Source organism: Phoenix dactylifera, chromosome 14, assembly GCF_009389715.1.
Source record: "Phoenix dactylifera cultivar Barhee BC4 chromosome 14, palm_55x_up_171113_PBpolish2nd_filt_p, whole genome shotgun sequence".
NCBI lineage: Eukaryota > Viridiplantae > Streptophyta > Magnoliopsida > Arecales > Arecaceae > Phoenix > Phoenix dactylifera.
Window position 1 is genome coordinate 11,909,504 of NC_052405.1, and position 139,449 is coordinate 12,048,952.

At 41.8% G+C, this 139,449-nt stretch overlaps 7 protein-coding genes across 13 annotated transcripts; 4 read left to right on the top strand and 3 right to left on the bottom strand.

Moving 5' to 3' along the window:
• Positions 1-13,248: 13,248 nt before the first annotated feature.
• Positions 13,249-30,994, top strand: LOC103717543 (inositol transporter 1). 2 transcript variants are annotated; one of them, XM_026808618.2, is made up of 7 exons: positions 13,249-13,631; positions 14,494-14,564; positions 14,667-15,002; positions 27,256-27,363; positions 27,461-27,646; positions 29,939-29,980; positions 30,114-30,994. In XM_026808618.2, exons 1-7 carry the CDS (start codon positions 13,490-13,492, stop codon positions 30,783-30,785), a joined length of 1,557 nt encoding a protein of 518 aa, XP_026664419.2. In that variant the 5' UTR covers positions 13,249-13,489; the 3' UTR covers positions 30,786-30,994. The 2 variants fall into 2 exon arrangements, with proteins under 2 accessions (XP_026664419.2, XP_038989657.1); XM_039133729.1 differs by lacking the exon at positions 29,939-29,980.
• A 12,676-nt stretch (positions 30,995-43,670) lies between these two features.
• LOC103717519 lies at positions 43,671-46,259 on the top strand. The gene is made up of 2 exons (XM_008805946.2): positions 43,671-44,247; positions 45,366-46,259. The coding sequence occupies exons 1-2, from the start codon at positions 43,710-43,712 to the stop codon at positions 45,443-45,445; spliced, it is 618 nt and encodes a 205-aa protein (XP_008804168.2). The 5' UTR covers positions 43,671-43,709; the 3' UTR covers positions 45,446-46,259.
• A 954-nt stretch (positions 46,260-47,213) lies between these two features.
• On the top strand, positions 47,214-60,962 carry LOC103717523 (protein NRT1/ PTR FAMILY 4.3-like). 5 transcript variants are annotated; one of them, XM_039133731.1, is made up of 7 exons: positions 47,731-49,582; positions 57,447-57,744; positions 57,871-58,017; positions 58,150-58,220; positions 58,694-59,131; positions 59,329-59,438; positions 59,626-60,962. In XM_039133731.1, exons 2-7 carry the CDS (start codon positions 57,657-57,659, stop codon positions 60,497-60,499), a joined length of 1,728 nt encoding a protein of 575 aa, XP_038989659.1. In that variant the 5' UTR covers positions 47,731-49,582; positions 57,447-57,656; the 3' UTR covers positions 60,500-60,962. The 5 variants fall into 5 exon arrangements, 2 of the variants coding, with proteins under 2 accessions (XP_038989659.1, XP_038989660.1); XM_039133732.1 differs by lacking the exon at positions 58,150-58,220 and having other exon boundaries at positions 57,871-58,088; XR_005514888.1 differs by lacking the exons at positions 57,871-58,017; positions 58,150-58,220; positions 58,694-59,131; positions 59,329-59,438; positions 59,626-60,962 and having other exon boundaries at positions 47,214-49,582; positions 57,447-57,654.
• Positions 58,271-67,415, bottom strand: LOC103700665 (probable phospholipid hydroperoxide glutathione peroxidase). Of its 2 annotated transcripts, XM_039133734.1 has the most exons (7): positions 67,267-67,415; positions 66,803-66,879; positions 65,451-65,512; positions 65,240-65,358; positions 63,338-63,505; positions 63,185-63,262; positions 58,271-58,385 (listed from the first exon to the last, which is right to left on the bottom strand). In XM_039133734.1, the coding sequence occupies exons 1-6, from the start codon at positions 67,309-67,311 to the stop codon at positions 63,230-63,232; spliced, it is 504 nt and encodes a 167-aa protein (XP_038989662.1). In that variant the 5' UTR covers positions 67,312-67,415; the 3' UTR covers positions 58,271-58,385; positions 63,185-63,229. The 2 variants fall into 2 exon arrangements, with proteins under 2 accessions (XP_038989662.1, XP_038989661.1); XM_039133733.1 differs by lacking the exon at positions 58,271-58,385 and having other exon boundaries at positions 63,059-63,262.
• A 7,151-nt stretch (positions 67,416-74,566) lies between these two features.
• On the top strand, positions 74,567-77,618 carry LOC108511666 (protein NRT1/ PTR FAMILY 4.3-like). Its single transcript, XM_017845294.3, has 5 exons — positions 74,567-74,782; positions 74,959-75,176; positions 75,652-76,089; positions 76,286-76,395; positions 76,584-77,618. The coding sequence occupies exons 1-5, from the start codon at positions 74,695-74,697 to the stop codon at positions 77,455-77,457; spliced, it is 1,728 nt and encodes a 575-aa protein (XP_017700783.2). The 5' UTR covers positions 74,567-74,694; the 3' UTR covers positions 77,458-77,618.
• A 2,133-nt stretch (positions 77,619-79,751) lies between these two features.
• LOC103717546 (probable phospholipid hydroperoxide glutathione peroxidase) lies at positions 79,752-98,023 on the bottom strand. The gene is made up of 6 exons (XM_039133735.1): positions 97,747-98,023; positions 97,280-97,356; positions 81,804-81,865; positions 81,593-81,711; positions 80,025-80,192; positions 79,752-79,949 (listed from the first exon to the last, which is right to left on the bottom strand). The coding sequence occupies exons 1-6, from the start codon at positions 97,882-97,884 to the stop codon at positions 79,917-79,919; spliced, it is 597 nt and encodes a 198-aa protein (XP_038989663.1). The 5' UTR covers positions 97,885-98,023; the 3' UTR covers positions 79,752-79,916.
• A 15,470-nt stretch (positions 98,024-113,493) lies between these two features.
• Positions 113,494-130,438, bottom strand: LOC103717547 (biotin synthase, mitochondrial). The gene is made up of 6 exons (XM_017845289.2): positions 130,053-130,438; positions 127,831-128,010; positions 116,051-116,157; positions 115,142-115,347; positions 114,653-114,792; positions 113,494-114,032 (listed from the first exon to the last, which is right to left on the bottom strand). Exons 1-6 carry the CDS (start codon positions 130,233-130,235, stop codon positions 113,727-113,729), a joined length of 1,122 nt encoding a protein of 373 aa, XP_017700778.2. The 5' UTR covers positions 130,236-130,438; the 3' UTR covers positions 113,494-113,726.
• Between the last annotated feature and the right edge of the window lie 9,011 nt (positions 130,439-139,449).

Sequence of the window (139,449 nt, forward strand, 5' to 3'; positions counted from 1 at the left end):
GAGAGGAATTAGGGTGTAAAGAAAGTAAAGAAGAGGTGGAGACTCCGAGGAGCTGAAGATCTGGGATCCCGAAACCTCCATCTGAAGCGGCTGCAATCCCGCCGGAAGTGGGTGCTTCCAACCGGAGGCGCCATCGGCGTCTCACGAAAAAGACGAAGAGCCGGCACGGATGAAGAAGAAGTGGATGAAGGAGAAGTCCACACTGCTCCTACCCAGAGGCGCCATCCACGCCTCACGAAAAAGACGAGGAGCCGCCGCAGAAGAAGCTCCCGCTACCTCCAGGGGAACGCCACCTCCAAGGGATATTCCGGTCCTCCCCAGTGTTAGGGGAGAGAAGGAATACAAGGGAGAAGAGCATATGGAGGCGCGGTCCCGGATCAAGCGTCTGGTGCGGAGCTCAATCGGGAGGCCGAACTTCAAGGAGGGGAGACGTGATCCCGGATGAAACGCCTAGAGCGGAGTTCCGCCGGGGAGAACCTCCTTGTTGATCCCAGATGAAACGGCTAGTTGGCGGAAGTCGCGAAGGGCGCGCCTCCCGTTCCTTCGATAGGGGTCTCTCAACCATGCGCCGGAGAGGAGGCCCACGATCCATGGCAATCTGAACAACTCCGGCTTGGCAGGCTCCATCGCACCTGCACCTATATTTATAGCTAAACTGCGGCCCCCCGGTCGTTCCGATGCGGGTGGCTCCAATAAATGCGGGCGCATTGAATCCGGAGCCGATCCGGCTCTCGAGGCGTATCTTCCCGCGATCTCCTAAGCGTCATTCTCCTTAATCGCATTCTTTGTGCAGGACACTCCGGGTGGCCTGTACCCCTAGGTCCACGTATCTCCGCTCGCGCCCAGGCCGCATCCGCCTCGAAGAACGCGCGTATCGCGGCCGCTTAACTGACACTCCTCGCAAGCAGCAACTGGCGATCCGATTTCCCAGGTAACCCCTCAATTAGCATTTAATGCCCATCTGGTGTTCCCCAGGCAACGCTTGGAGAGGAGGAGAAACACGATCGCAGCTGGCCACGGAGAAATCCCGTCGGGCGGCAAGCGACAGGCGCACGACCAGCGAGCGGAATTTCCCGAGGCTCGGCCCTCGGATGCCAGGCTAACCCGATGATCATCCCGGGAGCAGACTAGCCTGAAGCCCCGACCGGTCGCCTCGGCTTGCGCCAGCCTTGGCCGACCAACGAGCGGAATTTCCCGAGGCTCGGCCCTCGGATGCCAGGCTAACCCGATGATCATCCCGGGAGCAGACTAGCCTGAAGCCCCGACCGGTCGCCTCGGCTTGCGCCAGCCTTGGCCGACCAACGAGCGGAATTTCCCGAGGCTCGGCCCTCGGATGCCAGGCTAACCCGATGATCATCCCGGGAGCAGACTAGCCTGAAGCCCCGACCGGTCGCCTCGGCTTGCGCCAGCCTTGGCCGACCAACGAGCGGAATTTCCTGAGGCCTGACAACCCTCGGATGCCAGGCTAACCCGATGATCATCCCGGAGCAGACTAGCCTGAAGCCCCGACCGGTCGCCTCGGCTTGCGCCAGCCTTGGCCGACCAACGAGCGGAATTTTCCGAGGCTCGGCCCTCGGATGCCAGGCTAACCCGATGATCATCTCGGGAGCAGACTAGCCTGAAGCCCCGACCGGTCGCCTCGGCTTGCGCCAGCCTTGGCCGACCAACGAGCGGAATCCCCCGAGGCTCGGCCCTCGGATGCCAGGCTAACCCGATGATCATCCCGGGAGCAGACTAGCCTGAAGCCCCGACCGGTCGCCTCGGCTTGCGCCAGCCTTGGCCGACCAACGAGCGGAATTTCCTGAGGCCTGACAACCCTCGGATGCCAGGCTAACCCGATGATCATCCCGGGAGCAGACTAGCCTGAAGCCCCGACCGGTCGCCTCGGCTTGCGCCAGCCTTGGCCGACCAACGAGCGGAATTTCCCGAGGCTCGGCCCTCGGATGCCAGGCTAACCCGATGATCATCCCGGGAGCAGACTAGCCTGAAGCCCCGACCGGTCGCCTCGGCTTGCGCCAGCCTTGGCCGACCAACGAGCGGAATCCCCCGAGGCTCGGCCCTCGGATGCCAGGCTAACCCGATGATCATCCCGGGAGCAGACTAGCCTGAAGCCCCGACCGGTCGCCTCGGCTTGCGCCAGCCTTGGCCGACCAACGAGCGGAATTTCCTGAGGCCTGACAACCCTCGGATGCCAGGCTAACCCGATGATCATCCCGGAAGCAGACTAGCCTGAAGCCCCGACCGGTCGCCTCGGCTTGCGCCAGCCTTGGCCGACCAACGAGCGAAATTTTCCGAGGCTCGGCCCTCGGATGCCAGGCTAACCCGATGATCATCCCGGGAGCAGACTAGCCTGAAGCCCCGACTGGTCGCCTCGGCTTGCGCCAGCCTTGGCCGACCAACGAGCGGAATCCCCCGAGGCTCGGCCCTCGGATGCTAGGCTAACCCGATGATCATCCCGGGAGCAGACTAGCCTGAAGCCCCGACCGGTCGCCTCGGCTTGCGCCAGCCTTGGCCGACCAACGAGCGGAATCTCCCGAGGCTCGGCCCTCGGATGCCAGGCTAACCCGATGATCATCCCGGGAGCAGACTAGCCTGAAGCCCCGACCGGTCGCCTCGGCTTGCGCCAGCCTTGGCCGACCAACGAGCGGAATTTTCCGAGGCTCGGCCCTCGGATGCCAGGCTAACCCGATGATCATCCCGGAAGCAGACTAGCCTGAAGCCCCGACCGGTCGCCTCGGCTTGTGCCAGCCTTGGCCGACCAACGAGCGGAATTTCCTGAGGCCTAACCCTCGGATGCCTGGCTTAGTGCCGGAAGAATTTCCTGAGGCCTAACTCTCGGATGCCTGGCTTAGCGCCGGAAGAATTTCCTGAGGCCTAACCCTCGGATGCCTGGCTTAGCGCCGGAAGAATTTTCTGAGGCCTAACCCTCGGATGCCTGGCTTAGCGCCGGAAGAATTTCCTGAGGCCTAACCCTCGGATGCCTGGCTTAGCGCCGGAAGAATTTCCTGAGGCCTAACCCTCGGATGCCTGGCTTAGCGCCGGAAGAATTTCCTGAGGCCTAACCCTCGGATGCCTGGCTTAGTGCCGGAAGAATTTTCTGAGGCCTAACCCTCGGATGCCTGGCTTAGCGCCGGAAGAATTTCCTGAGGCCTAACCCTCGGATGCCTGGCTTAGCGCCGGAAGAATTTCCTGAGGCCTAACCCTCGGATGCCTGGCTTAGCGCCGGAAGAATTTCCTGAGGCCTAACCCTCGGATGCCTGGCTTAGCGCCGGAAGAATTTCCTGAGGCCTAACCCTCGGATGCCTGGCTTAGTGCCGGAAGAATTTCCTGAGGCCTAACCCTCGGATGCCTGGCTTAGCGCCGGAAGAATTTCCTGAGGCCTAACCCTCGGATGCCTGGCTTAGCGCCGGAAAAATTTCCTGAGGCCTAACCCTCGGATGCCTGGCTTAGCGCCGGAAGAATTTTCTGAGGCCTAACCCTCGGATGCCTGGTTTAGCGCCGGAAGAATTTCCTGAGGCCTAACCCTCGGACGCCTGGCTTAGTGCCGGAAGAATTTCCTGAGGCCTAACCCTCCGATACCTGGCCTAGCGCCAGAAGAATTTCAAGAGTCGGGAGTCAGCGAGACGCTACCAAGAGTTAAAAAGAAGAAGGACGAAAGTGAAATGAAGAAACTCTATTTGCATTAACTTTCATTGTTTCAGGGCCGAGACCCATACAACTTGGCAAAACGCCAACACACAAAGAAAAGTACAGAGGGTCAGCTTGGAGGAACCCCCGGGTCGGGAACGCCCGGCACGTCTGCAAGGGGTAGGGAGACGGTTGGAGAATCAGCAAGCAATGGCGCCGGAGGGGAGTCGAGAAGGGAGATCCCACTCAGGTCAATTTCGGGATACTTAGCCGACACCCTTGCCAGGCCTTCCTCGAAGCCTAAGACAAAGGAGTCGGACCCTGCGTCCGACATGTCACGGACGAACTCGTCAGACTGACGATAGGCCTGTACCGCCCCCGACATGTCACGGGTGAACTCGGAGGACTGACGATAAGCCTGTACCGCCTGACGCCCGATCTCCGCACTCTTCTCGGCCAGCGCCGCCTCTGCTCGCTCCATAATCTGAGCTTTTGCCTCCAAGACCTTCGCCACAATCCGGTCATCCGCCTCGGAGGAGACCCTCAGCAGATCAGCCTGGGCCTCCTTGTGCTTCGCCTCGGCAGCGATGCGAGCAGCCTCAGCCTCCTCCAGGCGCGAATGAAGCTCCTGGTCGCTCGCGCGGAACTTCTCCAAGGCCGACTCCAATTCGCCCAGCTAGGCTTCAAGAGACCGGGTTCGGTTGCGGGCGTTGTCGGCTGACCGCTGGGCCTTCTCCCACCTCTCCCGGTAGTCGGCAGCCTTCCGGGACTGCTTCTCGGCCTGCTCCTCCGCCTTCTTGATCTCGCCCTCGAGACCCGAGGCAACCTTGAGTTGCTCCCGAGCCTCCAACAGTTGCTTCTCGAGGGTGGAGAAGCCGAGTGCCCGCTCTTCGGCCACCTGGAGCCTCGTCTCGAGGTCCCTGGTCGTCCTCCCCGCCGCAGCCTGACCTCCCTCCTCTACTGCCTTCAGTTGGCTCTCGGCCCTCGCCAGAAGCCTCGCCTGTTCCTCGTAGCACTCCTCCAGGCGGATCATGTACTGGGCGAGCTAAGAGATAGGAAAAACGAGGGCGTCAGGCGGGGATCAACAGAGCCTATAAATGATGAAAGCGACCAAAAGAACACTCACCGACATGAGACAGACGCAGCTGGCAGCCCCAACGTCGGGGACCCTCATCTCCCGGACCCGCCTGCGGTCCTTCTCCAGCAGCACCGTCTCGATGAGGTTTCGGGCGCCGGCGAAAGTGAATGCCGACCCCGACTTCTCCCCGGAGTCGGACGGTGGTTCTGCAGCCTTATCCTTACCCATCGCTTGGGGAAGAGTCATGCTAACCATGCTCGGGGCGGGGACCGCCCCTGGAATTGACAGGGTCCCGCTCGGCCGGGGCCTCGGCGCGTCCCTCCTCGTATCATCCGGAGCCGACCGAGTCGAAGGCTGGGCTGGGGACCGATCACGTCCGACCCGTCCATCTCGGGCGCGCCCGGGTGATGCCTCCGGAGAAACGGTAGTCTCGGCATCGGAGGGCTGATATAGCGTCAACTGCCGGTCCGCGCCTGCGGCGTCCTCCTGATCGGTGGGTCCGGACCCGTCTGTCGGCGTCGGAGTCGCCTGCCGGCGGGACTTCTTCGCCGGAGGGGCCCCGCTCGGAGGAGCTCGTTTCTTCCTCCGGACCGCTTCCAGTAGGGACGTCCTACCGACAGCCGTTGCCTTGTCCGACCGCATGATGTCGTCGATCTCTGCAAAAAGGACGAGATGGTCGGAGGCTGAGAAACTGAAGGAAAGAAGAAACGAAATAGGAGAAAAGAGCTAAAAAAGAAATGGTGGCGGGCTCACGGTCAGCGGGGACCGAGCTCAGACCGACGTTCACCAAGGTATCCTCGGAAATAAGGCAAGCCACCGGGGGGAGCCGGCCCTCGGCAACCAACTCCTTCAAGACGGCGACGCCATCGGATTCCTCCCTTGACAACCTCGATAGGCCAATCGGGGACTTCATCGGCGTCTCCCAGGTTGCCCTGATTCCCCAAGAGGGATCTGCGTCAACGAAAAAGAAGCGCCCCTTCCAGCCGTGAATGGAGGTAGGAGCCTCCTTGACGAGGCCGCACCCTCGCCGCGCCGCAAAGCACCACCACCCTTTATCCTGGGGGTGGCCGCTCAGGCCGTAGCATTCCCAAAAGACATTCAGGGTGGCGGGAACCTCGTGCATGCGGCAGAGAACCTGAAAGGCCGTCAGGGCGCGCCATGAGTTCGGCACTAGTTGCGTCGGCGCCACTCTTAAACCCCGAAGCACCTGAACGACTAAGTCCGAGGGGGGAAAGCGGAACCCGGCCTGAAGAATGCCCTCATTGATGGCAACCTTCCCTGGAGGAGGATGGGACATCCTCTCCTCAGGCCCCGGAAGCGTAACATTGCAGGCCTCGGGAAGGTGGTATCGAGCCACGAACCTATCTAGGTCTTCGGCGACCAGCTCCGACTTAATGCGGTCTGCTCTCACTTCGCCCATCCCTAATGGCCAGTGAATCTACGGTCAGGACAGGGTCAAGAAGGGGGAAAGGACCGGAACGACTGGAGTACACTAATACAAAAGGAGAAAGTATGGAGAGCCCTAAATTGAAGAATGGGGCAACTCACCGGAAGAGAAGGAAGAACGGCTCCGAGAGCGTCAAAGGAGGAGCAAGCGAACAGTCCGACGGCAATGACGGCAGCGCAAAGGAGAAACTCGAAGATGTCTGTAAAGAGAAAGGCGGACGGAGGAGGACCCCCGGTTAAATAGGCGGAAAGGTGGGTGACGCCTCGGTGACGCCAGAGGACGCCTGGCTGCCGAAGGGTCGCTCGCGCCCCAAAGGCGAATCGACGCCATTAAGGAAGGATGTCCGCCGAAATCCTCAGACTGCCAGGTCAGCAACAACCGCCATACGCCATAAAGAAGGCGGAGAGCTCGAAGCGCGCGCGCCTCTCCGAGGGATGGCGGCAATCTCGAAGCATCACTTCCTTCACCCGTTCCCCTTCTGGTTCCAGGCTCGGAAGTGGGGGGCTACTGTTACGGGGGAACTCAGCCACCATGCCCCACGTGACCGGCACGCGCGCCCTAGAAGACTACAGCTGCCCCTTGATCCAGTAACCCGACCCCGAGTCGGATATCTTCGGCCTCGCAGCCCGACCCCGAGACGGCTGCCCCTTGATCCAGCAGTCCGACCCCGAGTCGGATATCTTCGGCTTCGCAGCCTGACCCCGAGTCGGCTGCCCCTTGATCCAGCAATCCGACCCCGAGTCGGCAATCTCTCGACAACGACAGGCTGTTCCCCTGGAGCACGCCGCGACCCTCTGCTCCACTACTCCCTGCAACGGTCGTATCCGGCGCTGCTCCACGATCTCCTGTAACAGCCGTACAAAGCGGAGCTCCACTACGCCCTGTCATGGCCGTACCCAGCGCTGCCCCACGACGCTCTGTAACGGCCATGTCAGTGGCAACTCCATCGTGCGACACGATGACCAACCCCCCAGAAGGACCCCCCAGCCTGGTATATATACGGCTGGGGGGAGAAGGGGGGAGGTAAGCAAGAACTTCCAGAGCATTCTCCTACTTGCTACTATTATCTCTCCTTCTCCTCCAATCTCCTCTGACTTGATCGTCGGAGGGCCCCCACTACCCCAGTGGTGGTGCGAGGCTTGCTTGCAGGTTTCCCGGTGGAAGGTGGAGCGCAATCAACACCAACCAAGGCAACTCAGACGGAATCCCGTTCACACCGCTGTGCCAATCGTTCTCGGTTTGGACCACCAGCAACAGATTGTATTTAAACTTAAAAAAATGGTTCAAATCTTGTAATTGTTACTGTAGGCAGAGTTGACCGCCTATTGCAAGATTTCTTGTAATAAAAGGTAGCTTATCCTTTAGACATTTGGAAGAAGGTTTTATTCGTTTACTTTCACTATAAGTGATGTATTTGGTTTCACAACTCTATAAGCTATTCACCTCTAAGATCTACATATTTTTCCTTGTTATTTCAAAGCTTATCTCATAGTATTCAAGTTGAAAAAGATAAGCTCTGTTGAGGTCGGAGTTCCTCCGACCTCAGATCTTAGCCCCCACCGAACTGGAATAGGAAAAGGAGACTGCGTCCCCACAGAAGGTATTGTCCAATTTGGAGCAGGTAGAAGCCTTCTTCACGGTAATCAAGCCCTTCATTTAAGGCACAGACTTTTCCGCTATTCAGTCGATGTGGGACTAAGTCCAAAATCATTTATTCCCACAACATCAGCCCCCTCAACGGGAAGGTCTGAGCCGAGGTCAAGGGCCCTTACCTGGCGCACTACCCCAATCTCAGACCTTAGCCCCCACCGAACTGGAATAAGAAAAGGAGACTGCGTCCCCACAGAAGATATTGTCCGCTTTGGAGTACGTAGAAGCCTTTCTCACGATTTTGCCCTTTAAAAAGCGCCTCCTGAGGGAAGGGTAATCGAGCCCTTCATTTAAGGCACAGACCTTTCCGTTATTCAATCGATGTGGGACTAAGTCCGAGACCCTTTATTTCCATAATATCAGCCCTTCCAGCGGAAAGGTCTGAGCCGAGGTCAAGAGCCCCTTCCTGGCGCGCCATTGTTGAGGTCGGGGTTCCCCCAATCTCAGACCTTAGCCCCCACTGAACTGGAACAGCAAAAGGAGATTGCGTCCCCACAGAAGGTATTGTCCGCTTTGGAGCAGGTAGATGCCTTCCTCACGGTTTTGCTCTTTAAAAGGTGCCTCCTGAGGGAAGGATAATCGAGCCCTCCATTTAAGGCACAGACCTTTCCGCTATTCAGTCGATGTGGGACTAAATACGAGACCCTTTATTCCGACAACAAGCTCAAACGAGTATGGTGATCATCATTTATTAGAATGTACTATTGCACCAAAAATTGAGATTATTCACAGAGAACTATGTTAGAGCAGTTTATTTTTATAATGTTAAATATTATTATTTTAATTATTATTACACTATTACTGAATCACAATAATTCTTATTATAATCTATATAAAATAATAGCAATCATGATTATGTTATAGTTTCTACTACATAATAATTAGTTATTATAATACTAGAAACTATATATTCATGATTATTGTTGACGTGCAAAGCCCAGTGTGATAATTTGGAAGGTTTGAAAAGTATGGATCAACCTATTGTAAAGGATGAAGGGCCGATCTGCCGTGGCGAGATGCTGATTTGAATATAAAAATAAGAAAAAAGGAGGTCCTGTCAAGGATGCTTCGATGCTTAAGTCGGATAGGACTTTGAAAAATAGTAGCAGAGAGTAGAGGTATAAAATAATATAAGATGCATACATGGTATCTTAAGCTCCTTTTTATAGATGTGGAGTCCTTGTCCCACTAGAGTTGGACTCTTCAAAGTCCTATAGGTAGATAACTATTTATTGGTCTTTCTAATCTAGATCAACCCAGAAATATGAATCTAATTGAAATTGGTCCCTTGCTATGGCATTTGTTAGCCTATGATTAATACATTGGATTTAGGCCATATCACATGCCCCCATTTTCCTTTTTCGTGTAAGAGCTACTCCTCTAGCTCGAGCTAAGAAAGTAGATAGAGTCAAGTATGATCCGCCTTATCCCGCTCATTTTTTAGGGTCATAGCTCGCCTATTTAGCTTATGAGGACTTTAGGTGGTAACTGTGAATTTTTTGCAAGTTGTTTAGGTAGATTTATTTGGAATCCGAAAAGGTTGATAATTTGCATTATGAGACACGTGGCATCTTGTCAGGTCGCGAATACGATCGGGCATATTGATCTTTTTGTTCTAAGCCATTGAGATCTTCTTGGTCTAAGAGCCATTGGGGTCGACCTTATGTATCTAGAGCCATTGAGATCCTTCACTAACTTGTTAGTTGCTTATACTGGTAATAATGCACCAAATCCTATCAGGACTTGGAGTTAAGCATGTTTTATTAGGATAAATGACCCTTGGGAAGTCCTCATATTACACTCACTTTGTTTTGTAATGAACTAATATCTCATCCAAAACGGTTATCCGAGAGATTTCGATTCCTTGCTTTTGTATAAGTGTGAAGAATTTTTCTAGTACATAAGTGATACCATTTATTAGAGTCATGGATTAAATTTGCTTCAGTGAAATTTTTCACCCATTTTATAAAACTCTTTGACCCTTGAATTTGGAATATCCTACTTTTCCGTGACTCACAAGTTTAAGAAGTAATAGATATTTTACAATCAAATATGTAACATTGCTTGTTGTAGCGATCTTTATATCTCGTATCAATAATCGGAAGATGGTTGAAAGAATGGGACTAAACACATTCTTGTAGGGCCATACATTCTCCATTTAAGTTATAGTGTCTTTACTAGGTTAAAGATCTAAATTTAGTTAAATCCAGTCATAAACATCATGATCAATCAATAATCTGTCCCAAATAGACTTGTGCTATAATATCCCCTAGTTTGTAAGAACTATGTTCTAGATATGCTCTCATGGCATTTGTAATAATATAAAAATTTGTGGAAAAAAAAAATGGATACCGTTATTTGGATCTTTGGCTTATAAACACTCAAAACTTTTTTTGACTCATAATTGAAGTGGGATCAAGCATTCACTTTGTATGGATCCTCATGATTATCATGAAGGCCACGATAGGGGTTGGTGGTCCAGACTTGTCATGTTGGATTTAAGAACATGAACATACATGTTAGATTATCCCAATGTCAACTGGCCGGTTTGAGTTCATCCATGACCAAGTACTACATCTTGTGGGACTGGAGGAGCATGTGGTTCGTCATTTATTACAATAATATTGGAGTTGTCAATGACTTCGCTATATCTACAAAAATAAATCAGATCAGATACAAATTAAATACTAGTATATCCATATTTATATTTGTTTTGTTTAATAAAGACATATACGGATACAAATATTAGTCGGATGCAAAAATTTATATTTATATTTATTTTCAAAGATATGAATATAAATCGAATATCAAAATTAAGGGTATAAATATGAATATAATTCGAATAATTAAACTTTATGACTATAGAATCAAATATATTACTAAGTGGATGATAAATCAAATTAATAGTATGTTAACATGACCATTTATTTTTCTTAAAAGTTTATGAGTATCATTTAAATTAAATAGAATTATAAATAGAATCAAATATTTGGATATATATTGGATAGATAGTTGTCTATCAATATTCATAATTTTTTTAAAAAATAAATATAAATATATATATAAAAATAAATTTAAATAAATATTATTCAATCCACCTCGTCCCATCGGGAGAGAGTCAACCGCCACAAATTGTTGCCAAAGCGAAGCCTGACTCATCCCGATTTATAGCCTTAACTTCACCAGTCATGTCAAGGATCCATTCAACACGGCATGTCACATAAGATGATCGAAGTGGATTAGGACGCCACGTTCGCGTTTTCTTAAAAAAGCAATGCCAGGTCAACAAACCTCCGATCCACCAAAAATTCGGCTAAAAGCGGGTCCACCGGATAAAAACGATGGCAACCCCTAACACAGGTTCTACTCCTGGCAAATAGGTCTAAAAGAAAGCAACGATGAGACTGTAGTTATTCCTACCTAATTTGCTCATTTCTAATTACAACTATTCCAAAGATCTGGAACAAGTTTTCTCCTGAGGTAAAGCTTAGCCTTAGCTTACTATTAGCGCTGGAGTTACCTCATTAAAAACACAAAATATCACGAACAATCAGTCTTAACAATGCTTCCCACGAAATTAAAGAGCACAAGAAGCTTGATCCGATTTCCTACTCGGAATCTGACAACAAATCTCATCCCCGAGGGCTCACTTCAACCAAAATCAGATTTTCAATCTCTTATCGACGGAAGCGGCTCAATGCATTTGGAGGCCTAAGGCGAACTTGCTAAGATGACATTTTTTTTTTCTTTCCATTTTCTCTTTAAAACTTTTCATGCAGTGAGCCGGCTAAGGCGAACTCACTAAAAAAGACTTTTTTTTTTTTTCTATTTTGTCATTGAGACTTTTCCTGCGATGGGCCTTTTTTAGGCCGGAGCCTTAGGCGACCGCCTCAGTTGCCTAAAAATTGGGCCGGCCTTGTCGTTCAAGCAAACACTTGGTGGTGTCAACTAAGCTAACCTTATTCTACCCTCCTCCTAAAAAAGAGAAAAATTTAGCTAACCTTATTTTCCGGTGAAGGTGAGCTGTTGGGCAGGATAACGGAGTTATCCTATCCCTTCTATCCTAGAGATATCCCACAACCAAACACAGTCCAAAGAAACGGGTCATGCCATCCCAGCAAAATGGGCCAGGGCCCAGGGTGGTCGCTATCCGCCAACGTGCGAATTGCACCGCGAGCCACCGGCGGTTACCGAGTCGCGTCACCCGATAACGACCGCATAAATTTATGCTTCCTTCTTTTTCTTTTTTGCTGGAAAGCTAGTGCTTCACCCACAACTTAACCCGCAAATCGACACCCAAGTCACATAGATTCCACCTCGTCCCATCACTTCCTTTGTTTACTCCGTGGGTCCCACCTAACATGCTACTTCGTTCCTTTCTTGTCGTCGGTGTCTTCTTGCCCTTCACGTTAGAGCTCTGACACCTGTGCACCGAAAGACATAGAAAGGTCACGGGATCCAACCATCTGCCCTCACAAACAGCGAGCGCTAAATTCTCCAATGCGTATCACGACTTCTAACCACCAACACACCTGAGAGTACACGGCACAGATGTTTTTTTTTTTTTAGTATACGGGCGTCTCACACAATACGTAGAAAAAAAAATAGTAAAAAAAATAAAAAATACCTGCTTGATTCTTCTACAGAATTTACTAGAATAATGCGCTGCGCAGAATACCACCTAATCAGCACAGTTTATCTCTCGATACGAGTGGCTCAGAAGAAGCCATAACCCTTCATGACCATCCAGATGTTGTGAAGGAGAAACTGCGTGTCCATGCAGTCAACCTAAGGATGTTGCAGTAAGAACCAATGCCGTCAAGACACATGCCGATCAGCATAACATAAACTTGTTTGGTAATAAGTTTGGTCTGGTACTAAATTACACTGCAATTTTGAGTATTGAAACAACAGAAATTGTTCATCTATTTTTTCCTTTATACAAACCACTGTAAAATAATATTGATGATAGTTATTTGGCATCCGAATCTTGTCGCCCTTCTATATTTGCAAGATCTAAAAAAAATATTAAATAAAGGGCGATTTTTGACAAGAATGATATTATGACTTCCTTCCTGGTAATTACTTTAAAGTCATTATCTTCATACTAATTAATTTAACTTACACCAACGAGGTAAGTAATGGCTGTCATAAATAGGAATGCACTCACGGGCACCGAATGCTGTTTGCTGTTCGAACAATACATCTCCCCCGGCCCTCTGCCACAGCTGTGCGCTTCGCTCTCCGCCATTTCTTTGGGGAACCGATAAATACATTCCCGATTATCCCCAGACCCACTCCCTCTGGTCCTTATATACCCTTATCCACAGCATAAACACACCTCACAGTAATTCCGAAGCTTCTTGGAAACATGGTACATTTAAAAAAACCCGCTCCCTGCATAACAACGCCCGGGTCCCCATTCCCCTGCGTCCTTGCCCCGTCCACTATTTTTTTCCGCACGATTTTCTTGAAACCTTCTCTCTAGAATTGGCTCTCTCTCTAGTTTCTCCCCTTAGAAAAGGGCAAGGAAAAGAGAAAAAACGGGAGGAAACGTAGCCGAGCCCTCTCCTCCTTCGTTTGATTTATTTTTTGACCTTGTATTTTGATCGCGCTTTGGGGTTTTGGGTTGAGTGTTGTTGGAGCTTTGAACCGGTGGTGGATTTGGGTGGTGAGAGCAGAGCAAGATGACGATCCTGTCGATGCCGGGGAGCTCAGGGATGTTGGACCCCTTGCCGACGGGGAGAATGTCGTACTTTGGCAATTGGTATGTGCTTGGGCTCACGGTGACGGCTGGGATTGGAGGATTTCTGTTTGGTTATGACACAGGTAGAGATTGCTTAAGGAGTTATTCATCGGTCTGGGAGTTTTTCCCCTATGTTTTTTATTATGTTCTTGGAGTAGAATTTGAGTCAAAGTTTTGATTTTGATGTAGCTGGACCTTGTTACTGTTGTTACGGGAACGTGGTTTCTTCATCTGGTAGTCCAGATAGGCTTTTCTTGTGTTTTTTACAGTTGAGTTGGGATTAAAGTTTGAACTTTTGATTGAGCGTACTGGAATCGTTTTGTGCTTCGTCTACTGCTGTGTAACTGCTGTTATACATAAGTGATTTGTCCACCTGATTGTCCGGATCGATCTTTTTCATGCTCTTCCAGTACATTCAGTATCAAAATTTGAGTTTTGATGGAGATCAAACTTGATTACAAAAAAGAATTGTTCCTACGTTTTTGTTGTTGTTGTTGTTGATGTTATTTGCTTGATTTGTTTGTTTATTGGGTTAGCTTCTTGGTTTATGAGCAAATCCTTATTTATATGCGGTAAGATTCCACTAGATTTCCCCTTTTTTCTCCCAAAAAAAATTCAGAAATTCGATGTCTTTCAGGCCATGGTTCACGCATCTCTCTTAACAATGTTTTGGATTGCTTCTGGGTGAAATTTGATATCCGATTTATATTCTAGGACAGGCAAAGTGCGTTTATTTTTCCTTGTCTCACAAGAAGTGATGTTGGAATTATTTGCATTTTAACATGGAATCTGGCGATCTATTGGTTTCTTACTGCATGGTTAACCTGTCAGAGAATACCACTTTAGATTTATTTGATTCTTTCTAAATTTGCAATTTTTTTTTAATAAAGTTTTTCTGTTTTCAACGTTGAAAACTTTTGTTGGTGATTAATTTTTGATCTCTAGGTGTCATATCTGGGGCACTTCTGTACATCCGTGATGATTTTAAGGTGGTCAATGAAAACAATTTTTTACAGGTATGCTATGTTCCGTGCTCCTTCTCATAATTAGTGGGAGATATTGTCTTTTAAATATAAGCTCCTTATCAGAAAAGGTACTGAAGTTGTCTACTTGGGTAGGAAACAATTGTAAGCATGGCACTAGTGGGAGCTATGATTGGAGCTGCAGGTGGTGGGTGGGTAAATGATGCATATGGACGCAAGAGAGCTACTCTTCTTGCCGATGTGGTCTTCGCCATTGGATCACTCGTTATGTGTGCTGCTCCGGACCCGTATGTGCTCATATTTGGAAGGCTCCTCGTTGGTCTGGGTATTGGTGTAGCCTCTGTCACTGCGCCAGTGTATATTGCTGAAGCATCTCCTTCAGAGATCAGAGGAGGTCTTGTGGGCACGAATGTACTCATGATCACTTGCGGACAGTTCCTTTCGTACCTTGTAAATCTCGCTTTTACTGAGGTAAATTCATCTTGCCCTTCTCCCATTAATGCAGTGTTAACTGTAATGTTCTATTGATTATTTAATCAACCTCTAATTTTTCTTTCAATATGAAGTATATATGTCACTCCAAATCATCTATTATAACTTTTCTCCAGATCAAATTCCAAAAAAGATTAATTTGTTAACTTATGCTCATAGTACAGAACTTCTTATGTCAAAAGGATTAAACAAGTGACCTGAAATTCAGCCGTATAACAATATTAAAGAACTTGGGAATACGATTCAGAATCAGCCTTTTCCTTTACATGTTGGTTTCGAAGTTATTTTAGACAATTGTAAAAAGACATTCTCATACTTGATTCTTGGAGGCCAGCATGACCAAGTCAGCCGACTCAAGTCTCAAGTCGGTTAGTGTGTTGGACCTTTATTTACATTTCTGTCTATATTACATACATGCATGAAAACTTTTTGGTTGCACGATTTTGAAGGAGCATCATCGTCGCAGTGTTCCAGAATTGCATTGCTGGGAAAAAGCTTCGTGGATTAGCATCACAAAGAAAAGAAGGGAAGCTGTAACTCTTATCTATACCTGCAAATACTTTATACTCCATTTCACTTTATGGACCACCAACACTTTTGTAACTCTATCTATACCTACAAATTTCGAATACACATACAATGATATCTTGAGAAAAATCTGCAGGCTGCACATAAATTTGACTTAGCTTCTGAATGTACTCTGTCAATCACTGGTTGTGTTTAGCATTCTTGTGGATGCACGCTACTTAATTACATAGCATTCATTATATGTCATGAAGAAGCTTTGGTCTTCCTTTCAACTGCAGCAATGGATGTTTGGTGCGCTATACCAGCCATCTGGTATTGGTGAGTGGTGACTTCGACCGTTTATCAAGATATTATCTCCTTTAATGTTCATTCATATGGCTCTTATTGTAGGCTATTCTCATCAATCTGGTCAGTTGGTAAATTCTGATGGTTCATTTCTTCTTGATGATAATGTTGTTTTGATCGGATCGCTACCTACTTCGCTTACTATTTCTGTATAACTCAGTTTTTCATTTTTAAATATTATTTAGACCAATGACTTCAACATATAGCCTTTTTCTTAGAAAAGGAATTTAAATTTGTAAAAATTGCTTATTGAAAATAAGCGGTTCATGGAACTTATGGTTCTAATTAATGCACAATATTTGTTAAAATATTTAGCAATGAAAAGTGTCAGGTTCTGAATTAATTGCATTAAATGTTCCTTAATTTGTCGAGAGTGACTCATCCTTTACTTTTAACAGAAATAACAGAAGAATAGCTCCTTATATATGGTTGCTAGTAACTTAAATTTAGATTTATGAAAACTGTCTCTTTTGATAAGTTTGATGCCTTATGATGCTTTGAGAAATAGGTGAATGTAGAAGTGAGCTAAGGCAGATGATGAAGGGTTTTAGCATGTTATAATGCGCAGCGGAAGCTAGGGATTTTAAAAATTTCTTAATAAAGTCCCTATGCATGAAATCCTTTTAAGCCTAGATCACCTTAATGATTACAATCAAATGATATAAAATAAATGCAGAATTAGTAGAATACCTCAAACGCTAATCCAAAGTGTACAATCTCCACGAGGCGTCCAAGTGTCCGCCCTCCAATGGTGATCCACACGAAAACTTGATCAAGACTTTAGCTCCAAAGACTTTTGATCCTTAATGCAGAATTCTTCTAAAGAACTCTAATGGCTTGCTTTCCTTCCTTTCTATTTTCCTTTAGCCTTCTAAAATCACTTCTAATCCTTTTGTCCTAAAGATGACCACCTTGTCTTGGCTTAGGACACACTAGAAGCAATGCTAGAAAGAAAGAAACTAATGTAAGAAAGAAAGAAGAGAGGAGTGGGGTGGAATTGGAATGATGAAACCCATGGAGTGCTAACCTATTTATAATAGGTGTAGGGATGCATCTCCAAGGGATGCATCCCATCCACACATCCTCTCATGAAAGGGCATCATCTAAAGGGCCATATCAAATAAGAGGAGGTGCAGATCAAGTGAGGAGGTGTATCAAATGATATGTTCTTTCATGTGGTGCCATATTTTGACCAAGTCAACATCACATGCTAATCACATGTCCATCATGCCTCACCTCTTGATCTTTCATGATGATGATCCAAGGGCTCCGATCCAAGGCGCCATTCACTTGACCCATTATGTCTTCATCCAATGGTGGGATTAAGATCCAATGGTCAATTATGGTAGCCATCATCTAACCCAATCCAATTGGGTTAAACCAACTCTCCATTATGTCTTCATCCAACGGTAGATGAAGATCTAACGGTCTAGATTGAATGATTTATTAAATCTAATCAAATTAGACTCAAACCAAGCCAATTAGGTGCCAACTCTTGGCTAACCCATATTAGAATATGATCTAATCAAATTAGATCAATTAAGAATCAGATTCGAATCCAATTCGAATCAGATTCGAATCCAATTCGAATCAGGAGCTAAGGTTTGCAACACCTGCTAGGATGTTTATCTTGCAAACATGATCTAATCCAATTAGACCCTTGATAAGTTTCCTTGTGTGTGACCCATTGGGTTCCATACTTAGCCAGCAATAGGTGTGAGTGCGAGTTGACCCAACTTGATTAGAACTCTTCTAATCGATTTAAGTCCAAACTGCGCGAATCCGAACTTAACAATTAGAATCCTTTCTAATTGGTGATCGAATTAAACTCTTTAATTTGATCAAACCTATAAAACAAGATTGACGTCTAGCAACGTGTCATGTCTACCCGAAAAATATGAAATTTGATGGAAATACCAAAAATACCCTTCAGTGGCAAGTTACCATGCAATTCAATCCTTTAATCAAACTGTATCCCAAATATGTATATGAGTATGAATATATGTCAAACTCAATTTCATATTCATATTTTTCTCAATCTTTTAATGATAATTCAAATAATGAAACATTAGAAACTCTTTCTAATTTTCATTCTGCTTTGATCAAAGGCTTCCTGAATTATCATATGATTAGAATAAATAGGATGCTATCTTCTCTTACTAGAAGTGATTAATTCCTTGTTGACCTACTCATAATCTTCGTACACAATTCACCATATCCAGAAGACCTCGTACATAACTTATTGTCATGAATGAGTGTAAACCAAAATATGGGTTCATGTGCACAAGATACCATGGTGATCTCAGGTCATAGGATCAGTTGCACAACTCCCACTAAGAGAATCATCTTTTGACATGTAAGTAAGACTTCATAAGATTTCTCTTTGTAGGTCAATTCAGGGAACTCATTCCTCTAATGAGCACCCACATCTTTGTATTAGTGTCTCCACACAAATGATTGTGAGATCAATCATCCTCTGCATCGAGCATACATAAGACATGCCAGTCTTTCCGGTAATCATTGATCCCCGACTCAATGTACCAATGACTGGGAATATTTAAGATTAGGATTTTAGGATTTTAAGTCTCACTAGTATGATCTCATCATAGTCTTAAAACCATTGCCCTAATCTAAGGAGTTTATCATAAATATAATCAACAGCATATGATAAAACATAACGCCTTTATTCATATTTAAATGTCATGTACATGATTTAGACAAATCAAAAGTAAAAACCTTTCGCAATACATATTGCGATTGGCTTGTAGGGCATCTACTCTTTCAATCTCCCACTTGCACTAAAGCCAATCACTCTTATATTTTATCCCCATACAATCGAGGTGGCGATCGAACTGCTGTTGTGGTAGAGCTTTAGTGAACGGGTCTGCTAAGTTGTTCTTTGTGTCTACTCGTTCAATGACTGTCTTGTCTCTTGACGATCTCTCGAACGAGGTGGAAGCGTCTTAGAATGTGCTTGGATTTGTGATGAGATCTTGGTTCCTTTGCTTGAGCAACAGCTTCAGTGTTGTCACAATAAACTGAAACTGGTCCAGCAATCTCAGGAACTACTCCCAACTCAGCGATGAACTTCTTCATCCAGACAGCTTCCTTAGCGGCTTCACTTACAGCGATGTATTCTGCCTCAGTAGTTGAGTCAGCTACAGTTTGCTGCTTGGAACTCTTCCAGCTCACTGCACCACCATTTAGGGTAAAGACATACCCTGAAGTGTACTTGCTATCATCTGGATCTGATTGAAAATTAGAATCAGAAAATCCTTCTAGTTTCAACTCAGATCCTCCATAAACTAGAAAAATATCTTTAGTCCTTCTTAAGTACTTAAGAATATTTTTCACAGCTATCCAATGATTTTCTCCTGGATCAGCCTGGAATCTGCTTGTTATGCCTAAGGCATAAGCAACATCAGGCCTAGTACATAGCATAGCATACATAATTGATCCTACTGCCGAAGCATAAGGAATAGAATTCATTCTATTCCTCTCTTCAGATGTCTTAGGAGACATCTTCTTAGAGAGACGTATGCCATGACTCATAGGTAAGTAACCTCTTTTACTTCCTTCCATGCTGAATCTTTTCAGCACACGATCTATGTACTTAGACTGAGACAAGCCTAGCATCCTTTTAGATCTATCCTTATAGATCTTTATACCAAGTATATAGGATGCTTCTTCCAAGTCTTTCATGGAAAAGCTTTTTGATAGCCAAGTCTTGACCGATTGTAACATTGGAATATCATTTCCAATGATTAGTATGTCATCTACATACAATATTAAGAAGACAACGGCACTCCCACTAGTCTTGTACACACATGGTTCATCCACATTTTTGATAAAACCAAACTCTTTGACTGTTGTATCAAAACGGATGTTCCAACTCCTCGATGCTTGCTTTAATCCATAAATGGATCTCTTAAGCTTGCATACTTGATTTGCTCTCCCACTTGAGACAAATTCTTCTGGCTGTGTCATGTAAACCTCTTCCTTAAGATAACCATTAAGGAAGGCGGTTTTGACATCCATCTGCCAAATTTCATAATCATAGTATGCAGCTATTGCAAGCAAAATCCGAATAGATTTAAGCATGGCAACTGGTGAAAAAGTTTCATCATAGTCAATTCCTTGCTTTTGCCTGAAACCTTTTGCCACCAATCTAGCCTTGTAGGTTTCTACTTGGCCATCTGCTCCAATCTTCTTCTTATAGACCCATTTGCAACCTATAGGGTTTACACCTTCTGGTGCATCAACCAAAGTCCATACTTGGTTGGTATACATAGAGTCTATTTCGGATTTCATAGCTTCTAACCATTTGTTAGAGTCATTACTCATTATAGCTTCCGAATAGGTTAGAGGATCATCATTTTCGACGATGTGGGCTTCATCATTCTCAATGATAAACCCATACCTCTTAGGTGCATTTCGCACTCTATCTGACCTTTGGAGAGGAGATGTGTGTTGTGGTTGTACTTCATCAATGGGTACATCTGGTTCAAGAATTTCTTGTGTTTCTATTTGTAGGTCTTGAACTTCATTAAGTTCAATTCTTCTTTCACTGCCCTTTTCTAAGATAAATTCTTTTTCTAAGAAAGTGGCATGCCTACTAACAAATACCTTTTGTTCAGTAGGGTGATAGAAGAGATATCCAATACTTTCTTTGGAATAACCTATAAATGTACATTTATCTGATCTAGCACTTAACTTATGTCCAAAATTTTTTTTGACATATGCTTGGCAGCCCCATATTTTAAAATATTTAAGATTGGGCTTTCTACCTCTCCATATCTCATATGGAGTACTAGATACAGATTTTGAAGGTATCCTGTTTAGCACATATGTAGCAGTTTCTAAGGCATAACCCCAGAAGGAAATAGGAAGATCTGTAAAGCACATCATGGACCTTACCATATCTAATAGAGTACGATTCCTCCGTTCAGCTACACCATTTAGTTGTGGCGTATACGGAGGTGTCCATTCAGAGAGAATACCCTTTTCTTTAAGATGATTTAAAAATTCACTAGAAAGGTATTCACCTCCTCGATCAGATCGAAGGATTTTAATACACTTTCCGGTTTGTTTTTCAACCATACTTTGATACTCTTTAAACTTATCAAAGGCTTCGGATTTATGTTTCATAAGATACACAAATCTGAACCTTGATAAATCATCAGTGAATGTGATGAAGTAAGAGTATCCACCTCTAGCTGGAGTTGTCATAGGACCACATACATCTGTATGTATAAGTCCTAATAACTCACTTGCCCTTTCTCCATGTCCAGTGAATGGAGACTTGGTCATTTTTTCCATAAGACAAGATTCACAAGTTCCTAATGATTCATAATCATAAGGATCAAAGAACTCTTCTTTGTATAACTTGTTGATTCTTGATTCACTTATGTGACCAAGTCGGCAATGCCAAAGGAGGGTATTATTCACTTCCTCTCTCTTTCTTTTATTGCTTTTATTAATATGAAAGACATTGTCATTAAGTAATAAAACTAGAAGACCATTTTTCATAATGCCATTGCAAAGATGCTTATTAGAAAAATAAATAGAGCAACCATTGCCCTTTCCATTAATTTCAAAACCTTTCTTTAACAACAAAGGAATGGAAATTATATTTCTAATAATTTTGGGCATATAATAACAATCTTCTAATTGTAGGAGCTTTCCCGAAGGCAATTCCAAGTTGTAGGTTCCAACAGCTTCAGCCTGGATGGACTCTCCTCCAGCGCCATATAGCTCGAAGTCACCTTTCTTCAAAATTTTAATTTTCTGTAGTCCATGCAAAGATTTGCAAATGTGAAAACCACAGCCGGTATCCAATACCCATGAATTTGAATTTGAAGAACTTAATGACAAGTTGGCATGTAACATAAACATACCTTTTGATGCAACTCTTGCATCGGTCTTCATACTTGCAAGAAAACTCTTGCAATTCCTTTTCCAGTGGCCAGCTTTGCCGCAATGAAAACAGGTACTTGATCCGGAGTTTTTCTTTTCTTTTTTCTTTTTGATGCTACTCTTGGGGTTCAATCGTTTCTTAGAACCTTTATTTTCCGATTTCCTCATAGAGGTGCTATTTATAAGGAGTGGACCTTTATCCTTCTTAATATGCCCTTCAGCTGTTTTGAGCATATTTAACAGCTCGGGCAGGGAGGTGTTCAGCTTGTTCATGTGAAAGTTCACAACAAACTGAGAGAATGAATCAGACAGTGATTGCAGGATCAAATCCTGACTGAGCTCACTATCCATAGCAAAATCTAATTGACTTAATCTGGTGATCAAGTCTATAACCATAAGAACATGGTTTTGCACTGGAGTTCCTTCATTCATTCTAGCACGGAACAACTGCTTAGATATCTCATACCTAGCAGTTCTGCTTTGTTCTCCATACAACTCTTTTAAATTGAGAAGTATGGATTGAGTGTCCATGCCTTCATGTTGCCTCTGTAATTCATTGCTCATAGAGGCAAGTATGATACATTTGACAGTCACACTGTCATTTTTCCACATCTTATGTGTGGCAACCTCCTCTTCTGTAGCATCATCCCCTAGATCTCCAAGATCAGGGGTTTCAAGTATATAGGAAATTTTCTCCTGAGTGAGTACTATCTTTAAATTCCTCAACCAGTCCACATAGTTTGGTCCGGTCAACTTGTTGGCATCTAAGATGCCTCTTAGTGAAAGTGAAGAAGCCATTTAATAATTCTACATATGCAAGAACAAAACTAATATAAGCAGACCAATCATGATGACATGTTTGCAACTAGATAAGGACTTTAATCTAATTTTTCTCCTACTATTTTTATCGAATATTATAGCCCTCTCCTATGATAAACGTGAAAATATAATTTTTCTTAGTAGGGTTGAGATCCTAATTCATCATAAAAAGCCTTGTGTTTACACAACAAACTCTTATGAGTTCAAAGGTAGGAAACTCTTTCCAGTTGCATCTCATGCAATTCTCAACTTTATCTTGTCCTCTTAAAATACTTATTGCCTTGTGTTAGCACAACAAACAATAATATTTTAGTTAAGTCAAACCCTTCATTTCCATATAGTCATATTCGAATAATATTGCCCTTGTGGTTGCACAACAAGGCAATATATTAAAATATGCCATAAGCATCTTAATGCACCAAGACAGTATAACATCAGTCCCCATTGCAAGTCTTGTGTTAGCACAACAAACTAGCATGGATCTTGACATAATAATATCGAGGCATGAAGGAAGGCTATCAATAGTGTTATATCAATATTAAGCTTATCCATAATAGGCAATCAAACAATTGGCTATGTAAGCAGGTGGGAGGCTCCCCTTACTCAGAGAGTAAGGTCCTAATTAGAGAACCACCTTTAGTGCTTTCCTTAGACACCAATTAGATCAATTGTTCTAATATGGGTTAGCCCAAAGTTTTTCAACACTATAACTTAATATAATTTTTATTGAGGTCTTACTAGTCTCTAGCACATTCTTTAATTGTAACATATATTTAACATGTCTAAAATAAACTATTATGCATCATGGCTATCTCATAGAATGTATAAATCATAAGCAATTAATTAACATGCTTCAACATATTTTCATATGGAAAATTTCATATCATGATATTTTATTACATAACATATCATATATGAATCATACATTTCAGCATTTCTCTAAGCATATGACATTACTATCTCATAGTAAATTAATAATCATACATCATACATAATTATTTGATTGAACCAATTAAGGATGGCTCTGATACCACTGAAGAGTTTTAGTATGTTATAATGCGCAGCGGAAGCTAGGGATTTTAAAAATTTCTTAATAAAGTCCCTATGCATGAAATCCTTTTAAGCCTAGATCACCTTAATGATTACAATCAAATGATATAAAATAAATGCAGAATTAGTAGAATACCTCAAACGCTAATCCAAAGTGTACAATCTCCACGAGGCGTCCAAGTGTCCGCCCTCCAATGGTGATCCACACGAAAACTTGATCAAGACTTTAGCTCCAAAGACTTTTGATCCTTAATGCAGAATTCTTCTAAAGAACTCTAATGGCTTGCTTTCCTTCCTTTCTATTTTCCTTTAGCCTTCTAAAATCACTTCTAATCCTTTTGTCCTAAAGAAGACCACCTTGTCTTGGCTTAGGACACACTAGAAGCAATGCTAGAAAGAAAGAAACTAATGTAAGAAAGAAAGAAGAGAGGAGTGGGGTGGAATTGGAATGATGAAACCCATGGAGTGCTAACCTATTTATAATAGGTGTAGGGATGCATCTCCAAGGGATGCATCCCATCCACACATCCTCTCATGAAAGGGCATCATCTAAAGGGCCATATCAAATAAGAGGAGGTGCAGATCAAGTGAGGAGGTGTATCAAATGATATGTTCTTTCATGTGGTGCCATATTTTGACCAAGTCAACATCACATGCTAATCACATGTTCATCATGCCTCACCTCTTGATCTTTCATGATGATGATCCAAGGGCTCCAATGCAAGGCGCCATTCACTTGACCCATTATGTCTTCATCCAATGGTGGGATTAAGATCCAATGGTCAATTATGGTAGCCATCATCTAACCCAATCCAATTGGGTTAAACCAACTCTCCATTATGTCTTCATCCAACGGTAGATGAAGATCTAACGGTCTAGATTGAATGATGTATTAAATCTAATCCAATTAGACTCAAACCAAGCCAATTAGGTGCCAACTCTTGGCTAACCCATATTAGAATATGATCTAATCAAATTAGATCAATTAAGAATCAGATTCGAATCCAATTCGAATCAGATTCGAATCCAATTCGAATCAGGAGCTAAGGTTTGCAACACCTGCTAGGATGTTTATCTTGCAAACATGATCTAATCCAATTAGACCCTTGATAAGTTTCCTTGTGTGTGACCCATTGGGTTCCATACTTAGCCAGCAATAGGTGTGAGTGCGAGTTGACCCAACTTGATTAGAACTCTTCTAATCGATTTAAGTCCAAACTGCGCGAACCCGAACTTAACAATTAGAATCCTTTCTAATTGGTGATCGAATTAAACTCTTTAATTTGATCAAACCTATAAAACAAGATTGACGTCTAGCAACGTGTCATGTCTACCCGGAAAATATGAAATTTGGTGGAAATACCAAAAATACCCTTCAGTGGCAATTTACCATGCAATTCAATCCTTTAATCAAACTGCATCCCAAATATGTATATGAGTATGAATATATGTCAAACTCAATTTCATATTCATATTTTTCTCAATCTTTTAATGATAATTCAAATAATGAAACATTAGAAACTCTTTCTAATTTTCATTCTGCTTTGATCAAAGGCTTCCTGAATTATCATATGATTAGAATAAATAGGATGCTATCTTCTCTTACTAGAAGTGATTAATTCCTTGTTGACCTACTCATAATCTTCGTACACAATTCACCATATCCAGAAGACCTCGTACATAACTTATTGTCATGAATGAGTGTAAACCAAAATATGGGTTTATGTGCACAAGATACCATGGTGATCTCAGGTCATAGGATCAGTTGCACAACTCCCACTAAGAGAATCATCTTTTGACATGTAAGTAAGACTTCATAAGATTTCTCTTTGTAGGTCAATTCAGGGAACTCATTCCTCTAATGAGCACCCACATCTTTGTATTAGTGTCTCCACACAAATGATTGTGAGATCAATCATCCTCTGCATCGAGCATACATAAGACATGCCAGTCTTTCCGGTAATCATTGATCCCCGACTCAATGTACCAATGACTGGAAATATTTAAGATTAGGATTTTAGGATTTTAAGTCTCACTAGTATGATCTCATCATAGTCTTAAAACCATTGCCCTAATCTAAGGAGTTTATCATAAATATAATCAACAGCATATGATAAAACATAACGCCTTTATTCATATTTAAATGTCATGTACATGATTTAGACAAATCAAAAGAAAAAACCTTTCGCAATACATATTGCGATTGGCTTGTAGGGCATCTACTCTTTCAGATGATTCGTGCATGTGGTTTAGAACTAAAACCAGTTGAGGTGGGGAATGGAAGATGGAGGAAGAACACCTAGCCGAAGGGTATTGGAAGCAAAATATAACAGCAGAGTAGCAAACAGGCTATTATATAAGATAATATCATTTGTGTTTTACATTGAGTCCCATTCTTACTTTTGTACTAGTTTCCATTCAGTTTATGAAGAAGTACTTCAGGAATTATGAAATATAACTTCCCATATGTGTATAGACAAAACAACAATAGGCCACAGAAACAAAGGTGACAAAATGAGATCCTATTAGACTTATTTTTGGATAAGCTGGCCTAATGCTGGACCCGCCTTACTATATGTGTGCTTCCAAATTTGCTGCATCAGCAAGGGCTAATTCATGGGCTGCGTCTATCTCCTTGTTGGTTAAATGTCCCCTCCAGTTCATATCCAACTCATTATTGAGCTATAATGGGTCTTGCTAGAAGGTGAAATTAATTGGAGACTTAAATGCCCAGAGAAAGTTGCATCGAGTAGCCTTTGATCTTAAGTTTCAATACTTATGCAATTTATTTTTTGTTAGCCTAGTAATTTATAAACTTTTGTCCTAAGTGATTTTAATTTCACCACAGAATTCTAATAATACTACCATTTGGAGGAGGCACTAAAACTTTGCATGCACTGAGAAAGTTTAATCAAGTAGTTGTTGTTGATCAAGTTACAACAATGATGCAGTCCTTTAGTTTGTGAAATAATTATTAATTCTCCTTGTTAAACTCCTTTCTTTGAGCATTTTTAGAGCGTTAATTTTCCGTCAACACTATTCTGTATAACAATGAGCCATTATATATACTACAATATACAAGACGATTTTCTAAAGCTAGTTTCTTTAATCAGGCCTAAACTTGTAACAGAAACATTTCCACACTTTTCATTCTTCAGTAACCTTGTTTTGATGTCAGCTGTAGTTTGCAGTTGTTACCTTGGTGTGTTATGGTCTTATAAATATTGACGGTTGTCAAATAGGATTTTGTGGTTTATAATGAGTTAACCATAGAAAACTATTTGACTTAAATGTTATAAGTATGTTCATTCAGCATCAGATCGACTATAGACAAGATAAAAAGGTTTGTTGGGTAATATTTCATTGATAGACATATCTTTTGTACCAGCATGAGCAAATAGCTTGACAATTGTCTTTTCAGTTTTGTTCTAAATAAATTTTGTTTCTGATTATTATTAGACTGATAGCTTGTTTGACGTCCAACTATTTATTCAGAAGTTGTATCCTGAAGTAAAAGATTTGAGTATCTTCAACATGTAATTTCTTTACTGATAGTGTAGTTTTTGTTGAGCAGGTTTCTGGGACTTGGCGCTGGATGCTTGGGGTTGCTGCTGTACCAGCCATTTTGCAGTTCATTCTAATGCTATTACTTCCTGAATCACCACGCTGGCTTTATCTGAATGTAAACAAACTATGTGCCCTTCCATCAGATATTTTCATAGGTTATATTTTGCTTCCAACATATAACCTTTTAATCCTGATCTTTCGCCTATGTGCAGAATGAGAAAGCTAAAGCTGTTGCTGTGCTTGCAAAAATCTATGACTCCGACCGTTTAGAGGAGGAGATTGATCAGCTTGCTGCTGCTTCTGATGATGAATTTCAGTCGGAGAAATCTGTCAGTTACTTTGATGTTTTCAAATCCAAGGAATTGAGGCTTGCATTTTTTGCTGGAGCTGGCCTTCAGGTAAAAGGTGGAGGTAAGTGCCCAAACTTCTTCCATCGTTTCCGAATGACCCAAATCTCATCAAAATCTAAAACCACTTGAAGACTTGGTTTTGATGGTGTGAATCATAAGGAAGTTATATCAAAATGATGCACCTTTCCACCATATAGTTTTTGCAACTATATCTAGCAAGGTTCGCCGTACTATCCCAAACCGGGCATTATATCTAGCAAGGTTCGCTGTACCGCGGTTCAGGGCATACCAAACTATACCGAGGGCGAATTGGGATGGTTCTACCCCTTGGTTCAAAAAATCAGACGAAGGAGAGAGAGGGAGGGAGAGGAAAATATAGAGAGGGAGGGAGAGAAAAAGAGGCTAAGAGAGGGAGGGAGAGAGGGCTCGAAAGCTCTCATCTCCTCCGCTGGCCGCAGAGGGTCGCCTTTGTTTTGTTCGAAATAGGGGTGGAGCCCTAAATCTTTGTGAAAATTCTTAAGTGAATTTAGATCTCTTCCCCTAAATGGAAACGAAATAGTTTGTCAACTTCATTCAAGAATTTTCAAAAAAAAAAATGTAGGGCTTTGCCTTTGTTTCGTTTAAAATGGAGGCGATCCCCTACAGCCTGTAGAGGAGATGAGGGCTTTCGAGCCCTCCCTCCCTCTCTCTCCCCCTTCCCCCTCCCTTTCCCTCTCTCTGTTCCTCTCTCTCCTTCCCTTTCTCCCCCTCCCTCTCCAACTCTTCTTTTGTTGATACAGCCCGGAACAGCATAGCACGGTATAGTGTTGTACCGTATTATAGGTCCGCTATACCGACCGTACCGACGTACCGGTGGGCACCGGTACCGGTACAGTACCGGTACGGTACCGAACCGAACTGGTACCGTACCGGTTCGGCTGGTTCGGGCCAAAAGCCAAAAAAAAATTTGAGATCGGTACGGGCCGGTACCGACGGTACGGGTTGCGAATAGTCGAAACCGAAAAATATAGCTGTACCGTACCGGCTACGTCCGATATCGGTACGTACCTGCCCGTACCGATTGGTACGGCAGATCATGACCGTATATTAGTCTCTATATTAGTCTCAGTATCGGTACATCTAACCTTGACATTGAGTGCAAAGAATCTCAAAATTGTCTTCATTAAGTGCTTTGCTGTATAACCCTGGATTTGAAAAGCCTTTCTTAGAAAGGTTACCATTATGGAGAAAGTTTACCAAATTATGAGTATCTTAAAGATATTGGTATATTTGTAAACTTGTAGGAGGGATGGACATCTACTTTCATCATCCCATTTCAGTCATACCTCATCTAAGCCATCAAGATAGATGTTGTCATACACATGCTCTCCCTATAAATTCACAGTAAGAAAAACATTATGTGCAAACTTTTTCAGGTGTGATTTTAAATGCATGTCTATAGTATATATATTATTGCCTGTGTTCCAAACGCTGATACATTATAAGAGTAATGTTAATGTCAGTTATACAGGAATGCTATCCTTCAATTTTGGTTGACTTGCCTAATATGTAGCTAATTTGCCAATGTAAACCAGAAATTTTCAAAGATTGAAAGACTCTTTAAGCATATTATGCTTCAAGTTTCTTAATTTTTGAGGGGTTCATTTTGCCAACATTATGACCTCATAAAGAGAGCATGGCTTCTTATGCGGTTCAGAGGTTAGCATACTAAACATATATTGATTAAGGTGGAAAAACTGATTGTTAGAGTGAGCATTTGTCTTACTGTGCTAGAGTGCAAGGTTATTAGGTTTCTTGTACCATTTGGATCTTCAATACAAAATACAACAAATTCTTTTCAGCTTTATAAAATTTTCTCCACTTTCACCATAACTATTTCCATCATGATCTGCCTGGGAGACTTAAGAATCATAAAAGTGTCTCATTTTCGTATTCTTTGGATTATTTAGCTTAACTCAACTCAACCAAGCCTTAATCTTTGAGGTCGGCTACATGAATCCTTTTGCTCCATTCTGCTCGGGTTAGGGCCATATTTTCCGAGAGATGTCGAGATATCAAGTTCTACCTTACAAATAAGGGTGCAATTACATAATGACAACTACATGGCTATATATTATATATTTTGTGTATATATACAAGTAATGGTGTAATTACGTAATAACTACATAGCTATTGCCTGCAATATTTCTGATTTTAATTTGACCTTGTTACTCTAAATATTACTGTTATAAGATTTCTGGTCATTTTAATCAACATCTGTTTAGTTAACATAAAACCTTACTATAAATTATCATGCTTTATTAAATTAAGTTGCATGAGAGTTATGTTGACCTCATGCAGGTTAGATTTGGGTCACTTGGAAAAATGGAGGAGCTTTGGCAGGTTGCCTCAACTAGTACACTTCAAAATTTTGTTGTCTGCTATGTGTATATGCATGTCAAGATATTCATTTATATGCATATAAACATCATATGGTGATGAAACTAAACTGGTAATGAAATCCATATGTGGGCAGGCTTTCCAACAGTTCACTGGGATCAACACCGTTATGTACTACAGTCCCACTATTGTCCAGATGGCTGGCTTCTCTTCCAACCAACTTGCACTGCTCCTCTCCCTCATTGTCGCTGCAGTGAATGCTGCCGGGACCATTGTTGGAATCTCTCTCATCGACCGTTGTGGCAGACGCCGCCTGGCTCTCACCAGCTTATCAGGTGTCATCATTTCCCTTCTCATACTCTCTGGGGCATTCTTTCTGCAGTCCACCAGACTCTGCGATGCACACACGCTTCATGGCAACTGTGGATCTAGCCTTGGGTGGTTTGCAGTTTTAGGCCTGGCTCTGTACATTGCCTTCTTCTCCCCAGGCATGGGCCCCGTACCATGGGCGGTGAACTCAGAGATATATCCAGAAGCCTATCGTGGCGTGTGTGGGGGCATGTCGGCCACGGTGAATTGGTTGTCCAACCTGATTGTGGCGCAGACATTCCTTTCGCTCGTCTCTGTTGTGGGGACTTCAGGAACCTTTTTGATCATCGCTGCTGTGGCCATGGCGGCATTTGTCTTTGTGGCACACTTTGTACTGGAGACAAAGGGTCTGACCTTTGAGCAGGTGGAGAAGTTGTGGAGGGAGAGGGCATGGGGTAGTGATGGTAGTCAGCAAAGCCTTCTGGGAGCCGAGGCTTGAGTTCTGCAGGAACATTCGCTCCTACACATGCACTGCCTTTGCTTTTTATAAGGCTAGTGTTTTATGTGCAAGGAGATATTGTCAAATTTAAAGAACCAAGAGAACAAAGCATCCTCAGACAGAAACAAGCCTATTTTGTTTCTTAATGTTTTACCTGCCATTCATTCCACCTCATTGCCTAGAGATATATATGTAAGTTATGGTTGCAATTGTTAAGAAAAAATCATATATATATATATATATATATATATATATATTTGCAGTGTAAATCTGCTTTATTATCTGCAAGGCTCTTTCAATTTTTATGTTATCTACTGCTTTGAAACAACCCAATTAGATCTCACTTTGCTTGTTCTGCAACTTATTGGAAATGGATAAGATGCATTAAATTAAAGGGCATAATTTGAAAGTCTTGATTACTTGAAAGTTGAAACAGAAGCTTGGTACTTTCATTTCTGTGCTTGGGACCCCCTCATATGGGGAGGTCGGAATGTGGGGACATGGAGTTAACATTAACTTTTGGAGTTTAAGCTTCATGTATATGCGTATAGAGTGAAATCCCTTCTTTTGTTGACCTTTTCAGCTGCGCAGGTTGGTAGAAGGAATGTATCACAGATGTCTTCTTCTTGTATTGGTTTTTCTCCTATCTTGATATAAACGTATCATACCTTGTTTAGATCAATACGAATGAATGAACTTTTTTTTATTTTTTTTGGAGAAATCACCCGACGAGCAAATCGTACCTCGTTAGATTTGCGTTAAAAGTTTGAAGGCGAATATATTGACCAAGACTCGAGCCGGAGACCCAGAGCTAATAATACTCCTGCAAGTTTGGATGACAATCTTCTCTACAGGCATGCGCTTTGCTGTCCACTTTTTGTTATTATTATTGTTTTTTTTCAATCCACGTTGCTTCTTTAGCATTGTTTCCTTGCGTGAACGGCTCAAAGTGATGCTCAGGCATCATTTTTCCTAAACCTGTCGGTCTCTAACAATGCTTTTCTTTGCACAATAGCAAGTTCAATACGGAAAACTCTAGTTTGTGGGTCCGTCCAGTCCACCATCCACGACTCCCATGCCATCACCGTTACCCATGCATGCATGGCAGAAATCGATTGAGGGGGTTGCAACATTGGACCGTAAATGCATGCATACTATGGTGCAAAATAATATTATTCTCTTTACCCCTGTTAGTATCTATGTAAGAAAATATAAAATATATAAATAAACTTATCTTATCTTATAAGCTTAAGTTTTTGAGACAAGTGATGATTTTAACATGATATCAGAGGTAGAGGCCTTGAGTTCGAACTCTGTCTCCACACTTTGCTCGGCCATTAAAAAAAAGTCCGGCCCACATGTAAGGAGGAGTGTAAAAAAATATAAAATATATAAATACATCTATCTTAATTCTATGAGCTTAAGCTAGCTTCTACATCCGTTCCTTCCACAGACACCAACACAACACTGAAGCAAAACAGACCTATACAATCCTCATACATCAGGGACAAGATTTCAACAAGGATTTATTTCTTTTGCAATCAAAAGAACATTTCTCCGCCCCCCCCAACCCCCCCCCCCCCCCCACCCCCCCCCCCCCCCGCCCCGCCGATTCATGAGTTTCGAATTGTCATGTATTATTCTTTATATCACTCCAAGGATTTCAACAAACCCACGGGCTCAGTGACTATATTTCTAGGATTTCTATAATTATTTGAGTGCAAGAGAGAATAAATAAGCTAGGCTAAGATAACTAGAAAGCAAGATCTTAGATGGATAACTAGTCGAGGGTTGCCAATTGAACCGCTCAATCTGGTTCGCATCACTTGTCACTCGAGATTCCCATGCCTCCATTGACATGATGATATTGCACTGACTTCACATTTATAAGGGAAGAAAGAAGGTCATCGAGTTGCACTAAAGTTGTCATAGTCCCAGCACAATAAGAAAGTCATACCACCAAAAATACTCACAAAGAGCACTCAAAAACTCTAGCTGAATATATTTGTTACCAATATGATGAAAAAGAGGGGAGTACATAAGGTATTTATAGTTCTAGGACCTTTACATGGATGGACTCATGAAGCTCCCTTAAGACGCAACTAGAACTCAATATATAAAAATAAGATTTTTAAAAACTAATCCAAGACTTAAGGGCACATTGGACACAAAAACCTATCTCAGTTTACCATTAGAGGACTCCTACTTTTAATAGGAGTTGAATTTCCTTCAACAACAGGGTTTTTGTTGACAATAAGTAATCGGATAGTAGGGGTACTATTATCAACATACATATTTATTTTGAGCACCTATTGTTAATTTATGGATTCATATTACACTAGTACAAGTTGTATTTTTCAGCCATAACTTCCTCACTCTTCTTTGTTTGCCATGATTAGAGTTAGTAAGGAAAGCTTATACCCCTGGCATGAATTTGAAATTCAAGTATTTTTGGCCTACATCAAAAGATCAGTATTTTTTTAACAAAACATATTAAAATATACTTTCCTTGTCTTATATATTTTTCTTTAACTAAATTTAGAACATTTCTTGCTCCATTGTTTGCTTGGGCTATAAAAAATAGAAAAAAAGCATTGCCTTTTTTCTTGGAATGTTGCACAACATAAATATTGAAGTTTTAGTTATAACTATGAAAATTTGCTTCGTGCCAATAAAATTCAGAATAAAAGTATAATAGTTATATATATACTGTATATCCTTTACTGTCTTGGTACGGATATAACTACTGAGAATAAAAACTAACAACTCATTTGATAACATAATTTGCATGAATATTACTTATTCGATCATTTTTTCTTAATCATTTGCTAAATTCTTTCTTTATATATCACAACATGAGGTAGCTACTAGAAAAAACAAAAACTATATTGAAGATTTTTTTGCCATCCAGATATCAAACAAAATACTTCATCTCTTCCAAAATCCTCCGCCAAACACCCATTTTAGAGAGATTATTAAGGCAATGTAGCATGGCCATGTATAAACATGGATCTTGATAATTAATAAATAATTAGAAGACCATCAATAAGCTATTATTAATTCTACAATACTTATGTTTCACATAATCAACATTTTTTTGGTACAACACGTAATAAGATTACAACATGGTATAAAGTGGAATATCGATGCAAGAAATACATTTTAGATTTCAGGAAAACCAAAATATATCTTTTTGATACTTATTCAACTTTAATAGTATTAAAATTGTTTGGTGGAAAGAAGGCAAATAGCTTAACAAAGAATAAAAAATCTTTTCCAATAAACTTATGCAGATGTCTATATTATAACAAAGCATGTCGTGATACGCACAAATCTTAAAATCTATCGTGTATTGAAGGTGGGCCCCAGAATGGCAGCTAACTCGATAGTTTCCGCCATGTTGCTGACCTAAACAGCGTCCACGACTCCAATTATTCGTTGAGGAGGAAACGACCGGCCACGTGGGTAGGTCACCAGGGCTTGTCTTCTTTTGTCCTCATCCGGCCCCACGTGTCCCTCGTGCTTCGCGCACATCCACGCATGCATGCATGCATGTCATCTCGCATCCCATCCATCTCCATGGCTTCCCATCCATCTCCTTGTGGGCCCCACGCAACGAAAGCTGAAAGCTGTTTGCTCTTCCGGAGAAAACAGCGGATCCGGAGAGGGCCAACGGTATCGGGCCACAGATGCTTCCTGGATCCGGGTCCTATTCGAGTCCGCTCACCTTCCGGTGAGTTTTTGGTGAAAACTTCGCGCTGGATGTCTCATCCAATGGCATGCTCGTGGACTCGTTATTTTATTTTATTTTTTTTTGGAGCTACGTGGACTTGTCATTAACCGATTGAGTTGACCAATCGGTCGTACGTTTGAACTGCAGGCGACCGCCCCGTGGGCGGAAAATATGGGAGGTCAGATCACGCGATGGTGTGTGATGTGATCCTGGATGTCGCTTGGGAGCAGCATGCATCCATTTGTCACAGGGTCTCCAGGGATCCAAAGTTGGTTGATAGGATATGATTTCAAAGGGCCTCGTGTGAGTATACTAGTCTGCAAGACCATTTTGTATTAGTAGTTTATTTAGAATAAATCTATGACAATTACATGCCTGTCTAATCTAATGTTTGTTAATGAAACTTAGTCAATGGCTGAAGAAAGGGATCCTTATCTTATCCCTTTTCTATTCAAGAATTATGATTGAAGGAAGCTTAGTCAATGAAGCAAATCCATGAAATTGGTGCCAGATCCGCATCAATTTTACTGGTTTTATAAGAACATAAGACGTAAATAAGGATGCCTCCATTTTTGATGCGATACTTGAATGTAGCTATATAACTTAGCTATACAATAATTGTATCCAGCTGTATTGATTAGACTATATAGCTGTGTATAGCCTTCTTCTGATTAAACTATAAAGTTGTGTATAGCCTTCTTCTCATCTATAAAATGAGAGTTATGGCACATTTGTATGAAGGCGTGGAATAAAGGTTGTATTGCCTTCTCTCTACGTTTTTTCTTCTTTCACATAGTATCAGATTTTAGATTCTGAAGCAAAATCTACTTCTGTATATAATGGGAGAGCTTTGAGGTCATCTTGATGTGGCCAACCTCTAGACATCACTACCTTTTTCTATTTACTTGCTAACAACATGTTCGAAATACATGATTTTAGGATGTTTTAATATGTAGATTTTTTCTTTATTTTTTCTCCAGGTGGTGTGCTTGTTACTTTTTTTTTTTTTAAGTGGGACTCTCGGCATAGGCAAAAAAAAAAAGAAGTTTGAATGCCTTTTGGAATCCTGCTAATCTATCCAACTTCCGGATTTTATTTGCAATAGGATAGAGTATATCTTATAAATATAATTTAGAATCATGGCTCTGATCTTGAAAGCCAAAAATAGGCGGAAAAAATTACTTGCACTTCCCTTTTCCCTTCTCGCACAAGTGATTTAGAGTTGCCAAGGTTTTTTTTTTGAAAAAAAAGGAGCCCATTGCACCACAAAAAGAATAAAAAAATATTATTCTGTTTAAGTGCTCTGAATAACCATACATGTTATGCATGTCCATCCCCCATGCTGTCTCTAGCATTTTTACTTGTATGAGATATTTAAAATGAAGGGAAAGAACAGATATATACTTTCTCCAAGTAAATAATGCATCCCAAGAAAAGCATGATATCACTAGAAATTTTTTTTGATAAACTCTTCATTATCTTTATTTTTCCTGAGATGATGACAAGGGAATCATTAGGTCCAACCCAGCCCAACTAGTGATTGGTCGGTCCAATCATTATTTTAAAACATCTAGCCATGATCTAGCCCAATCTAATTAATTATCTAAATATGGAATTAGACATTTCAATGGAGACACGCAAGAATATTCTAACCTTTCGAGCACTTAGTGATGAATACTCCAAAACAGATCCAATGCTTGGAATCTTTTGTTCTTTTTATGTTTGGAGAAGTCATCATTTTCCTAGAAATTGATGATAGCAGAGACAAGTTGTCATGGCTATCATAATGTACTTCTAAGACGGCCCCATGTTACATTGTTACTCCGAGCCTCAAACAATAATGCCAGGTTCAATGTTTTCAGACCTCGTTCTTGAATTTTCTTTCTATTTCTTTATCCCGCTCTTGCACTATGCTATAAAAAAATCTCTCCAAGAAGCCTTAACCATTAGGAAAAGTTCCTCAATATGCGGGGATAAGGGCCCAGCTTTGGAAGTTATTTGTAGTTTCCCCTTGGATCTCCATAGATCATTCATCTCCTCCAGTTTTTTATACATATATTATCATCAGAAGAGAGAGAGGAGTTAGGTTGATGGGAAAATGAGCTGGTAGTCATTCTAGAGACGGCTGCTGATCGTGGAGACCTATTAGAATATTGAGAATAAAATTATTCTTCATGTGAGACACTTTACCTTAGATGTGTGTGCGAATATATATATATATATATATATATATATATATATATATATATATATATATATATATATATATATATATATATATATATATATGAGCTTGGATGATAGTCTCAGATGATGGTAAAGGAGCCCACAGGTCAGAAAATCTGGAGGTTGCTGGGGTCAGACCGGGGCTAATAAAATAATTCCTCGAGAAACCAACCCATTTGCTTTAAGGAACAAGCTTTTGGAGGAAGGAGAGAACTTGGTCGTCCTCCAACCATTATTTCCCAAGGAAAGTTCTCTATCAATTACATATTGGTGTTTTGTAGTCCCACGAGCCAAGTGGGATTGCAAAGCAATATTTAGCTATTCATTGTCTGAAGTTTGATAATATAAATAATTTCTTTTCATTAATATACGCAACTTGGCTTGCAGATGTCAACAGTGAATGCATCAGCATATTTTTGGTCGGCTAATGCTTGGAAACAAGCAATGAAAGAAATGTTAATCTAAGTGTTTTGCTTCATCATCAAGGACCAAGAGATTCATAATATCTCTCATGCTAACTGATGTCTTCATTTTTATGCTCTAGTATGGCCCTACACTAAATCAGTGGTCACTCAAGTGAAAAGGATAGTTTGGCTGCTGCATGCATGATTTGATCGAGTTATATGCAGATTTGGTCAATGGAATACAAAGCTTAATTATTTTGAAATCTGTTCGGATTGTTTATAGATGCTGGGGCTTGTCCCAAGGGTTGCACCCTTCTCCTTTCTTCTTTCAAAAATCACTATAACATCACTTTCCTACTAGAGCTAGATCATTATATTTGCAGCTTCCTCTCAGAAAAATAAAAAAAAAATTTAGCTATACAGCTCATAAAAATTATAATCTACTTTCGAGAGCATGCATGAAGCTGTTCGAGTAATTCTTTAAAGATCGCTAATTCTTGAGGATAAATTAGTTACCTTCATTAATAAATAGTTGGAGCAATCATCACATCTTTAGTTGCAAGCGTGCCAAGAAAAGGACGAGAAATCAGTGGCGAAAGGTTCACCAATTCCTTTTGTCAAAGGACAAGAAGAGCAATTAGCCACGGTGCTTTTGATACCATAGACAGCATCAAAGGACCCAACGGGGACAAGGAGAGAGGTAGCCGGTCTCCTTAAGTTGAAAACAGCACAAAGTTGTCCTTCCTTTTTGAAAAAGTATATACGAACGCTTTATTTCCAACTTCAGAGTTGCATCAGCTTTGAAAATGTGCTGTCCCTTCTATATTCTTTTCCATGAACAACTCAAAAGATTTGAACATGATTCCTCCTGTTTTGTTGGCTTCCTTGAGCAGTGGGAATGCTATCTTCTTTAGAAAGAGAAACTGCGGAACTGGGTTTCGTCTTAGTTGGTGCCTGTTTGTTTTGTTTGTTGGCATGCTGTAGTGTTTGGGAAAAAACAGACAGAATGGAGAAGTCATATGTCCGGAGTAATTCAGGTTATGATCTGGAAATGCATTCAATGTATAGCATGCACGTTGGAGCGTCTAAAATCCTATGAAATAAAGCATAACAAAAGACATGACGCGTGTTTTGGCCCTTGGTACTTCAAGATATTTTGTTTTTAAATTTTATTGGGTGTATCCATACTCGTTAGGTATGATTTACCTGGCTCAGCGAAAAAAAGAAAGAAAGAGATATGTAGGTTTTTTTTTTTATAAAATGGATCACTCACATAAATCTAGTATGGATATATCTACTAGTGAAATTGCATGGGAGAGAAGGACTCTCCATCCAACTCCTGCTACTAGAATGATTCATAACAAAGAATGCCACTCAATCCGCTGCGCTATTCACTTCTTTGTAGATATGTCTAGCATAAATCGAAGTGCATTGTCTGGCTAATCTTCAGATACCCATTAGCAAGGGAACACCCACAGAGTTTTTCTACTCATCGATAGTATTGCGGCACGAAAGTCCTCCTTCTCCATATCTATTTATTATTTGTTCTCATGTACTCTCGCATGCTTTGCATATTGCTTGTGGAAATCGGGAGTTGGCAGCCTATTGTCCAGCCCCTGGCACTCGCCCCATTTCTCACTTACTTTTTGCAGACGACTGCTTATTGCTCGCCAGGGCGAGAGTGACAGATGCGAGAGCCCTTCAGGGTATTTTGACAGAGTACTGTGAGATGTCTGGGCAGAGAGTCAACCTCCAAAAATCAGCTATACACTTCAGTCCGCGCACGGAGCGGAGGGTGCGACGGAAGGTCAGTGCGATTCTGGGGATGCAGGAGGAGGAGGAGGGGGCTCTGGTTTACCTAGGGGTTCCCCTTACAGGGAGGAGATTACGGATGGCAGAGTGTTCTACCTTGTTGGAGAGAGTGCGGAGCAGACCAGAGGGGTGGAGAGTATCATCGCTCTTTATGATGGGCAGATTGATGCTGATCAGGTCAGTTCTATGTTCTATGCCCATTTACCTGATGGCACATATTGTTGTGCCGAAGATGGTGCTGGAGAGGATTAAGCGGCTCATGAGGAGTTTCCTCTAGGGCTCCTGTGGGGGGATCATGGAGTACATTTGGTGGCCTGGGAGAGAGTACTGCAGGAGGGCAGATTAGGGGTGCAGTCACGTTTGATGCGGTGCGAGACTCTTCTGGCGTGGCGGGCAGTGCAGGTTGTTTTGGAGCCACATGGATTTTGGAGCCAGGTCATGATGGCTAGATATGGTCGAGCCGGATTCACCGTACAGGCGGTAGGTAGCTGGAGGTGTTCCTTTATGTAGCGAGAGATTGAGAGGTACTTGCCGATGGCATTGGCGCATTCCAGATGGTTGATCGGCGATAGACGGAGCATTGATGTGATGGAGGGCCCGTGGGTGGATGCACTTCCATTGAGACTTTGGCTGACGATGATTAGTGGTGAGGAGGCGGAGAGGCTCCGAGTTCTGACCTTCTCAGGTCGGGGGCGGCAGAGTGGGATGGTGATAGACTGGGCCAGTTGTTTGGGAAGCATTTGGCAGAGTGGGTGCGGGCGCTTCCCATTTCGGGAGCTGCAGGTTCAGATGTTAGGGTTTGGAGTACTACTTGCAGGGCTAGGGTTGAAGTCGGTGATGTTTCCTGGGCTATTCAGCGGATATCAGAGCCGGGTTTAGATTGTGGCTGGGTGTGGGGGATTTGGCTACACCAGAGGGTTGCTCTTTTCCTCTGGAAGGTGGCCTGGGAGCGTTTGCCGACGAGCTCAGTGTTGAGCAGATAGGGAGTGGGCATCTCTCCCCTATGCTTGAATTGTGGGGTAAACGAGTCGGTGGATCATGTGCTCTTTCAGTGCATGTGGGCGAGGGGTGCTTGGAGGTTGATAGGGATCCCGGAGGATGCTTGGAGTTGGAGGGATTATTTTTTGGAGGAGGTTCGACGACGGGCTAGTATCCCTCAGAAGCGTTGCATGGCTATTCGAGCATCTTGTACAGCTTATCAGGTATGACTGGCCAGGAACGTCCGGATTTTTAGCGAGGGCAGCCCGTCATCGAGGTTCGTGATGGAGCGTGCTCGGACTTAGTCAGCAGAGATCATACACGCGGATCCAGCTCATAGACCTTTGACAGCTCGGGACATCTGGGGCCCCCATACTACTTCGGCAGCTCCACGTACGGTATTATTTATCTGGGAGCCCCCACCCCCGAGTTTTCTCAAGGTTAATTTTGATGGCTCAGTCTTGGATGGAGGTAGGAGAGGTGGGGCTGGATTCGTTATCAGGGGACCGAGTTCTTGTGCGGTGGCGGCGGAAGACTGTCAGATTTTCGACACCTCAGTTCCTGGGGCAGAGCTGCGGGCGGCCTGGATGGGTATGTGCTACGTGCGGCGAGTGTTTCAGGTGAGTTCAGTCTTACTGGAGGGAGATTCGGCCACGGTGATCAGCTGGGTTCGAAAGGGCCTGAGTAGTTATGGAGGAGATCATCCCCTGCTCCACGACATTTGGGAGATGGGGAGGGAGGGTGTCACATTCCAGGCTATGCATGTATATCATGAAGCCAATGGGGCGGCCGACTGGGTGGCAGCTTATGTAGCGAGCCACTCAGAAGGTACCCTATGGCCTAGAGAGAGAGAGATGCCCGAAGCACTTCGGGACCTTTTGCTTTCTGATTTTCTTGGGTGTATTCGTACCCGTGATGTATGAAATGCCTGTTCCAGCAAAAAAAAAAAAAGGCTCGATAGGTCTAGACTCTTTCTGACATCCCTTTTGTAGTGCTTATGGATCTGTCTCTAGTAGAAAATTTTCTTGGATTTGTGAAGCATAACAAAGATAAAATCCCAAGATGAGGTGTTGGTATCAAGGTTTCTTGTATTGCTTATCGCATTTGGTATGCTAGGAATAGTAGGGATTTTGAAAATATGATGCTTTCGCCTAGATTTATTTTAGAAAGGGCTGTAATACAGTCTTCTGAAATTATGGACTACTCCAATAAAAAATCTTTGATAGCTAAGGACAACTGGAACTCTTTTTCAACCTAGGTTGCAACTAAGATAGTCTTCATTACCAAGGAGCCCTCACCCCTAAGCTTCCTCAAAGTTAACTTTGATTACCGGTATGGCTGATGGAGGCACTAGAGGTGGTGCTAGTTTTGTGATTAGAGGGTTTGGATTGGAGTTTATTGCTACCACTGGAGTGCAATTTTTGGATATCTTTGTACTCTGTGTTGAACTACAAGGAGCATGGGAGGACTTGAAATATGCATAACTAATCTTAGGTGCTTCGCATGTTCATTTGGAGATATGTAGGCCTTCAAAAGATAGGTTTCTGATAGTTCTCTTGCTTTCTTTTCTCCAATTGAGTGCTGGAATGAATTAGGTTGCTCACAAGGATAATAGTTCCCATTGTGTTTAGTGTGCAAGGTATTTAGCATGTCCATGAGATATTATGATATAAAGCAAAACCATTAAAGGATTTATATATTTCGAATTAGGATAGTGGTTATATCTTTTGCGAGAAAGAATGATTCCCCTTTATTTGCATGAATCTACCATTGGATCATGCAATAGTCGTTTCGAGATGCACGAAAGAATGATTCCTCTTTCTTTGCACGAATCCATCATTGGATCATGCAATGGTTGTTTCAAAATGCATGCGGATGTACCAGAGAGTTAGGAGTGCTTTGAGATCTATATAGGGTATGATTCAATGGTCGACATTACGAAAAAAGATCAATCATTCTTTCGCATGAAAGATACAATCCGAACCCTTCAAATTATAGGGGGGCAAGCATGAATTACTGTAAATAAATGGGACTTGTAACAACAATTTTCCCTTTCATGTCAAATGTATAAAATAGAAGAGGTAGATCTTAGTAGGGGGTGCAAAGAAATATGAGTAGGTGAAGAAAGATCTTATGGTCCCAGTAATATGGTAGTGGTAAAAAAGGAATGAGTTAGAAGAGAATGGTTCGTCGCATTTTCACAAATAATTTTGCTTTAATAGCTTATCTAAAGTGGGAAGGACTATCTAGTATAAGAATCTGAAGCAAATAATTTCAGCCAAAGTTAAAACACAATTATCAGAAAGAAGAAAATTACTAGTTGGATTCTATAATCATATAAAATGTGGCTGATGAGACTTCAAGCAACTAAAGTTTTGAAGATCCTATTCACTTTCTAGTTTCCACCTAGCAATTACAAACCAGCGACAACCATGAGATGCCTTGGAGGCACTATAGATCTCGTCAATATAATCAATCCTACTTGCATGGGATCATGTGAGGGAGATAAGTCATGGAAGCGAAAGAAAACAATAAAGCATCAAACTCTTATTGAGAAAGTTATAGTTACAAATAATGGTGTAAATCAAGATTTGAATTCTGAACGTCCTCCAGGTATCAAGCTTTTAGGAAAGAGATGCCAACATCTTGAGCTAATAATTATTAACATCATTTGTCATCAGATATATTTGTAGAAGCCAACAATGCTACTGATTAGATGGCATGTAGCCAACCACAACATCATCATACTATAGAAGATTTCCTCAATTTTATCCTAGTGACACCGGGATGTAGTTGTGGCTGATACCAATTGTTAAGTATGATCAAAGACTTTGTAAAGTAATCGTTTCAACAAAATAAATATATGTATATTGACTAATACTAAAAATCTTGTAGATGAAGCTTTGGAGATTAATATGATTTTGCTACTGTTCTCATTGTAATTAGCACCAATCATATACATAACTTTCGTTGCGTGTGATTTCAGAGTTGTCAAAGCATTCCTAAAATCTCGCCATAAAAGTCTCCCATTACCAGTCACCAGCTCAGCATTTTAACAGCTGGCGGGTTTCTTCACGTGTCTGCTCCAAGCATGCCTTTCGTGGCATGTTGTCTTGTGCCAGCTCCACCACCCGATTCCACGATCCTTAACCGACACGCGTCAACAAACGCTTGGTTAGACGAAGAAGAAACCTTCGGTGTTAAAACTCATTGACACGAACTCTCCACCTCCAATCAGAATGAGCCAGGTTAGTAAAATCAGCCCTCATTATCTATATTTTGGTTACCTGGCGCTCTCTGAATGGAAGATTCAGTGTTTTGTGTTTCATTATCCACATCTTGCTTACATTTTCCAACACTAAGCCTACTTCGGATCGCCAGCCAATCTTTTTTTAAAAGAAACCTGCATAAAAAGACTAAAAATACCCCTATATAGTCCATGCCACCATGCCTATTTTCGTCATTTACTCACCTCAAAGTTCAGACACCTGCAACGGTCGCTGGCCCCACCAAATTCACTGTCCAAATCTCCAACGTGCAGCGCCTCCCCGCTGCTCCGCGGAGCAACGTACAGGAGCATGAATGTAGGCGTGTTTTCGTCATTTCAACTCTCAGGCATTTCCAGCTCATGTGCGCCGCCATCATCGCCACATCCCATGCCATCCATTCATCATGCAACATACCATATATAACATACATCATGACCTTGACACCATACCATCGCCCATTTAAAATCTCTCCGCACCGCGTGAGAGAGAGAAACACCCAAAGATGGAAGGGGGGATGGGGAACTCTTCCTCCGAGGATGAGACCCCTGTTTCGATACGAAACCCTAACCTTAGATTAGAGAAAGGGAGCAAGAAGAAGAAGAAGGAGAAGAAGAGGACGGAGGAGGAGGAGGAGGATATGGGGTGGGAGGGGAGGGCGTGGGAATCGGAGTGGCCGAAGAGGAGTCGGGGCGGCGGCGGGGTGATGCTGGAGGGCTACGTGGAGGCGGCGGACGGGGCGGAACAGGGGTCGGACGGCGGCGATGGGGTGGTGGGGAGGACGAAGAGTCTGACCGACGAGGACTTGGAGGAGTTGAAAGGGTGCTTGGATTTGGGGTTCGGTTTCAGCTACGAGGAGATCCCCGAGCTTTGCAACACTCTCCCGGCTCTCGAGCTCTGCTACTCGATGAGCCAGAGGTTCTTGGACGAGCAGCAGCAGCAGACCCGGTCGCCGGAGGCGGCGAGGGATGCGGCGACGGCGGAGCCCTGTGCTTCTGCGGCGTCTCCTGTCCCCGTGGCCAATTGGAAGATCTCCAGCCCTGGTAGGATCAAATTTTTGGTTAACTTTTTGCTGTTCCTGTGTGGAATTTGGTTACTTTGGTCTAGATCTGAGCGAAAGTTTTGATTTTGATTCAAACCCATTTCTCATATTGCTAAAGAATCATTTTTTTCTCATGTCTGTGAGAAAAATTAAGGGCAAAACATTGTTTTATTTTTCTTGTTTCTATTAAAATTCCGAGGGATTTGTTGGGAATCTTCTCCTAGCAGTGACTAATGGGTGAAAGATTCGATTTTCATGGCATTTTTTTTCAATATTCAAACTGCGGATGAAGGATTTCTGTGAAAGATCGCCACGAAACTATTTGATAAATTGGTGATCTTATATGTACGGTGTTTTTTTTCAAAAGTAAACTGGTTATTTGCTTATCTGATGGAATTTTTGTTCAGTAGCTTACTGAAAGTATAGGATTTTGACTACGGTAATGGGTTGTATGAGGTGATTGAAAAGAAGATTGAATTAAACTCTTGTTGAAGGTTTTCTTTATCTCTTTATTTCTGTTCACTTTACGTAAAACTGATATTTTGGTGGGATTTATTGATGGATCTGTTTTTCATCAATAATTTCATTCTTCTTTGATTATTTAGCAAACTACTTACAGGTAGCCGTGACTCATGATCAGTTGAGATGCGAGAGATTTTTTTCCTTTTAATTGCTAATATGAACTTTATATCTTAAATTTTCCGCACAATCCTGTCTCTAGTAATGTTTATTGTTTAGAAGTTCTTTTGGCTCCTCTCTAATTAATATCTTATGGATTATCAGAAAATGGTTCTAAATTACTCTTGGTAGGGATATTGTATTAATACCTTCTGACTTGTGTTTTTATTGGTTTGAGGTATTAAAGCATGTTTCTGACATTGTGGCTTAAGAGCGATTTGATACCACCATTCGTTTTGTCAACCTGCATTTGACAAATGGATATGCTTTTCAAAGCTGTGACTTTAAGTTTTGATACAAACCTACAAACTTTGCTTTATATTTTAGTGTTTGTTTGCTGAATTCTACTTAGCAATCTCAATATTGGATGAGAACCTCATCTTACACTCTGTCTATTTTCATCCTTGCAGTTTTCTGATTTTTTTTTTTCTGTATTTTCAGGGGACCATCCTGAAGAAGTTAAAGCAAGGCTGAAATATTGGGCCCAAGCAGTGGCATGTACTGTTAGATTATGCAACTGATAGAGCACTCCTGATATAATCTGTGATCAGAAACAGATTTTCATGATGATCAACAACTTGGAATCTTTTTGCAGAGAGTTCTGTACTGATGCCTTGCTGCTCTATGCCCTTTGGTATACTGTGCAACTCTCTTGTCGCGGACAGCCTGGCCGGCATCTGATTCAAGATGATAGAAGAGAGAAATGAGGTAGAAGAAAAAAGGAGGAAGAAGTCACCTGAAGTCTAAGATTTACTAATAACACCATGTAGCTAATCTGCCTCACCTACACATGAATGTACCAATAATTTAAGATTAACAAGCGCATTTCTTCCACTTTGGTACTGCTATATGAATTTGGCTCTTTGCCGTGTTTTCTTTTCTTTTAAATCGCCTTATTGGCAAATTTACATTCTTTCTGCTATTTTTATCTGGGGCTGCTGTTATTGTAGTCAAGTTGGCTCTGGGGACCAATTGCAGGCAGACAGCATTACAAGCAGGATCTGAAGCTTCATATATTGGTTGGTAAAGACAAGTCTTGACATGAGCTCTTGCAGTTTACTATGCGATCTCGTTACATTTCACCTGACAGAGGACAACCATGGAACACTAAATTCGCTTGTCTTCCACGCAATTCTAGTGGGCAACCATGGTCCCTGAGGCGGCAGGTTTTCGGAGGTGATTCCTTTCTGCTGGCGGATGAGAACAACATTTTGCTTCATTCCAGTGCAATGGTTCCTTTGGTGTCTGGGACCACAGTGGTATCTGTATCAATTAGAGCCCACTTGCACTGTGCGCATTCCATTTATTTCTGAATTCCATCCTGCAGTTTTGTTCTTCCTTGCCTTATCCATCTCTTGCTTGCACATGCTACTCTCTGCATTTATGCTGAAGCCATCGTTTAGCTACAGAGATGTTGGATCTCAAATCGCATGCTTGTGTACTGGCCTTTTCTGATGGAGATGGAACCTTTCTTTGAGCTGATTAGAATACAGAACATAAGCATTGCTAAGCTGCTGGAATTTCATCTGTTACTGAGCCTTACAGATCAGAAACAATTCAATTTCTTTTTCCTTGCTTCTTAATTAGTGTCGCCATAGTCTACAGATTCAGGGATGTTGTCTGATCAAAGTCCTATTATTTAGACAGCCAGATCATTGGACCATTCCATGGCAAGATTCTTATACCTGTTTGCATTCTTTAATGACTTGATGTGACCATTAGGAGTTTGTTATGATTTGTATTCTAAAAGCTTAAAGGTTGCTACATTTCCTATCTACAACCAAATTATGCTTGGATGCCACAGAACACTGGGAATCTTGTATAGAATTTAATGAACAATATGGCAGAAACCCTGTCACCTCTGTACATGCTACTGATGTTTACTAATTTCAACATTTTAGAATTTTAAAATAAGAATGGCAAAGATAAATGATGGTCCTTGTTGCATCGATATCATGAAATGGTGGGAGGAACTGGTAGAAAGTAGAAATAAAACTTTATGTTTGTTGTTATCTCAGGAGCTGCGGTCAACTGTATACAGTATTGTACCTAAAGTATACTGTATATATCAGTCGGAACCAGATGGTATGAAACCTGAATCAGACGGTCATTTATAATCGACGTTTTTTTTTTTTTCCCACCGGCCATAGCTTATCATGCTTTTGGGTATTTTCATCCCCAGAGGCAGTCCAATTTAAAGTGAGAAACAACCACCATAAGATTTAGATAACTTCAATATATGCATCTGAAATTGATTGATAATTTTTTTAAGATATTTCTAAATATTCTATAATCTCCATGTACTTTTTCATTACTTCCGTGTCTCTCTTTCATGGTAAAAATCCGATGACTTCTCTCCAATCTTTTCTCACAAAATTCCACAAGTACAGACACCGACTGCATTTGATCGTGTGATGGAAAATTTCAAGATAGCTATCCCTAATCTTTAGTATTCTTCAAGATTCTTTTACTTGTGGATAAAAGAATAATTATTTTTTATTGAGACTTGGTGTGATTAATTGCAAAAGTGAAGACCATGAAGAAAGAAAGTAAAGTGAGAAGAAATAATTCTCCCACTCTCAAGCAATAATTTTATTAAGAATAAGTGTAGATATCCCAATGGAATTGGGATAACTCACAGATTACCCTGCGATCAAACAGATCCTCAAACCCAACAAGGGAAATGGATTTCGAGGAGGCTAACGGATTGCAATAAGTCCGCTTGCGAATCGGTTCGGTACGGTCCGGTTGGTTCGTTTCCGGTCCAGGGGCGGTTCAGCCGCTCAGCTTCTTAAACCAAACTCCTTCCTCCTCCGCTATCGCAAACCCCGCAACCAAATGCTCGGAAGAACAAGAGTCTTTTCCCTCGCCCTCGATCTCTTTCATTCTCCTCTTCGCTTGTCCTCCAAGCCTAACCTCGAAACCCTCAGAACCCTAGCCAGAAAATCCCGTCAAATCCCCAAATCCAACGCCTTAATCGACTCCTCCTGCCGCTTCGGCGATCGCCGGATCCCCGCTGTAGATCGGCGTTCCAGGTACGATCCCAATCCCGTTCCAATGCGGGAAGAACCCTCGAATCCCGACGTCGAATCGATCTGTTCCTTGCTATCAGAACCCGCTAATCGATCCAAAGATCTGGACTTTCTGCTAAAAGACTTCAAGCAGAAGCTCAGCTCCGGTCTCGTCTTGGAAATTTTGAGGAAGTATCGTACATTGGGGAAGTCCAAGACCCTAGAGTTCTTCTCCTGGGCCGGATTCCAGCTAGGATTCCGATTTGATGATCCTGTGGTGGATTACATGGCCGACTTCCTTGGCCGAAGGAAGCTCTTTGATGATCTCAAATGGCTTCTCAAGACGGTTTCATCCACTAAAGGCCGAGTTTCAACTCAAACGATCTCGATTTATATCAGGTTTCTAGGGAGAAAGGGGAGGGTTGTCGAGGCGCTTGCGCTGTTCGAGACCATGGAATCGGAGTTCAATTGCTCTCCCGACAATCTAGTCTTCAATAATGTGCTCTATGTGCTCTGCAGGAAAGATTCATCTGGAGGCTTTATTGATGCTGCTGTTGCGATCTTTCGAAGAATTGGGCATCCTGATGCGTACTCATATAGTAATTTAATTGTCGGCCTTTGTAGGTTTGGGAGGTTCGCGAATGCCCTCGAGGTTTTCCGTCAGATGAGTTTGGCTCATTTGGCTCCTACAAGAAGTGCAGCTAATATTCTTATCGGGCAATTGTGTGGGCTTGGTGGTAGGAATCAGTTGATCGAGAAGGTTAAGGTTAAGGATTGGCGTAGGCCATTTGACATTTTGGTTCCCAATATGCGGGTGAAGAGTGGTATAGAAACCACAGTCGAGGTTTTCTGGGCAATTGCCAAGTTGGGTTTGTTGCCAAGCTCACATGTTGTGAATGGGCTTATTTCAGAGCTTTGTCGATTGGGAAACATTGAGGAAGCAATTGAAATTTTGAAGATGGCTGAGAATATGAAGATGAGATCCCTTGATGAGAGTTACACAATTGTGATAAGAGTTCTTTGTGGGCTACGTAGGATGGATGAAGCTTGTAATTTGTTTGGAACGATGATATTTCTAGGACTGAAGCCAAAGCTTATTGTCTACAATTCAATAATTCACTCATTTTGTAAGTTGGGGAATGTAGCTGAAGCACAAGAGTACTTTGAGATTATGAATAAGAGGAGGTGCGAACCAGATTGTGCAATATATACCATGTTAATTCATGCAAACTGTGCAAATGGGAAATGGGAGGCAGCCTATGAATTGTTGATGGAGATGGTAGGATTGGGATGGAACCCGCATTTTGGTACTTATAATTTGGTGAATGGTCTTCTGAAAGAATATGGAAGGCTTGATTTGTCACAGAAGTTAGAACGAAAAATGGAAGTTGAGAACTTACATGCTTATTGTAAAGCAGGTAGACTAGAAGCTGCCTACGATAAGTTAAGTTCAATGCTTGCAAAGGGGTTTTATCCACCGGTCTATGTTAGGGATGCACTTGAGCAGGCATTTCGGAGATCTGGCAAGTGGAAGATAGCACAGGAACTTCTCGAAAAATTGGATCAAACTGTCAGCAAGAACAGTACTCAAGGTTGAAAGCTTTTGGCATGAGCAATCGTAGGTTCCAATAATTCTCCAAAATACTGGTAAGCATAAAGGCTCTTTCTCATAAACTAGTATTATCTGATCTATACTCATCACTTCCAACTATCATCTATGTACAGATGCATGCACTTGCACATGAATGTACCTACCTTTGTATCGCTGATGCATGCCCACACATTACTCAAGTTTTAATATATATCCACTGAAGCTAGGACAACTGTTGCCATATGAACAATATTCATATAAATACACATGCATGCATGCACTGGCACAACCACACCTACACAGATATTATTATATCCAGCTAGCTTGCATGCCTATTAGGATATATTAGATTATTTAACTTTCCTTTTCCTTATTGCATTGAAAGTCATATAAAAAAATGGTTTATGATATATTTTAGAATTTGCAGAAGTATTTCATCCAAACCTATTGAGAAGGAGAAAAAAAGATAACAACTAGAGATCCATCTGCTAATTTTGACAAGGTGAAACTGATCAGGAAAAGAGGTGACTGATATAAAAAATTCAAAGAAGCATGTTGCCAAAGCTGTTGGTTGGCATGTTTTTTGCAAATTTGAAGTGTTTCACTGCTTTAACATAGAGCATTCTGTTGATTAAGTGGCTGCTTCCTTACAGAAAGAACCCAGTCCATTTTTCTGCCACCAAGCTGCCTTGATTTCCATGTTGAGAGAGAGAGAGAGAGAGAGAGAGAGAGAGATGACCCGGTTGCTAAGTCTATTTCATCACCCTACTTTTTTTTTCACAAATTTAAATAAAGCTCTTGACTGCAGGATCTAGATCATAATAGTTAGTCCTAGACAACTTCAGACTTGACTATAAGTACCTAGAGACATTTCCTCAACCATGCAACCCATGAGATCTATACTCTGCCTAAAGCCTATCCTTATGCATGCTGCTAACAACATGAGCAATCTTACTGGATTTACTTTAAGCCTAAATTCCACTGGATAGAAGACTCAGTCTAATCTATTTTATAAGTAGCCACGGACTGGAAATAATACTGTATCCAACAGCTTCTTGAATTCTTGACTAAACAATATTGCTAATGGTATAATGTTGATGCTCATAATAAAGTTGAGAAGGATGTTCACATTGTCAAATCCCTGGTCTATTTTTAGTTTTTGTCTGTCTAGATATTTGTTGTTTTCTTTCCTGTTTTGCTGCATACTTGTTGGATTTTGTGTTATTTTACATTAGTTATGAATGAATCAATGGGGTTTTCATATCCTTCTCTCAAAATAAATAAATAAATAATGGAGAAACAAACAAAAAAAACCAACAGACAGATAGACAAACAAACAAATAAATAAATATAATTGATACTCATATTGTTTCTCAAGCTAAGATGCCAATCCATTCCATCACCATCTATGTTACCATGATAGGTACAATAAAACTTACATGAGATATCAGTTTCTGTTTGAAAATACTTGAATGGATGATGCTTAGTGGATTATATTTTTACAAAGTTTCTACAGCCATGCCTATTCTGCATATAACCTGCTTCAGACCACAACCCACCGAAGCCAGCCAACAGACTGCAATTTCAATACCACAGAGTTAGAATAATTCCATAGTAACAAGCAAGAAGCTTTTCAGTAAAAAAAAAAACAATCAAAAAAAGAAAGAAGTTTTATTTATTAGATGTGCCAACTTGAAGTCACAAGATATTTGAAACTTTATACAATGTATCATATTGGCAACAGATGTTCCACTCTCCATTTATGTGAGAACTTGATGTTGAAACGATCAAGAATGCTACAATTCCCATGCCTATTACAATTATATTTCGTTTCCAGTTGATATGCCACATGCATGAGGGGACTGGTCTAAGATCCCACCATGAATGACACCGAACCCTGAATTGCATCAATCCCACGTGCAATATGACTTGCCAGCTGTAAAAACAGAACTTTTGGTACTAGGGTTGGGCCTTGTACTCCTGAAGTGGAAGCATACTGTAAACACAGAAGATCACGGAATAATATCTTCTGTGAGAAAAACAAAATACACCTGGTTGTTGCTGATATAGAAAATATAACAGAATTATCTTTTTTAGTTGATAGATGGTGTGTTTTTTATATGCATTTTTATATGAAGGGAAGGGGAAATGACTAATGCATTGCTAATTTAACTTTCATTAACCATCTATGTAAAAATACACATCTCAGGCATTTTTATCATGCTTTTCCCTTATACCCGTGCTATGTTTCCTGTGGTTCCACCAAGCATTTCTATATATATATTAGTCAGTCCATGTGCTTATTATCCATTGTTTCCGCATCTCATCTCCTACTTGTTTTTGAACCTTGAAACCAAGGCCCATTGAACCAGTACTGGGATCCGTACCAGTCAGCGCCCGGTACGGTTCGGTGTCAGACCGAACCGGTAGGGCGTGCTGGTTCACGGACCGGCACACCCTATTTTTTTTGGAGTTCTCAAAAAAATTTAATTGGCAATCATTCTTTTCGAATTTTTCTATGAATTTAAGTCTAATTTAATATTTTTTTAATATTTTTTTGATGTTTTTTTTGATGTTTCTATGATTCCGGTTTAACCTAGATGTTGTATCTTATTGCTTTAAAATGATACAAATCATAAAATGAACATAAAATATTCTCAAATCAAGTAGTGACGTGAAAATTAAAAAATAATACAACCATTATATACTTAGTCTAATATACATACCGATATCTAAAATCTGGTCAAGTGGCGATGCCTCTCGTAGATATCCAGATTATCAGCATAATCAGGAGGTAGATCAACCCACCCCTCTAACCAAGCGGCGTTGTAATCTTGTACGTTCATACCATAAGGAACATGCGCTGATTTATAAACACTCTTGGGTCTCTCGCTGAAGCTCTGGCTCTAAGAGGTATCCTCTGTCTGATAATACGACTATAGAGGGGTCCATTCGAATATTCCAGTAGCAAAATCAGACCTATAAGATGCTCCGGATTGCATAGGATAGTAGCCACCGGAAGATGTCTTAGACGCACCATATCTATATCTGTATCCGTATGGGTCATAGGCTACCTATGGTTGCGGGTGATAGGATCCAATATACGACTCAGAACCTGATACGTCTATCGATCCTACTCTACGTGCGAGGTCATCTGCAGCTGCATCGTGTCCTAAATGACCTCGAAAAGTCCGTCTCCTATATGCAATCGTATGTTCGCGGGCTCTATCAGATCGTGCAATGCGGTCCCAATCCTGTGTAGTATGCGTAAATTAGGACTCATCGGTGAATCGAAGACCATCATATGACTGTGTTTCATAAACAATGATCTCCTGTCCTCCACTCCTTCTCTGGTCGGTAGATCCAACCACTAGAATTGTCATTGCTGCTGCTCTTGGTCTCTGAATCTAAGTGTACTGACTCCTCCACACTCTCCATTAAGGCTGCAGGTGCCTTTTGTTTTCTTTTTTTGGTGTACTGGGCAGCTACCTTTTTATCCTTCGTGCCTCTCTCACTGGCTATGCTGAGAGGATGTATGCCGCCCTCCAGACCGAGTCAACCGAATAGCGTAGTGGCCTCCTCTAAGCATCTTTCGATCATATCTCTAAGAGGATGTCTCGGACAAGGAGTCATGTCGTGACTGGCTTCCTTGTGGCTATGGCTGATCAACTGGAAGAGCATGTGGAATATTGCGCTCAGCTATTGCTCTGCATCGATCCTAGCCTCGTTGGCTACGAAACTGGCCGGTTATGGAGGCGATTCTTACTTATCAAGCTCCGGCTCCTACTGCTGGCCCACAAGCCATCCGATCATAGGATCATCCTCATCATTAAAGAAAGCACTATAGATCGTATCTGTATACTTGAGCTCGACTTCCTTCTGAATGCACTTCAGCCTCAAACTCAGATTGTAGTGAACATATACAAGATTGTTGAAGTGCTTCTGTGTCAAACGGTTTTTTTTTATAGGAAAGAGGAAGCACACCTTATTTAGACTTGGATCTTTCTTCTGATAGTCTGAATCGGTGTTGTTTGTGAATTTTTTGGGAAGGGAAAGCGGTGGAGCCGCTTTCAAATTACGCTGGGAAAGCCTTCTATGGCCTTCCCAATGCCACATGATGCCTTTAAAAGGCATCAAGTGGCAGTGGCAGGTGACCCATACCTAGCCTGATTCGAAACTGGATTGACTCGGTGCGAACGGCCGAACCGGCCGGTTCCGGCCGGTAGGAGCCGGAACCGAATATGAATGACGAACTGACCCGATTTCGACAGGCCTTGCTTGAAACGTTGATGTGTGTCATATAAGATAATTCTAAAGAAAAGAGGTGAATGTCATGTAAGGTGCACCATCTCACAGGGTTATGGATTGCTACGATTGCACTTTCCCCCACTCCATCCATTGGAATGCAGTGTCAATGGGAAACAGAATAACTGTGAGCAAGTTCATGTCTCGAATGCGACTATCCTTTACATAGCCATGTATGGCGTTGCTTTGGCTGAGGGCAGTGTGCATGCTGCCTAACCATGTCTGTGGGGTGACCAGTTCGGCAGTAATGACCCAGTTGAGTCAAAGCTCATTCCAGCTTCTCAGACTGGTTCACCTTTGGCATCTGATGAGGAACTTTCACAGGCTAATTCTCATGGTGTGGATTGAGAATGACAAACGGGTGGCCTATCATTTGTGTCTCTGCTCTTTTAATTTTGCTAGGAGTACTAGTGTTAGCTAGTGGTTTCTCTTTCAGTCACAACTAGAAGGAAGTCCTCCGACTCGTATTTTTCAGGTATACTAGGTAGGACTCATAATCAGCAATTGTATATATGAGATTATGCACTCGGACTAATGCTAGAATCAGTCATAGTTTATCAAATTGTCTCGTAGTTTCTTTTGAAACACAGTCATTTCTCAATATAAATATATAATGATGAGTGCTAGCTTTCCTTGATCCCCCCTACTTAGGTTTCTGTGGCCGCGTTCAGAAAGCAAAGTCTCATGGCACCTGAAAATCAAGAGCAATTGCAACAGAATGCTGAACATATGGCTGGTATTGAAGTGTTATCTCATACGAAGGGTCTAAAGTAAGTCCAAGTATCATTGATTTTTTCAGGTCACAACTCAAGGCATGCAGAATAAAAATAATACTTAAACTAAGCATGGCACTCCACAAAATGATTCTTCCCAAAATAAATTCTTGAGTGACATTCCTAGTTCCATATTGACTTGTATCATTACGTGAAGATTTTTAAAGCTTGCATATGTTGTTGTTATTGGATTCCTTTATCTATTGATCATGGAGACAAGGACCCTTCATCCTTCTGCATTTTAAAGTGGAGGTGACAGATTGTCCTTCGGATATTTCCCATCTTCGCCAGCTCTGTGCTACCAATTCCTTTACTATTGACATTCACTGTCCAGCAAGGCAGTACTATCAACACAAGGCTGAGAAAAATCCACGTATCTCCTGCATCTCTCTCTGTCATTCCAAAATCTTTCAGTCGGTGATCCGAGTAATCTATAGACCCATTACTTGTGCCCTTTGCTCGAATGATAACATCATTCCCGACATGCGTGACAGCTTTGGTGGGGAAAGAGAGCGTTGCAGAAAGTAATGGGCTAGTGGACTTTGACAATGGGGTTCCCATGTCAGTGTTTCGGCTAAGTGCATTTTTTTTTCTAGGCATCTTTGATGTAACTTCTTTTACCGGATTACTAGAGTGCTTAGGAATGCAATCGACAGGGACAGTCATTTTCTGATGCATACTTGGGTGAGCATCCTTGCAACTTTCTAGTTGACATGGTGAACAAAGCTGCTGGACAAGGTGATGGGGGAAGGGGATGGTTAAAGGAAGCCACCTTGAACAAGAGCCACCTTGATAGGTTCTACTGTTTACTTTCAATCCATGGACTCTTGGCATTCTTGAATTATTTGTACTGGCCTTGGAGGTATTCCTATAGGCATATTCCCTACATTACTAAAGAGATGGTTGTAATTCATGACAAGATTTCTTCCCAAGCAGGAGAGCTGGTCGTGATTTAATTGCATCATATTGTAAGTGCAAATAATGTATTTATTGATAGCCAGGTGATGTATCATTAAAGAATTCGGTGGCAAGTGAATGGAGAATACTAGCATTCCTGTCTCGAGTCATTATGGTTAAAGATGGAGACACTGCAATGATAATATTTTAACTTGATGCTCTAAAATTTGCAATTCACAGAGCCACAGCTGGTGAATCATTTTACAAACTATCAGCTGAGTTCTACATATAAATTCCATCTAATTAATACTGTTTGCTTACCTAACCTTTCTTGCTTAAGTTTCCTAAGTTTGTAAACTACTAAGCATATGAAGCTCATGTCAGTTGTATATTCATGAATTTTTCAAACTTATAATAAATAGGCTTGGCTCCGTTTTGTTGGTGATGGATAGGTTTAACTCTTAAATATTGATCAATTTATCACATCCCATGGACATAAACAGTGATGTACTATGTTCCTCCGACTTGTATAAATAAATCAATTTAGCTCTGAGATGACGTAAATTCTATAATGAGAGCATGCAACTAACTCCTAGTCTCCTTTCAATTCATTTTCCTTCGCTTCTCGTACTTCCGTTGCAAGCCCCCTCTTTGTTGATCGTCCCATTTTGCATGCAGATTATAGGAACCTGATAGAAGCAAATAGCCTCTAGTATCCCAAGACAACAACCTTCTCTGCAGTAAGCTTATCTGGTTTTCGATTCTTATGTGCACAAACTATTAGATAGTACAAGAGGGTGAGCCTTGGCCAATGGTAAGGTTAACTTTGAGGTCATGGATTCAAAGCATGTGGGGATAAAGCTGTATACATTTGACCCTCTCCGGGATATGATAGGATATAAGCTGTCAATTTGACATGTCACGTCAGTCATTCATGAACAGCGAGAAGATGTCCTGCTATGCCAGAGAAACCACTTCTTAAAGTATGTAATTGCTAATCAACACCACCCTGTGGCTATATTAAATAAAACAGTTATGTATGTTTGAATCATGTAATTGCCTGTGCAAGAAAATGTTACTTCCTTGATCTAGCAAGCAGCAAAATAAGACTGCCATATGAATATGCTTGATTCACTCAATCTTGTTCTATGCTATGGGCAACTATGAACCTTCGTTGCCTGAATCATTAGGCATGAGAGAAGAGAAGCAGAGCTCTCTCTCAAAAAGAAAGAAAGAAAGAAAGAAACAATCACGGTAAGAGAAGGTACTGATGAATAATCCATGGGAAAGATAGGTAGGTTTAATAGAAAACAAGCATTTCAATAGTCATTTCTTGTTTCCTCCAAGAAATAGACTGCTATTCAGGTGCAAAAGGCAGTCATGACCAAAAATTAATTAGCCCTCTAGCTTCTCCCAATCCAAAAAGGGGAATCCAGCATCCAGTTCAGAGCTTGTATCTGTGTATCCTAATTTCTTTATTTGCATGCATATCTGGGAGTGTAAGCTCAATCGACCAACTATAGTTCTCAACTTGAATTATCAGCTAAATTATACTTCATCAACCAACTTTCAATTCCTACATGGAAGCTCTTGATTTCATAGTTGGTTGGATCTCTTCATTGTTGTTACTTTGTCCATCCTTATGAGATCACCAACGGAGCCTTTCACGACTTGCAAAAAATCCCAGAGAGTAGGCTGAACAAAATGCCACAATTACCTGTGATACTTAAAAAAAGAGATGCCATTTTTGTCATTTTCAGCATTAGGTGGCGTTTGTTTTTTTTTGTTGAGATAATGAGGTGATGTTTGGTTGCACGTAGCCATCCAAGAAAAGGGCTGCAGTAAAATACGATTCTTATCATAATATATCATATAGGTAATGCAAGCTAATGAAGACGTCAGCTCAGTCAATGGAAAATAATGGCAGCTTCTTTGTTTGTGATAGGCAGCACAACAATTTACGAATGAGCAAGTTGGTTAAACTGGAGCTTGGTCAGTCTAATCATTGTACTGTGGTCTTTATCTAATCAAGTACCTTTTTCTACCTTTTTATCGTCCACCCAAAGTGGATATATGGCCCCGGCTTCTCGGATTGCAGCGGAGAAAGTTAAAACAGCACTTGAACAGAAGCTTGAAGCCGTTCTGAGAGAGCACCATGGCTATCCAGGGCCTTGTGGATTGGAGGGGAAATCCTGTTAAAAAAAAGAGGCATGGTGGAGTCAGAACTTCATATTTCATCAACTGTAAGCAGCCTCACACTCCACTCTTTGTTCTAGTCATCTGATTGCAAATTTGGTGCTAACAAATCTCATGTGGTTTTATAGAAAGATCTGCTGCCTTAAGAATTGATGAGTTTGCTCATTTTGCAGTCATGGTGATGACGGTAAACATAGCCATCGTGGCCAACATGCTGAACTTGGTTAACTACCTACGTGGCACCATGCATATGGGCATTTCAAGCTCTTCAACGACGGTCACAAACTTCATCGGCGCCTCATGCGGATTTGCTCTTTTAGGAGCTTTTCTTTCCGATTCATACATCACACGATTTAAAACCATAATCATATTCGGCCCTGTGGAATTCTTGGTAACATATCTCTCTTTCTGCTGCATGAACTCATGCAGTTTCTGCGGATTTGCTCTTTTAGGAGCTTTTCTTTCCGATTCATACATCACACGATTTAAAACCATAATCATATTCGGCCCTGTGGAATTCTTGGTAACATATCTCTCTTTCTGCTGCATGAACTCATGCAGTTTCTCTATTTATTTATTTGTAGATATTTATCCATCTGAAAAAGAGTTTGGCTCATTGAAAATATCTTGCCTTTTTTTTGCCCTTTTCTGTTCTTCATTTTGCATCATCGAATCAAAATCTTGAGACCTGTTGCATATGTTGATTAAAAATATTAAGGGTCCAATAAATCCTTATATGTGAAGAATAGAGGAGGTAAAAGATTACTAAACTTTTACACTTAATAGCAGTTTAACACAACTACATTTACGCATAACTAGTGAGTAACAAGGAGCTTTGCTTCAAAGATGCCCAGAAAGTTCAATGATACAATATGACATATTTGCTTTATCTCAAAAAAAAAAAGATATGTTTACAAGAGATGTTCCGTTCTTGGCTTATCCAACCAATCGATGTGGAAATTAGAGCCATTTTATCTCACAAATCTCCTATTTCAGGGTTATGCATTGCTAGCATTGCAAGCACGCCTCCCATCGCTCCATCCACCAGTCTGTGAGATCAATAGACAACAGAATTGTGAGCAAGTTCATGGCTTCAACTCTGCCCTGCTTTTCATTGCTCTGTACACAATTGCTTTCGGTGAGGGCTGCGTACGTGCTGCCTTACCATCTTTGGGGGGAGATCAATTCGACGATGAGGACCCAGTTGAGTCACAACTCAAGGCCAGCTTTTTCAACTGGTTCACCTTTGGAATTTCATTAGGAGGTTTCATAGGCCTTACACTTTTGGTGTGGATTGAAAACAAGAAGGGATGGGATATTGGTTTTGGTGTCTCTGCACTTGCAGTTCTCCTAGGAGTGCTGGCGGTAGCCAGTGGTGTCTCTTTCTATCGCATTCAGATACCAAAAGGAAGTCCTCTGACTCGAATAATGCAGGTAAAACTTCTCAACTAGAAAATGAATCTAATATGACGTGTTCGATTATAGGGCTTAAAATTCGTTATGGCTTCAAGAGAAATACCTCCAAGATTCTAATCTGTTGTATTTATCGGTGTGTATCGAGTTTCTTTGAAGCAAACTTAATCATATGTATGGGTATGAGTGCTATATTTTGCTGATCTTCCCCACTTCAGGTTTTTGTTGCTGCATTCAAAAAGCGAAAGCTTGTGTTGCCGGAAAATTTAGACCAATTGCAACATAATTCTAAGGATATTGAAGTCCTTCCTCACACAAAGGGTTTCGAGTAAGTCTCAACATCATCTAGTGTCTCTAGTTTGTGCATGCATATGTTTCAGGGGAAAAAAAAAAACAGTGACAGAAAAGAACATCTCGCACCATGTAGTATCTGAAACAATCTGCTGTCCAAACTAAACTTTTTAAATAGCATTGTTGTATCACATAATTTTTGACAAATGTATTTTCCTCATTAGATTCCTCGATAAAGCTTCAATTAATCATGGAGACACAGGAACTTGGTCCTGCACTGTAACACAAGTGGAGGAGACGAAAATTGTACTTCGGATGCTTCCCATCTTAATCAGCTCTGTGCTTGGTTACATACCTTCACCCCTCCTCTTGACACTCACTGTCCAGCAAGGCAGCACAATGAACACAAGGCTTGGGAAGATCCACATCTCCCCTGCATCTCTCTTTGTAATTCCATTGATCTTTCAGATGGTGATCCTGGTAATCTATGATCAATTCATCGTGCCCTTCGCACGAAGGATCACAGGCTATATAGGCGGCATTACTAACTTGCAACGTGTGGGCATTGGTTTTGCTGCTATGTCATTAGCAACATGCGTGGCAGCATTGGTGGAATGGAAAAGAAAAAACATAGTAGAAGAGCATGGGCTAGAGGACTTTGAAACTGGTGTCCCCATGTCTGTATTCTGGCTAGGAGTGCAGTTCTTTCTTCTGGGCATTGTTGATGTAACTTCATTTGTTGGATTACTGGAATTCTTTAATGGTGAAGCTTCAAGAGGAATGAAATCAATAGGAACAGCCATATTCTGGTGTGTACTTGGGTTAGCATCCCTGTTGGGAACTTTCCTGGTTGACATGGTGAACAAAGCTACTAGACATGGTGACAGTGGAAGGGGGTGGTTAGGGGGAGCCAACTTGAACAAGAGCCACCTTGATAGGTTTTACTGGTTACTTACAGTCCTCGAACTGGTGGCTCTCTTGAATTATTTGTACTGGGCAAAGAGGTATGTCTATAGGCATGATCCCCGTGTTCCTCAACAGCTGACTGAAATATATGATAAGGTTTCCTCCCAAACAGGGGAGGTGGCTGCAATTTAATCACATCTCTGCATATTGTCGGCACATGGAAGAGTCGTCATCTTCCAGAGTAACTAGAAGTTTACAACATCAGAGTACGACTATTACTGAAAGCACAAATGATGTCAATATATCAGTAGGAAGACTGTTTGTTATAATATAAAATATGTTGAAGAATTAAAGGATTGAGTGGTAATTGAATGGTCTGCTAGTAGCAGGGATTGCAGGTTGATCTCTTCCTGTCTCATAAGTGAGCGATAGTGGTTAAAGATGCATATGCTACAAAAGTAAAGTTTAGGATGGTGACATGTCTTATAAAGTATCATCTGATGTAACTACGAGGGGGGGGTATCATCATTACTCATTTTGTTACCTAACCTTTGCTTGCTCAAGTCTCCTAAGTCTGTAAAATAATCAACCATGCGAAGCTCATGACTATGATTATTCTTGACTTACATGAATGGATTCTACTCTAGATGATGTAGATATTGGTCCATCAAATCTTGACATAGATGATGATTGATTCCTTAAACCTCCTTATGACATAAATAGTTCAGGAAGCAGGATACTAAATTCAGATGACTATTCACGATCTCCTCCAACTTATATAAATAGCATTAGCTCTCCTATGACATATATCTTGCAACTAAAAGCACGCAACTAACTTCCAGTCTCAAATCAACTCATCTTTCTTCGCCCTCCCTACTTCCATCACTATCCCAGCTCATTGTTCATCCTCCCATTCTCCATGTGTAGTTTAGGAACACGAGTGAATAACTTGTATAGTGAAGATTCTAACTGGTTTTCCAAGTCAAACATGTCAGGTTCTAATCGCATCTATTAGATGGTATATAAATAGTCTCACTGCATCTTCCAGCTTCAACGTTTATGCAGCCGTTCATTATTAGCGAGAAGCAAATGGTGTTATACCACAATGATGACATGTTATTTGAAGCATTTAATTGCTAAATCCACACTAGCCACTTGGCTGCATGCAACTGAAATTCAAATGAATGCTGAAATGGTTAGGCATGGTGTTCGCAGGACTTCATTCATCTAATTAGAACAACTCATATGCCTTTTTTTCCCATTGCCATCACTCTTGATGAATGAGCGGGCATGCATAATGGGAGGCGGTGACATTGTCTTCCTTTATCTATCAAAGCAAGATTGACACACAAACCTAAAACACATCCTTGCCATCATCAATCCTTTTTTAAGCTTTAAACAAGTATTAACAACAGTTACCTAAGTCAGAAGCAGAAGGTAGAGAAGGGAGGGGGAGCTCTTAACAAAAAATTAGGACAAGCACCTAGGAAGCGGTCACTGGAGCGTGGCTTTAGAGAGTTCTGAAGCAAATGGGGCACCATGGATAGAAGATTTTGACTATGAGGCATGAGATTATGGAAATCTAGCCTAGAATAAACGGTTCCCCCCACAGTGAGCTACCTCTGACTCACTTTGATTTGAAGTAAAATTAGATCGCCATTCTGGCAGAATAGTTTTATCCGATTAACTGGGTTAGTTGAGAAAAACAGGGGCAGTAGGCTATTTAAAAAATACCCATTCTATTCTTGAGAAGAGAGTAGGCTACAAAGGTTGTTTGGCAGTAAACTGGCATAAACTTGGTTGATTCTCCTCATTCTACTTCAAACCATGAATCAACCACGACTTACATAGTGACAAAATCCATTTTGCCTACCCTATGAAAAAAAACACAAAAAGGACTTTACAATCCTCTTCCTTTCAACTCTTTTTTTTTTAATTTTCACATAGAGGAGACAGTAGCCATCCCACCCCTCCTAGGCCTTAGCATTGGCACCTGGGCAGACCAAGCCCAGAGCTCGTGAAACCAGTACTTTGATGTGGGGTGAAATACTCAAGGGATAACAACTCTCAAGTTTCAAAGCCTCAACCTGTCACTTATAACGTAAAAGGGTATACCATTGAGCTACAAGCTCAGGTACCTCTGTCAACTAACTAGAATATTGGTGGGGCACCACTAATTATCTCAAAGATCTAACGAGAAAATTATCCAGGTCAAACAATTGTCGAAACATGAACCTCATTCAAATAAATAAGAGATGCAACCATTGGGCCATAGCCTAGATTGCACTTCACAATGCCATTATTTGGAGAAAGTGGATGGCTGAATTGAACTGCATTCTATTATTTCTAGGAGTTTCACTTAAGGATTTAATATAAAATTTTACTGGCTTCTTGTAATTTCTTTGTGTTAATGTTTTTTTTTTGGACCAAAACTATTCAAACAAACATGAAAATGATTTTCTTCCATTGCACACGTTGATTAGAAGTAAACCATCTTTCAGAATCCAATTATCATCATATTATCACTACTCACCATTAAAAATGCAACAATATATCAATATATTAAAGTACAAGAAGATTTGAAAGGGGAAAAAGATAAAGAAAACTTTCTTAAAGCACTTTTTCAAACTAACACAATTTCCAGCTATAAGGAAAATATATGGAGTGTCAGCCCTTTCTTCAAAATTATATATATATATATATATATATATATATATATATAGAGAGAGAGAGAGACTCCACACCCATGCATTACGTAAAAAAGAGTACTTTATTAAAAAGCACTTTACCAAACTAATATAATTTCCATAGTCTCATATTACTCACAATTTCAAGAGTGTCAGACTGTCAGTCATTTATTAAGTATTATACACATACCCTCGTGTTACTCATATAAAGGTTTGAGACAGCAAGGACCTGGATTCATGAACCTTCCACTAGTTTTTGAATGTCCTTCTGCAAAAAGTATGACAACTGTAAGAATGCAGCAGATGAAGATAAACTAACAGAGGTAGAGCGGAGTAATCGAACCTCTATTTTCAAGGGTGAGGTTGTTGGTGCATATCTCTCCACAACTCTTCCATTTTTGTCCACAAGAAATTTTGTAAAGTTCCACTTGATGCTATCCCCCAGGAACCCACCTTTCTGTGATTTTAAGTACTTATAGAGTGGTGCAGCATTCTTCCCATTCACTCCAATCTGGAAACACAATGTGTGCAAGTTACACATATTCCTACTGTAACAACCCAGGACCTCATCCAAAATGGCTAGCCGGAAGGTATTGTTTGGGTTCCTTGATCCTGTATAAGTACCCAAGATCTACCCAGCGAATAACCGATGTGGGACTAAACACACACCCGCACGGGTCCTCACATACTCTCCCCTTTCAAGCCCTGACGTCCTCGTCAGGCTAAGGGTTCAAATCCATTCAAATCTAATCACAAACACCACGATCGGTCCGTGGTCAACCCCAATGGATCCGTGCTGCAGTGTCCCCTAGTCCACATAAGTTATGGGCCGGGTCCGCTCTGATACCATTTGTAACAACCCAAGACCTCATCCAAAATGGCTAGCCGGAAGGTATTGTTTGGGTTCCTTGATCCTGTATAAGTACCCAAGATCTACCCAGCGAATAACCGATGTGGGACTAAACACACGCCCGCACGGGTCCTCACACCTACATTAGGAACTTTTCTCAAATAACATCTTTCATGAAAATATCTAAATCTATTTAATGCAAGACTGAAGGAACGCGATGAATTTCTTGAATATAATCAAAGAATAAGCCAATAACGAAAGGTGATTGTTTTAATTTGTTTTTCTTATAAAATTTGTGCCTCTGGAAGAATTGCATCTTTCACTACTAAACCCACACTTTTTAACTTTTAACCAAGACTCCTTGTAGATCTAGGGAAAAGTTTCCAACTTAAATTGCATAACAACAAGATAGGTTGTCTTTGATTCTTCAGGCAACCCCATGTCCATCCCAAAGTTGTCTTTGCAAAGCTTTTTACAAAGGGTTACTGTTCGATCAAGAGCAATTTGTGTTTAGTACTCAAATCTTGATAGAATATAGTATATGGAATTTAGTTTCTCAAGAAAAAAGTCTATGCAATTTTACAAGACAAAATGTAGTTGCAAGAAATGTGCACTACAGGGAAGTTAAATCGTTTGGTTTTATTGCATTTCATTTTTAAATAGTGAATCAGTAGCTAATGCCCAACATACGGCATGCAGATTCCAGAAATACCTCTCAACTAACTGCTTGAGACAGCTGAAGGGCATCCTCAACCATTCTTTCGATGGAAATTTAATCATCTTTTGTTCCATGGAAATGTAAAAGAATGTCTGAAACTCGGGATGTTAACCTATAACTGTTGAAAAAATAAAGTCTCATCCTTTTTTTTATTATTTAGAACAACAGCGGGAGCAGCACCAATCATTTGTCAGAAATGATGAAAGAATTACCAATGCCAAACATTTGGGGAACACTTCCTGAGGTCCGAACATGAAACCTAACCAAATAGAGGACATGCAATCACTAGGCTATAACCTTGTTTACCTCAATTTTAGTTTTCCACAACACAAGGTTCCTGCATAACATAGTTAAGATGCTTTCAAGGATAAGGTTGCTGGATGAAGATCATTCTGCTTCCTAACGATCAACTGTAAACTGTACTTGTAAAGACTATGTTTCCTTATTGAAGACCAAGTCAACTGCATTATTCACTTAGCTATTCAATGTAAGGCCATCTAATTTCAGGACAAAGAATGATAGAATTAATAAAATCTTTGATGTAAAGAATCATAAAGTTTGTTTGCTCAGACCATGTATCATGCAGATCATCACTCCTGCACCACGCAAAGCATATAAGTCTTCAAATGAAGAAAACATGCTGATCACAGAAAGAACTTTCTTGTTTTTGCGTTTACCTTATCAAATATGGGGAACTCAGCTTTGAACATTGTGCAGGCAACCTCCTGAATTTCCTCATTGCTTCCAGGTTCTTGGCCACCAAATTGGTTGCACGGAAATACAAGTATCTCAAATCCTATTTACCAAATATCCAGAAGCAACTTCAATAATCCTTCTCAAGGAGAGTTAAGCTGATGGGTCATTTTGAGAAAGGGATAATAAACAAACCTCTATCTTTGTACTTCTCATATAGAATATTCATCTCCTTATAGTTGGAATGAGTAAATCCACTGCATCATTCGAGATTCAGTATCAATGAACTGTCTGTTACAGAAACGACATCTGCGAAAACTACTGCATCTTTGACAAAAACAAGATCTAAAATAGAACTACGAGAACTACTATGAGAAATTCTAATCTACATAGAAAAAACTATTATTTGTTGATAATCGTGTTTCCCAAGCGGATGCTTAATCATTAAAATGCCTCAAATTAGTAAAGTTCTATATATTGATAGTGCCTATGCATGCAGAAGTACTTGCAAGACCTAGAATACTAGGGTAAAGCAAAAAATCAGTGGGATGCTGAGGAATACACCATGAGAACTAATTAAGTAGCTTGCCAGTTAGAGGGAATTGTTTGGGGGGGTAAGAAATATCTAGTTCTTCGACAACATGATGTAGTTCAAACATGGGAGTATGATTTTCGTTTTCAACTTCAGGATCATGTTATTAATTGGTAGTTATACCCATCTCTAGTATAATTGAATGGCCCAAATATCAGCCAATAAGAGAACTCTTCAATCAGCCATAGATTAAAAGCCACATTGTTTGATTTAGGATCAATATACTCCAAAAGAAAAGGGCACATAATAATGCTGCATGGTTTCTTTCTTGTGAAAGAACAGCAGATGTACTAATGGAAACATCAAAAATATGTTTATGGATGAAATACTATGTCTCTGAATAGAAATTGAGGATAACTTTTCCAAATCTAACCTAAAGACACATGATGAAAGATTGAAAGATAGAAGATGAATTTACAAGAGTCATCAGGAATATAGTTGTGCAAAAACTCACACCATGTACATGTATAAAAGAAATGAATATATTTCATGGTGGAGCTTTTTATAGCATGTTATTCAATCTGGATTTTATTTGCTTTTGGATCATTTAAAGAAGATGCCTCATTCCAAGAGATGTAGGCTCATAAAAGTTAAAATTAAGATATCCAAAATCACATACAAGCAGCATCTTATAGTCAGCCAAAACCTAGTGCTTTGGGACTTCCCACAAACTTCTTCCGTATCTCTTATCACCTTTTCTCTTAGTTATTTTTACGTATATATCAAGAAAAAAAAAAGTTAAAGCCTAACAGCAAAGTAACTCGTGATTTCCCAGTTCGAAGCAGCAATAAAGCTTTCATTCCCGAACATTTTTACCCACATAAATCCAATCTTTAGATCCCCTCAATCCCAAAACCCATCGCATAAAATGAATTTCAGAAAGAAATGAACTCAGAACTATTTCATGATTAAAAAAAGGGGGCTTTGATTCATTAAACTGAATTTGAGTACATACCATTTAGAAGCAACATTGACAATGAGAAGAACCTTTCCATTGTATGTGCTCAGGTTCACATCGTTGGCGTTTATATCCTGCGTAAGATTCCATCGGAAGAAGAAAAGCAAAATAAAAAAAAAACATGAAATAACACAAAAGTAATACACTACATCGGATCAACATAAAGAACACTACAACAGCACCCAAACAACTTCCTAAAACCATGTTTCTCTTGGAAAACAAGAAATATTTTTTCAGGAGAAAAAACAACTTCAGTCCCTTTGTAACTAAAATCAATCTCCGAATCTATACTGTAGATTCGTTATAATCAAAAGATCGGTTTTTTAACACAAGGGTATGACCAAAATCTCATCTTGACAGCAAGCATTAGAAGGTGGCACTTCAAAATCCCAGGACAAGGGACATATTAAAGGGCTTGAGACAATAAATCCTGGAAGTGGATGAGTATAAGAACCCCATACATTAACAGTGATATCATAGATGGATTTGGGCGTCTCCTCTGCCATTTTGTCAGGAGGAGGAGGGGGGTTCCTTAAGAAGAAGAAGAAGAAGAAGAAGAGAGCTAAACCCAGAAAGAAAACAGACCAGGAAAAGCATGGTTGCACGTGTCAATGGCTTTTGTAAGAAGGGGACGGTGGAGATGATCCTGGCCCTACCAGTTTTTGCTTGGGAGGGGGCGGATAGATTAGTCTGGATGCCGACAAGGCGATTGCAGGTGCGAGCCAGGGACATTTACATGTTGTTGAGCCGAGAGCCAGCCCGGCAGATAGAGGGAGGATGGATTTGGAGGATGCGGATTCACCCGCATGTGACGCTCTTCATCTGGAAGGTGGCGTGGGGCTGCCTACCGACCAGGAGCTTGCTAGCACGGCGAGGGGTAAGGATCATCAGTGTTGTGACGAGTGTACGGAGACTGAGGAGACGATTGATCATGTTCTTCTGCAGTGTCCCAGAGCTAGGGGCATTTGGAGCCAATCGCCCATATTGCTGCCCCATTCAGTCGAGTCGACACAGGATTTGATTCATTGGTTGAGAGTGTCCATGTGGCGGCCTAGCACTGTTGAGGCCGGGATCCGGTGGGCATATTTGGCTCATTCTATTTGGCTGGACAGGAATGCAGATATCTTTAAGGGTAGGCGGTTACCCCTGCGGATGGTGGTAGACAGAGCCATGCGTCTTGCCAGGGAGGTTTCTACTACTACCATTAGGTTCTCTTCTGAGATAGCCAGGGACACCTGAGGTACTCTTTCTGCTGTCACAGCGTTCAGGTTCGCCCTAGTCTCTTGGGTACCCCCACCCCTTGGTCATCTCAAAGTGAACTTCGATGGCAGTATGTCGGTGGACGGGGTGTCAGGAGGAGTTGGCTTTGTTATCAGAGACCATCTCGGTAGTTTGATAGCAGCCGGTGGTCTTCGCGCGCCGGGACTTACTGCAGTCGGTGCGGAGCTGCGGGCAGCCTGGGAGGGGATATCCTATGCGAGGCGGGTACTCCGTGCTGAGCATATATGCCTTGAGGGAGACTCCTCTGTAGTGATAGAGTGGATTCGGGGAGTGGACAGATATGGAGATGGTCATCCTCTCATCTGTGAGATTCGGAGATTGGCTCAGGAGCCGAGCGATTTCCAGGCTTTACATGTTTTTCGGGAGGCGAACAGTGCAGCAGACTGGGTTGCCTCATTTGCTGCCCGGCACTCCGGGGAGGTTATTTGGACATCTGTAAGAGATATTCCTCCCACCTTGCACTCTTTACTTTATTTTGATATGGCTGGATATACTCAAGTTAGAGCTATATGAATTGCCGTTTTTACCAAAAAAAAAAGAGGAACCCACAACAGAGTTGAAAAAGGGAGGAAACCGAGGAAGTCAGAGAAACTTATGTTGGGTCTGATAATTTTCTTTTTCTAAATATTGCAGACGGTGAAGTATAAATGGAGTGAAAAATAATTTGGATGATGAGATTCCATTCCGAGAACTTTTGATGAACTCATGATGACATGAAAATTTTGGTTTCAGGGGGGGAAAAAATGATTTTGTTCTATTTTAAAAAATTATAGATTTTTTTAAAATATTTTATTTTGAGATTTTTATGGATATATCTATTCATGTTTAGATTAATTTACTATACCCAATTTACCAAAAATATATATATATTACATTAAAAAAATTAAAGTGAATTTTAGATCTTCCTACACAATTTTATTTTTATCTTTGGGTTTTAGGTATGAGATAGGAAATAATGTATACATATATTAAATATGTACCAAATATTCTAAATATATGTATGAAATGTTCGATATATATGTATTAGATATTCAATAAATGTGAACAATATTTTATACTTAGATTGGTGACAAGATTATCTATAAACCATGAACATAAATTATTTTGGAAACAAATTCTCCAAAATTAATAATTAAATATATTTTTATGCAAGTTTCATAAATTATTGATTATGCATAAAAGATTTTAAAAAAATAAAATATGTTGTCTCCCTTGTATCAATAGCAGGTCCTCTACAGCCTAATAAAAATCGAAGAGTTTGGATAGCATCATATGGTTGATTATGGTAAGCTAGTGCTTTGGTTTTGTTAGTCTTATATTAAATATTCTTTTTTGCTTTACCATATTAACCAACGAGACTTTGAAGAAAGATTAATACATGATCAAGTGGAGGAGAAAGAAAAGGTGTATGTATATGTATTTTGGCACCTAGAGAACATTAACAATATAGCTCAAAACCTAAGAATTGGCGAGACAAAACTTTGAGAAGAGCAATACCTAAAAAGCAAGAAGGGAGAAAGAGGAAGAGCAGAGCGAACAATGAAGGGATGGTTGTCGCTGATACCATATTAGCAATCTAACTTAAAAGCTTAAGCTGATAGGAGGAGGGAGCCTATGTGTATCCGCATCCCATTCTCCAACATGCCATTGCATGTGGAGAACCCATATAATGAAACCCAAAGAAAGGAGACACCAGGAAGGCAGGGGGAGAACAAATGGAGAGAAACCATGAAATAGATGATTGGCTCAGATATAATGTTAGCAATCTAGCTCAAAAGCTTAAACTAATAGGACGATAAGCTCATGCGTATTTAAAGCCACCTAAAGTTTTTTCGAACTTGTAGGATGAAACCAATATCTAGCAGCACATGAAAAGCAAGAAAGGAGAAGGGAGTAAAACGGATAGTTAAGGGACAAGCAGCTCCAATATCAAATTAGCATCCAACCCAAAAACCTAACGGATGGATGGATGGGTCCATGTGTATTTAAGAGCTTACCTAAAGTCCCTTGCCAAACATATCGTGTTTATGTTACAATGAGCAGGCTTTTAGTTACAGTAGATTGTTTGTTGTGATCTTAAAGGGAAGAGAGAAGAGGTGAAAGTGGAATTAGAGAGGTTCAGAATAACAAATGTTGCTTTCGCATTATCTTCTATATGTTATTTTCTTCTGTCCCAGTAAAATAGATGTAATGGGAGTCAGCTGATAATGACCATATAAAAATACCTTTGGTGCTATAATGACCATAGCAAAGACCATAGCAATTAAATGTGTTGTTAGAGATTTTATATTCACGATGGGTTTGGTTATCGATATAGACCTCTTAACACATTACTCCAAGATAAGAAATGCTCATACTAAATAATCTGCCCAATCAGGGCACTGTAATAGTTCATCAGGAAAAATGCATAATAACTATTAGAGGTTTACAAGCTCAAGCGAATAATGCCATTTCACGAATATCATTTTCGCATGATAGGGAAAACTTTATAGATTTCAAGGCCCACTTTTGTGTCTAATTGTTGGATGCTGTAAGCCTAATAGCCTAAGAGCCACCTTGATAGGTTCTACTGCTTACTTTCAATCCATGGACTCTTGGCATTCTTGAATTATTTGTACTGGGCATGGAGGTATTCCTATAGGCATATTCCCTACATTACTAAAGAGATGGTTGAAATTCATGACAAGATTTCTTCCCAAGCAGGAGAGCTGGTTGTGATTTAATTGCATCATATTGTAGCAAGATTATTTGGCAGAGTTGGTTATTGCATCAATATAAGTGCAAATAATGTATTTATTGACAGCCAGGTGATGTATCATTAAAGAATTCGGTAGCAAGTGAATAGAGAATACTAGCATTCCTGTCTCATGAGTCATTATGGTTAAAGATGGAGACATTGCAATGATAATATTTTAACTTGATGCTCTAAAATTTGCAATTCACAGAGCCACAGATGGTGAATCATTTTACAAACTATCAGCTGAGTTCTACATATAAATTCCATCTAATTAATACTGTTTGCTTGCCTAACCTTTCTTGCTTAAGTTTCCTAAGTTTGTAAACTACTAAGCATATGAAGCTCATGTCAGTTGTATATTCACGAATTTATTTTTGAAGGTAAATATTCATGAATTTTTCAAACTTATAATAAACAGGCTTGGCTCCTTTCTGTTGGTGATAGATAGGTTTTACTCTTAAATATTGATCAATTCATCATATCCCATGATGACATAAAGAGTGATGTGCTATGTTCCTCCGACTTGTATAAATAAATCAATTTAGCTCTGAGATTACGTAAATTCTATAATGAGAGCATGCAACTAACTCCTAGTCTCCTTCCAATTCATTTTCCTTCACTTCTCGTACTTCCGTCGCAACCCCCCTCTTTGTTGACCGCCCCATTTTCCATGCACATTATAGGAACCTGATGGAAGCAAATAGCTTCTGGTATCCCAAGACAACAACCTTCTCTGCAGTAAGCTTTTCTGGTTTTCGAATTCTTTTATGCACAGACTATTAGATAGTACAAGAGGGTGAGCCTTGGCCAATGGTAAGTTTGATGTAACTTCAAGGTGATGGATTCAAAACATGGAAAGAATCTCCATATGTGGGGATAAAGCTGCATACATTTGATCCTCTCCGGACCTAAGCCAAAGTACGAGAATATGATAAGCTGTCTGATTGAATCTTGACATTTCATGTCAGTCATTCATGAACAGCGAGAAGATGATCTGCTATGCCAGAGAAACCACTTCTTCTTGAAGTATATAATTGCTAAATCAACACCATGCTGTGGCTATATTAAATAAAACGGTTATGTATGCTTGAATAATGTTAATGCCTGTGCAAGAAAATGTTACTTCCTTGATCTAGCTAGCAGCAAAATAAGACTGCCAGATGAATATGCTTGATTCAATCAATCTTGTTCTATGCTTTGGGCAACCATGAACCTTCGTTGCCTGAATTATCAGGCATGAGAGAAGAGAAGCAGAGCTCTGTGTCTCAAAAAAAGAAAGAAAGAAACTATCACGGTAAGAGAAGGTACTGATGAATAATCCATGGGAAAGATAGGTAGGTTTAATAGAAAACAAGCATTTAGAGTAGTCATTTCTTGTTTCCTCCAAGAAATTGACTGCTATTCAGGTGCAAAAGGTAGTCATGACCAAAAAGTAATTAGCCCTCTAGCTTCTCCCCAATCCCAAAAAAGGAATCCAGCATCCAGTTCAGAGCTTGTATCTGTGTATCCTAATTACTTTATTTGCATGCGTATCTGGTTGGATCTCTTCATTGTTGCTCCTTTGTCCATCCTTATGAGATCACCAACGGAGACTTTCAAGACTTGCAAAAAATCCCAGAGAGTAGGCTGAACAAAATGCCACAATCCCTGTGATACTTTAAAAAAAGAGAAATGCCATTTTTGTCATTTTCTGCATTAGGTGGTGTTTGTTTTTTTGGTTGAGATAATGAGGTGATGTTTGGTTGTACGTAGCCATCCAAGAAGAGGCTGCAGTAAAATATGATTCTTATCATAATATATCATATAGGTAATGCAAGCTACTGAAGACGTTATCTCAGTCGTGATCAAGGATAATGGAAAATAATGGCAGCTTCTTTGTTTGTGATAGGCAACGCAACAATTTACGAATGAGCAAGTTGGTTAAACTGGAGCTTCGTCAGTCTAATCATTGTGCTGTGGTCTTTATCTAATCAATTACCTTTTTTAAAACCATAGGTCGCGATTTAATTGCATCATATTGCAGCAAGATTATTTGGCAGAGTTGGTTATTACATCAATATAAGTACAAATAATGTATTTATTGATAGAATTTTTCAAACTTATAATAAATAGGCTTGGCTCCCCTTTTTTTTTGGGTGATAGAGAGGTTTCACTCTTAAATATTGATCAATTCATCATATCTCATGATGACATAAAAAGTGATGTGCTATGTTCCTCCGACTTGTATAATAAATCAATTTAGCTCTGAGATGACAGTAAATTCTATAATGAGAGCATGCAACTAACTCATTTTCCTTCACTTGTCATACTTCCGTTGCAGCCCCACTCTTTGTTGATCGTCCCATTTTCCATGCACATTATATAGGAACCTGATTGAAGCAAATAGCTTCTAGTATCCCAAGACAACAACCTTCTCTGCAGTAAGCTTTTCTGGTTTTCGATTCTTATGTGCACAAACTATTAGATGGTACAAGAGGGAGAGCCTTGGCCAATGGTAAGCTTGCTTTATTGTAACTTCGAGATCATGAGTTTGAAACACGGAACAAGTCCTGGTATGTGAGGATAAAGGTGCATACATTTGAACCTCTCCAAACCCAGGCCAAAGTACGAGGATATGATAGCATATAAGCTGTCTCATTGAATTTTGACACTTCTTGTCAGTTATTCATGAACAGCGAGAAGATGATCTGCTATGCCAGAGAAACCACTTCTTGAAGTATATAATTGCTAAATCAACCCTACCCTGTGGCTATATTAAATAAAACAGTTATGTATGTTTGAATAATGTTATTGCCTGTGCAAGAAAATGTTGCTTCCTTGATCTAAGAAGCAGCAAAATAAGACTGCCAGATGAATATGCTTGATCAACCAATCTTGTTCTATGTTTTGGGCAACTATGAACCTTCCTTGCCTGAATCATCTGGCATGACAGAAGAGAAGCAGAGCTCTGAAAGAAAGAAACAATCACGGTAAGAGAAGGTACTGATGAATAATCCATGGGAAAGATAGGTTTAATAGAAAACAAGCATTTCAGTAGTCATTTCTTGTTTCCTCCAAGAAATAGACTGCCATTCAGGTGCAAAAGGTAGTCATGACCAAAAAGTAATTAGCCCTCTAGCTTCTCCCAATCCAAAAAAAGGAATCCAGCATCCAGTTCAGAGCTTGTATCCGTGTATCCTAATTTCTTTATTTGCATGCATATCTGGGAGTGTAAGCTCAATCGACCAAACTATAGTTCTCAACTTAAATTACAGCTAAATTATACTTCATCAATCAACTTTCAATTCCTACATGGAAGCTCTTTATTTCATAGCTGGTCGGAGCTCTTCATTGTTGTTACTTTGTCCATCCTTATGAGATCACCAACGGAGACTTTCAAGACTTGCAAAAAATCCCAGAGTAGGCTGAACAAAATGCCACAATTACCTGTGATCCTTAAAAAAAGAGAAATGCCATTTTTGTCATTTGCAGCATTAGGTGACGTTTGGTTTTTTTAGTTGAGATAATGTGGTGATGTTTGGTTGTACGTAGCCATCCAAGAAAGGGGTTGCAGTAAAATATGATTCTTATCATAATATATCATATAGGTAATGCAAGCTAATGAAGACGTTAGCTCAGTCAATGGAAAATAATGGCAGCTTCTTTGTTTGTGATAGGCAGCACAACAGTTTACGAATGAGCAAGTTGGTTAAACTGGAGCTTGGTCAGTCTAATTATTGTACTGTGGTCTTTATCTAATCAATTACCTCTTTCTACCTTATTATAGTCCACCCAAAGTGGATATATGGCCCCGGCTTCTCGGATTGCAGCGGAGAACCGTAAGTTAAAACAGCACTTGAACAGAAGCTTGAAGCTGTTCTGAGAGAGCACCATGGCTATCCAGGGCCTTGTGGATTGGAGGGGAAATCCTGCCAAAAAAAGGAGGCATGGTGGAGTCAGAACTTCATATTTCATCAACTGTAAGTAGCCTCACACTCCACTCTTTGTTCTAGTCATCTGATTGCAAATTCGGTGCTAACAAATCTCATGTGGTTTTATAGACATAACAGGAACAAAAACAAAAGGTGACAAGAAGAAAAAAAAGAGATTTTGATGTCTGCTGCCTTAAGAATTGATGAGTTTGCTCATTTTGCAGTCATGGTGATGATGATACACATAGCCATCGTGGCCAACATGCTGAACTTGGTTAACTACCTACGTGGCACCATGCATACGGGCATTTCAAGCTCTTCAACAACGGTCACAAACTTCATCGGCGCCTCATGCGGATTTGCTCTTTTAGGAGCTTTTCTTTCCGATTCATACATCACACGATTTAAAACCATAATCATATTCGGCCCTGTGGAATTCTTGGTAACATATATGTCACTTTCTGCTGCATGAACTCATGCAGTTTCTCTATTTATTTATTTGTAGATATTTATCCATCTGAAAAAGAGTTAGGCTCATTGAAAATATCTTGCCTTTCTTTTTCCCTTTTCTGTTCTTCATTTTGCATCATCGAATAAAAATCTTGAGACCTGTTGCTTATGTTGCTTAATAATATTAAGGGTCCAATAAATGCTTTCATGTGAAGAACAGAGGAGGTAAAAGATTACTAAACTTTTACACTTAATAGCAGTTTAACACAACTACATTTACGCACAACTAGTGAGTAACAAGGAGCTTTGCTTCAAAGATGCCCAGAAAGTTCAATGATACAATATGACATATTTGCTTTATCTCAAAAAAAAAAAGATATGTTTACAAGAGATGTTCCATTCTTGGCTTATCTAACCAATCGATGTGGAAAGTAGAGCCATTTTATCTCACAAATCTCCTATTTCAGGGTTATGCATTGCTAGCATTGCAAGCACGCCTCCCATCGCTCCATCCACCAGTCTGTGAGATCAATAGGCAACAGAACTGTGAGCAAGTTCATGGCTTCAACTCTGCCCTGCTTTACATTGCTCTGTACACAATTGCTTTGGGTGAGGGCTGCGTGCGTGCTGCCTTACCATCTTTGGGGGGAGATCAATTCGACGATGAGGACCCAGTTGAGTCACAACTCAAGGCCAACTTTTTCAACTGGTTCACCTTTGGAATTTCATTAGGAGGTTTCATAGGCCTTACACTTTTGGTGTGGATTGAGAACAACAAGGGATGGGATATTGGTTTTGGTGTCTCTGCACTTGCAGTTCTCCTAGGAGTGCTGGCGGTAGCCAGTGGTGTCTCTTTCTATCGCATTCAGATACCAAAAGGAAGTCCTCTGACTCGAATAATGCAGGTAAAACTTCTCAACTAGAAGATGAATCTAATATGCCGTGTTCGATTATAGGCTAAAAATTCGTTATGGCTTCAAGAGAAATGCCTCCAAGACTCTAATATGTTGTATTTATCGGTGTGCATCGAGTTTCTTTGAAGCAAACTTAATCATATGTATGGGCATGAGTGCTATATTTTGCTGATCTTCCCCACTTCAGGTTTTTGTTGCTGCATTCAAAAAGCGAAAGCTTGTGTTGCCTGAAAATTTAGACCAATTGCAACATAATTCTAAGGATATTGAAGTCCTTCCTCACACAAAGGGTTTCGAGTAAGTCTCAACATCATCTAGTGTCTCTAGTTTGTGCATGCGCATGTTTCAGGAAATAAAAAAAAAACAGTGACAGAAAAGAATATCTCGCACCACGTAGCATCTAAAACAATTTGCTGTCCAAACTAAACTTTTTAAATAGCATTGTTGTATCACATAATTTTTGACAAATGTATTTTCCTTATTAGATTCCTTGATAAAGCTTCAATTAATGATGGAGACACAGGAACTTGGTCCTGCACTGTAACACAGGTGGAGGAGACGAAAATTGTACTTCGGATGCTTCCCATCTTAATCAGCTCTGTGCTTGGTTACATACCTTCTCCCCTCCTCGTGACACTCACTGTCCAGCAAGGCAGCACCATGAACACAAGGCTTGGGAAGATCCACATCTCCCCTGCATCTCTCTTTGTAATTCCATTGATCTTTCAGATGGTGATCCTGGTAATCTATGATCAATTCATCGTGCCCTTCGCACGAAGGATCACGGGCTATGTAGGCGGCATTACTAACTTGCAACGTGTGGGCATTGGTTTTGCTGCTATGTCATTAGCAACATGTGTGGCAGCATTGGTGGAATGGAAAAGAAAAAACATAGTAGAAGAGCATGGGCTAGAGGACTTTGAAACTGGTGTCCCCATGTCTGTATTCTGGCTAGGAGTGCAGTTCTTTCTTCTGGGCATTGTTGATGTAACTTCATTTGTTGGATTACTGGAATTCTTTAATGGTGAAGCTTCAAGAGGAATGAAATCAATAGGAACAGCCATATTCTGGTGTGTACTTGGGTTAGCATCCCTATTGGGAACTTTCCTGGTTGACATGGTGAACAAAGCTACTGGACATGGTGACAGTGGAAGGGGGTGGTTAGGGGGAGCCAACTTGAACAAGAGCCACCTTGATCGGTTTTACTGGTTACTTATAGTCCTCGAACTGGTGGCTCTCTTGAATTATTTGTACTGGGCAAAGAGGTATGTCTATAGGCATGATCCCCGTGTTCCTCAACAGCTGACTGAAATATATGATAAGGTTTCCTCCCAAACAGGGGAGGTGGCTGCAATTTAATCACATCTCTGCATATTGTCGGCACATGTAAGAGTCGTCATCTTCCAGAGTAACTAGAAGTTTACAACATCAGAGTACGACTATTACTGAAAGCACAAATGATGTCAATATATCAGTAGGAAGACTGTTTGTTATAATATAAAATATGTTGAAGAATTAAAGGATTGAGTGGTAATTGAATGGTCTGCTAGTAGCAGGGATTGCAGATAGATCTCTTCCTGTCTCATAAGTGAGTGATAGTGATTAAAGATGCATATGCTACAAAAGTAAAGTTAAGGATGGTGACATGTCTTATAAACTATCATCTGATGTAACTATGAGGGGGGGGGGGGGGGGGGGGGGGGGTACCGTCATTACTCATCTCCTAAGCCTGTAAAATAATCAACCATGTGAAGCTCATGACTATGATTATTCTTGACTTGCATGAATGGATTCTACTCTAGATGATGTAGATATTGGTCCATCAAATCTTGACATAGATGATGATTGATTCCTCAAACCTCTTTATGACATAAATAGTTCAGGAAGCAGGATACTAAATTCATATGACTATTCACGAGCTCCTCCAACTTATATAAATAGCACTGGCTCTCCTATGACATATATCTTGCAACTAAAAGCACGCAACTAACTTCCAGTCTCAAATCAACTCATCTTTCTTCACCCTCCCTACTTCCATCACTATCCCTGCTCATTGTTCATCCTCCCATTCTCCATGTAGTATAGGAACATGAATGAATAACTTGTATAGTGAAGATTCTAACTGGTTTTCCAAGCCAAAAATGTCAGGTTCTAATCGCATCTATTAGATGGTATATAAATAGTCTCACTATATCTTCCAGCTTCAACATTTATGCAGCCGTTCATTATCAGTGAGAAGCAAATGGTGTTATACCACAATAATGACATGTTATTTGAAGCATTTAATTGCTAAATCCACACTAGCCACTTGGCTGCATGCAACTGAAATCCAAATGAATGCTGAAATGGTTAGGCATGATGTTCACAGGACTTCATTCATCTAATTAGAACAACTCATATGCCTTTTTCCCATTGCCATCACTCTTGATGAATGAGCGGGCATGCATAATGGAAGGCGACGACATTGTTTTCCTTTATCTATCAAAGCAACATTGACACACAAACCTAAAACATTGGTGAATGCATCCTTGCAGTCATCAATCCTTTCTTTAGCTTTAAACAAGTATTAACAACAGTTACCTAAGTCAGCAACAGAAGGCACAGCAGGGAGGGGGAGCTCTTAACAAAAAATTAGGACAAGCGCCTAGGAAGCGATCACTGGAGCGTGACTTTAGAAAATTCTGAAGCAAATGGGGCTCCATGGATAGAAGATTTTGACTATGAGGCAGGAGCTTATGGAAATCTAGCCCAGAATAAATGCTTCAGCCCACAGTGAGCTACCTCTGACTCACTTTGACTTGAAGTAAAATTAGACTGCCATTCTGGCAGAGCAGTTTTATCCGATTAACTGGGTTAGGTGAGAAAAACAGGGGCAGTAGGCTATTTGAAAAATACCCATTCTATTCTTGAGAAGAGAGTAGGCTACAAAGGTTGTTTGGCAGTAAACTGGCATAAACCTGGTTGATTCTCCTCATTCTACTTTAAACCATGAATCAACCACGACTTACATAGTGACAAAATTCTTTTTGCCTACCCTAGGAAAAAAACACAAAAAGGATTTTATAATCCTCTTCCTTTCAACTCTTTTTTTTTTTTTAATTTTCCGATAGAGGAGACAGTAGCCGTCCCACCTCTCCTAGACCTTAGCATAGGCACCTGGGCAGACCTTAGCCTAGATTGCACTTCACAATGCCATTATTTGGAGAAAGTGGATGGCTGAATTGAACTGCATTCTATTATTTCTAGGGGTTTCACCTAAGGATTTAATATAAAATTTTACTGGCTCCTTGTAATTTCTTTGTGTTCATGTTTTTTTTTGTACCAAAACTATTCAAACAAACATGAAAATGATTTTCTTCCATTGCACACATTTATTAGAAGTAAACCATCTTTCAGAATCCAATTATCATCATATTATCAGTACTGACCATTAAAAATGCAACAATATATCAATATATTAAAGTACAAGAAGATTTGAAAGGGGAAAAAGATAAAGAAAACTTTCTTAAAGCACTTTTCCAAACTAACACAATTTCCAGCTATAAGGAAAATATATGGAGTGTCAGCCCTTTATTCATAATATATATATATATATATATATATATATAGAGAGAGAGAGAGAGAGAGAAAGAAAGAGACTCCACACCCATGCATTACTTAAATAAGAGTACTTTATTAAAAAGCACTTTGCAAAACTAATATAATTTCCATAACCTCATAGTAGTCATACAATTTCAAGAGTGTCAGTCATTTATTAAGTATTATACGCATACCCTCGTGTTACTCATATAAAGGTTTGAGACAACAAGGTCCTGGATTCATGAACTTTCCACTAGTTTTTGAATGTCCTTCTGCAAAAAGTATGACAATTGTAAGAATGCAGCAGATGAAGATAAGCTAACAGAGGTAGAGTGAAGTAATTGAACCTCTATTTTCAAGGGTGACGTTGTTGGTGCATATCTCTCCACAACTCTCCCATTTTTGTCCACAAGAAATTTTGTGAAGTTCCACTTGATACTATCCCCCAGGAACCCACCTTTCTGTGATTTTAAGTACTTATAGAGGGGTGCAGCATGTTTCCCATTCACTTCAACCTGGAAACACAACGTGTGCGAGTTACATGTATTCCAACATTAGGAATTTTTCTCAAATCACGTCATGAAAATATGTAAATCTATTTAAACCAAGACTGAAGGAATGCAATGAATTTCTTGAATATAATCAAAGCAATTAGCCAATAACAAAAGGTGATTGTTTTAATCTGTTTTTCTTGTAAAATTTGTGCCTCTGGAAGAATTGCATCTTTCACTACTAAATCCACACTTTTTAGCTTTTAACCAAGACTCGTTGTAGATCTAGGGAAATGTTTCCAGCTTAAATTGCATAACAACAAGATAGGTTGTCTTTGATTCTTCAGGCAAACCCATGTCCATCCCAAAGTTGTCTTTGCAAAGCTTTTACAGAGGTTTACTGTTCGATCAAGAGCCATTTGTGTTTAGTACTCAAATCTTGATAGGATATAATAACTAGTATATAGAATTTAGTTTCTCAAGAAAAAAAATCTATGCAATTTTAAAAAACAAAATGTAGTTGCAAGAAATGTGCTCTACAGGCAAGTTAAATCGTTGGGTTTTATTGCATTACATTTTTAAATAGTGAATCAGTAGCTAATGCCCAACATACGGCATGCAGATTCCAGAAATACCTCTCAGCTAACTGCTTGAGACAGCTGAAGGGCATCCTCAACCATTCTTTCGATGGAAATTTATTCATCTTTTGTTCCGTGGAAATGTAAAAGCATGTCTGAAACTGGGTATGTTAACCTATAACTGTTGAACAAATAAAGTCTCATCCTCTTTTTTTTGTTTTTGAGAACAACAGCGGGAGCAGCACCAAGCAATTGTCAGAAGTGATGAAAGAATTACAAATGCCAAACATTTGGGGAACACTTCCTGAGGTCCGAACATGAAACCTAGTCCAAATAGAGGACATGCAATCACTAGGCTATAACCTTGTTTGCCTCAATTTTATTATAAACAAGTGGGCTTCTGCCCTCCATTCCCCTCAAAGGAAGAGAGAGGGAGGTGGGGGTGGGGGCGGTGGCGGTGGAGGAGAACGGGAAATAGGTTTTAGTTTTCCACAACACAAGGTTGCTGCACTCTAACAGAGTAAGACGCTTCAAGGATAAGGTTGCTGGATAAAGATCATTCTGCCTCCTAACGATCAACTGTAAACTGGACTTGTAAAGACTATGTTTCCTTATTGAAGACCAAGTCAGCTGCATTATTCACCTAGCTCTTCAATGTAAGGTCATCTAATAGCAGGACAAAGAATGATAGAATTAATAAAAACTTTGACGTAAAGAAAGCACAAAGTTTGTTTGCTCAGACATGTACCATGCAGATCATCACTCCTGCACCATGCAAAGCATATAAGTCTTCAAATGAAGAAAACATGCTTATCGCAGAATGAACTTTCTTGTTTTTGCACTTACCTTATCAAATATGGGGAACTCAGCTTTGAACATTGTGCAGGCAACCTCTTGAATTTCCTCATTGCTTCCAGGTTCTTGGCCACCAAATTGGTTGCACGGAAATGCCAGTATCTCAAATCCTATTTACCAAATATCCAGAAGCAACTTTAATAATCCTTCTCAAGGAGAGTTGAGCTGATGGATCATTTTGAGAAAGGGATAATAAACAAACCTCTATCTTTGTACTTCTCATATAGAATATTCATCTCCTTATAGTTGGAATGAGTAAATCCACTGCATCATTCGAGATTCAGTATCAATGAACTGTCTGTCACAGAAACGACATCTGCAAAAAGTACTGCATCTTTGACAAAAACAAGATCTAAAATAGAACTACGAGAACTACTATGAGAAATTCTAAGTTGGCAAAAATTGATCAAAATAAAAAAACTACTATTTGTTGATAATGGTGTTTCCCAAGTGGATGTTTAATCATTAAAATGCTTCAAGTTAGTGTTAGTTCTATATATTGATAGTGCCTATGCATGCAGAAGTACTTGCAAGACCTAGAATACTAGGGTAAAGCGAAAAATCAGTGGGATGCTGAGGAAATACACCATGAGAATTAATTAAGTAGCTTGCCAATTAGAGGGAATTGTTTCGGGGGTAAGAAATATCTAGTACTTCGACAACATGATGTAGTTCAAACATGGGAGTATGATTTTCTTTTTCAACTTCAGGATCATGTTATTAATTGGTAGTTATACCCATCTCTAGTATAATTGAATGGCCCAAATATCAGACAATAAGAGAACTCTTCAATCAGCCATAGATTAAAAACCACATTGTTTGATTTAGCATCAATATACTCCAAAAGAAAAAAGGCACATAATAATGCTGCATGGTTTCTTTCTTGTGAAAGAACAGCAGATGTACTCATGGAAACATCAAAGATATGTTTATGGATGAAATACTATATCTCTGAATAGAAATCGAGGATAGTTTTTCCAAATCTAACCTAAAGACACATGATGAAAGATTGAAAGATAGAAGATGAATTTACAAGAGTCATCAGGAATATAGTTGTGCAAAAACTCACACCATGTACATGTATAAAAGAAATGAATATATTTCCTGGTGGAGCTTTTTATAGCATGTTATTCAATCTGGATTTTATTTGCTTTTGGATCATTTAAAGAAGATGCCTCACTCCAAGAGATGTAGGCTCATAAAAGTTAAAATTAAGATAAAATGCAAAAATCCAAAATCACATACAAGCAACATCTTATAGTCAGCCAAAACCTAGTGCTTTGGGACTTCCCACAAACTTCTTCCGTATCTCTTATCACCTTTTCTCTTAGTTATTTTTACCTATATATCAAGAAAGAAAAAAAAGTTAAAGCCTACCAGCAAAGTAACTCGGGATTTCTCAGTTCGGAGCAGCAATAAAGCTTTCATTCCCGAACATTTTTACCCACATAAATCCAATCTTTAGATCCCCTCAATCCCAAAACCCATCGCATAAAATGATTTTCAGAAAGAAATGAACTCAGAACTATTTCATGATTAAAAAAAGGGGGCTTTGATTCATTAAACTGAATTTGAGTACATACTGTTGCTGGTGGTCCAAACCGAGAACGATTGACACGACGGTGTGAACGGGGTTCCGCCTGAGTTGTCTTGGTTGGTGCTGGTTGCGCTCCACCTTCCGCCAAGGAACCTGCAAACAAGCCTTGCACCACCACCAGGGTGGTGATGGCCCTCCGACGGTCAAGTCAGAGGAGATTGGAGGAGGAGAGATGATAATCACAAGTGGGAGAGAGTGCTCTGGGAGGTATTGCTTACCCCCCCTTCTCCCCCCAGCCGCATATATACCTGGCTGGGAGGTCTCTCAGGGGGGTTTGTCGTCGTGGGGCACGATAGAATGGCCACTGACATGGCCGTTACGGGGCGTCGTGGAGCAGCGCTGGGTACGGTCATGGCAGGGCGTAGTGGAGCTCCGCTTTGTACGGTTGATACAGGAGATCGTGGGCAGCATCGGGTACAGCCGTTGCAGGGAGTAGTGGAGCAGGAGGCCGCGGCGTGCCTCTGGAGAATAGCCTGTTGTTATCAAAAGATCTCCGACTCGGGGTCGGAATGCTGGATCATAGGGCAGCCGACCCGGGGTCGGGCTGCGAAGCCGAGGAGGTCCGACTCGGGGTCGGAGTGCTGGATCATAGGGCAGCCGACCCGGGGTCGGGCTGCGGAGCCGAGGAGGTCCGACTCGGGGTCGGAGTGCTGGATCATAGGGCAGCCGACCCGGGGTCGGGCTGCGGAGCCGAGGAGGTCCGACTCGGGGTCGGAGTGCTGGATCATAGGGCAGCTGTAGCTTTCCTGGATACGCGTGCCGATCACGTGGGGCATGGCGGCTCAATTCCCCCATAACAGTAGCCCCCCACTTCCGAGCCTGGAACCAGAAGGGGAACAGGTGAAGGGAGTGATGTTTCGAGATTGCCGCCATCCTTCGGAGAGGCGCGCGCGCTTCAAGCTTCCCGCCTTCTTTATGGCGTATGGCGGTTGCTGCTGACCTGGCAACCTGAGGATTTCGGCGGACATCCTTCCTTAATGGTGTCGATTCGCCTTTGGGGTGCGAGCGACCCTTCGGCGGCCAGGCGTCTTCTGGCGTCATCGAGGTGTCACTTGCCCTTTCGCCTATTTAATCGGGGGCCCTCCCCCGTCCGTCTTCTTCTTTACGGACATTTTCGAGTTTCTCCTTTGCGCTACCATTGTTGCCGCCGAAACGTTCGCTTGCTTTTCCTTTGACGCTCTCGGGGCCGTTCTTCCTCCTCTTCAAGTGAGTTTCCCACTCTTCTACTTTGAGCTCTTCATACTTTTTCTTTTTGTACTAGTGCACCCCAGTCGTTCCGGCCTTTCCCTCCTTCTTGACCCCGTCCTGACCGTAGATTGGCCATTAGGGATGGGCGAAGTGAGAGCAGATAGCATCAAGTCAAAACTGGTCGCCGAGGACTTAGACGGATTTGTGGCTCGGTACCACCTTCCCGAGGCCTGCAATGTCACGCTCCCAGGGCCTGAGGAGAGGATGTCTCATCCTCCTCGAGGGAAGATCGCCATCAATGAGGGCATCCTCCAGGCCGGGTTCCGCTTTCCCCCTTCAGACCTAGTCTTACAGGTGCTCCGGGGTTTAGGAATGGCACCGACGCAACTGGTGCCGAACTCGTGGCGTGCTCTGACGGTCTTCCAGGTTCTCTGTCGCTTGCATGCGATTCCCGCCACCTTGAACGTTTTCTGGGAGCTCTACGGCCTGAGCGGCCACCCCCAGGACAAAGGGTGGTGGTGCTTCGCAGCGCGGCGAGGGTGCGGCCTTGTCAAGGAGGGTCCTACCTCCATTCACCACTGGAAGGAGCGCTTCTTTTTCGTTGATGCAGACCCCTCCTGGGAAATCAGGGCAATCTGGGGGACGCCGGTGAAGTCCCCAATTGGCCTGTCGAAGTTGTCGAGGGAGGAATCCGAGGGCGTCGCCGCCTTGAAGGGGTTGGTCGCCGAGGGCCAGCTTCCCCCGGTGGGCCGCCTTATTTCTGAGGATACCTTGGTGAACGTCGGTTTGAGCTCGGTCCCCACCGACCGTGAGTCCGCCATCGTTTCTTTAGCTCTTTTCTTCTCTTTCGTTCCTTCTTCCTTTCGGTTTCTCAGTCCCTGACCATCCCGTCCTTCTTGCAGAGGTCGACGACGTCATGCGGTCGGTGAAGTCGAAGGCTGTTGGTAGGGCGTCCCTGCTGGAAGCAGTCCGGAGGAGGAAACGAGCTCTTCCGAGCGGGGCCCCACCGGCGAAGAAGTCCCGTAAGGAGATACCTCCGATGCCGACCGACGAGTCCGGGCCCACCGGTCAGGGAGATGTCGTGGGCACCGACCGGCAGCTTACGCTGTATCAGCCCTCCGGTGGTAAGGTTGCCGCTACTCCGGAGGTGCCACCTGAGCCTGCTCAAGACGGACGGGTCGGACGTGATCGGTCCCCGACCCGGCCTTCGACTCGGTCGGCTCCTGATGACTCGAGGAGGGACGCGCCGAGGCCCCGGCCGAGCGGGACCCTATCAATTCCTGGGGCGACCCCCGCCCCGAGCGCGATCAGCCGGACTCTTCCCCAGGCGATGGATAAGGGTAAGGCTGCAGAACCACCATCCGGCTCCGGGGAGAAATCGGGGTCTGCCTTCACTACCGATGGCGCCCGAAATCTCATCGAAACAGTGTTGCTGGAGAAGGACCGTCGGCGGGTCCGGGAGTTGGATGTCTCTGACGTTGGGGCCGCCAGCTGCGTCTGTCTCATGTCGGTGAGTGTTCTTCTGGCCGTCTTTCACCATTTATTGGCTCTGTTGTTCTCCGCCTGACTCCCTTATTTTTCCTATTTCTTAGCTCGCCCAGTACATGATCCGTCTGGAGGAGTGCTACAAGGAACAGGCGGGGCTTTTGGCGAAGGCCGAGGACCGGCTGAAAGCAATGGAAGAGGGAGGCCGGGCTGCGGCAGGTAGGACGACCGGGGACCTCGAGGCGAGGCTCCGGGAGGCCGAAGAGCGGGCACTCGGCTTCGCCGCCCTGGAGGAGCAACTGTCAGAGGCTCGGGAGCAACTCAAAGCCGCCTCGGGCCTCGAAAGCAGGGTCAAGAAGGCGGAGGAACGGGCTGAAAAGCAGTCCCGGAAGATCGCGGACTATCGAGAGCGGTGGGAGAAGGCCCAGCGGTCTGCCGACAACGCCTGCGACCGAATCCGCTCTTTTGAAGCCAAACTAGGCGAACTGGAGTCGGCCCTGGAGAAGTCATGCACGGACGTCCAAGAGCTCCGTTCGCGCCTGAAGGAAGCCGAGGCCGCTCGGGTTGCTACCGAGGTGAAGCATAAAGAGGCTCAGGCTGATCTGCTGAGGGTCTCCTCTGAGGCCGAAGGCCGGATTGTGGCGAAGGTCTTGGAGGCCAAGGCTCAGATTATGGAGCGAGCTGAGGCGGAGCTGGCCGAGAAGAGGGCGGAAATCGGGCGTCAGGCGGTAGAGGCTTATCGCCAGTCCGCCGAGTTCGCCCATGATATGTCGGAGGCAGTGCGGACCTATCGCCAGTCTGACGAGTTTGTCCATGACGCGTCGGACGCGGGGGCCGAAGCCTTCACCTTGGGCTTCGAGGAGGGCCTGGCAAGGGTGTCGGCTAAGTATCCCGAAGTTGACCTGAGCGAGATCTCCCTCCTGGACTCCTCTCCGGCGCCATCGCCTGCTGGTTCTCCTGCTGCTTCCCTACCTCCCGCGGACGAGCCCAGCGTTCCCGACCCGGGAGTTCCTCCAAGCTGACCTCTTGTACCTTTCATTGTCTTTTTTATTTTTGTATGTCGGCGTTTTGCCCAATTGTATGGGCCTCGGCCCTGAAAATTAATGCACGTTGAATATTTCTTCATCTCGCCCTCGTCCTCTTTTTTTTTTTTTTTTTTTTTTTTTTTTTTTTTTTTTAGCTCTTGGTTGCTTCTTGCTGACTTTTGATTCCCGAAGTTCTTCCGGCGCTAGGCCAGGCATCCGAGGGTTAAACCTCAGGAAACTCTTCCGGCGCTAAGCCAGGCATCCGAGGGTTAGGCCTCAGGAAATTCTTCCGGCGCTAAGCCAGGCATCCGAGGGTTAGGCCTCAGGAAATTCTTCCGGCGCTAAGCCAGGCATCCGAGGGTTAGGCCTCAGGAAACTCTTTCGGCGCTGAGCCAGGCATCCGAGGGTTAGGCCTCAGGAAACTCTTCCGGCGCTAGGCCAGGCATCCGAGGGTTAGGCCTCAGGAAACTCTTCCGGCGCTAAGCCAGGCATCCGAGGGTTAGGCCTCAGGAAATTCTTCCGGCGCTAAGCCAGGCATCCGAGGGTTAGGCCTCAGGAAACTCTTCCGGCGCTGAGCCAGGCATCCGAGGGTTAGGCCTCAGGAAACTCTTCCGGCGCTAGGCCAGGCATCCGAGGGTTAGTCCTCAGGAAATTCTTCCGGCGCTAAGCCAGGCATCCGAGGGTTAGGCCTCAGGAAATTCTTCCGGCGCTAGGCCAGGCATCCGAGGGTTAGGCCTCAGGAAATTCTTCCGGCGCTAAGCCAGGCATCCGAGGGTTAGGCCTCAGGAAATTCTTCCGGCGCTAAGCCAGGCATCCGAGGGTTAGTCCTCAGGAAATTCTTCCGGCGCTAAGCCAGGCATCCGAGGGTTAGGCCTCAGGAAATTCTTCCGGCGCTAGGCCAGGCATCCGAGGGTTAGGCCTCAGGAAATTCTTCCGGCGCTAAGCCAGGCATCCGAGGGTTAGGCCTCAGGAAATTCTTCCGGCGCTAAGCCAGGCATCCGAGGGTTAGGCCTCAGGGAATTCTTCCGCTCGCTGGTCGGCCAAGGCTGGCGCAAGCCGAAGCGACCGGTCGGGGCTTCCGGCTAGTCTGCTCCCGGGATGATCATCGGGTTAGCCAGGCATCTGAGGGTTGTCAAGCCTCAGGGAAATTCCGCTCGTTGGTCGGCCAAGGCTGGCGCAAGCCGAGGCGACCGGTCGGGGCTTCCGGCTAGTCTGCTCCCGGGATGATCATCGGGTTAGCCAGGCATCTGAGGGTTGTCAAGCCTCAGGAAAATTCCGCTCGTTGGTCGGCCAAGGCTGGCGCAAGCCGAGGCGACCGGTCGGGGCTTCCGGCTAGTCTGCTCCCGGGATGATCATCGGGTTAGCCAGGCATCCGAGGGCCGAGCCTCGGGAGATTCCACTCGTTGGTCGGCCTAGGCTGGCGCAAGCCGAGGCGACCGGTCGGGGCTTCCGGCTAGTCTGCTCCCGGGATGATCATCGGGTTAGCCAGGCATCTGAGGGTTGTCAAGCCTCAGGGAAATTCCGCTCGTTGGTCGGCCAAGGCTGGCGCAAGCCGAGGCGACCGGTCGGGGCTTCCGGCTAGTCTGCTCCCGGGATGATCATCGGGTTAGCCAGGCATCTGAGGGTTGTCAAGCCTCAGGGAAATTCCGCTCGTTGGTCGGCCAAGGCTGGCGCAAGCCGAGGCGACCGGTCGGGGCTTCCGGCTAGTCTGCTCCCGGGATGATCATCGGGTTAGCCAGGCATCTGAGGGTTGTCAAGCCTCAGGGAAATTCCGCTCGTTGGTCGGCCAAGGCTGGCGCAAGCCGAGGCGACCGGTCGGGGCTTCCGGCTAGTCTGCTCCCGGGATGATCATCGGGTTAGCCAGGCATCCGAGGGCCAAGCCTCAGGAGATTCCACTCGTTGGTCGGCCTAGGCTGGCGCAAGCCGAGGCGACCGGTCGGGGCTTCCGGCTAGTCTGCTCCCGGGATGATCATCGGGTTAGCCAGGCATCCGAGGGCCGAGCCTCGGGAGATTCCACTCGTTGGTCGGCCTAGGCTGGCGCAAGCCGAGGCGACCGGTCGGGGCTTCCGGCTAGTCTGCTCCCGGGATGATCATCGGGTTAGCCAGGCATCTGAGGGTTGTCAAGCCTCAGGGAAATTCCGCTCGTTGGTCGGCCAAGGCTGGCGCAAGCCGAGGCGACCGGTCGGGGCTTCCGGCTAGTCTGCTCCCGGGATGATCATCGGGTTAGCCAGGCATCCGAGGGCCGAGCCTCGGGACATTCCACTCGTTGGTCGGCCAAGGCTGGCGCAAGCCGAGGCGACCGGTCGGGGCTTCCGGCTAGTCTGCTCCCGGGATGATCATCGGGTTAGCCAGGCATCTGAGGGTTGTCAAGCCTCAGGGAAATTCCGCTCGTTGGTCGGCCAAGGCTGGCGCAAGCCGAGGCGACCGGTCGGGGCTTCCGGCTAGTCTGCTCCCGGGATGATCATCGGGTTAGCCAGGCATCCGAGGGCCGAGCCTCGGGAGATTCCACTCGTTGGTCGGCCTAGGCTGGCGCAAGCCGAGGCGACCGGTCGGGGCTTCCGGCTAGTCTGCTCCCGGGATGATCATCGGGTTAGCCAGGCATCTGAGGGTTGTCAAGCCTCAGGAAAATTCCGCTCGTTGGTCGGCCAAGGCTGGCGCAAGCCGAGGCGACCGGTCGGGGCTTCCGGCTAGTCTGCTCCCGGGATGATCATCGGGTTAGCCAGGCATCTGAGGGTTGTCAAGCCTCAGGAAAATTCCGCTCGTTGGTCGGCCAAGGCTGGCGCAAGCCGAGGCGACCGGTCGGGGCTTCCGGCTAGTCTGCTCCCGGGATGATCATCGGGTTAGCCAGGCATCTGAGGGTTGTCAAGCCTCAGGGAAATTCCGCTCGTTGGTCGGCCAAGGCTGGCGCAAGCCGAGGCGACCGGTCGGGGCTTCCGGCTAGTCTGCTCCCGGGATGATCATCGGGTTAGCCAGGCATCCGAGGGCCGAGCCTCGGGACATTCCACTCGTTGGTCGGCCACTTGTCGCTCGCCGCCCATCGGGGTTTCTCTGTGCCCAGCCGCGACCGTGTTTCTCCTCTCCTCCAAGCGTTGCCTGGGGGGAACACGAGAAGGGTATTAAACGCTAATTAATGCGTTACCTGGGAAATCGGATCGCCAGTTGCTGCTGGTGAGGAGTGTTAGTTGAGCGGCCGCGATACGCGGGTTCTTCGAGGAGGATGCGGCCTGGGCGCGAGCGGAGACACGTGGACCTAGGGGTATACGTCACCCGGATCGTCCTGCACAAAGAATGCGATTTAAGGAGAATGACGCTTAGGAAATCGCGGGGAGATACGCCTCGGGAGCCGGAACGGCTCCGGATTCAGTGCGCCTGCATTTATTGGAGCCACCCGTATCGGAACTACCAGGGGGCCGCAGCTTGGCTATAAATACAGGTGCAGGTACGATGGAATTTGCCAAGCCGGAGCTGTAGGTTGCCATGGATCGCGGACCTCCTCCTTGGCATATGACTGAGAGACTCCTGTCGAAGGAAAGGGGAGGCGCTCCCCTTACAACTTCAGCCAACTAGCCGTTTCATCTGGGATCAACAAGGAGGGTCTCCCCGGCGGAACTCCGCTCTAGGCGTTTCATCCGGGATCACATCTCCCCTCCTTAAAGTTCAGCCTCCCGGTTGAGCTCTGCGCCGGACGCTCAATCCGGAACCGCGCCTCCATATACTCTTCCCCCTTGAATCCCTTCTCTTCCCTACCACTGGGGAAGATGGGAATATCCTTTGGAGGCGGCGTTCCCCTGGGGGCAGCGGGAGCTTCTTCTGCGGCGGCTCCTCCTCTTTTTGGTGAGGTGCTGGATGGCGCCTCCGGTTAGAAGCACCCACTTCTGGTGGGACTGCAGCCGCCCTGGGTTGAGGGTTTGGGTCCCCACCTCTTCTTTACTTTCTTTACTCCCTAATTCCCCTCTGGGAATTCCTTGTAATCACACGAGCACGCCACTGTAACCAGAAATTATTGAAATGAAAAGTATTGCACCTTTTTAAATTGTCTTTCTGGCCTTGTTGTTCTACTGGTAATACATCCGCAGGTTAGCGGAATTCCAGCCCCTTGGAATTTCTCGGCCATCTAGGGCTTCCAACTGGTAGGAGCCAGGTCGGTTTACCCAACGAACTTTATACGGGCCTTCCCAATTTGGCGCTAGCTTCCCACCTTCCGTAGGTTGAGATGCCTTAGCTCGCCTCAGCACCAGATCTCCAATTCTGAAAAGCTTCGGTCGGACTTTGGAGTTGTAATATCGGGCCACCCTCTGCTGATACATTGCCATCCGTACCTGAGCCATTTCCCTTGCCTCTTCCAAGAGATCCAAGTTCCCTCGGAGTTGCTCTGAATTGGCCTCGGGTCGGTGCGCGGCCACCCGAGGCGAGGGGAGTCCGAGCTCCACGGGGGCAACGGCTTCCGTGCCATAGGTTAGGCTGAAAGGCGTCTCTCCAGTAGGAGTCCGTTGTGTGGTCCGATACGCCCAAAGGACATTCTCGAGTTCCTCGACCCAAGCTCGCCCCGTCCGGCCGATCCGCGCTTTGATACCTTGGAGGATTGTCCGATTTGTGACCTCGGCCTCGCCGTTGGTTTGGGGATGCGACACGGATGTGAACCGATGCTCGATCCCGAATTCCTCGCAGAAGTCCCGGAAGTGCTTGTTATCAAACTGTCGACCGTTATCCGAGATGAGGACCCGAGGTACTCCAAATCGGACAATGATGTTCTTCTTCACGAACTTCCGGACTTGTGCCTCCGTGATGGTGGCCAGTGGCTCTGCCTCCACCCACTTGGTGAAGTAGTCGATGGCGACAATCAAAAATTTCCGCTGGGCCGAAGCGACGGGGAATGGTCCGAGGATATCCATTCCCCACTGTGCGAAGGGCCAGGGCGCGGTGATTGGCGCCAAGGGGACAGAGGGGACTCTCTGGACGTTGGCGTGGCGCTGGCAGGCGTCGCATTTCCGCACGTGGTCCTTCGAGTCCTCCAACAAGGTCGGCCAATAGTAGCCTTGCCTCATGATCTTATGCGCCAAGGACCTAGCCCCCAAGTGCGATCCGCAGATGCCTTCGTGGACTTCGCCGAGGGCGTAGGCCGCTTCCGCGGGGCGGAGGCACCTTAAGAGGGGGGCGGTAAACGAGGTCCGATACAGCCTCCCTTCATAAAGTACGTAGTGGGCGGACTTCTTTACAAGCCGCCGGGCCTGATCTTCGTCTTCAGGGAGGATTCCTTCGGCGAGGTAGGCGACGAGCGGGTCCATCCAAGACGGCTCCGGATCAATTGCCATCACCGCTCCAGCCCCGTCAATGCTCGGGGCATCCAGGGTCTCCAGGTAGATTGCCCTCGACAAGTTGTGCGCGTCTGCGTCCACTAGGCGGGACAACCTGTCGGCCCTGGCATTTTCGCTCCTCGGGACCTGCTGAATGTCAACACTGCCGAGGTCGGGAATGAGTGTTTGCACCTTCCGGACGTAGCTCTGCATGGTCGGGCTCCGCGCCTCGAACTCCCCTCGAACCTGCCCGACCACCAGCTGGGAGTCGGTGAAGACTTTCAGACGCCGGATGCCGAGCTCCTTGGCGAGTTTGAGTCCCGCGACTAGGGCCTCGTACTCCGCCTCATTGTTGGTCACTGGAAATCCGAACCTCAAGGCATACTCGGCTATCACTCCATCGGGATTGGTGAGGACCAGCCCAGCCCCTCCACCTTCAGGGTTCGACGACCCGTCAATGTGGAGCGTCCAGATCGGGAGATCGAGGCTGGGTGTCTCCGGCGGCTTAGGTTCCGCCTCCTGCACAGTGCACTCAGCGAGAAAGTCCGCGAGCACCTGGGCCTTGATGGCTGGTCGGGGCTGGTAGCGGATGTCGAACTCACCAAGTTCTACTGCCCACTTCACCAGCCGTCCCGCATTCTCTGGATTGCTGAGAATCTGCCGCAGTGGTTGATCGGTCAAAAGGGTGACAGAATGAGCCTGGAAATAGGGGCGAAGCCTCCTGGTCGCAGTCAGCAGCGCGAAGGCGATCTTCTCAGCCTTCGTGTACCGCGTCTCGGCATCCCGGAGGACTCGGCTGATGTAGTATACAGGCTTCTGAAGTCTTGCCTCTTCCCGAACCAGTACTGCGCTGACTGCGGTTGGGGAGACCGCCAGGTAAAGGTAGAGCATCTCCCCCTCTTGCGGCTTGGACAGCAGGGGAGGAGACGCCATGTACTCCTTGAGCTGGTCGAACGCCGCATGACATTCGGCCGTCCAGAGGAAGTCTTTTGGGCGCTTCAACACCTTGAAGAATGGTTGGCAGCGTTTGGCCGACTTTGCCACAAATCGTCCGAGCGCGGCGACCCTTCCAGCGAGCTCCTGAACCTCCTTCACTTTGGTCGGAGGGGACATATCTTGGATGGCTTTGATCTTGTCCGGGTTGGCCTCGATCCCCCGCTGGTTGACAATGAAACTGAGGAACCTCCCGGCCGAAGCACCAAAAGCGCACTTCGCTGGGTTTAGCTTCATGCGAAACTTTCGCAAGGTGGTGAAAGTCTCCTCCAGATCTGCAATGTGCTGGTCTGCATGGCGGCTTTTTACCAGCATATCGTCCACGTACACCTCCATATTCCGGCCGATCTGCTCCTTGAAGATTTTATTGACGAGGCGCTGGTAAGTGGCGCCAGCGTTCTTCAGACCGAAGGGCATTACCTTGTAACAGTACAGCCCCCGGTCTGTTATGAAGGCAGTTTTCTCCTCGTCCTGTGGAGCCATCATTATTTGGTTGTAGCCGGAGAAGGCGTCCATAAAAGACAGTAGCTGATATCCGGAAGTCGCGTCGACCAGTTGGTCTATCCGTGGAAGCGGAAAGCTATCCTTGGGGCACGCCTTGTTCAGGTCGGTGTAGTCGACGCACATCCTCCACTTCCCGCTCGCCTTCCGGACAAGTACGACGTTTGCCAGCCACTCGGGGTAGCTCACCTCTCTTATGAAACCTGCCTCCAAGAGTTTGTCTACCTCCTGGTCGACCACCCGGATCCGATCCGGGGCACAGTGTCTCTTCTTTTGCTTTACTGGTCGGTGGGTCGGGTCGACGTTGAGGGCGTGAGAAACGACCTCCGGGTCGATCCCAGGTACATCGGCCGCCGACCAGGCAAACACATCTGCATTGGCTCGGAGGAATTTCACTAACCGGAGCCGAGCTTCCAAGTCGAGGTTGGCACCGACCCGGACCGTGCGGTCCGGGCGGCCTTCTTCGAGGGGAACTTCGATTACGCCCTCGGCCGGCTCCCCGTGCCGCAAGGCCACTTCGTCTCTGGCGTCAAGTGACTCGACGCTTAGGGCCTCCATGGGCTTCTTCCCTTTGAGAGTTGCTAGGAAACACTGCCGTGCGGTCGGCTGGTCACCTCGGACCTCTCCAATCCCGGCCGCTGTGGGGAACCGCATGAGCAAATGGTAGGTAGAAACCACCGCGCGAAGGGCGTTCAGTCCGGGTCGTCCGAGGATAGCGTTGTAGGCCGAGGGGACACGGACGACCAAGAACCCGAGCCGCACCGTGGCTTCTGCGGGTGCAACGCCCGCAGTCACAGGCAGCTCGATGACACCTTCGGCCGAGATAGCGTCTCCAGTGAATCCTATGAGGGGGGTGGATGTTTTGTGCAACAATTGTCGGAAAAAGCCCATCTTTTGGAAGGCCTCGTAATACAAAATATCAGCTGAGCTTCCACTATCCACAAGAACACGCCTTACATCATAGTCCGCCATAGTGAGAGAGATCACCATGGCGTCATCGTGGGGAGTCTGAACCCCCTTTACATCTTCATCACAAAAAGTGATTACATTTCCGACCCGCTGCCTCTTCGCGACGGCCACTCCTGATACTTCCGCCGAGCCCCCTGCGTTCCTCACGGGCCGAGAGCAGCCCCCAGTGATGGTGTGGATCACTCCCGCAACGGGTCGATTCTGCTCCCGAGGCTCCTGAGGGGCCGGGTCGGCTGGACGCGGGTCTGCGGGGGGACGTCGGTCGTTTACATATCGACCGAGACGCCCTCGGCGAATGAGAGCCTCGATCTCGTCCCGAAGCTGGAAGCAGTCTTCGGTATCGTGGCCGTGGTCTCGGTGGTACTCACAGTACGCCCGAGAAGGCTTCCTCCCAGGGATCTTCTTCATCTGCCTCGGGACCGGGAGGTCCTCCCGCCCCTTGACCTCCATGAGGATCTGGGCCCGGGGGGCCAGGAGTGGGGTGTACCGGTTGAAGCGTCGGTGCGGAGAACGAGGGCGTGTGGCGCCGTGGTTCCTTGCTGGTGACGGGCTTCTGCGCCGGCGTTGAGGCGTCGGGCTCCTCCTCTGGGGTGCCTCTTTTCGCCTTTTCTTCCCGGGCTTTAGAGGGGCCTCGGCGGCCTCCTTGTTCCGGTGGGAGGCTGCCTTCTCGGCGTCTGCATACTGGTTTGCCCGAGACAACAGCTCCGGGAAGCTCCGCGGCAGGCGTTTGTCCAGGGAGAAGGTGAGTCTGCCCTTCCGGAAGCCTCGCTTCAGGGCTGAGAGAGCCACCTCCTGGCTCAAATTCCGGACCTCCAGTGTTGCCTTGTTGAAGCGGGTGAGATAATCCCGCAGGCTCTCTCCCTCGTTCTGCCGGACATCGAAGAGGGAGTCGGAGACCAGTCTTCGCCGGCTACTGACGGCGAAATGGCTGATGAAGAGACGGGTGAACTGGTGGAAGGACTGGATGGAATTAGCCTCCAGGCCGGCGAACCACGCCCTTGCCGGGCCGCGGAGGGTCGCCGGGAAGGCCTTGCAGAGGAGAGGATCCGATGCTCCATGGAGGAGCATAAGAGTCCTGAAACTCTCCACGTGGTCCCGTGGGTCCGCCGCCCCGTCGTAGGGTTCGATCGCCGGCATTTTGAACCCCGGCGGGTTTAGGGTTCGCAGGATCCTTGAGGCAAGCGCCGGCTGGGAGGAGATTTCCAAGTCGGCGAAGGGATCTTTGGAGTGGCCCTTCAGGACCTGGAGCTGTCTGTGGAGATCGTCCACCCGCCGGTCCAGGGAGCGCGACCGGTGGGTGGGAGACAAGGAGCGGCGCGAGGGGGACCGACTGGAGTGCGGGCCCCTCGAGGACTGGGGTGTCTGAGAACGCGCCCGGGTCCGCCTCTCGTACCCCGCGCAGCTCCGATGAGAAGGTCCTGGCAGAATGGACCGCACTCGAGAATCCTCCCCGCGCCGGCGCTCCTCTCCATGGGAGAGGAAGGAGCGCGGGTTGTGAGGAAGATGCGAAGGCTCGGGGAGCAGCGGCTCCTGAGCCCGCTGCGGCACCCGAGAGATCACACCCTGCAGATTCTGCACTGCCTCCGCGAGGGTGCGAACCTGCTGGGCTAGCTGGTCGAACTGAGCAGGTTCGACCGTCTGAATGGGAGGAGAAGCGGTGGAATGCTGCTGAGAGTGTGTTGGGGACGCAGCAGCCTCCCGGCCAGAGGCGCGAGAGGCTCCGCGACCGGAAGCATTGGAAGCTCCGCGACCACCTCGCCGTGCCATTACGATCGTTCTGAGATTCGTCCCTTCCTCTAGCGCCAACTGTTGCTGGTGGTCCAAACCGAGAACGATTGACACGACGGTGTGAACGGGGTTCCGCCTGAGTTGTCTTGGTTGGTGCTGGTTGCGCTCCACCTTCCGCCAAGGAACCTGCAAACAAGCCTTGCACCACCACCAGGGTGGTGATGGCCCTCCGACGGTCAAGTCAGAGGAGATTGGAGGAGGAGAGATGATAATCACAAGTGGGAGAGAGTGCTCTGGGAGGTATTGCTTACCCCCCCCTTCTCCCCCCAGCCGCATATATACCTGGCTGGGAGGTCTCTCAGGGGGGTTTGTCGTCGTGGGGCACGATAGAATGGCCACTGACATGGCCGTTACGGGGCGTCGTGGAGCAGCGCTGGGTACGGTCATGGCAGGGCGTAGTGGAGCTCCGCTTTGTACGGTTGATACAGGAGATCGTGGGCAGCATCGGGTACAGCCGTTGCAGGGAGTAGTGGAGCAGGAGGCCGCGGCGTGCCTCTGGAGAATAGCCTGTCGTTATCAAAAGATCTCCGACTCGGGGTCGGAATGCTGGATCATAGGGCAGCCGACCCGGGGTCGGGCTGCGAAGCCGAGGAGGTCCGACTCGGGGTCGGAGTGCTGGATCATAGGGCAGCCGACCCGGGGTCGGGCTGCGGAGCCGAGGAGGTCCGACTCGGGGTCGGAGTGCTGGATCATAGGGCAGCCGACCCGGGGTCGGGCTGCGGAGCCGAGGAGGTCCGACTCGGGGTCGGAGTGCTGGATCATAGGGCAGCTGTAGCTTTCCTGGATACGCGTGCCGATCACGTGGGGCATGGCGGCTCAATTCCCCCATAACACATACCATTTAGAAGCAACATTAACAATGAGAAGAACCTTTCCATTGTATGTGCTCAGGTTCACATCGTTGGCATTTATATCCTGTGCAAGATTCCATCAGAAGAAGAAAAGCAAAATTTTAAAAAAAAAACACGAAATAACACAAAAGTAATACACTACATCGGATCAACTTAAAGAACACTGCAACAGCATCCAACCAACTTCCTAAAGCCATGTTTCTCTTAGAAAACAAGAAATATTTTTTCAGGAGAAAAAACAACTTCAATCCCATTGTAACGAAAACCAATCTCGGAATCTATACCGTAGATTGGCTATAATCAAAAGATAGGTTTTTTAACACAAGGTTATGACCAAAATCTCATCTTGACAGCAAGCATTAGAAGGTGGCATTTCAAAATCCCAGAACATAGGACATATTAAAGGGCTTGAGACAATAAATCCTGGAAGTGGATGAGCATAAGAACCCCATACCTTAACAGTGATATCATAGATGGATTTGGGCGTCTCCTCTGCCATTTTGTCAGGAGGAGGAGGGGGGTTCCTTAAGAAGAAGAAGAAGAAGAGAGCTAAACCCAGAAAGAAAACAGACCAGGAAAAGCTTGGTTGCATGTGTCAATGGCTTTTGTAAGAAGGGGATGGTGGAGAGGAACCACAACGGAGTTGGAAAAGGGCTGCGAACCCCTCACCCCCGAGCCAAATTTCAGCCGGAACAAGCGAGGCCAACCTCACCTACGGCCAAGACTATTCCATTACTTGGAGGCTTGGCCGAGCCCTGGCCAAGCATTGTAGCAGTCAACCCTACCTCACACGGGCCCTCTACAGTGCCCATGTGAGGTTTAGGGCCATCAGCCACGACTGCATCAGCGTGTGGCCAACCGCACATGCGCACCAGGCATGCTGTTGCCCAAGGTGACAACCCAAGAGGGGGGGGTGAATTGGATCTTTTAAAAACTTTTAAACTACTTCTAATCTTTTAGATTAATTATGCTAAGTCGTATGGATGCTTAGTGAAGCTTAACCTTAGCAAGAGTATGATTCTAATCTAATCAACTATTAAGCAGCGGGTTCAATAAAAGATTAGTCTAATTTTGCCCTAGTATGCTATTCAATTTAATGATTGAGTAAATTGATTATGCTTGCAACTAAAGGATGCACGAAGAAGAGTTAAGCAAGCTTAATATCTAAGTAAGTGAGTGAGGAGGTCAGTCAACAAAGAGCATCACAAACACAACAAAAATATAGTGGTTCGGTGCATCCCAGCACCTACATCCACTCCCCAAGACCTCTTGGGAATTTCACTATAATCCTACAGATTACAGCCGGTTGTTTTACAAGCTCACAACCCAACTTGTTGTTTTACGAGCGCACAACGAACTCGGTCGGTTTTTCCATGCTCACCGACTAGAACCTCCCCGATTGTTTTCCCGGGATCACAATCAAACCCTTACACGTTGGTTTTACCCTCGGCTCACCAACAAACCTATCACCGTTGGTTTTTCTTTGGCTCACCAACAAACCTTAACCCCTTGATTCAATCCCTTGATTGAATCAAGTTACAAGATATTAAAACAAAGTATAGAACAAAACAAAGCTTCTTAAACAAGCAAATATGACAATATAAACAAAAAGAGTAAAGAGAAGCCCTCAAACGAGTTTTGAAGATGGAGGAGCTCGGCTTCTTCTTTACTTGATCCTCCTCTGATTTGGCATGAAGTAGAGGATCCCCGAGGCAGCACACGGATGGAGAGGAAGCTTTCGGATTCACTTGGATGCTCTTCTTCTCTCTATTTCGTTTTGGATGGCCCTTTTGTGCTTATGGGAGATTTCCTTTGTAATCTCTTTGAGATCTCTTTCCTAGATGATCTCTCCCACTTCCATGAGTTCTCCCCTAGCTCTCTTCTTGTTTTTATAGCTTTAGATGGCGTGGAAACAAGAATATAGCCGTTAGAGACAAGAAAAAGAGCCGTTGGACACAGTCTGCATTTCCTGACAATGTTACCGTTGGGATCGGAGTCGACTCGCGCGATCAGGAGTCGGCTCGCCTGTTGCAGGAGTCGGCTCGTGTTTTACCGGAGACGACTCGGCCACTGTTCCAAATTTGAATTAATGTGCTTGCCTCGACTGGGAGTCGACTCGTCTTAACCTGGAGTCGACTCGCCAACTTCTGGAGCTGACTTGGTAATTTCGGAGTCGGCTCATCCACTGAAGTCCGTGGATCCAATTTTGAATTTTGTCCTCTCGAGTCGACTCGACTGTCCTGGGAGTCGACTCAAATTTCAGAGCCCGAACTCCCGATCCTCTGTCTTTTGGCTCGTCCAGTCTTGGAGTCGACTCGAACTTCCTTGGAGTCGACTCGGCTCTCAGTTTGCGAAACACAGCCTTCTGCCATCTTGGTGTAGCGCTGCCTTGGAGTCGACTCGAGCTGTCTGGGAGTCGACTCGAATCTCAGAGGCAGTAACTTGGTTTTCTGTCTGTTGATGGTCGCGGAGTCTCGGAGTCGACTCGTGCAATGCGGGAGTCGACTCGAATCTCAGAGTCCCAAAAATGCTCTCTGACTTTTTCTTTGTGTTCCGCTGAGAGTCAACTCTTGCTTTCTTTGGAGTCGACCTACCAACCATCGGAGTCGACTCGCGTTCCACTGGAGTCGACTCGAAGACTGTTCTTTTGAATTTTTCTTTTGATTTTACTCCTCCAATTTGAATCCTTTGAACTTTAAACTTGGGCCAATAAATTGTAGCTTTCTTCCAACTTGAGAGCTTTGGAGGCCTTCTTATGTTCTTCCAACTTACTATGTTCCTTGCAAAATAAATATCTTTCTCCTTGCAACATAAACATTAGTATCTATACTTCAAGGTTTTGTGATCATCAAAATCAATCTATGAATCAATCTTTGGGTCATCAATCTCCCCCTTTTTGATGATGACAAAACTTGGAGTATATGCAATATAAAAGATATTGATTTCTAGAAGTAATACATAGCTAAGTTGCATGAAGTGGAAAACATATATATTTAAAAACATACTTCATGATAATGCTTTAGATTTAATCAGCTTAACACAATTAACATATTTTAAATTTTAAGCTGATTTGTATTCAATTCAAAGTAATAAAGCATTATGAGTATATATAGCATATACTTAGATATTTCTCCCCCTTTTTGACAACATCAAAAAGATAGTGAAACATTAAGCACAAAGATCAGAGCAGAACACATCGAGTGTGAATTCAAGAGATTTTCTAATTTGATACCACAGATAGTTTTCTAATCAAGTGTAGGTGGAATCTTCCTTAGGTTAATTCAGGACATGAGTGGAAATCTAACCTCTTCAATAAGTATGAAAGCTTGTTCATTTAAGACCTTTTGCCCAATCTATTAAGTATTTTGAGAGCAATTTAATTAAGTTTCAGAGTAAAAGATCAAAACTTATATATGTGAAAGACATATCATCATGTTGGATCATTAATTCTTCTATGACTTCAAAGTTCTTCTATGATAATAAGAGCATTGGAGCACAAATACCAAAATATGAAATCATGCAATTTTTGATACATCTTAGAGCTCTTTTAAAGACTTTCTTTTATTTCTTTAGAGAGTAAGCACAATTTGATATATAAAAATATGAATTGGCACACAATTTAAGTTCTAAAGATCAAGTCAATTAGGACTCATTAGTGAATATCAAAATAGGTTTTCTAAAAGATGCTCAAGAAAATTTTACACGTTATTCTCCCCCTTTTTCATTAAGTTAGAGGCTCTTTAAGCTCAACTTGCAATTTGGTTCATGATTTATGCATAAGATATACTAACCAAATAACACGCCTCAAGGTGTATCATAAAGATTTTCAGATTAAATTTCAGATGATACATATTGGAGAGTATTAGGATCATTTTTCATTTTGTATTCTTCCTCTCTCCTTTAGTTATAGATATACGCGATTAAGTTCCGTGAGACCTCTCCTTCTGAAATTTTCTTTCTCCCCCTCTATTGATCATTCCATTTAAGAGTTTAGAATTTGAAGATAATGTTCAATAAAATTGTCAATCTCAAAAATATATTTCAGCTTATTTTCATAAGACTCAAGGTTTGAGATAAGACAACCTTTATAGAACTCATCTCAAGGAAATTACAGCATGTCTTGCAATATAAGGAGGTTCATCAAAATCAATCCATAAAATTCAAAGTATGCATCAAAATAAAGTGTCTTTGGGATAGGATACTGAATATCTAAAGCTCCCCCTCAAAAGATGCATTCTTCTTTAATCATTTTAAATTGTTGAATTTCAGATTTTAGTAATAAACGTGAATAACACTGAAATTCTGTAATATCGAGAATGTAGAGTAATCTAGTATTATTCCAAAATTTGTAGTAATTACTCTTTCTAATCCTTTACGAACAAGTTATGCTTTCTCTTAATCTTAGAGAAAATGTATAGAAATATTAATCAGAAAATGATTCATTTGAAGCTCAATTTCTTTCAAAAGCATTTACATTTTCTTTCTTTTAGAGTCATTTGAGTGAACTGAAATATTTCTAGTTTTAAGATCATTCACTCTATTGATGGAAGTCTTTAATAATGTAGGAGAGAAAAACATATAGATGATCATTGAAGTATATCTATTTATAGAACTCAATTTCTTAATTATAGTTTTTCTGCAATGGATACATGAAGCACAATAAATCTTTTTAATATCAAAATAAACTCATATATTTAAAAATATTTGTTTGCAATTAAGATCATTGAAAGACACATCATTTAGACCAATATTAGTATACTTTGAAGATAAGAAATGATATGTTTCGGATGCGTATCGGAGCAATCAACCAAGGCATCAAAATTAATTCTATTTTTCTTAAATTAAGATTTTATTTAGAAATCATATTGAGTTTAAGCTTTTATACAAAATCAGATTCTGAATTTTATAAAGATTTTCAATAGAGGCTTTTTAAAGTCATAATTTGAGATATGGATCTTCCATATTGTAGCTCATCTTAAATCATTATGATTGAAGACACATATTTCACACATATAAGAGGATATTCAGAATATTTGTATTTATGTTTAGCACATTATATACCAAGGTTAAGAAAGTTGAAGGATAGAACAAACTCAATTCATTTTGCCTAAATAGAAATATCCTTCTCTTCTCCTTTTTACAAATTTATTCACCTTTCAGATTTTAACGATGATTGTGAATGACAAATCTGAAATTTCTTTTTAACAATACAAAAAAAATTTATATAGTATTCCAAATATTCAATCAAATTATCCAAGCATGAAGCATTGTAAAACATTGAGAACCCATAAATCAAGACATCATACCATATGCACACTATATTAAGTGTTAAGTCATACATTAAAATAATAAGAACAAGCATGTCAAGGATCAAAATCAATTCTTTTCAAATAAACTCCCCCTATTTAAATATTATTTTGCATTGATTTCATCCTTAAATTATGTTTTCAAGTGATAAAAAAAAACTTGATTCTTCTTATATACTTTCATTTACTTTGTCTTTCATTTTTACTTTCTTATGCTCTATACTCTATTTACTCCCTATCCGGTGGAGTTGGGAAGGGGCACGAGGTACTACCACTAGCCTCCCTCTTGTGCCGTCCCTAATATGCCCTACACCGAATAGTTGGGTCAAATAGTGCCGGGTACTACCACTAGCCTCCCCATTGGCACCATCCCTACGATGAGCAATATAGAAAGGTTAAAATGTTTACTTCAAATTCTCCCTGTTTAAGTGTAATTAATTATGGATTTTATTCCTTCCAAATGTGCCGAATATATTATGCTTGTTTTGCTTTTCCTTAAGATTGAAGTATTTGCCTTTTACTTAGATCTTTACTTCTCTTGAATAATGTTCATTTTCTTTTCTTTATCTCTCTTTCATTTTGTTATTCTCAAGTAACTTACATGAAAGAGCAGAATAAAGAAATAATCAAATGTATCATATAGAGGTATATCATGCAAACAACATTTTCATTATGCCCAAGAATTCGCAGCTTCTCACAAGTCATTCTAAATCAAAGTTTTAATCATATACTTGTGTATTTCATGGTTATGATATAGCCATAGAAATATTTTAGTTTGAGCAAACCATGAAACAATTTCCAAAAGCATAAGTCAATTAATACATATATGGACATGATATCAAAAGATTAACAATTAATCATGTCATAATAAAATTTAAAGTTATTGACTTTGCTCAGCTAATTTATGAGAGAGATATCTAGAATTACTTATTCATTATATATTCTTCAAGCCAAACTAGATTTCTTATGTGTGAACTTTTGGCTGAAGAAGATCCTCTCTCTTGTTTGCATGTGAATGTTTATTGTATCTTATGTGGAGGTGTCCTTCAAGCTGAAATCACTCATTTTCTTGCTCAAGGATTCTGCATTATTACCAAACTCCTTTTCTTTCTTGAAAGAAAGTCTTTAGTTTCTTTAAGATACAACCCATTCATCCAACATATTTCTAACTAGATGACTCAATTTAAGATAAGATAATAGTTGAATATTGAGTCACTTTACTCAAGAGATTGCCTAAATATAAGCAAGCACATATCACTTGAACTAAAGAAATAGTCTCATTAACCAAGATAGTTCAAGGACAAGCATGTGAGGCAATGGAAAGATTTATCAAGGTCAAATCAATTTCTTATTTCCAAAATCGATTTAGTTTAGATTCTATTTGCTTAAGATAATTGTCAAAAGGATATGTTAGCTAGGTTCTAATCAACTTATCTTAAACGGTTGTTTCTTTCAAAATATGATTCATTAAAGTTGGATTGAAGTCTTGCATAAGGTCACATAATAAGCATACATTCAGGTCTACTAGCTGTATGATAAAATAATTATTCTAACATGCTTCAATACAGCTTTAAACAATAGATCTACTTTGCTCATCCTTTTCAAATTCTACAAGATGGGGTCATAGATATACCTTCTTCATGCCAATCTTCTATAGGAGTTTTCTTGTGGACTAACGTTGGTCAATGAAGATCCCCTTTCCTGTTTGTCTTAATTTGGAGTTTGAGAGAAGATGTTAATTCATTCATCATACGTATTTCAAACTCTCCTTGCATGAGCTAAGTAAAGTCTTCATATAACTCTTCATTAGTAGAACCAAAAATGATGTCATCAATGTAAACTTTGAGCAAGTAAGATATCACAAATTCTTCTTTTTGATGCAAAGATTTATCACTATTACTTTCTATCAAAAAGGTTGCTTAAGCTTTTGTATCATGCTGTTGATGCTTGTTCCAAATCATATATTGCTTTATCATATTTGTAATGAGTGTTTTCAAATATGGTGGTTATAAAGTAAGCACATAGGAGTCCATTCTACACACTCATTTGATAAAATATAACGTTCATAAAGCAAACAAATGATAATGGTGATTTTTACTTCTAATCATGCAAGAATCTTATCAAGATCTTTTCTTGATTTAATCTTTTAGTAGTCATCAATTTTTCTTCATTAAGTGTATATGTAAAAGATTAACCATATAATTTGATTTTAGTGTTTTGATAACAAATCATTAGTCTCATAAAGAATAAAATGAATTGATACTTCTACAACTAGAATTTTTCATGAAAGTTCTATATGCATTGCTTGATGAATGGTATCCAAGGATAGAAATATCTTTATTAGATTTGGCATTACTTTTCAAGAGAACATATCAAGCATAACATGTACGACTGAAAAATATGAGAGATACGCAATAGTTCATTTTTTTTTTTATTTTTCAGAAGATCAAAAGAAGTTTTCATCAAAAATAGATCTAATAGAAGTCATATGTATGACAAGTATTGATGATAGCTTTTAAAAGGCATTTAAGTAGATGGCTATCATACAACATTGCCTTTTTCAATTCTTCAAAGATTCTATTAATCCTATTTTACTTATAGTGTTCTTGGTGCAGAAACAATTGTATTCAATATTATTTTCTGTGCACAACTTAACACAAAAATTAGTTTTCAAAACTATGCCGTGATTCATAGTTTGCAAACCTTTATCATTTGATCGCTTTTTGTGAGTTTGTGCCAATACAGAAAATATTTCAATTTGAGTGCCAAGAACAAGGCTAATGTAGACTTTTGAAAAATTAGTGTTGGAAACAACATCTCTAGATTTAGAAATTATTTTTGTTTGTTTTCTTAGTTAGCATGCATAGTAAAACTTTGACCTTTAAGAGGATAATCTAAGTGAGCCTATGGCAAGGTCTTTTGAGATTAAGTACATACTAGCATGAGCTGATTTCATATGCCAAATATGGTTTCTTTAATCTTGGTATTCATAGTGCATATATTCAAAAGCATACCAAGTACACATTATCATATCTATGATCAATAAATAATAATGCCATGGATAATAACTATCAATCAAGCATATAGAGAATTCATAGAGTTATTCTTAATAAATTGATTAATCATTTAGCAACTTATCCAATAGTGAGTAAAGTATACTATAAATGAAATGATTTGATTATATTTCCAACAGTATTTTCTATATCACAAAATTGATCACTACTAGCAATTTATATCAAATACTAAGCAAAAATAATGATGAGATGCAAGGATTACTGATTTTTGTTAATAACTTTTCATAAGTATATTTTAAGTTTCTTTTGTTCCATGGGTATCTTGGTACACCTATGTGTTCATCCTCATTTTCTCATTTTGGGTACCCAAGCTTGCTTGGGTCCTTGAGAGTTAGGACATATGGTTCCTTTTGGAACCCATATCTGTTTAATATTAATAACTTTACCATTTGATTTAATTGTGTTAGAACGATAGGTAAAGTTGTTATGCCCATTCTTTTCGTTTTTGAAATAAGTTATCTTATTTAATGGTTTGTTTGGTGAATTAATAACCTTTTTCTCTAGAGATTTATTGTTAAGTAAAGAAGTCAAGCCAAGTTTTGATTTATCATAAGTAACATATTGGCTTTCAAACATCATTTTTAATCGTTCTGAACTTACGGTGAATTTGTTAATAAAAGATTTTAATTGATTAATTTCTTTACTTAAGTTTTGATTTTCTTTAATTAAGCTATGATTTTTCTGAATCAATTCTTCTGAAAATGACCTTAAGCTTTCATTTTCAGAATTTAGTTTCTTAAGATTTTTATTCTTTACAGTTAATTTTCTACATTCACTATACAACTCATGAAAAGCATTTAATAATTCATCATAAGAGAATTCTTCTTGAAAATCATTTGAGGTAAGAGTAGATTCAGATTTTACCTTGTCTTCTTGTGCCATAAAGCACAAGTCAGTTACCTCTTGTAGTTTCTTGGAGCTAATATCATCATTGTTGCTCCTAACCTTTATTTTTTGGCTTGACTCTTTCTTGGTCAAGGCTTTCTTCCTTTTTATCTCTTTCTTCCTTTCTTCTTGCTTCCTCTTTTTCCTTGTCTTTAGGAAGCTGATTTGCCTCGGAGTCGACTCGGACCTTATTGGAGTCGACTCGGTGAACTTGAGAGTCGACTCTGAGATACTTGGAGTCGACTCGACTGAGGAAGATTCAACACCCTTTTCTGCAGTCTCATTGTTAGTATATATTTGAAGCACATGTGAGCTAGTCTGAGATTTATCATAAATATTTTCTAAAGTATCCCAGATCTCCTTAGCAGATAAGCATGCAGAAATTTCATTAAACTTCGTTTCATGAATAGCACAATATAACATGTTCATAGCATTAGCGTTCAATTGTGCTAAGTCCTTTTCATTAATAGTTTGTGAGAGTGTGTGAAGGTCATTTGTTATGATTTTCCATAAATAATAGTTTTGTGATTGAATAAAAATGCGCATGCGTATTTTCCAATGTGTATAGTTTATGCCATTAAATAGTGGAGGTGTATCAATTGATTGTCCTTCTCCTAAAAAACTATCTATTTGAGTTGTCATGATCTTTGGCTCTAGTCGGTTAAGACTACAAATAATATTTGAGCACCTGCTCTGATACCACTTGTTGCCCAAGGTGACAACCCAAGAGGGGGGGGTGAATTGGATCTTTTAAAAACTTTTAAACTACTTCTAATCTTTTAGATTAATTATGCTAAGTCGTATGGATGCTTAGTGAAGCTTAACCTTAGCAAGAGTATGATTCTAATCTAATCAACTATTAAGCAGCGGGTTCAATAAAAGATTAGTCTAATTTTGCCCTAGTATGCTATTCAATTTAATGATTGAGTAAATTGATTATGCTTGCAACTAAAGGATGCACGAAGAAGAGTTAAGCAAGCTTAATATCTAAATAAGTGAGTGAGGAGGTCAGTCAACAAAGAGCATCACAAACACAACAAAAATATAGTGGTTCGGTGCATCCCAGCACCTACATCCACTCCCCAAGACCTCTTGGGAATTTCACTATAATCCTACAGATTACAGCCGGTTGTTTTACAAGCTCACAACCCAACTTGTTGTTTTACGAGCGCACAACGAACTCGGTCGGTTTTCCCAGGCTCACCGACTAGAACCTCCCCGATTGTTTTCCCGGAATCACAATCAAACCCTTACACGTTGGTTTTACCCTCGGCTCACCAACAAACCTATCACCGTTGGTTTTTCTTTGGCTCACCAACAAACCTTAACCCCTTGATTCAATCCCTTGATTGAATCAAGTTACAAGATATTAAAACAAAGTATAGAACAAAACAAAGCTTCTTAAATAAGCAAATATGACAATATAAACAAAAAGAGTAAAGAGAAGCCCTCAAACGAGTTTTGAAGATGGAGGAGCTCGGCTTCTTCTTTACTTGATCCTCCTCTGATTTGGCATGAAGTAGAGGATCCCCGAGGCAGCACACGGATGGAGAGGAAGCTTTCGGATTCACTTGGATGCTCTTCTTCTCTCTATTTCGTTTTGGATGGCCCTTTTGTGCTTATGGGAGATTTCCTTTGTAATCTCTTTGAGATCTCTTTCCTAGATGATCTCTCCCACTTCCATGAGTTCTCCCCTAGCTCTCTTCTTGTTTTTATAGCTTTAGATGGCGTGGAAACAAGAATATAGCCGTTAGAGACAAGAAAAAGAGCCGTTGGACACAGTCTGCATTTCCTGACAATGTTACCGTTGGGATCGGAGTCGACTCGCGCGATCAGGAGTCGGCTCGCCTGTTGCAGGAGTCGGCTCGTGTTTTACCGGAGACGACTCGACCACTGTTCCAAATTTGAATTAATGTGCTTGCCTCGACTGGGAGTCGACTCGTCTTAACCTGGAGTCGACTCGCCAACTTCTGGAGCTGACTTGGTAATTTCGGAGTCGGCTCATCCACTGAAGTCCGTGGATCCAATTTTGAATTTTGTCCTCTCGAGTCGACTCGACTGTCCTGGGAGTCGACTCGAATCTCAGAGCCCGAACTCCCGATCCTCTGTCTTTTGGCTCGTCCAGTCTTGGAGTCGACTCGAACTTCCTTGGAGTCGACTCGGCTCTCAGTTTGCGAAACACAGCCTTCTGCCATCTTGGTGTAGCGCTGCCTTGGAGTCGACTCGAGCTGTCTGGGAGTCGACTCGAATCTCAGAGGCAGTAACTTGGTTTTCTGTCTGTTGATGGTCGCGGAGTCTCGGAGTCGACTCGTGCAATGCGGGAGTCGACTCGAATCTCAGAGTTCCAAAAATGCTCTCTGACTTTTTCTTTGTGTTCCGCTGAGAGTCGACTCTTGCTTTCTTTGGAGTCGACCTACCAACCATCGGAGTCGACTCGCGTTCCACTGGAGTCGACTCGAAGACTGTTCTTTTGAATTTTTCTTTTGATTTTACTCCTCCAATTTGAATCCTTTGAACTTTAAACTTGGGCCAATAAATTGTAGCTTTCTTCCAACTTGAGAGCTTTGGAGGCCTTCTTGTGTTCTTCCAACTTGCTATGTTCCTTGCAAAATAAATATCTTTCTCCTTGCAACATAAACATTAGTATCTATACTTCAAGGTTTTGTGATCATCAAAATCAATCTATGAATCAATCTTTGGGTCATCACACGCAGCCCTCCGCATGCGCACCAGCAACACGCGGCCCTCTGCACGTGCATCAGCCAGCGCGCATCCAACCGCAAGCACACCTGCAGCGTGTGCCCCTCCGCGCGCACGCCCATCAGCGTGTGGCCTTTCGCGCGCACCCTTAGCCACAGTCGGGCGCTCGCGCCTTACCACAGCAGCATGCACGCGTAAGGCACTCTGCCCGCGTGCGCCCAACCTCGCCAAAGTGCGCACGGCGCCCTACACCCACGCGCACCGGACAACCACAACCCGAGTGCGCGGCCAACCGCACGCCCGAGCCACTGCAGCAGCAACCAAATGTGCGCGAGCCAAGCCTAGCAACGCTCGCGCACGTCCAAGCAAGGGCTGACCCCCACTCACTTGAGCAGCCCCCGACGCACATCCGAGTGACTTACCACGCATGGAAGGGGCTGGTGCACAGCCAAGGCGCCCACCCGAGTTACGCCAACACCCGGCACACATGCAGCATCCACTAGTTGTTGCAAGCACGCCAAGGATGGGCACAACCACGAGAGGCAACAAGAGGCACCAACCCATGCGTGCGCACCTGAGCACACGTGCATGAGAGAGAGGTCTAGCAGCACCTAAAGGCAAAGCAAGGCAAGCACGCATGCAGCCCATAATTGGGAACAAAACACACCCGGTCAAGTGCAACGCCAAACCCATGCCTTTGAGCAAACTGCACCTAATCAAGTGGACCAAAGCCGGAGCTCAACCAAGCACAGATCCGGCCACACAAGGCTCAACCATGGAGTGCACCCAGCCGCATGCACCAGCAGCCAATCACGCCCAATCAAGACAGCCAAGCCAAAGGATAGCGCCCGAACTTAGCCACATCAAAACAGTCCTTAAATGGCTAAGTCCAACCGCAGCAGTCTGCACCCAATCAAGCCCAATCCAAGGGGGCACGTATCAGCCAAATGTCATCCAAGGAGCCACGCGCCAGCAAACACAAATGCCCCCACATGCCAAACATAGCAGCCATGCAACCTAGCAACATGCGCATGGGCTAAACCCATGTAAATCAGCCTATGTTTAGCCAAGCCCGACCACATTCGCACTCGGCAAATCAAGCACAAACCAACGGGCATCACATCAGCCAGCACATGCATCACATGTGCGCCCAACCAATAAAGAAGGAAGGAAAACCCCCAAAGGTAGCGCTCGGCCAAAGACAGCAGGGTGAGCCACATGGCACAAATCCAAGCAAGGGCCAAAGGAGGAAAGAGCACATGTAAAATGCGAGGAGTCCAATGACTCTTCCATAGCTATCCGGCGAGCAAGAACATAGGCGGCCAAGATGCAGCAGGCGGCCAGATGAAGGGAGAACAACGACTGGATCCGTATCCCGGCCAACCGAGCGACGCATCTAGGGCGTCCAAAGAGCCCAGCAATTTCGGCACATGGCCGCAAGGGATCAGCATCAATTTGAATTCCCTTGCGGTTGAATAGGAATAGTTTTTGAATTTCAAAAGCATGCCGCCAATAAGCTATTCAGCTCATGGGCATTAGGCCTATATAAAGGAGCCATTAGGGCCCTTCCAAGATATCTTTTTATCATCATATTTCTTCATTGTAAAGGGTTATCCCTTAGGTCCCCTAGATGGGAATTTCGGCTGCAAAGCTTGGGCTAGGGTGGGGTAAATCAACTCCCCTTAGATTGTTCTAGACAAAGCATGATCCCTTCCGATCTTGTTAAGAGTCATTTTCATTTCTTTGTCTATTGCAACAGAATCATCTTTCTTTCATATTCAGCCCATACTTTGATTCTTTCCTATCGCCAGGCACCTATATTGGAGTAGCATAGGCGTGGTTCCAAGGGCAGCAAGAAGAGAGCGTGTTATCTACATCAAAGACGGTCCCCTCATCATCTTCATCCTTAGAACCTTGGCATAAGGTTTGGGACCGCAGAGACACGTGGGCCAATAGGAAACGAAAGAAGTCAGAGAGAGTTATGTTGGGTATGATAATTTTCTTTTTCTAAATATTGCTTGTTACGGACTGTCGGTCATATAGTGCGTAACGGTGAAGCGTAAAAGGAGTGAAAAATAATTTAGATGATGAGATTATATTCCAAGAAGTTTTGATGAACTCATGATGACATGAAAATTTTGGTTTCATGGAGAAAAAAACGATTTTGTTCTATTTTAAAAAATTATAGATTTTTTTAAAATATTTATTTTTAGATTTTTATGGATATATCTATTCATGTTTAGATTAATTTACTATACCCGATTTACCAAAAAATATAAATTTTACAACAAAAAAAAATAAAGTGAATTTTAGATCTTCCTACACCATTTTATTTTTATCTTTGTGTTTTAGGTATGAGATAGGAAATAATGTATACATATATTAAAATTGTATCAAATATTCAAAATATATGTATGAAATGTTCGATATATATGTATTAGATATTCGATAAATGTGAACAATATTTTATACTTAGATTGGTGACAAAATTATCTACAAACCATGAACATAAATTATTTTGGAAACAAATTCTCCAAAATTAATAATTAAATATATTTTTATGCAAGTTTCATAAATCATTGATTATGCATAAAAGATCTATGAAAAAATAAAATATGTTGTCTCCCTTCTATCAGTAACAGCTCCTCAGCCTAATGAGAATTTCGAACAGTTTGGATAGTAGCATATAGTTGATTATGATAAGCTAGTGCTTTGGTGATGTTAGTCTTATATTAAATATTTTTTTTGCTTTACCATATTAACCAATGAGACTTTGAAGAAAGATTAATACATGATCAAGTGGAGGAGAAAGAAAAAGTGTATACATATGTATCTTGGCACCTAGAAAACGTTAACAGGGTAGCCCAAAACCTAAAGAACTGGCAAGACAAAACTTGGAGAGGAGCAACACCTAGAAAGCAAGAGGGGAGAAGGAGGAAGAACATAGCGAACAATGAAGGGATGGTTGTCGTTGATACCATATTGGCAATCTAACTCAAAAGCTTAAGCTGATAGGAGGAGGGAGCCTATGTGTATCCTCATCCCACTCTCCAACATGCCATTGCATGTGGAGAACCCATATAATGAAACCCAAAGAAGGGAGACACCAGGAAGGCAGGGGGAGAACAAAGGGAGAGTACCCAGTGAAATGGATGATTGGCTCAGGTACAATATTAGCAATCTAGCTCAAAAGCTTAAACTAATAGGATGATAAGCTCATGTGTATTTAAAGCCACCTAAAGTTTTTCGAACTTGCAGGATGAAACCAATATCTAGCAACACATGAAAAGCAAGAGAGAAGGGAGTAAAATGGATGGTTAAGGGACAAGCAGCTCCAATATCAAGTTAGCATCCAACCCAAAAACCTAACGGATGGAAGGATAGGCCCATGTGCATTTAAGAGCTTACCTAAAGTCCCTTGCCTATATGACGTGGAATTATCCCACTCTCTAATACTTAACCTAGAATGAAGAAGAGCATAGACAGCCAAACATATCTTGCGTTTATTTTACAATGAGCAGGCTTTTAGTTACAGTTGATTGTTTGTTGTGATCTTAAAGGGAAGAGAGGAGAGGTGAAAGTGGAATTAGAGAGGTTCAGAATAACAAATGTAGCTTTCGCATTATCTTCTATATGTTATTTTCTTCTGTCCCAGTAAAATAGATGCAATGGGAGTCAGCTGAATACTTTTTTGAGCAAATTAAGTGCTGACCGCTTACAGTGATGCACCAGAAGAGCAATAGTTATCATTTTAATGATAAATTTTCCTTCACTTTTAACATTGGAATTAAAGCTGCACCTAGAACTTTTGATGCAACAAATGGAGTTTCTGCTCCAGAAAGCATATTTGGCAAAGAAACTGCACTAATCTAAAAAAATTCCTGTCGATGATGTGGGTCCATATTGACATTTTTTTTCCAGAAAAGTCCACAATGACACTTGGAGAAAATATATATTGCCATACAGATACATATGCCCCTTTTTAAAATGACTGGTTGTCATTACTCCTATTAAAATTCTCCTATAGTAAGAAGCTAAGTAAAATAACTAAAGCAGAAGGTATGCCAACTTGACTATTTCCTATCTCATCCTGAGCCTGCCATTGATCTCTCATTATACTAGATGTGCACGGCCGGCTCATATAAAAATACCTTTGGTGCTATAATGACCATAGCAAAGACCATAGCAATTAAAGTTTAACACATCAACCCTTATCAGCACCTAGAAAACCAGCCCTGAAATAAAAATACCTTTGGTGCTATAATGACATCATCAATGGCCTATATCATTTAAATCATTAATTACTCTCATTCTAAGAACAATCTGTAGGCATCCTGCTGGCACAAGCAAGAGAGCTGTAAGAAGCAAAGTTGAAAGAAAACCAATGTGTTAACTCAATTAAATTAAGATACAAGTGGGGGGCGCAAAGCGGGCCTGCATCGAAAGGGTTTCCTGGACTAGGACAAGCTTCAACCTGAACTGGAGACGGCTTCCTCGCATCTCTCTAGTTCGCAAGCTTTTGCTTCTTCAGAAAAACTTGGAGCTTTTGGTGTCAATCCAAGAATCTTGAACATCAGTTGGTCAGCATCAAAGTCATTGTTCGGTGTTGTCAATAACTTCTCCCCAGTGAAGATAGAATTGGCACCGGCCAGAAAGCACAGTGCTTGCTCTGGCATGGAAAACCTTACCCGACCAGCTGATAGCCTCACCATCGCCCTAGGCATCACAATGCGAGCCGTAGCGATCATCCGAATCATCTCCCAAATCTCAACAGGCTGTGGAAAAATAGATTATAGTTTTTTATCATATATAGGAATGGACCATACTCCTTTAGAGAGGATAAGGGATCTACTCGTCTCAAATCAAAGATCAATATGCGGCACTTAAAATTGAAGAGCAACACTGTTCAATCATGATTCATACCATTAAGAATACCTTAAAAATGAATATGTGGGCTCTTGCCTATTCATATTGTAGACACAAAAAATGGATAGTTTCCATTGTGCTAATATTCTAAAATATGTAATAAAGTACTAATATTGAGAATCGAACTTGTTGATTACGATCTACATATCTTACAACATATATATAGATTGAAAATCAACAAATTTTAATGCTTAGATCATAGCAAAACATGGTCTTATATTATTTTAACATTCTTTTTTTTTCTTTGGTGGGGGGGGGGGGACGCAAAACATGCAATTTTGATTTTTTGGCATTTTTTTTGTGTGCATGCGTGCATGAGAGAACGAGAGAGGATTACCTTCTGATCTTGGAGGAGAGGGGGGGGGGGGGGGGGGGGGGGGGGGGGGCGCGGGGACGCAAAACATGCAATTTTGATTTTTTGGCATTTTTTTTGTGTGCATGCGTGCATGAGAGAACGAGAGAGGATTACCTTCTGATCTTGGAGAGGTGTACCCTTGACTGCAACCAATGCATTAATCGGAACACTCTCGGGGTGTGTAGGGAGGGTAGCCAATGTATGCAGCAACCCCACACGGTCCTCTTCTGCTTCTCCAAGACCTATAATTCCTCCTATAGAAGGAAAGAGTGACATATTACTTCTTGCATAAAGAAATTATGCATTTACATGATACTAATATCACTTCAACAGAAACAGCAGATCATCTTAGAAACATGACAGGGTCTCAATTTTCAAGTCCTTAGTTAAGTAATCCAAATGTAACAGTCCCCCAAAGAAGCATTCTATGGGTCCATGTTAATTATATCATTATCAAAATTCAAAGACAAGAATAATTTTGATTTAGCAATAAAGTACTGAGTAGGCTTGTCGAATGCATTTTCATACAATACAGCCAATTTTTTGTGCAGATTTGTAAATAAAATTTTCAGCGAATGGTTATAAAGATATAGAATGGACTACCTGAGCACACGCTGATTCCAGCCTCACGGACATATTGGAGCGTCTCCAATCTCTCATCATAAGATCTCGTTGTTATGATATTGGGGTAATACTCTCTAGAAGTATCAAGATTATGATTGTATGCTGTGAGCCCTGCCTTCTTGAGCTCCATAGCTTGTTGCTTCTCTAGCATGCCCAAAGTACAGCAGACCTCCATACCCATACTCCTGCAAGCATCATATATTGTACATGCTGCTAGTTACTATCAGCACTGAACTAAAGTAGACATATAAAGAAATATTATTATTGGTACAATGGCTCAATTTGCGGGAAGTGGCAAATTGCCAGTTAAAGTTTCTAAGGAAAAGAAACCAAGCTTTCCAGCTATCACATGCAAAAGAATCATATGTTACCATCAGCTTGAGCATCTAGATGCATCGTGGTTGGCATACAAAACGAATACATAGCAAAGTCAACTAAATGTGTTGTTAGAGATTTTATATTCACGATGGGTTTGGTTATCGATATAGACCACTCAACACATTACTCCAAGATAAGAAATGCTCATACTAAATAATCTGCCCAATCAGGGCACTGTAATAGTTCATTAGGAAAAATGCATAATAACTATTAGAGGTTCACAAGCTCAAGCGAATAATGCCATTTCACAAATATCATTTTCGCATGATAGGGAAAACTTTATAGATTTCAAGGCCCACTTTTGTGTCTAATTGTTGGATGCTGTAAGCCTAATAGCCAATACAAGATACTTAACACAAATCTGAAAGATGACAAAAAAGATGCTTGCAAATTATGATGAAGTGAATATTTTGAAGTTTTTAAATTAATAAATTCAAACATCTAAAACCATTAAGAACAAACTTTCCTTGTTTCCCCTGCTATTTTTTCAGAATAGTTTCATACAAATACCTTATCTCCTTGACATATTCAAGGATCTGGTTGAAATTGGTCTTCCTGCCCACTGTATCTCTCCATGCAGCACCCATACAGAAACGCGTGCTGCCAGCCTCTTTTGCCTACAATGTAAAATGAATAGGAGTCTTCAGCAATCTAACTTTAAAGCAAATGATTCATATCATATATTCAAAATAAAGATTGGAAAATAAAGCCCTTCTGGAAATTGAAAGGGGGAGTCAAAAAGTATTTAGCTTTCAATTGTCTTTAGCATCAATATTTCATTAATTTACATTTTAACTTGATTCAAATTCAGTTGATATGCTAAAATTGCTCAAGAGCTACTAAGATCAATACTTATGCATAAGGATAGAACTGAAAGTTGACTATTTTGAATTATGCACACTGTATCTAGCTCTAACCAAAACACAATACTTGTACATCTGATCAAATACTGTGTATATGTTTAAATTTCGAATTTTGCATATACTCAGTGTTTTGTCATCATCAAAAAGGGGGAGATTGTTGACCCCCTAATGGATTTTGATGAATACAAAACACTAGAGTATAATTCCCTTTATCTTAACAATTTATTTGAGGATTTCAGGTGTTTAATTAAGAATATTGTTAAGAAATGTCTAGGCAAGTTCCCATATTTTTCAAGGATTTATTGAAGAATTTTTGAGATGAAGAAAACAGATCAGGGACAGCCGAGACGTCTCCGGTTTGTCCCAGAGACGTCTCTGGCACGAACAGAAAGAATTGGCACGTCTGGAGACGTCCCCGGCACCTGGCGAGGCGTCTCGCAGGGTCGGAGTCGACTCCCGACTTTGCGAAGTCAACTCTCTCAGAGGCGGCAGAAAGACCAAACTCAAGGGATGCGCGCGAGTCGTCTCCGAAGGACGCGGAGTCGTCCCCACGCATAAAAAGCAAACTTTCCGAGACGTCCCCAGAAAGCGCGGAGTCGACTCTCTCAGGGGATTCCAGAGGACTTGTTTTTCGGTGATAAAGCTACGGAGTCGTCCCCGACGTCGCGGAGTCGTCCCCATGCAAAAAGCGCAAACATCCCGAGACGTCCCCGTAAAGTACCGAGCCGACTCTCTCAGAAAAACAGAAAAACAGAAAAACAAGCATTCAAGCTGCTCTTCTTCAGAGACGTCCCCGTAAAGCGCCGAGTCGACTCCAAACAACGTCAAAAGAAATTTTATACAGCCGAGACGTCTCGCGGTCAAGCGGAGACGTCTCCGGAGCGCCTGGGACACGACTGACACACTTTTGCAGGTTTGTTTGAATTTCAAACGTTCATATTTTTGTGTCTAACGGATCTATTGCTTTTTGGGCTATAAAAGGGAGCTTTTAAGTGCCTTCCAACAACTTCTCACCAACCTAACACAAGATCATTCAAGAGAGAAGAAAGTGAAAGAGGTTCAAGGGAGTTAGTGCTTTCAAGAGGAGAAATCAAGTGCATTCAAGCTTTCCCATCTGATTTTGTGCTCAACTACTCACTCCCGCTCGGCATTCAAAGCTCACATTCAATCCAACGCGATCCACATCGGAAGAACCACCATTACCCACGCTTCCAACGGCAAAAAGGGTTCTTCCGGGTTTTGTTATTTCTCATTGATATATTTGCCTTCTTAAGAGCTTTCAAATTTTTGTGAAACACTCGTTTATTGTGCTTGTTCCAGTCAAGGGACTTGGAACAAGGGATAGGCGTCTCAAGCCTAGGTTAAATTGGGGGATTGTAGGGTTCGTTGTTAGCCCGGTGTAAAACAACGAGTTGGGTAGTGCACTCGCAAAACTACCAGACTGTAATCGCGGATTATAGTGAAATTCCCAAAGGTATTTGGGGAGTGGATGTAGGAGCAGTGGAAGCTCCGAACCACTATAAATCTTCGTGTTTGCGATTGACTGTGCTTATAGCTTTATCTTTACTTTAGCGCATACACTTGTGTGTTTTGTTTTTAATTAGACAAAAAGTTTGAAACACCCAATTCACCCCCCTCTTGGGTGACCATCTCTGGGCAACAAGTGGTATCAGAGCAGGTGCTCTGTATATTTCTTGAAGACCTAACCGTCTTTGCCAAAGATCTAGATGGCAACACCCTTCAACAATGTTCCTGCTGAGGGGCAGGCTACCAATAGACCTCCACTCTTCAATGGGACAAATTATTCCTATTGGAAGACTAGAATGAGGATCTTTATTCAAGCACAAGATTATGCCTTGTGGAGGGTTATAATCAAGGGACCACACGAACCATCTCACATAATTAATGGCATTCAAGTTCCCAAACCTGAGGAGGATTGGGATGAGAATGATAGTAGGATGGTTCAACTCAATGCTAGAGCCATGAACTCATTGTTTTGTGCTCTAGATATGAATGAGTTTAATAGAGTCTCCACCTGTAGTTCCGCCAAGGAAATATGGGATAGGCTTGAAGTTACCCATGAGGGTACCAATCAAGTCAAAGAATCTAAAGTGAACATTCTAGTTCACAAATATGAGTTATTTAAGATGGAACCCAACGAAACCATTTCATGCATGTTCACACGCTTCACTGATATAATAAATGGTCTAAAGAATTTGGGTAAATCTTACACTAACCCAGAACTTGTAAGTAAAATTCTCAGGTCCTTGCCAAAAGCTTGGGAAGCGAAGGTCACGACGATCGTAGAAGCTAAAGACCTCAACACATTGGCACTTGAACAACTATTGGGCTCATTGATGACGCATGAGCTCACAATGAAGCAACATGAAGAAGATGTGCCAAAGAAGAAGACAATCGCACTCAAGGCTACTTCAAGCGTTTGTGAAGAAGAAAGCAGTGAGAGTGAAGAAGAAAGCGAAGATGAGGACATGGGCTTAATAGTAAGGAAGTTCAAGAAATTTATGAGAAGAAAGAAATCCTTTCCAAGAAAGAAGTTTGGAGGGAGAAATGATTGGGAAAAGGAAAAAGAAAAGGAAAGAGACCCAATCATATGTTATGATTGCAAGAGACCGGGACACATCCGTTCCGAATGCCCTCAACAGAAGAAGCACTACGGAAAGAAGAAGAAGAAGGCGTTGAAAGCAACTTGGGATGATAGTGACACATCCTCCTCCGAGGAAGAGAAGGAAGAGACCGCCAACTTATGTTTCATGGCATTCAACGACGATGAGGTATGTCAAAGCTCAACTACAGATTTTACTTTAGAAGAATTATATGAAGCCTTCCAAGAGCTCATGAGTGATTGTAGTATGTTAGGAGCAAAAAATAAAGAATTAAAGGCCTCCAATCAAAAACTAAAGGATGACATTGAAAACTTACTGATTGAGAAGGAGAGCTTTGAAAATGTTAACACCATTGACCTAGAAAATAAAAATTCAAAACTTAGCATTGAAAATGAAACGGCAAAAACACTCATTAAGGAATTAAATCTAAAAGTTAAATTCCTACTCAATAGTAATACCTCACTTGCACAAAATGTTGAATCCCTTAAAAATGATAAGGAAGAATTGGCTAAAGAAAATTTGGATCTTAAAAATGAGGTACATAAGTACAAACCAATTGTGGAGAAATTTACACATTGCTCTGAAAAATTAAATCTTATTCTATCCAATCAAAGAGCTATTTTTAATAAAGCCGGATTGGGATACAAAATTAACAAACAACAAAAATATCTAAAGAATTTTTTTGTGAAAGCAAAAGATATCAAAACTGAAAAACCTACATGCTTTCATTGTGGAAAAAGTGGACATAAAGCCTATTCTTGCATTCGAAAAAAGATTCAAACTAACAAGAATACATTTGTAAAGGGTAAAAACACAACTAAAGTGTGGGTGCCTAAGGGAACCAACTACACTAACCAAGAAGGACCCAAGAAAACTTGGGTACCTAAGGGCTTCACATGATTATTTTGCAGGTATGCCTTGCAGCCGGGAGTAAAAAGAGAATGTGGTATCTTGATAGTGGTTGCTCAAGGCATATGACCGATGACAAGAGCCTTTTCGTCACCTTAAAATCGAAAGGAGGAGTAGTCACATTTGGAGACAATGCTAAAGGTCAAATCATTGGCGTTGGTAAAATCTCCATATCACCCTCCTCATCTATTGACAATGTATTGTTAGTTAATGGATTAAAACATAATTTATTAAGTATAAGTCAATTTTGTGACAAGGGCTTTAAAGTGTCTTTTGAATCTTCACTATGCATAATTAGTAGTCCAGTTGACAATGAAATCATACTTACGGGATATAGGTGTGGAAATGTTTACATGGTAGATCTTGATGATCTCACCATGAAGGATGGCCAATGTCTTGTAGCCATGGATGCCAAAGTCAATGAGACTAGCTGGTTATGGCATCGTAGGTTAGGGCATGCTAGCATGGATTTAATTTCTAAATTGATTACAAAAGACCTAGTCAAAGGACTACCAAAAATAAACTTTGAAAAGAACAAAATCTGTGCTGCATGTCAACTAGGGAAACAAACAAGAAGTTCCTTCAAGTCTAAGAACATAGTCTCAACATCAAAACCCCTAGAACTAATTCACATGGATTTATTTGGACCTACTAGAACTGCTAGTCTAGGGGGTAAGAAGTTTGGTCTTGTAATTGTTGATGATTTTTCACGTTTTACATGGGTTTCATTTCTTGCACACAAAGATGAGTCCTTTCCCGCTTTTATCAAGTTTCATAATAGGGTTTCGAATGAACTCAATCTTAAACTAAAAGCAATTAGGAGTGATCATGGTACCGAGTTTGAAAATCAGCATTTTGAAAAATTTTGTGAAGAAAACGGTATCAATCACAATTTCTCGGCACCTAGGACACCCCAACAAAATGGGATGGTAGAAAGGAAGAATCGCACACTAGCAGATATGGCTCGTACCATGTTGTGCGAATCGGATCTACCAAAGTACTTTTGGGCTGAAGCAATAAATACTGCTTGTCATATTTTAAATCGTGCTTTAGTTAGATCTATCTTAAAGAAAACACCTTATGAGTTAATGAAAAATAAGAAGCCCAATATAAGCTATTTTCATGTTTTCGGTTGTCGCTGCTTTATTTTAAATAATGGAAAGGACAATCTAAGTAAATTTAGTGCTAAATCAGATGAGGGGATCTTCTTATGTTATTCCTCATCTAGTAGAGCATACAGGGTCTTCAACAAGAGAACTCTCGTTGTTGAAGAATCCATTCATGTTGTTTTTGATGAAGCTAATGGAGATTCTTCTAGAAAAGGAGAAGATGGTGATGCAGGTATACTTGAAGACAGAATGAAGGAATTCTCCATACAAGACAAACAACATGAGGACGAGATCAAAGAAGATACAATTCAGCAAGGTGAAGAAGATCAACCTCCAACGAGAAATCAAGATCTTCCTAAGGAATGGAGGTATGCACATGGTCATCCAAGGGATCTAATCCTTGGTGATCCTTCACAAGGGATAAGGACAAGATCCTCTTTAAGAAACACTAGTAATTATCTTGCATTTGTTTCACAGATAGAGCCTAAATCACTAGAAGAAGCCGAAAAAGATGAAAATTGGATAAATGCTATGCAAGAGGAATTAAACCAATTTGAAAGAAATCAAGTTTGGACTCTAATAAAAAGACCCCCTAATGTTTCTATTATAGGCACCAAGTGGGTATATAGGAATAAACTAGATGAAGATGGAATAGTAATAAGAAACAAAGCTAGGCGAGTAGCCAAAGGATATAATCAGGAGGAAGGGATAGATTTTGATGAAACTTTTGCTCCTGTTGCTAGGTTAGAGGCTATTAGACTACTTTTGGCATATGCATGCTTCATGGATTTCAAACTCTATCAAATGGATGTAAAAAGTGCCTTTTTAAATGGTTATATAATGGAGGAAGTTTATGTAGGACAACCTCCAGATTTTGAGAACCACTTACATCCAGATTATGTTTTTAAATTGCATAAAGCATTGTATGGACTTAAGCAAGCCCCTAGGGCATGGTATGAAAGATTAAGTAATTTTCTAATTGAAAATAAGTTCAAGAGAGGAAATGTAGACAAAACCCTCTTCATTAAAAGAAAAGGGAATGACTTATTACTTGTGCAAATTTATGTGGATGATATAATTTTTGGTGCTACTAATGATAGTCTTTGTCAAGAGTTTGCTAAGCTAATGCAGGGAGAATTTGAAATGAGCATGATGGGTGAGCTCAACTTCTTCCTTGGGCTACAAATAAAACAATCAGAGGAAGGCATCTTCATCAGTCAGTCCAAATACATCAAGGAAATGTTGGAAAAGTTCAAGATGAAGGATGCAAAGGAAATCAGCACACCCATGGGCTCAAGTTGCAAGCTTGACAAAGATGAAAAAGGTAAAAGTATAGACTGCAAATTGTACAGAGGTATGATAGGTTCCTTACTTTACCTTACTGCTAGTAGACCAGACATATTATTCAGTGTTTGCATGTGTGCTAGATACCAAGCATGTCCTAAGGAATCACACTTGCAAGCTGTTAAAAGAATATTCAGATATCTAGTAGGGACATCTAATGCAGGCTTATGGTATTCTAAACAATCTGATATAAATTTAATTACTTATTCCGATGTTGATTTTGCCGGGTGCAAACTCGACAGAAAAAGCACAAGTGGCACATGTCAATTCTTGGGTGCCAATTTGGTTTCTTGGTTTAGCAAGAAACAGAATTCAGTTGCCTTGTCCACAGCTGAGGCTGAGTACATTGCAGCTGGAAGCTGTTGTGCCCAAGTTCTTTGGATTAAGCAACAACTTGAAGATTTCGGTATCAAAATGGACAACATACCAATTAGATGTGATAATACAAGTGCAATTAATTTAACAAAAAATCCTGTTCAACACTCTAAATCAAAACACATAGAGATTAGGCATCACTTTATAAGGGATCATGTGCTGAAAAATGATGTGATGATTGAGTATGTATGTACTGAAAATCAATTGGCCGATATCTTTACAAAGCCCCTTTGTAAAGATAGGTTCAACTTTTTAAGGAATGCTTTGTGTTTGTATGATCCTAGCAAATAGATTGAATTTATAATGCAATGTTTTGTAAGCTCTAGAGATACATGTGAATGCTACTCAAACTAATAATACACTTCAAGGTCACAAATAGCAAACCTAATATCTAATAAGTGAAAACATGAATCTATCAAAGTTAGATGACGAATTGTTTGACTTTCCGGAGGATGGTTACCCTCCCTTGGACTCTTCATGGAGATATTTTCAAAGCCTATTTCATAGGCATTCGAAATTTGGTCAAACATTCCTCATTTCAATATTGATAATTCAAAAACCATTATCAAACTTTTATAGGATGTATTATTGAAGGGAAGGATCACAGGAAAACTCACTCTATATTCACCAAAAGAAATCACGCTGATTATTGTGGCTGAATAAAATAAATTGAGAAAAGATAGAAATCTTTCTGAAATTTTTCAGTGCCGGAGACGTCTCTGGTAAATCACAGAGACGTCCCCCCAGCGAGACGTCTCGCATTAGTCGCGGAGACGTCTCGGGGACCGAATGAAAGTTTTTTAAATTAGGTCGAAACAGCTCGAGCCGACCCGAGCTATCTTCTTTCGTCCCCAACAAAAACACAAACCCTAGCCTCCATTTGCTCTCCACCACAAACCGAACCAAAATCTCTCCACATTTTCCTAGATTTCCAATCCATAGCACCTAAGAGAGCTAGACGAACGGGTGGGAGGCGTCCTAGAGTAGCGAACGACGACGAGGAACGGAGGGAAGAGCCTTCCGCGCCGTCTCCTCCGGTTGCTCCGCCAACCATGACCCTCTCCTGTGCAAATCGCACAGTAACCACGGGTAGGTACATTGATTTCCAATTTTTAGCTAGTGAGGGGTTCTTTATTGGAGAGAGACTCCGAGCCCAAGGTTGGAAATACCTATGTTCCCTAAATATGTCAACCTATCCCGGCCTAGTGAGAGAAATGTTTAGCAATATGGCCTTAGGGGACTCGGGGTATACCGGATATGTCCGAGGGACATTGATAGAAATCAATGAGGATATCCTATCTAGCTTATTACAAATCCCTAAATATGGTGAGGCTCCGACCTCACATCCCCAAAGGGAGATTGCCCTAAACCTACTTTTAGGAAGAGAGGACTGCGGCCCTCTTGACATAGTTAACTCCCAAGACCTCAATGCCGAAATGAGATTGCTTTTGAGCATAGTTAACCGGGTCTTGTTTCCAAAAACAGGTCGCTTCGATTTCGTTTCGGAGCGAGACTTAGCTATTATGCACCATATCTTGCTAGGGATTCCCCTAAACCTACCTAGGCTCATGTTGAACTACATCTCCATATGTCATAGGTATTCCAGATTTAGCATACCATATGGGATGATTTTTACACTACTGTTCAAACATTTTAAGGTTCCAATTCCAGAAAATGAGCCGGCAAAACATTTAAGAAACACTGACTACTACAATGAGAGCACATTACATAGGATGGAGTTTCACAAGAAAAACGGGTCTTGGGTTAAGGCCCCTAAAAGAAAATCCCAAACCATAGAGCCTGAGATCCCACATCAGGAGCCTGACCACCTCTCACCTCCACATAGTCCCATGGCTTTTCCTGATGTACCTTCCAGCTCGGCTGGACCATCCACCTCAGTGCCTCCTCCTCCAGTCAGTGGGCCATTCACTCTATCAGATGAGCAGATGCACACCCTAGCATCTGTGATATGCCAGCAGATGAGGGAAGAGATGAGATCAATAGTCTCTGCTGAGTTGGCTCCCATCCGTACCTCACATGAAGCACTTCTACAAGAATTGAAGGAAATCAAAGTTCAGATAGAAGCTACAGCATCAGAATTGGTTCATGTGGGAACAAGTCAAACTTTAAGATCAATTGAGATACAGGCTGACTTGAAGAACATATCAGATGGTCTTCAAGAGTTGACGAGCCCTGGAGGCAATGTGGGCACTGTGGTTGCCCAACTTAGAGGAAAAATTGAAAGGGCAAGTCTTGAGTTTGAAGCACTAGTGTCAGCCTTCCATCAATCTCAGGGAGATCAGTTTAGAACTCTACTGGATTCAATAAATGGATTTATAGAGGCAGCTGCTAGGGCTATTGAGCAACGTCGCCAGTGAAGGACATTTTGTAGACATCTAGGGTTCATCTTTTTGTAAAACCCTAGGCTTATTTGAAACTTCTTTTGTATTAGCAATCAATACTTGTAATGGTTTCCTTTTCAAACTTGTAATGACTTCAAATGATTGCAATGATATATGAATTTCATACACTTCCTTTTGAAACTTTGTGTATGTTTCTAATTCTGTAGTATCAAACTTTGTGTATGCTGCTAATTCTGTGATGTGCCATAAAAATATCATAACATATTTTAAGTGTTCAAATTTGACACTATCCTGCCAACTTATCAATGCATATGAAACAGGGGGAGCACAACTTGTGATAACTGCTTTCAAAAAGTCTGAAATGAATTCCAAACCAAAGGGGGAGTAAAATGAATGATGAATTCATGGATGGCAATAACTTGGAAATCATTGATTGCTTTATCATAATATGAATGCTGAATTCTAATAGGAATTGCGTTTTAGGTACTTAAGGAAAATTTGTCCCCTTCATTGTTGATGACAAAAAGGGGGAGTAGAACCTAGAACCAATATATGGAAACCAATATATGGATATATGGAAACCAATATATGGAATGCAAAATACAAAATTTACACTCATACTTAAAAGTTGAATTAGAAAAGATAAAATTGAAGAATATTGGCTTTAAGATAATTGCCCTTCTGGAAATTGAAAGGGGGAGTCAAAAAGTATTTAGCTTTCAATTGTCTTTAGCATCAATATTTCATTAATTTACATTTTAACTTGATTCAAATTCAGTTGATATGCTAAAATTGCTCAAGAGCTACTAAGATCAATACTTATGCATAAGGATAGAACTGAAAGTTGACTATTTTGAATTATGCACACTGTATCTAGCTCTAACCAAAACACAATACTTGTACATCTGATCAAATACTGTGTATATGTTTAAATTTCGAATTTGCATATACTCAGTGTTTTGTCATCATCAAAAAGGGGGAGATTGTTGACCCCCTAATGGATTTTGATGAATACAAAACACTAGAGTATAATTTCCTTTATCTTAACAATTTATTTGAGGATTTCAGGTGTTTAATTAAGAATATCGTTAAGAAATGTCTAGGCAAGTTCCCATATTTTTCAAGGATTTATTGAAGAATTTTTGAGATGAAGAAAACAGATCAGGGACAGCCGAGACGTCTCCGGTTTGTCCCAGAGACGTCTCTGGCACGAACAGGAAGAATTGGCACGTCTGGAGACGTCCCCGGCACCTGGCGAGGCGTCTCGCAGGGTCGGAGTCGACTCCCGACTTTGCGAAGTCGACTCTCTCAGAGGCGGCAGAAAGACCAAACTCAAGAAATGCGCGCGAGTCGTCTCCGAAGGACGCGGAGTCGTCCCCACGCATAAAAAGCAAACTTCCCGAGACGTCCCCAGAAAGCGCGGAGTCGACTCTCTCAGGGGATTCCAGAGGACTTGTTTTTCGGTGATAAAGCTACGGAGTCGTCCCCGACGTCGCGAAGTCGTCCCCATGCAAAAAGCGCAAACATCCCGAGACGTCCCCGTAAAGTACCGAGCCAACTCTCTCAGAAAAACAGAAAAACAAGCATTCAAGCTGCTCTTCTTCAGAGACGTCCCCGTAAAGCGCCGAGTCGACTCCAAACAATGTCAAAAGAAATTTTATACAGCCGAGACGTCTCGCGGTCAAGCGGAGACGTCTCCGGAGCGCCTGGGACACGACTGACACACTTTTGCAGGTTTGTTTGAATTTCAAACGTTCATATTTTTGTGTCTAACGGATCTATTGCTTTTTGGGCTATAAAAGGAAGCTTTTAAGTGCCTTCCAACAACTTCTCACCAACCTAACACAAGATCATTCAAGAGAGAAGAAAGTGAAAGAGGTTCAAGGGAGTTAGTGCTTTCAAGAGAAGAAATCAAGTGCATTCAAGCTTTTCCATCTGATTTTGTGCTCAACTACTCACTCCCACTCGGCATTCAAAGCTCACATTCAATCCAACGCGATCCACATCGGAAGAACCACCATTACCCACGCTTCCAACGGCAAAAAGGGTTCTTCCGGGTTTTGTTATTTCTCATTGATATATTTGCCTTCTTAAGAGCTTTCAAATTTTTGTGAAACACTCGTTTATTGTGCTTGTTCCAGTCAAGGGACTTGGAACAAGGGATAGGCGTCCCAAGCCTAGGTTAAATTGGGGGATTGTAGGGTTCGTTGTTAGCCCGGTGTAAAACAACGAGTTGGGTAGTGCACTCGCAAAACTACCAGACTGTAATCGCGGATTATAGTGAAATTCCCAAAGGTATTTGGGGAGTGAATGTAGGAGCAGTGGAAGCTCCGAACCACTATAAATCTTCGTGTTTGCGATTGACTGTGCTTATAGCTTTATCTTTACTTTAGCGCATACACTTGTGTGTTTTGTTTTTAATTAGACAAAAAGTTTAAAACACCCAATTCACCCCCCTCTTGGGTGACCATCTCTGGGCAACAGATCCCTCACAAATTAGTTAGTTATATCACATGTTACTAACAAATACATCAATATATCTCTACAACAAACAGTGGGTAATATATAAGCAGCTGATAGCGATGTTGCCCAACCGATTGTTTGTCCATAAATTTACATCATGTGAAAGAAGAATACAGGAAAAAAAGATTAACAGAAGCAGCATCCATGAGCAAAGTTTAGTTTTCATAACACAGAATTTACCTTCTTTGCTGCCTGCAAAACAGCATCCTTGTTCATCATCTTTTGGGCTTTCAATCCGGTGTCATACCTCGATGACTGTGGACAGTAGGAACAATTTTCACTACACCCTCCAGTCTTAATAGAAAGAAGCGTGCACTGTTGCACTTCACGGAACTTGTGAACATGCCTGTGGACTTGTGCCTACAAGAAGTCATCCATTCAGCATCAAAATTGAGTCTATAATGGATATATCACCTTGTTGTTCACAGAAAAAAAATACAAAACAATGAAAGGACACATCCAGGATCCATGATTAAATTCTCTCAAAAACAATTCACCCAAAAATTGATCTTGTTCCTATATAATTCGAACTATTTATGGAGTATTAGGCATCAAAATTTGGATATTTGTAAATGAGTTTGAAAAGCTAGAATGATACTTTGTGAACAGGTAAAAGATACGCTCATGGGGAGGGACAAAAATGAGAAGGCGGTTGCAGGTGGGCCAAGAGAGGTGCAAAGATCAAGCCATGAACATCCTTTCCTTCACAAAGTTTTGAGGCAATAGTTTTCTAAGCTTGGCTTGAACAAAGTAACATGTATGAAGACTAACACATTAATTTTTTTAATCTGAATAAGTACGGAAGAATTGCTTTACAATAAAAGGCTAGGTTCAAAATATTTCTCTTCTTCTTCTTTCTTAACAGGTCCACAGCCCAGCTGCTTGACAGAAATTATTTGCAACATTTTTGGGTTCAGCTGAAACAATAAACTATGGAAAAAGAAATATATTACATAGATCTATAATATTCATACATAAATTTCAAGTTGCTAGATATCACATCTGAAGCTATTTCTAACATATGTTAGAGCCAACATTAATTAACAAATCCAAATTTATACAATGTAATGTTCCTTCCATGGATTCATAAACTGCATGAAGAGCCTGAAAAGAAAAGAAGATATAAAAAGCAACCTGGTATTGCTAAAGATCCGTCTCAACATTTTTTTCACTTTTTGAATGAGCTTTCATTATATTGCACAACCAAGAAAAATTATAAACACCTTAGCTTCCAAGTCACTCAGAGGCAGACCTGCATAAATGGATTTACTTAGTTTATCATTTTTTTCCTGTTTCCTCAAATAGTGGTCATTTTTGTTTGCAGTCAATATATACAGTTTGTTGAATCATATTATCTTGGAGGGCATATTTCAGATAGTGGTGAGGTTGTTATACAGTCTTCGTCTTATACGAGTAGCACTATTTGGATGTGTATTTCACCCCCATAAATGGAAATAGAGTCAGGAAAGGTGAAATATGATTGAAGTTGCAACTTTCTATCATCATACCATTTTGTACCTTCTAACATTCCTATCTATAAAGCAACACTCAAGTTTACAATTTGTTCTACAATGCAACAATTGAAGAGATTATAGTTTATTATGCAACGTGAAGACAAGCATATGAATCCGCTTGTTTGCAACTCTTAGGTAGGAAAATTATCAAATTTAAAAGTTCCATGATTAGTTCAGATGAGCAAAACCAAAGAGTTAAGAAAAACTACATCCAAGACTTGCACAATTTCCTTTTCTAGATTCCAACAGATGAAAACAGCTAGCATCTTTTTGCGTACAAGCCTTGTGTTGCACGTTTACAACCAGCAATTCATCGACTTACAATGTACCAAACTCCATGATCGTTATAGCAAAAATGGTTCATGTCTAGTCTCTTTTCAGCATCTTACATGACAGATTCCCCTTTTTTTTCCCTTTTTATCAACATGTTTCACTATTATAGGGAAAGGGCATGCTTAACATGTCCAAATTAAGCCACTCCTGTTAAATCTCTTAAATGCAACGGAGAATCAACTGCATTTTTGTTCACCTGATCTTTATCAACATTTCAGAAAGAAAGTATAACATCTAGAAATCCCATGATGCTGATCCTGATCCCTCTAAACTGCCACTGTTTCACTATTTACGCTGAGAAGTAGCATTCTCTTCAGATCAAACAGACATGTGCAACAAGAAGAAGGTCATCTTGCCCCAAACCTTACAAACTATTAAAATTCCCACAAGCACGAGGCCTCAACAAGATGGAATCTTTGAGTATAGAGGTTACTCAGCATAATGAAAAAGATCGATAGTAGGATAAATCCAAGCGTACTCAACACAACTGGTACGTTAATCCAGAAGAACATACAGAAATAATCCAAGAGAAACGGGAAGAAGAAGGGGGCTCACGCCGTGGAAGAGGAGATCGAGGATGGGGGAGTCGTAGACGGACTTGATCTCCTCCCGGCTCCAATCTTTCCTGGGGCCTTCTCGAATCGTCCTCTCCGCCTGCACGACGGCGGCAGAGGTGGAGAAGGCGGAATGCGGAGCCGGCGGACGGATTCCTGAGCGAAGAGATCGGATCAGAAGCATCCTCTACCTCGATCTTTGTCTCTCTCGCGCGAGAGAGAGCTCTGGAACGGAACCGGAAGAAGCCCTGGGTTTCTAGGGTTCAGAATTTATGCCCGCGATCGTCAGAAGAGGAGAAGACGATAAAAAGGGTGAGAAGTTGAAGGCGACGAAACCGAGAGGGAATTGGAAGTAGGTGGCGACGGCGGGGTAGCTGGGTCAGATGGCTGTATTAATTTTTTATTTTGTGACTCGTAGGCGGCGGCGGTTGCACATCCAACAAAATTAATACGAGTCATGGCCAATAATATACAATTTTTGCCTAATCTCCAAGTATCCAATAATAGCAAATGTTCGACATTAGATTCGGAGTATTTAAAAATTTAATCATCTACTGTAGCTGAGCCGCCTTAAAAAAAATAATTATTATTCTTCAAGAAAAGAGTGGATCGGTCAAAAAACCGTCTCCCACTCACTGCAATAAACTAAGAAACAAGCCCCTAATTAGTTGTTGGAAAATGCTAGGAAAATTAGAAATTTTGAAAAAAAAAAACCCGAGTTTCTGGCTACTTGGATGATGGAAAAAGTTAAGATCCCGTATTAGATTTTTCTTAAAATTCTTTCTATTTCCTTTTTTCCTTTTCATAGCATTCCAAACAAAAAATGTATTACATTTGGCATGTCCTCTTTACTATTTTTAAAATCAAATGAATTATGTTATTTTTTTACATTTTAAAAATATAAATATATTTATTCTAGTTGGTCAATTTTATTTTTATTGTACAATAAAAGATAATCTTTTTTTTTCCCTCTCAAATGATCGTATTGGGGAGGACAGCAGCATAGTAGTAGTTATGGTTAAAGTGGCAATGATAATGAAAATATACCTGGGAAACAATACCAATAGTAATGGTGAAGATAGCAGAAGTGGCAAAGTGGCCATTAAAATTTCACATCGAATTCATTATCGGCAAGATGTATCATATTGAGGAACTACTATAACCAAATTGGACATTTATGCATGCAACCCTTATCGATGTAATCAAATATGGTTAGCAACTCATGGTAAAGCAATGACATACAATTTGACTTCTATGATTAGCAATTCATGATGAAGAAATCACATACAATTTGACTTCTCTTGAGTTCTATCGCATTTGCACCTAAATACCACATGCAAGAGACATTTTTGGGCTCGTTTGGTTCGCGGGAAGTATTTTCCTTCCTAGGAATATCATTCCTGGAAAACAAATTCCTAGGAAGAGGATGCATAGGAAAATACTTTTGGCATGTTTGGGTGACCATTGGAAAGTGACAAATTTCCAAGATGTTTATGTTTGGTTGGCCATCCACTTTTCTAGGAAAGTTATATATAATTCCTATTATGCCCTTAATAAAAATTAGGTTTTTAATGCCTCTTTAATGCTTCTTTAATGCTGAAGGGACTTTTTGGAAAAAAGTAAAAATGGAGCGATTCCCGCCTCATGGGAAAGTAACTTTCCCATGTTTCTCATGGGAAAGACTTTCCCATGAAATGTGGGAATCACATTCCCATGGGAATACAACTTTCCCTTCTCTCTCCTTTGAAAACTCCAACCAAACAAGAGGCATTTCATTACTTTCCCGTTGACCACACTTTTCCTCCTTCTTTTTCCGCGAACCAAACGAGCCCTTTATGACTTTAGTGATTGAATTTAGATGTTGTCTATTAGTAGAAGCACAAAGTCATGAGAGGCGGCACACAGCCACCACGAGGATACTAGATTTTCGCTTGGTAATGGACACAAGCCTCCCCTTGTTTGTATTTTATTAATTGTTCCTACATGAGATTGGAAAACTACATTAAAAAAAAAAAGAAATTTTGATGGGTACAGTGGTTATAAAATAAGTTGCATCAAACTTTTTAAAAACAATTTCTCAGTTTGACTGCAAAAACTTCTCATATCATATAAAAAACATAACCTCTTTGATGCATTAATAGAATTTGCTATCTGGGCATCAAATATCGACCACTGTAAATGACAATGCACTGTGCCATTTTTAAGGCCCTTTTCTCACATTATTGATTATACTACTGTAAATGGCATTTGCATAAGGGTATATATTCAATATGTATTGCATTATAATAACTAATAGTAGAGGCCTTCAATTTCCTAGGTTGTTGGCTTGCATAGATTCTTTATTAAAGCTATAGAAAATTTTACATTGGCCGAGAACATTTGGAGCTGTTTAATCTAGCACCAAATCTATGGCTCTAATTTTAGATCATCTAATATTGTGTATATACATTTTGGACTAGCCTTTTCCCCAAGAGCTAAAGGCTGGTGACTGGATTAGCACTGATTGTCATAGTTTAATTTTCCAAAAAATTGGTGTCATTTTTCCAACAAAAAAATCGCTAGTAGTAGCCACGTTTTCAATATGAAGGGAGCATGGCATACCTTGATCGCATAAGAGGAAGTATTATAGGTGTACATTGGGAATGAGTTGAGCACACCACCCTTAGGGGGCGTTTGGTATAGGGTGATCGTCCTAGGATTAAGGGCGATGTGGGTGGAGGTGATGAGATCACCGTGTTTGGTTGCACCACGGTGATCCTACGTGGCGGTGATCTTAAATTACCTTTACTCCTCAAATTACCCTCCAACTTGGTGATGGGATACCTGTCCTTGAGGTCGGGAATCCAAGATCACCCCAGAGCAGTGATCTTGGGTTGAAAATTAAAGACAAAAATACCCCTCAAATTAGCAAAAAAATTGACATATCAATATAGCATCAATATATTATGTCAATGATATATATATATATATATATGTATGTATGTATGTATATATATATATATGTATGTATATATATATATTATGTTGATATTATATATTATATTAATGTTATATATTATATTATAATATATTACTAATCATATTATTATCCTATTATTATTGAAGAATAATTTTAAATTCTAGTAGAAATATATTATTATATTTTACATTTATATAATGGAAATGTTTAATATATTACCATATTACTCCTATTTACCTTATTTTTCTAATCAAAATAATTATCTATTATAAGTATAAATAAAAATATTAATTCTATAATAAAAAATAACATATTTTTATAAGATTAATAATTTATAGGATCAATAAATATATTTTTATAGCATATATTAATAATTAATATATTGATAAATATATTAATATTTTATTATAATATATTTTATATGATTAATAAATATATGATAAGGGCTACTAAAAGTAGAATATGTGACAACATTATGGAGCTATTATAGGAATTAGTATAATAGTATATTGACTTATATTTTTAATTCATGAGAATTAAAAATACATTAAAAATCCATCTAAGATATATCAAGGGTATTTGTGGTATTATGTAGTCAGTGATCTTGAATCTCCGTACCATACCAAACAAATTACTCATGGATATCCGGAGATTTTTAATCACTGAATCATGGCTTACCAAACACATTGATCTTAGATCACCGGGGATCAAATCACCCAGCATTCGGATCACCGGGGATCTTAGATCACCATGGTGATCTTGTTGGGGTTACCAAACGCCCCCTTAGGGGAATGGATGCTGAAAAAGTTATGAAAAAAGCATCAAAATTTTTGTCATAAGTTATAAAAATAAATTATTTTTCTAAAAGAAAGGTGAGAGACTCATCTACACTATAATTAGTTATTTAGATTTAAATACTCTAATTACCATGCAAAAATGTGCAACTATTGGGATAAGCCCCAATTCACTAATATAGTATTACAACAAATTAATAATAGATTGTAAGAATAATATGCATATTTGTTATCATTATATATATATATATATATATATATATATATATATATTTAATAAAGCATTGTATTTAGTTTTTTCTCAAACTATAATAGGAACTGTAGGAGATCAAAAATATAATATTAAATAATGAGTCAAGATTTGTTTTCGCAAATAGTAGTGTTGATTTAGTGTTATTTCCAGTCGTTTTTTCCAATTTTGGTACAGATAGGTTTTTTGGTGTTATTTGCCATTATTTTGTGTTATTTCGTATTGGTTTGGCAAATGAAAAAGATATTGTTTTCAGAGCTATAAAATCCTCGGAGGTAGCAAAGGATTTTGGTTTCGGATCCTGCGATATATTTGCCTTTTGAAGTCCGGAATCTAACGCTCTCCCTCCGTTATTCGAAAAACTTAAACGTTGGGACCTAACGGTCAAAAACCACCAGGCCAAAATGTAACCGTTTACTTCCCGCCATATTCCGACCAATGCAACCCCCTCACTTCAAACCACCTCTTTCGCTCTTCTTAATTCCTTCCGTCTTCTTCTTCTATACTCACTCCCACTGTGGCTTCTCCACCCCATCGTTCCAACAGCAAACTGGAGGAGTCTCACTCCGGCATTGTCGATGGACAGTTTCCAGCCATTTGGTTCTTTCATTGATTCCACTGAATTCTCCTCTCAAGAGGATGATGTCCTCCGAATCCTCAAGTTCTCCGACCCGAACTATAACCAGTCTCTGGCTCTCCCTGCACTGCCAAATGATGATGTCAATATGGAATTCTCTGACATTATGCATTTTTGGGATTTCGATGATGAACAGCCAACTAACGAACAATTTGCATCGGTTGAACAGGGATGTGGGAATTTTGAGGCCTTGCGACCGATCGATCATGAGTTTCCAGCAGCAAGCACCCCGCAGGTCCCGCGGTCCACCATAGATTGTAGTGGATGCCAAGTGTTAAAGAGAAGTGGTTCATTCCAATGGTGTTTGTACCTTATATTAGCAGTCCCAAACTACAAATTTAAGGCAGATCTCGAAGTTACATGTTTGTCATTTGAACACAAGGGAGTTAATGATGATCTTTGTATGATTAGGATCACAAAATATGAAGCATTCAATCCATGGAGGGCCTGACACTTTCTACCACGCAACACTTGATGTTTACTACAACGCCGATGGCTTTCCACTGTGGAGCAATCTTACACTGAGTAAGGGTTGACACTTTTTTTGTCAGGTTGAAAATAAAGAGTTAAACAAGTCAATTATTGATCTCCATAATCCACTGTAATTGCATGTTCTGTTATGATTCTTGATGTTCCCATTGATCTTGGAGGTTGGATAGTTACAAAATCAAAGTATCAACTATTCTTGAGACATTAATAGTGGCTCTCTGAAATTTAAACAGCTTTCTTATTGTTTTTTCTTTGGAATCCAGTCTTTTAAAACAGTACTTATTTTTAAAGCTTCCTGGTGTTTGAGAGCTGAAACGCTAAACAAGTCTATACCATCCCTAAATCACTTCATATGTGATCCACATCTTAACCATTCTATAATACAATTTCTATAACTTAAGAGTGCTGAAGCAACCAACATCTCAGACTCTTCTCAGCTGCTGCCCCATTTGAAAAGAAATGTTACACACTATGTTACCCATTCCAAATGGGGAAAGACAATTTTCTTCTTCCTGGAGAATTTAATTGAGTAGTGAAGCGGCTCGAGCCTTGGTGCCAATTATGTTTCTTAAAATTACAATAAACCATCTGAACCTATTCATTTGAACTGATCTTAGACTTGTGCAGCCTCTTTGTTGCCCAGCACTTGCACATGCCTTTTGGGCATCATCGGACGGCGAACAATTATGCAACAAAGTTCAATACTACTTTTACATATATTTATAGTTTAGGGAAAGATTAGGGTTTAAGAGCATAATTAGATTAGTCAATACTATAATAAGAACCTCTAAAGATACTTTTTTCATATGACTTGAATCTCGAGGACTTAAAATTGCTCTTCTTTTGGCATGTCTCATGATGTGTAGTCACCGTAACCATAACCAGAGCCTCAACTGGGTGCAGAAATTCCTAATCAACTATGGCTTGCTATGACCGTGTGATAATTATGTTATCCTGCAGGACTCCCTTTCTTTCTTCTATAATGTTCGATGTGCAAAAATATGCTACGACATGGTGAGCACTAACACTGTCAATGTATCAACTTTACCAGATTCAGATGTTTGTTTTTTTCTATTTTCTTTTTTTCTTCTTTTCTCATATGCATGGAGACTCCAAGTTTCATGACACATCTATCTGAATTTTTTATTCTTATATATATCGGTTGAAGTAGATTCTTCTTTTTTATCAATAAAAATCCCTTTCCAAATTGTACAAGCTTCTTCCAAAGCATACGGCTTTCTAGATGTATATGATGATATCTAGACAGATGGATCTTATATGAATCGTATGATAAAGTACCACATGAGTGGATATATAGGAATCAAACTTTGCCCAATCACTCATGTTAAATCGAGGCCAATAGAAATGGATTGCAGCCAATCTGGTCGATCTCTCAAAGAATGGATATGCTGCACAGGTATGCATGCATTGAAGACTGCCGTTGCCTCTCGTACTAGTAAATGTAATGCGTACTTGCAAAACTTCCTAATTATCCATTAAACTCTTTGACTTGATGAAGAAAAGACTGAAGAGATCTCCTAAAATTTCTATATGCTGACATGCTATTGTTACATTCAGGGATTCTCTGAATCAGCTAATTGTGTACAAGCTGCACTTGGCTTGTTGATAAAAAAATTATATTCTACATCAAGTAATGCCTTCTTTAGTTCTCTTTTTTTCATTTCTTTCCTTCATAATAAGCTAACTCTAACTACACTAGATTCCAAAAAAAGAAAAACGAACTGCACCATGTCAGTAACTTTCAGACAAGTAACAACTGTGACCTCAAGATAAATAAATTAATAAGATGCTATTGTGACTGTATTGGTGGTGCAAAGTTGAGCAAGTGATATTGGTATTTCAGAGTTCAGAGGCTCCCTCTCGTAGCACTCTCGCAGTTACCCAGGTTCTTGTAATCTTAGTCCCTGAACTTTCTTAGAATAAAAATCAGGTGGTCAAACCTCCCATTGCATCAAAAAAGATATTGGTATTTCAGAGTTCAGACAAGTAGCTTGTGTGACCTTAAGAAATTAAATACAAACAAGAACAAAAATTACTGGCCCAACTTGACCACCTTCTTTTTTTATTTTCTTCACTTTCGACTACGTGCATCTGAACGCGCCAAAACATATTAACATAGTCATTTTTACACTTCTCGTTTTTGGCTATTTTTGTGGTTTTATATTTCTCTAAGTACCATTTGAAGAGTCCATAGTATGAATGGTTTATAGAATGTCAGAGGACATCAATTTGTTATTATCTACTTATATCTTGACTTACTACTGCCGTAATAAAATTGAACAAAAGGTTCTTTTCATCAATATTATGTATAGCAAAAGTCTGACTGCATAAATTTGGACAGTTACATGCTCCTCTCTCAGAGGCCACATGTTCTTTAACATTTCTGTGGTTCTTTTTTCATCAAAAAAGATCGTTTGGGTTTCAATATTGTTTCCTGATTTTTTTGCTTAATCATGTGATAAGTATTTCATGTTTTATGCCAGAGGCAGAGAACGGAAATATGCTGTTCAAGGACTTGGTTGATTATTTTCACTTCTCCGTAGCAGATGCTGCTAAGGAGCTTGGCATATGTACTACTGCACTCAAGAAGATTTGTCGAAAACACGGAAGGCACCAAAGGCCTCGCCGAAAGGTCTCTCTCTCTAAATGTCTCGGAACTCAATTGTTCACAAGACCGTATTTTGTTTTAAGAACACATATCAAGCTGGAATTACTTCTTCTAACAGAACCTAGTTTTAGAAAAGAGAAAGATCAAAAGCATAGATAAGAGGATCTCAGCACTGCAACGATGTTTACACACTGAAGCTGGTGGAGCTAGAACTTATGTTGAGACTTGAGATTGAGAGGCTCAAGGTTCAAGGAGCATGGATTTGTGCTGGTCTACCACCACAGGTTGGCATGGGGAAACATCATGTATCTAAATCAAATTTGCTTTCCCTAGAGTGGAGGTGGTATTGTCTATAGACACCGACATGGTTATTAACTTTGTGTAATAAATATAAGGAAGAAGTGCTTTTTTTTTTGTTGTTTGCTTGTTTTGTATGGATATTGTTCTATGTTTTTCCAAATATAGTTTTCAATACCCTTTGGTAATTCCTTCTCATCTTTAAAATGCTACAACCATATACAGATACAGGTCCTTAGTTCCATTCAATCAACTAGGTAGGAGTAAAGCCATGCATGTTATGTGAAGTATGGTGAATGAAATTTTGAAGAAATTTGAAGGGGGGGTGAGTATCCCAATTAGCTATCTTTTTATACAGCTTCTATAAAAGATAGAACCTGAAAACACTTCATTATTCTCTAACCACAAGTTCAATGGCTGACTTATTCTGAAGCATCGCATGACCTCTACATGTTTTGCATTCTCAAGAAATGTCAATGTTCCAAGCAAGAGCATTCTAATTTCTATGTACATGCTCATCTGTCAGAGTATAGTGCGATGCGATATGTGTTCGCCTTCCTCACCCAGGAATGCATGAGCAAATGAGATGGCTTCAGAAGGGCAAGCCAGATGGCAAGGCTGTTATGCACATACAATAATTTAGGCAAGTTTGCATACATGCAGCAAGAATCTGATCCATGTAGCTCCCAAGATATAAGTAGATAAGAGTATGGTTCATGTCATAATTAGGTGGTTTTTCCTTACACTATGGTGCATTAATTTTTTCACCATCCAAGAAACCAATGAATTTCATTAAAGTCACAGGTATAGTTATCAAAGATTTAGTTGTGATGGCCAATCATTACCTATTTCTAAGGAGATTTGTGACAAAATAGATGCCCAATTAATTTGTGTTGTTGTTGCTGTTGCTGCAGTTGCTATTGCTGCTGTTGTGCATCCTACTTGTGATTTTGGTTTATATGTTAAATTTAATGCCTCATGATGCTACAAAGCTGGACAGATTTGATGCTGCAGTTTTCAAATACAAATTAGAATCCATTTGAGTAATCTAGCGGGATTGAATTAGATTTTTTGCTGAAATTGTGGATTGAGTAACCCAATTAGACATAATCCATATCAACCGAACACCCTAGCAAGCTCATTTCCCCTTGCCAAAGACTACCAGATTATAGTACAGAGGACCATTTTTGGATTCATTTTTTTTGGTCGATATTGAATATTGCTTGAATTGAGACAAGATAGTTATTATATGCAAATTGACCCTTCTTGGCTACATCTTGCGGGCGTTCGTGCATGCGTGCTATGTAACCATCAAAGACCAAGTTGATAAGCTCTTCCAAACA

Coding starts and splice junctions, on each gene's coding strand:
- LOC103717543 (XM_026808618.2), top strand. CDS start 13,490: ATGACGATCCTGTCGATGCCGGGGAGCTCAGGGATGTTGGACCCCTTG. Junction 14,565..14,666: donor ATGAAAACAATTTTTTACAG/GTATGCTATGTT, acceptor CTACTTGGGTAG/GAAACAATTGTAAGCATGGC. Junction 15,003..27,255: donor TAAATCTCGCTTTTACTGAG/GTAAATTCATCT, acceptor TTTGTTGAGCAG/GTTTCTGGGACTTGGCGCTG.
- LOC103717519 (XM_008805946.2), top strand. CDS start 43,710: ATGGAAGGGGGGATGGGGAACTCTTCCTCCGAGGATGAGACCCCTGTT. Junction 44,248..45,365: donor TTGGAAGATCTCCAGCCCTG/GTAGGATCAAAT, acceptor CTGTATTTTCAG/GGGACCATCCTGAAGAAGTT.
- LOC103717523 (XM_039133732.1), top strand. CDS start 57,657: ATGGCTATCCAGGGCCTTGTGGATTGGAGGGGAAATCCTGTTAAAAAA. Junction 57,745..57,870: donor AACTTCATATTTCATCAACT/GTAAGCAGCCTC, acceptor CTCATTTTGCAG/TCATGGTGATGACGGTAAAC. Junction 59,439..59,625: donor CCTCACACAAAGGGTTTCGA/GTAAGTCTCAAC, acceptor TTTCCTCATTAG/ATTCCTCGATAAAGCTTCAA.
- LOC103700665 (XM_039133734.1), bottom strand. CDS start 67,311: ATGGCAGAGGAGACGCCCAAATCCATCTATGATATCACTGTTAAT. Junction 66,880..67,266: donor TCTATGATATCACTGTTAAT/GTATGGGGTTCT, acceptor AATCTTACGCAG/GATATAAACGCCAACGATGT. Junction 63,263..63,337: donor CCTCACCCTTGAAAATAGAG/GTTCGATTACTC, acceptor TACTTTTTGCAG/AAGGACATTCAAAAACTAGT.
- LOC108511666 (XM_017845294.3), top strand. CDS start 74,695: ATGGCTATCCAGGGCCTTGTGGATTGGAGGGGAAATCCTGCCAAAAAA. Junction 74,783..74,958: donor AACTTCATATTTCATCAACT/GTAAGTAGCCTC, acceptor CTCATTTTGCAG/TCATGGTGATGATGATACAC. Junction 75,177..75,651: donor TCGGCCCTGTGGAATTCTTG/GTAACATATATG, acceptor CTCCTATTTCAG/GGTTATGCATTGCTAGCATT.
- LOC103717546 (XM_039133735.1), bottom strand. CDS start 97,884: ATGCAACCAAGCTTTTCCTGGTCTGTTTTCTTTCTGGGTTTAGCTCTC. Junction 81,866..97,279: donor GTTAATGTTGCTTCTAAATG/GTATGTGTTATG, acceptor CGAATGATGCAG/TGGATTTACTCATTCCAACT. Junction 80,193..81,592: donor AGTTCCCCATATTTGATAAG/GTAAGTGCAAAA, acceptor TTGTGTTTCCAG/GTTGAAGTGAATGGGAAACA.
- LOC103717547 (XM_017845289.2), bottom strand. CDS start 130,235: ATGCTTCTGATCCGATCTCTTCGCTCAGGAATCCGTCCGCCGGCTCCG. Junction 115,348..116,050: donor GAATATGTCAAGGAGATAAG/GTATTTGTATGA, acceptor TGATGCTTGCAG/GAGTATGGGTATGGAGGTCT. Junction 114,793..115,141: donor TGGAATCAGCGTGTGCTCAG/GTAGTCCATTCT, acceptor TTCCTTCTATAG/GAGGAATTATAGGTCTTGGA.